General features: G+C 35.4%; 2 protein-coding genes across 5 annotated transcripts in view; both read left to right on the top strand.

The window, feature by feature from the left end:
- The window catches only part of LOC148955071 (cyclic nucleotide-gated channel alpha-3), a 339,464-nt gene extending 318,733 nt beyond the window's left edge, over nucleotides 1-20,731 (top strand). For all 3 annotated transcript variants that reach the window (XM_089108043.1, XM_089108044.1, XM_089108045.1), the window contains 2 exons: nucleotides 5,075-5,212; nucleotides 19,801-20,731. In XM_089108043.1, the coding sequence (XP_088964169.1) occupies nucleotides 5,075-5,212; nucleotides 19,801-20,036 (374 nt within the window). In that variant the 3' untranslated portion in view covers nucleotides 20,037-20,731. The remainder of the gene's footprint in view (nucleotides 1-5,074; nucleotides 5,213-19,800) is intronic.
- A 49,206-nt stretch (nucleotides 20,732-69,937) lies between these two features.
- On the top strand, nucleotides 69,938-132,305 carry LOC148955070 (palmitoyltransferase ZDHHC15B-like). Of its 2 annotated transcripts, XM_089100037.1 has the most exons (11): nucleotides 69,938-70,063; nucleotides 89,649-89,833; nucleotides 93,954-93,980; nucleotides 95,087-95,181; nucleotides 96,213-96,333; nucleotides 102,791-103,011; nucleotides 106,305-106,437; nucleotides 109,372-109,498; nucleotides 112,760-112,855; nucleotides 123,198-123,349; nucleotides 131,977-132,305. In XM_089100037.1, the coding sequence occupies exons 2-11, from the start codon at nucleotides 89,716-89,718 to the stop codon at nucleotides 132,015-132,017; spliced, it is 1,131 nt and encodes a 376-aa protein (XP_088956163.1). In that variant the 5' UTR covers nucleotides 69,938-70,063; nucleotides 89,649-89,715; the 3' UTR covers nucleotides 132,018-132,305. The 2 variants fall into 2 exon arrangements, with proteins under 2 accessions (XP_088956163.1, XP_088956171.1); XM_089100045.1 differs by lacking the exon at nucleotides 112,760-112,855.
- The last annotated feature ends 11,874 nt before the right edge of the window (nucleotides 132,306-144,179 follow it).

Raw genomic sequence — 144,179 nt, 5'->3', positions numbered from 1 at the left:
CGGTGGGACATGGCAGTATCTTGTTGGCTCATGGACAGAACGTGCATCCTTCGGCTGACTATACTTTAGAGCCTCAATTTTGAAAAAAAAAACCTTTTCCATGTGAAAGACGCCACAATCATATACATTTAAAGAGCAAAAAAGGAGGGTATTGTAATGACGTTATACATTGTATAAATGTATTCAGACAATATTTTTCATTAGATACCAAGTTAAGGGCCTTTTAAGCTTAAGAAAATTTAAATATTAAAAGGGGGCAGCAGGATTTCAGAATCGGTTACTAGGTGGCAAAAAAAGACTGCCCCTCTTAGCACAGGACAAAACCGGTTGGGAACTACGGCTCTAAGCTAATGTACCATCCCAAAATTTTAGTTCAATCGTATTTTAGTCTTATTAGGGCCAAAACCTTTGATTGGAGGCATAAAATGTCATACACGGTCAGTTTCCTGCAGCACAATCTCTTTTGTTACTGTAAAAGAGCACTGGAACTTAATTTCTACGCGAATAAATCCTCTCCGACATTCTACAAACAATATTTTCAAATGGTCATCTTATAGGAAGAAAAAAACAATCAAGCAATAACATAAACAAGCACTTGTTATGACATTATTCCAAAAATTCTAAATTTAGTGTTTTTCCATAAAGAAACTGCAAAACCTCTGGATTAGGGTTCTTGGATATGCTAAATATGATGTTAGAGTTTTCATCAAGGATGCGCCTTATTTAGGGGCTATTTACCTTAAATCATCCCTTGTCTTAACTTGCACAAGTATTTGCACATATAACCTTTAATAAGTAGTTTAAATTTAACGAATTTTGTATATCTTGGAATTATCATAAAAGGAGATTCTTCTGATGTATTATTTTTATGAAAATTTCTTTTTTAACAATTTTTGTCACCAAAGAAAGATGCAGTTCTTGCTTACACTTCGATACAATGAAGTGTCTGATACCATTGTACGGCTAAATGGATTCTAATCCAGTTCCATGCAGAAAGTAAAGCCACTGAAAAGAATACAGTCACATTAGCCCCTGGTAACAATATCTATAACACTAAGTATTAATGCAGCTTCCATCCATTTACAGTTCGCTTTTAAGAAAAGGATCCTATTTCAATGAGCAGCAGGATATAACTTTGAGGATATAAATTTTCAATAAAAAAAGTAGATGCTCATTACAGTGTGTTGTCTTACTTTTGACATCCATGTTCACTGCATTAGTGTAGAATTCAAATGAATGCTATATTCTTTTTCGCTTGATAAGAATTTTAAAGATAATTTTTTTAATATTGTCTCCCTCACAATAAATTAAGTTTTACTTGTTTTTAATGAACAAAAAAACTATATTCTTTAGTCATAACAATTGAAACAAATATTTTATTTGTAAGACGTGAAACGAAAAGCCATGACAAACGATTGATAAAACTAAAGTCGGTTCTTTAAAAGTCAGGTCGGGCTCTTTACATCTAAAGCCGGGATAGCCACTTTCTTGTTTCGATATCCAATTTATTTAAAGGTATCTAGAGTCAGGAATGCTTATTTTTTCAGGGCGTAGTTCCAAATTTGAAAACTTACCAAAACTAAAAAGTTATTCGAATGATACAGATTTGAGGAAGAGCAAAGAGCTTTACGTGTAAAACGAAATGCTGCTGTGCTATCTATTTTGTTTCTTGGATTAGCTGCCACCATCAGGGTAGCTAGCTCTCGCCCTAATTTTAGATATCGAGGAGCAAGACCTGAATAAATCGAGGACTCCACTTTACTTAGAATCATAGACAAAATAGAAGTTACCGTCCCTAATTATGTTTCGACTTGTATTCTCTCTCTCAATGCTTTTGTTGACATATTCATAGCCGGTGTAGATTTCACCAGCTATGAATATGTCTTTATTTTAGGTGGTTGGCCTATTTTTCCTAGAAAAATTGATTCTACTATGACGCGGTTTTTTTCTTTTTATGTCACTACTTTTTTCTGACTTTCGTTTTTCTATTCAATGGATCATAGGAGCAATCCTCTGTAAAAACTAACAAATCAATAGAGATTCCCCAAAAATTGGTAAAACCAAGCATGAAATTAGGAAGGTAGGGGCAAATATCTTCTAAGAAAACATTATTTACGTGCGTTCTGCACGTCTATATAATCAATGACGTAGACCACACAGTTTTGTCCATCATATAAAACAAGAGAAGATACCTAAGAAATTTGTGAAGGCAGTGAATAGCACAGTGAATACAATCTAAGCGGATATTTCGGCTATATATGCTACAGCCATCATCAGCAAGGTAAATAACTAAATAAAACAAATACAAAGAAAACAAACTTGCTAAAAAAATCTCATCGCATAAATAAATCTTTGAACTTAAATCACAAAAAATTTTGAAATAATTTCACCGTCTTCTCCTCATTTCACGTCAACCTATGTGAGGTAAGGACGCTGAAACTCTTTCAAAATTTATTTTGTGAGTTTAGTTTTAAAACTTATTTTGTCGATGAGATTTTTTAGCAAGTTTGTTCCTGCTTCATATATAGCCCAAGCATCTGCTTAGGTTGTATTCACTGTCTTCACAAATTTCTTCATTATCTTCTCTTGTTTATTTAATCGGACGTCTCTATTCGAAAAGGAGGCACCCTGTGTCTGCTTAATCTTGAATTAGAGACTGCTCTCCATAGGGAAGTGTTCCTACGAATAAATTCTGCTGGCTCTTAAGAAAAATCGACACTCATGAAATTGGATAAATTACCTAGGAAAAATTCATTTTTCTTATGTATACTTTATTGTTGGTTTTATATTGCCACATAAAGAGATTACGTTAAGGTGCATAAGTATGTGAACTGTTTTTTTAATTGTTTCTGGTTTCTGGTGATTTTTTTTTTTTTTTAATTAACCATTGCCTCCATATCTATCGATTTATTTATGACGTCTCACAATTATTTGATAATCTCACAATTGAAAATGAAATCTCAAAATCTATGGATGAAATCAAAATCTTCAGATCTTCTTTTTATAGTCCATTCCAAGAAAATTTTGGTTAGTGAAATCCAGAATACTTTGCATCATTTTGTTTTGTGTTTTCAAGAAATAATTCAGCCTCCATACAGCTCAAACTGCAGATTTGAACTACTTTAATAAAAAAAAATAGTTGTCGAATAAATGTAAAGAGCAATATTAAAAATTAACGTTATGTTGTACTTTCTCTTATGCATTGATGGTGCTTGTGCAGATCGCAGGTATCCAAACAATGCAAATACTAAATTTGTGGTAAGATTTATTATGCTTCTCTATGTGCAGGGTAAATACAAAAAAAAATGGCAATTAACATGTAGTAATAGTAGTAATAGCAATTTATTATCCAAAAAAAAAAACAGAGACAAAATCAATCGGTAGCACACGAAAAGCGTCGCTTGCGAGGGTGTGCTACTAATAAAAAATAAAAAAAATAAGAAAAAAAATAACAAGTATAATCTATAGTAAGCAGAAGGGTGAAACCGTGTACTGAAAAAAACTGACATAAATAATAATATCATGATCCCGAAGCAAAAAAGAAACAATAAACAATTACTGCCAAATTTTATTCCATCAATCTCAATTTGTTTCGAAGGTATACTTACCAAGCAACCCGCACGTAGCTCAAATTTAAACTAAATAATGGGTAATTTCTTGGTATTTGGGACAAGCTTATTCCATTGCTTAGCCCTTCTATAAATAACAGAAAAAGCACTCTTGTCCGAGTTTCATGACAATGAACATTGGACCTTTCCCGAAATATTCCTTTGAAACAGTCTGGATGGCACCCATAACAATACTTATACATAAAAACCAGTGTATAAAAATCACGCAATCCAGCTGCAGGCATTATATTAAGTATACTGTAAACTGACATGACCAAATCTCGGTTCCCTCTTCCACAAAATGATCTAATAGCATTATTCTGCAGTACGTATATTGGGCGAAGTATTGAGTGGAAAGTACCAAACCATACAGACGAGCAATACAAAATATACGGATGGTCCCAGCTACGTTCAAGGCTAATATTTTATTTACTTCTTTTACATTTTTACATTTCACATTTTATGAGCTGATGTGCTTAAGCTTCTTGGCGTAAAGCTCAAAGTGGTAGTATTAAAGCAACAAGCATGGGCAATAAAAAGACAGAAGCTCAAGCTCATCTTAGGGGAGAGGATAAACAATGACATCTAACATTGCCCTGCCAAATCGTAAAAATTACTATAAGAATATAAATGGAAATATGGATTGCATTCTTAAATCTTTTTTATAAAATTGTTTATAAGTCTGAACAAATATAAAACCTACCTTTGACTACTTTGTGCAGCAAAAAAATAGTTTAAAAACCAAAGAAATTACCCACTTTTACCAGTAGGCACTATTCAGGATTTCGTATTTTATCCAAATTAAAATCCAGTTTCTTCGAATGTCTCTAAATCTACCGAGAAATGCTACACTGTCTTTAGTTCTGGGGTTTTTAACTTCTTTTAAGCTATTGTTGAAGTGGCCGAAAAAGCGGTATCCTCACCTAAGTTTTCTAAGCTCATAGTATGGAATACCAATTATGTTCGACTTTTCTATGATACCAAAGAGAAAGTAAAATATTGCTGGCATTGAAAAGTATGTCTACAATGCTGTAAACATGGCTATGTATAAATATGACTCTTTGTTTATCTTTTCAGCTAAATGTTGGTTTTCTGACATCAGTGTTGTTGGCAAATCAAGGCATTTATGATTGGGTATGGCAAAAACCACTCTTTTTCGGTGCACCTATTTTGGCTTATGAAATGACATGGCCAAAATAGCTTGAAAAGGTAAACTCAGACAAAGTCCAACAATTTCAGCACACTTTCAAGTAAATTTTTCTTACTATCACTTTCAAACGAAACTGCTGTGACAAGATTTGTCACAATAGTTCTCTAACTGTTTTATCCCCAATCAAACCTGTCGTGAGATTCAAAACACCTCCCAGAAGGATAATATTTCAAATAGCAACGCATTTGCTTAATATTACAAATTGCTTGTAGCAACGCAGCATCAGGCTATTCATGTACTTTCATTGATTTTTTAGCCAGAGGAAGCATGAATTCAGTTGAATCTGATAGACGTTCAAGTGCATCAATTATCTATGGGCACAGTTCATCTCCTGGTGCAATTAGGAATCTAGAGAAAATTAATCATCAATTACCACTACTGCCTCGTAATTATGGTAAGTCGAGTATTTCTATATTTTCAAATTGTCTTGCAGTGAAAACCAGCCTTTTAAATTCAAGCTGTTGCTCCTTAAGCCTACTGTGAGTTTAACTGTTGCCAGATCTGTTCATAAGTAATCCTTGATGGATTCTTGAGCTCAGCTTTGCTTACAGTTCAAACAATGTAATTCTAGCAGATAGCTTCATTATCACTTCTTAAATGTCTAGACAACAGTTTTACGGGAACTAAACATATAGAAAGCATTTTTTATCTTAATTGGCCAAAACTAACTAATCTGATAATCATACTGTGATTGGGTCCAATGCTAGCTAAATCTTAATGTGAATAGATTCTCATTGGCATTTTGACCACTTATTTGATCTACTAATACTAACAACTCACTGCAGCACAAAGCCTCTTAGGGCCAGCACAGCTACGTGCTGCTGTGTGCAGCAGCACTTAGATGCATCCTCCTCCATCCTTATCTATTAAAAGCCTCTTTCTTTAAACCCTCCCAGGAAGTTTCTATTTCCCTTTAAAAAAAATTAGGACTTTCTCCCATCCCAACCGAGACAACCTGCTTTTTGTTTAACCCAAGATGGTTGGCCGAAAAGGGCAATGCTTGGCAATATGTCATCCTTCATCCCGAGGACGTGCCCTAGCTATGTCCCTATCTATGTAATCATCCTTGCTGCCTGAGTAAATAAATTCTTTATCACCTAATGTCATGTTTCCTACCTCTGAAATATGAGTTTCTGAAACTCCTAACAACTCTAGTTCGTAGCTTCTGAACTCGTCAGTCAAAATGTTGATACGATAGTTAATCTTGATGTCGTAACATTCCAAGTTATAATTTTTATATTCTTTAAATCTTTGAAATTATTTTGGTATCGGGAAAAGTAATGGTCCCAGAACCAGTGCATGACAGAGACGAATACATTTTCTCAAGTCTACATCCAAGCCCTTAAGCCAGCTTAGAGCCGGACAGCAAGAAGTCCCTGGGACTTTCAGTTGAATAGAAACTTTGTGCAATCCTAGGCCCTTCTGGTTAAAAACATGGTTTTCCGCACTTGGCGATGCTCTTCTATCAACAAGAGTCAAAATCCTGCATAGACAATCTCAAGCCTATCACCTCCAAGTAATTATATATTCATGTCTAGAAATATTATGATACTACGGGAAGGCAATACAAAGTAGAGAAACTAGCTAGGAAGAGGTTTTCGGCCCAAAAACACCCACAAAAACAGACCAGGCCCAGAAGAACTATTTATTAATCAGATTTCAGTCCAAATGCTGTGTCGTTTATTAGGCTATAATTTCCTTGAGGGGTGCCACTCTTCAAGTGGGAACAGAGTTGACCGCAAGGTCATCAGTGTTGCGAGTAAACCGACAGGGTCAAAGTAGCCTTTTGCAGAGACTGTTGTCCATAGATCTGTATCTTACGCCCTACCGCAGTTATCCTCCTATCGAGGATCCTCCCACGATGGTGTTCTAAGTCACCATGCAATTTAAACCCTTGCTGGGAGAATGTTTATAATTTACAGGACATGTCCATCCACCTGTGGGGCCTGGTGAGTGTACATCTGAGGGGCCTCCTTTCTCCTCCACCTGTATTTACGGCCCCGGGCGAAGGTGCTCCAGTTTCTATTCGGGCGAAGGTGCTATTTTTTTAGCAAGTTTGATTTCTTTGTATGTGTTTTATTTAGTTATTTACCTTGCTGATGATGGCTGTAGCATATATAGCCGAAATATCCGCTTAGATTGTAGTCACTCTGCTATTCACTGCCTTCACAAATTTCTTAGGTATCTTCTCTTGTTTTATATGATAGAAAAAACTGTATGGTTTACGTCATTGATTATATAAACGTGCAGAACGCACGTAAATAATGTTTTCTTAGAAAATATTTGCCCCTACCTTCCTAATTTCATGCATGGTTTTACCAATTTTTGGGGAATCTCTATTGATTTGTTAGTTTTTACAGAGGATTGCTCCTATGATCCATTGAATAGAAAAACGAAAGTCACAAAAAAAGTAGTGACATAAAAAGAAAAAAACCGCGTCATAGTAGAATCAATTTTTCTAGGAAAAATAGGCCAACCACCTAAAATAAAGACATATTCATAGCTGGTGAAATCTACACCGGCTATGAATATGTCAACAAAAGCATTGAGAGAGACTAGGCCTCCCCCTTGGTCCACGTCTCCTAATGAGGTACCCCATATTTTGTAGGGCGTTCTTCTATCCGCCACCTGGGGACACGTCGAGTGGCCTGGTTGAGGCCACTAATAGGCGGAAGATTGAATTTGACAGGGTTATTGAAACTAGAGAAGGTCAGCGCAACTCACGGAATAATTCTGTATAACCTCCGCGTTTTCTCAACATCATCAATAACTACAGTATTTTTGGTGGTGAATTCAACATTTCATGGTACATAACAAAAAGGAATCTTATTCTGCATTAGAAATTGATCTATTATAATGCTTTTCAGGGAAAATCCATCTTAATATAAAATGCGAATAACATCAAAATCCGTAAGAAAATTAAGCAGTCAGAGATGATTATGTCAAAAGGATGGACTTATAGGAACGAATCTATGCGGTGGGAACATTCTTTATGCCTTGTCCACTAAATTATTAACACCGTCATTTTCAATACGTTTGAGTAGCCCCTGAACTACCAACTCTTAAATAATGAAATCCCCTTTTTTCCAAACCAGTCATAGTAGAGAGCGGCAAATAAAAAGGTATCTGTACCGATAGGAACAATAAAGCTGTTAACACCCTCAAATCTCAATGAAATTTACTCTACAATCTTATATTGTAGATATGTTGTTTTTCCTAATATAATGATGCGGACATAGTTTGGATATACTGGACATAGTTTAGTTTACGCTGTGCTCTTGTTTGCATTCCTTGCATGTTATATGCTAATTTCTTTTTTTCTTTACTCCGCATTAATTTTTTGTAATATTGCGTGTTATAAATATACTTTCTTGCTTACTGTAATGCGATTTCTTTTTTCGTGGCTAATCTTTTAAAAACAACGGTCATAAAGTATCAATAGAGATCCCATTTAAACAGAATGCTAAAGTTCTACTCACCGTAGCAAAATGGCTATTTCAATCATTTATTGGCACAAAGCCACAATTTCTGCTCAGCAGAGGCCAAAATACTATCGAAATAGCCAATCTGCTTATATAGAAAAGCTATTTATATAGCTTTCCCGTTTTGAAGACCATAATACAGCGTGGCGGCATATTCTAACCTAAGAATATATGCTGTCAGAAGAAAAGGAACGGTTATTATAGACAAATGATACGGTAATACTAACGATTATATTGTTTAAGTTTACATCAACTAATAGGGAAGGGCACTGTCAATCTTTTAATCTTTTTGTGGAGAATCCCAAAAAACCCAACAAACTGTATTTTTAAGGTCAAAATTTTCGAATATATTAGATCAATATGGAACTAGGAGGAGATTATCCCATCAACTCCGTTTTTATGCAGGGGTTTGCCTCAACTAAGCATATAACAAAGACTCTGGGGGATGATAGCAGTAGTATCCCCAAGATGGTTTTAAGCTGGGCCCTATCCCGGGATTCAAGCGGTGCTTGTCATTCCACGACAGCCAGCAGGTGTCTTTTTCTTCACGGGGAACTAAGAAATGCAGGTGAATCTTACGTCCTAGGGAATGTTTACTTTTGGTTATTACATATAGGGTTTGGGGCGTTAGGTAATATTACTTTCTAGAGACCATTAGTCAAGCGGGGAAGTCCTGGCTGTAACTGACGGATACATACACATGGGTGATAGGATGATACGTAATAACGGTACACACGTGAGATTTGAAGCAATCTTGCGTGCCCTGCTAGATTTATTGGGGTGATGTAATTTTACGTGACTTTCTTGATTTATTGGGAATGACGCAATCTCAAGTGACATGCTAGGCTTCAATGTGCCCGAGGGGAACCCCAGCTTGTAACTGAGGAGGAGCAAACGTAGGTGTTACGTAACAACAGCGCACAAAGGTGTTACGTATTGGCAGCGCACACGTGGGCTGTTACGCAACGGCAGCATACACGTGGGGTGTCACGTAATGACGGAGATCATGTGAGATGTTACGTAATGGCAGCACACACATGGAGCATTACGTAATGACGGTTAACGCATAGATGTTATATAATACTTTCAGAGATTTTTTTTCTTCGGGGTTTCTTTTTTCTTTCAAGAAGTTTTTTGTTTAGGATTTCATTTTCTTTCACGGTTTTTTTTTGCAAGGCGTTTTTTCTCGGGGAATATATTCTAGAGATTTTATGTCCACATTAGGATTCGAAAGGACACTTCCATCCAATGAAACTGCACCCTAGACAGCAGGGCTATGAACGCCTTTCTAATATTTTGATTCAGCTAATACATTCTACATGATAACCTATTGCTCGCAAGGATAAATCCCTGTTCACGCATACAAGAATGAGTAAATGGTTCGCATGTTACCAACCGTTTCTGCATGAGAGCGCAAAAGAATCCTAATGCTATTGATTTTTGCTCTATTAGATGCAGCTGCCAAATACTGAATTATTAATGTTCTAAAACGATCTAGACAGGTTAAGTTACATAGCAGATATCATATAGTATTTTCTTTAGATATTTCATTAGGTATATGATTACGTACTGAAGTCTTATCCCGGATCAGTAAGTCTAAAGGATACAAACTTTTGTACATACAAATTTTACCAATAAAAATAAATTTACAAGCATTATTAAAACACGGAAAAAAGCAGTTAAGACACAACAAACGCAAAAAGAGAAACGTGGAAAAAAACTTATAAAGGATAAAATATAAGCAAAAAGAACCATGAATTAAAGAAATAAAGGGTTCCTAGCAATCAATTCCAGAGGAGGGGATTGATATTAGAGGTAAATTTAAACCCTATTAAGAGCTATTTCTGAGAGCTTATAATGAAAATTCTCCGTGTCTTTGAGTCAAGACTATATAATTCCCCCCCCCGGGTGACAAGCGCACATTTGAGTAATATTTTCTATTCAAATTTCGCATAATCTTGTTACAGGTAAATTTAACCCACATCAATATGATTTTCAGGACTTTTAATGAAAATGCCTCGTTTCTTTGAGCCAAGACTATGTCCCTCCCCCTGTTGACAAGCCACTTATGAATAAAATTTTCTCTTAAAATTTCACATAGTCTAGTTAGAGGTAAATTTAACCCTCATTAAGATATGTTTGATGGCTTTTAATGAAAATGCCTCGTTTATTTGAGCCAAGACTACGCACTTCCGGTTGACAAGTGCACATTTGAATAATATTTTATCTTCAAATTTCAAATAATGTCGTCAGAGGTAAATATAAGTCACATTAAGATATTTTTGAGGGCTTTTAGTGAAAATACCTCTTATTTTATCTGAGCGTTAAATTTCATCCCCCCCCCCCCCTCATTCAAAAAAGCTCTTTTAAAACTTCTAAGCTTAGCCTTAAGCTGTAGATCATGTTAGTCCACATAGTTCACGTCACCGTGACAATATGTGGCTAGCCAACCCTAGAAAAAACTCCAACGAGGAGGGGAGCCTAGCATTCAACCCCAGAGGGGGGCCTGTAACATCAAATTCCTACAGGAGCCTAAAAAGCAATTATAATGGGATCCTAGCAAGCAATTCAAGTGGGGTGGCCACCGGTTTCTAGGCCTCCACTGGAGGCCTAGACTAGAAACTAATTGCAACGAGACCCTAGCGAGCAATTCCAACGGGGTCCCCTAGCAATCAATTCCAACGGGTCCCTAGAAACTAATTTTGGTGGGGGGTCCATACTAATCTTTTTCATCGGGGAGAGGGCCCTAGCAAGCAATTCCAGAGGGGTTGGGTTGTTATTAGAGGTAAATTTAAGCTATATTAAGAGCTATTCTTGAGATATCTTAATAAAAATTCTTCATTGATTTGACTGAGCGTTACATTTCAGTCCCCGTCCATCGAAAAAAATCTTTTAACACCTCCCACCTTAACTTTAAGGTTAGAACTTGTTAGTCCAAGCAATTCATGTCAACGTGTTACATTATGGATGGCATAGGGCACCCTCTGCCCCTCTTCGTCGTTACAAAGACATTTTCACACATTTTCCTGCAAAATTATGATTTAAATAAAATGGATCGTGTTTTTGCAAACCAACCTCAACTTCATACACCATCTCAATTCATGCCACCATGCCATGCTATGGCTGACACACGGTACCCTCTAGCTTGGATGAACTTCTTGTGTGCTTATTTTTCTTTCTGGAACTTGTTCCATGTTGATTTTTCTTTTCGTGATACTTGTACATTGATTTTTCTCCTCGTAAAGCTTATTTTGTTCGTGAATCCTGTTGCATGTTGATTTTTCTCTTTGTGAAACTTGTACATTGATTTTTCTGCTCGTGAAACTGATTTTCTTCATGGAACTTTTTTTTCATAGAACTTGTTGCTTGCTGATTTTTGTGCATGAAACTTGGTGCATGTTGATTTTTCTCTTCCTGAAACTTGTACATTAATTTTTCTCCTATCACAACTGATTTTGTTTATGAACTTTATTGCATGTTGATTTTTCTCTTCGTGAAACTTGTACGTTAATTTTTCTGCTCGAGAAACAGATTTTGTTCATGGAACTTCCTGCGTGCTTATTTTTGTTCGTAAAACTTGTTACATGCGGATTTTTTACGTGAAACTTGTTGCATGTTGATTTTTGTCTTCATGAAACTGATTTCGTTCATAGAACATGTTATGAGCTTTTTTTGTTAGTGGAATTTCTTGTGTGCTGATTTTTTTTCGTGAAATTTATTACAAGTTTTTTTTTCTTCGTGAAAGTTGTAAATTGTATTTTCTCCTCGTGAAACTGATTTTGCTCATGGAACTTGTTCCTTGTTGATTTTTGTTCGTGAAACTTATCCTGTGTCTATTTTAGTTCTCAAGATTTGTTGAATGTTGATTTTTCTCTTCGTTATACTTGTGCAATGATTTTTTCCTGGTAAAACTGATTTTGCTAATGGAACTTGTTGCTTGCTTATTTTGTTCGTAAAACTTGTTGTATGCTGCTTTTTCTCTTCTTGAAATTTGTACATAGATTTTTCTCATCGTGAAATCAACATGGAACCCGTTTCGCGAACAAGAATCAGCACGCGACAAGTTCCAAAAATAAAAATCAGCACGCAACAGGTTCTGTGTACAACATTAGTTTCACAAAGAGAAAAATAAACATACTACAAGTTTCATGAAAAAAATCAGCATGCAATAAGTTCCGAGAACACAAATCAGCACGCAACAAGTTTCATAATAAAATCGGTTTCATGATTTGAAAAATTAATTTAAAATTTCACAGTGAGAAAATCCACATGCAAAAAGTATCGCAAACAAAAATCATCAGGCAACAATTTCAAGGAACAAAAATCAGCACGCAGCAAGTTCTATGAACAAAATCAGTTTCACGAGGAGAAATATCAATGTACAAGTTTTACGAAGAGAAAAATCAACATGTCACAAGCTTCACGAACAAAAATCAGCACGCAACAAGTTCCATGAACAAAATTGGTTTCACGAGTAGAAAAATCAATTTAAAAGTTTCGCAAAGAGAAAAATCAATATGCAACAAAGTTTCACGGACAAAAATCAGCACGCAAAAAATTCCATGAACAAAATCAGTTTCACGGGGAGAAACATCAACGTGCAAAATTCATGAAGAGCAAAATCAACATGCAATAAGTTTCACGAACAAAATTCAGCATGCAACGGCATGCTCCATGAACAAAAACCCGAACGCAACAAGTTCCATGAACAAAATCAGTTTCAAGATGAGAAAAATCAATTTACAAGCTTTGCAAAGAGAAAAATCAATATACAATAAGTTTTACGGACAGAAATGAGCATGCAAAAAGTTCCACGAACAAAAATCAACACGCAACAAGTTCTATGAAGAAAATCAGTTTCACGAGAGTAAAAATCAATATTCAAGTTTCACTAAGAGAAAAACCAGCATGCAAATAATTTCACGAACAAAACATCAGAACGCAAAAAGTTCCAAGAACAAAAATCAGAACGCAACAATTCTCATGAACAAAATCAGTTTCGCGAGGAGAAAACTTGATGTAAAAGTTTCACGAAGAGAAAATTCAACATGCAACAAGTTTCACGAACAAAAATCATCATGTAACATGTTCCACAAACAAAAATCAGTACACAGAAAGTTCCATGAACAAAATCAGTTTAAAAGGAGAAAAATCAATGTACAAGTTTCACGAAGAGAATAATCTAGATGCAAAAGGTTCCACAAACAAAATTCAGCACGCAGCAAGTCCATGAAAAAAATCAGCTTCACGAAGAGAGAAATCAATGTACAAGTTGCAAGAAGAGAAAAATCAACGTGCACTAAGTTTCACGAACAAATATCAGCACCCAACAAGTTTCACGAATAAAAATCAGCATGTAACAGTTTCCATGAACAAAATCAGTTTTATGAGGAGAAAACTCAACGTAGGAATTTCACGAAGAGAAAAATCAACATGCAACAAGTTCCACGAGCAAAAATCAGCAAGCAACAAGTTTCACGAACAAAAACCAGCACGCAACAAGTTCCATTAACAAAATCAGTTTTATAAGGAGAATAATCAATGTACAAGTTTCCCGGAGAGAAAAATCAACAAGCAACAAGTTTCATGTACAAAAAATCAGCAGGCAATAAGTCCCACAAACCAAAATCAGTACGCAACAAGTTCCATGAACTAAATAAGTTTGACAAGGAAAAAAATCAATGTACAAGTTTCTTGAAGAGAAAAATCAACATGCACAAAGGTTCACAAACAAAAAACAGCATGTAACAAATTCCACGAGAAATAATCAGCACTCAGCAGTTCCCATGAACAAAATAAGTTTCACGAGCAGAAAAACCGATGTACGAGTTTCACAAAGAGAAAAACCAACATGCAATAAGTCCCATGAACAAAATTAGCACTTAACAAGTTCAATGAAAAAAAATTTGTTTCGCGAGGAGAAAAATCAATATACAAGTTCCACGAAGAGAAAAATCAAAATCCAACAAGTTTCACAAACAAAAATCAGCACGCAACAAGTTCCACGAAAAAAAAACAGCACGCAATAAGTCCCACAAGCCAAAATCAGTACGCAACAAGTTTCATGAAAAACATCAATTTCACAAGAGGTAAAATCACTGTACAAGTTTCTTGAAGAGAAAAATCAACATGTCAAAAGTTGTACGAACGAAAAACAACATGTAACAAGTTCGACGAACAAAAATCAGCACGCATTGATTTCCATGCACAAAATAAGTTTCATGAGGAGAAACATCAATGTACGAGTTTCACGAAGAGAAAAACTAACATGCAACAAGTTTCAAGAGCAAAAAATCAGCACGCAATAAGCCCCATGAACAAAATCAGCACGCAACAAGTTCCATGAACAAGATCAGTTTCACGAGCAAAAAAATCAATATACAAGATTCACGAAAAGAAAAATCAACTTGCAACAAGTTTCATGAACAAAATCAGTTTCACCAGGAGAAAAATCACTGTACAAGTTTCACGAAGAGAAAAATCAACATGCAACAAGTTTCACGAACAAAAATCAGCACACAACAAGTTTCATGAACAAAAAATGGGCACGCAACAAATTCCATGAAAAAATCAGTTTTACTAAAAGAAAATCAATGTACAAGTTTCCCGAAGAGAAAAATCAACATGCAACAAGCTTCACGAACAAAACTCAGAACGCAACAAGTTCCACAAACAAAAATCCGCACATAACAAGCTCCTTGAATAAAATCAGTTTCACTAGGAGAAAAATCAATGTACAAGTTTCACGAAGAGAAAAATAAACATTCAACAAATTTCACGAACAGAACATCAGCATGCAACAAGTTCCATGAACAAAATCAGTTTCATGAGGATAAAAATTAATGAACAAGCTTCACAAAGACAAAAAATCAACATGCAAGAATTTTCACGAACAAAAATCAGCACATTACAAAATCCATCAACAAAAAACAGCACGTAGCAAGATCCATGGAAAAAATAGGTTTCACGAGGAAAAAAATCAATGTACAAGTTTCACGAAAAGAAAAGTCAACATGCGACAAGTTTCGTGAACAAAAATCAGCACGCAACAAGTTCCACTAACAAAAATCAGCAAACAACAAGTTCATGCCTGCTAGAGGATGCCATGTAACAGTCATAATGTGGAATGGTGGCATGAATTGAGATGGTGTATCACGTTGAGGTTGGGTTTCAAAACACGTACCCTTGGATTTAAATTACAATTTTGCAGGATGATTCGCAACAATGTCTTTGAAATTATGAAGGGTGCTAGAAGGCGTGGTGTGTCATCCATAATGTGACACTTTGCTCGAAATACTTGAACCAACTTTTTTTATACTTAGAGTTAAGGTGGAAGGTGTTAAAAGATTTTTCTCCGTGGAGGGGGACTGAAATCTAGTGATCGTTCAAAGAAATGGGCTATTTTGATTAAGATTTCTCAGAAAAGCTCTTGATATGGTTTAAATTTACCTCTAATAAAAACCCAACCCCTCTGGATTTGCTTGCTAGGGCCCTCCCTATGAAAAATGTTGCTAGGGGCCCCCGCTGGAATTGGCTTCTAGGGTTCTGTCACAATATTTGCTAGGGGACCCCACTGGAATTACTCGTTAGGGTCCCATTGCAATTGGTTCCTAGGCCCCTGGTGGAATTCGATGTTAGGAAACACCCCGCTGGAATTGCTCGCTAGGGGCCCATTAGAATTGCTTTCTAGGCCCTCCGGAGAATTGGATTAAAAGGGCCGGCAGTGAGGCTGAATACTAGGCCTCCTCTCTCCCCTTTGGAACTGGTTGCTAGGGTGGGCTAGCCACATATCGTCATGTTGGAGTGAATTGTATGGACTAGCCTGATCTACAGCTTAAGTTTAAACTGAAAGGTGTTAAAAGAAGTTTTTTGACAGAGGGAGGGAGTGAAATTTAACGCTCAGTCAGATAAACAAGGTATTTTCATTGAAAGCCCTCAAAAATACCTCAATCTGGCTTAAATTTACCTCTAAGGAGATTATATGAAATTTGGAGAGAAAAAATATTCAAATGCGCGCTTGTCAATCATGGGTGTACTTGGCTTAAAGAAACGAGACATTTTCATTAAAAGCCCTCAATAATATCTTAATGTGGGTTAAATTTACCTGTAAAGAGATTATGTGAAATTTGAAGACAAATTTTTATTCAAATGTGCACTTGTCAACGGGGGAGTGCATAGGCTTGGCTCAAAGAAACGCGACATTCTCATTAAAAGCTCTCAGAAATAGCTTTTAATAGGGCTTAAATTTAAATTTCTCGGGGATACTACCGATATGTTCCTTCTTTTGTTTGAAACGGTAGATTTTTAGGGAAAAAAGATCCTTTTTAAATATTGAACCAATGCAATTTGGAGAGAAAAAATATTCAAATGCGCGCTTGTCAATCATGGGTGTACTTGGCTTAAAGAAACGAGACATTTTCATTAAAAGCCCTCAATAATATCTTAATGTGGGTTAAATTTACCTGTAAAGAGATTATGTGAAATTTGAAGACAAATTTTTATTCAAATGTGCACTTGTCAACGGGGGAGTGCATAGGCTTGGCTCAAAGAAACGCGACATTCTCATTAAAAGCTCTCAGAAATAGCTTTTAATAGGGCTTAAATTTACCTCTAATATCAATCCCCTCTTCTGGAATTGGTTGCTAGGACCCCTACCTTTCTTTAATACATGGTTGATTTTCTTTATATTTTATTCTTTATAAGTTTTTTTCACGTTTCTGTTTTTTCGTGTGTTGTGTTTTAACTGATTTGTGCTGTGTTTTAATAATTCTTGTAAATTTAGTTTTTTATTAATAAAATTTGTGTGTTCAAAAATTTGTATCCTTTAGATTTATTGATCCAGTATAAAACTTAAATACGTAATCATTTACGTAATGAAATATCAAAGCAAATGCTTTTCGACATCTGCTATGTAACTTAACCTCTCTAGATCACTTTAGAACATTAATAATGCAGTAACAGGCAGCTGCATCTAATAGAGCAAAAATCAATATTATTGGGATGCTTTTGCGCTCTCATGCGGAAGGTTTGGATACATGCGAACCATTTACTCATACTAGTATGCGCGAAATGGGGATTCTTCTTGCTTGCAATAGGTTATCATGCAGAATGTATTAGCTGAATCAAAATATTAGGAGGGCGCTCATAGTCCAGCTGTCTAGGGCGCAGTTCCATTGGACCGAAATGTCCTTTTGAATCCTAATGTGGACATAAAATCTTTGGACTATAAATGTTCCCTGAGAAAAACGTCTTGAAAGAAAAAAGTGCCTTGAAAGAAAGTGAAATCCTGCAGAAAAAACGCCTTGATAGAAAAAAAGAATCCCGAAGAAAAAAACTCTTAAAGTTTTTGTAACATCTATGCGTGTACCGTCATTACTTAACGCCCCACTTGTGCACTGCCATTAAGTAACATCTCACGTGTTTGCCACTATTCCGTATCACTCATGTGTAAGATTGTGTCACATCCCACGTGTGCTCCGTCATTGCGTAGCAACCCGCGTGTGCGCTGCCATTACGTAAGCCCCACGTGCTCCTCCTTAGTTACAAGCGGGGTTCCCCACAGACCTCCTGAAGTCTAGCATGTCATGCGAGATTGCGTCATTCCCAATAAATCAAGAGAGCCCCTTAAGATTACATCGCTCCCAATAAATCTAGCAAGGCACAGATTACGTCACGTCCCATTTGTGTACCGTTATAACGTAACAGCCACGTGTATGTCCCCCTCAGTTACGAACGGGACTTCCCCAATTGACTAACGGTCTCTAAAAAGTCCTATTATGTAACACCTCAAACCCTATTATGTAACAACCAAAAGTAATTATTCCCTGTGACGTAACATGAATCTGTATCTCTTAGCTCCCTGCGACAAAACAGACACCTACTGTCTGTCATCAATGACGGGCACCATTTGAATCCAGGAATAGGGCCACGCTGAAAACCATCTCGGGGATACTACCGATATGTTCCTTCTTTTGTTTGAAACGGTAGATTTTTAGGGAAAAAAGATCCTTTTTAAATATTGAACCAATGCGGTATAAATATGAGACTTCATGCGGACAATGCTTGACTTTGATATGCTCGCGCTCTTTATTACCGAGTTCCAATTTTATTGTGTAAACCAAATACACCGAAATCAGTCCTCAATCTCCAATCATTCTTGTAAAAAAGCTAAAATTCAGTGTAAAGAATAAAGGATTGAAGGGTCTGGTAGTCCTCATCAAATTTAGAATTATCCTTAATATGGTAATAAAATTAAACGGTAATAAATACAAAATTATTTTTCTTCAAATGAAAGTAACGAGCTGCAGAAGACTTTAAACGGACAAAAGCTTTTCTACATTTGAGTGAAGCTACTTCATGCGTCAAATTTTATGCTGTATTAATGCTTTAAATATGAATGCGTCAACACAAGAATATTGTCATATAATTTCTTTTCGTTAGGCTTTGAGAATGAAAAGGTTCGTTTAGCTCTACCTTCTTCAAATAACAGGATTGCTTGTTCATTAATTTTTAAAGATATTTGCACACTATAAAATATTTGCAGGAAATCACTAGCCAAACTTAAGCGTAAATAAAGCAGGTCTTTATGGGTTACAGCTCCAACCCCCTTACACGGAAAAATGTTCGTTTGGTTAAAGTATTTCATCGTTGAGAATTCTATTCGAAACTCTTGTTTGTCTCATTCAATCCTGAAAAGATTTGTCATTGATGTGTATATGTAAACCAGTGTAAGCAAAATGTCAAGAGGAACTCACTCGAAGGGAAATTTAAAAATATAGTCCTTTTTTATTAACAAATGCAGTGACAGTACAGTAAAGCCGCGTGAGGCCAACACTGCTGCACATGCACTTTTTCAGTTCAAAGCTCCCCTCACCTGTTAAATGTTTCATTTTTCACTCCCTTACCTTAAGTTTCTACTTCCCTTGAATTTTTATAAAAGATCTCCTCCCACCTCATTTGATTCCCAGTGTTCATTCCTACGATTTATTCGCTTCATTTAATTTACAAAGTTAATTCACAGTTTTTTTTCACTTTGCACGGTTTATTCAAAGTTTGTTGATTTTATGGTCGATTTTCCTGTTAATTTATTCCTATTTGCATTTTTTAAGAAGAAGAGAACCTTGGATTTAGAACGCTTTTAATTTAAAGAAAGAATAATGATGCCTATTCTTCAATTGGTTAGGAATTGTATCTGCTTGACAGTGTAAAATTATTTTACTAATTTCGTGAAATTCTTTGTTTTATTAATGAGAGAAGCAGAGCTTGCCCATGTAGTGAAAAATCCTTGATTAGCATAACTTGATTAAAGAAGAAAGACTAAAAAAAATGACAAAACAAAGATTTTTTTAAAAATTAAAGTTCCCTACTATACTCCAGCCTCGACAATTAATCATAAACACGTCAATAAAAGAAAACTACTTAACGTAATGAGAACTAACACTGATGTAGCATAAGTTATTTATTTATACCTCTGATTTTTGACTCTGAATTTTTATTTTAGGATGTCCACCTGAATCTGGCCTCATTCCATCCCAAGAAATTCTATTGTCAGAAATATCTCGCCTTAGAGAACGGCTGTTATTCTTAGAAACAGAAAACGCGTCTCTTTCTGCGAAGCTTAACAGACAAAAATGGGAAGTAGAGAACCGGCTTGCTGAAATTGAAATGCAACTTTGCACTACCAACTTCGAAAGTAGCCGGTACGAGATTGACCGGAACCTAGATACAGCCATTTGAGAGTGTATTTTAGACATTCCATGATTCTGAAAATAAACTAAATATTTTGAGACTATTAAAATCGAAAATAAAAAAAAATTTGAAGTGAATAATCATCAGACAAGGACAAGCTGAGAACAAACTTGTTGAAACTAAAATGAATATAAGGTCTAAATTCTATTAACTGGAGTTCCACTAGACTGACTTTTATATTTACAGTAGTCATTTTACTAAATGTGTAAAAAAAAAATGCAAACAAGTTATAATAATAGGTGGCTTTTAAATAAAAGAAAACACGAAGACATCTTTTAATTTGGCTTTTCGCAGACATAACAGAAAGCCCAAATTGAAAAACCTTTACAACAAAATTAACAAAACTAAAAATATTCCTAGTTGTTATATTTTTTTATACATCTTTTTGAGTCCCTACTTCATCATTATTTACCTATAAGGCCAATAATTAAAATCACATATCCATAAGCTTTTATCTCTCGGCTTTGTGCTCAGTCAGCTCAACAAGAAGCGCCAGTGTTTTTGGTCGTTAAACGACAACATTAGTGTCACCCTTGCTTGACGAAACGAATTAAACACGAACAACATCGACCAGTAAATAATTTCTTAGACAATATTGCATTTTTACAATTAAAACCAAATGAAAATTATAGGAAAGCGGTTGTAGCATTTTAATAAGACTGTAAGAAATTATAAAAAGGCGTTTCTTAACTAATAATAATAAGGTTCTAAGTATTTTCTGACCTTCTGTTAATTAATATAACGACCTTCTATTGTCATTAGTTAAAATAAAACTTTTTTGTTATTTTCCCACTGACTTATTAAATATTACACCTGTTTTTCTACGATTGTCATTCCATTTTAGTTCTAGATTGTTTGATAATAATACTGTTGAAAAGGGACGCTATTATGCAAGCAGGAACGCAAGAATTTAGTTTGGAGAGTACAGAGCTTTTCAGGGGGTTTGGGAAAATTATGAAAACATAAAAACAGATAAAAATGCGAAAAGTGTAGCAAAAAATAGGGAACTCGCATATATTTTGATATACAGGATGGAGGGGTACCCGGTCCGAAATACTTTAAAGTTAGTTATATCAGTCGGTTGAAAGTGTTTCTAATAGTTATAATATCTTTTTACCCCGTTCGTACAACATCTAAAATTTAAAATCCAAATTTAAAATTTAAAATCCAAATTTAAAATTTAAAATCCAAATTTAAAATCCAAATTTAAAATCCAAATTTTATGGAACAGCTAAAAAACTGTGCAATGCTCTTTTGTTTGAAGCTACCACGCACCGTATAAAAGGCTAAAAATATTTTTATCATTCTTTTTTGTGGTCACAGCAATGAAGTCCAAGTGACCTGCAAAAAAACCCACAACGATTTAATGTCTTGCCAGTACATGATACAAGCCTAAAGCCTTCGGGATCTAACAGCATTGATGTTTTCATAAGAATCAGATTTAGGTAACGCAAGTTTTTTTGGGAATTTTTGGGAAGATTGCTAGTTCTATACTCATTCATAATAAAGTTTAAGCAACTATCAAGAGCTATTTTGTTCCAAAACCCAAGTTCAAATTACTTGAAAATTCTAAAGGTCCATCTGATGAGCTAAATAACAAGTTACAACTATCCTCATATCCATTTGTACGCTATTGTATTTGGACTGGATTAATGCCGATTCTTGACTACTAAGGTCATTGCGCCGGATCCCCATATACATATTTATTATAGAGAATAAGTTTCAAGTCTTCCATTTACCTTTTCTTACTTAAAAGCGTCCAAATTAAGACTTTTCCTTCTTCCTTTAAAGTTTCTGGTTACTTTTGCCGTTTAAAAGCAGTTCTTAATTCGACTCACTACAGAGCTTCATTGCTAACTCTTATCATGGTGGCGGAGTCGCCGCAACCTTCTAAATCATGTTTTGAAAAAAACAGTCAACTGAGAAAAACTGCCATTTTAAGCCGATTCAGGAATGATAAATGTTATTTTAATTAATCTCAGTGTTAAAAGCTCTTTGCGAAAACAAATTCATGAGAATATCAAAAATAGAACACAATCTCATTAAAATGGTGTTTGATCGAAATAAAAGCACCACTATTGAAGTCACCACAGCCGATAACCAGATTTTGGAGAATTGTTGCCCCTCCCCCCATCTTCAGCAACTAGGTTAATCACTTTTTCGCGTGGGAAGCAGTGATGTGTTTTTATTGTTCTTCCCCTTCTTCCGGCACTAATGGGGCACTGAAGGATCATAGAGTGATGTTTAAGGGCTCACTTGAAAGGAAATGCTATATCTAGTGCTTTTTGTAATTAACGGCAGTTAATATTAAAACAAAATGCAATTTTTGAGATAAATTGCATCTTCATGTACAAGACGATATAACATGCGGATTTTTTTACAAGGCGTAAGATGACATGACTGATTGATTCCCTTACGGTATCTGATTCCCTGAAATCTATCAATGTTCACTTTTTAACGCTGCGAACTGGTAAAGAGGGAACTCTAGTCCATAGTAGCCAAAAATTTAAAACACGTATCGTAAAAGCTGTCAAGTGCGGAAGAGTCGTCATTTGAAACTCATTGTTACTCAGTTACCTAATTCCCTGAAATACTCTCATACTTACTTTTTAATAACGCAACCTTGTAACCAAAAAGTAAAAAGACATTTTGAGAAAAAAACTGCAAAGTGAGGAAGAATCGTCATTTAAAGCTGATTCTATAATGGTGAGTATGGTTTGGATTGATCTTAAAGGTAAAATTGTGTCCGAAAACATATATACAAAAATTTAGTAAATCTGTAAAGATAAAGACTGGAACAGTGCACTACAACAGTTTATTTCGGTGATGAGATTATGCGAAAGGATCTCCATAAAAATCCAAACAAGAAAAAGTGCTACACCACAGGAGTTATGAGAGGCTCCTTCGGCATTGGATGATCTGAGTACTATCCGATATGTTGCAACAGTTTGGTAGTGTACATAATATCAAACAGTTCGTGGTAACGAACTGTAAGTAAGGAGCGACCTGGCTTAATGGTAACCGAAACTCTAAAAAACATAATTTTGATACCAACAGATACATCAAAAGAATCAAATTTTAATGCTGATTTCAAATATATATGTTTCTTCAAGATTAGTCATACCCATCAAAAGTTACGCGCCTGAGAAAATTTGGCCGATTTTAGAAAAAAGGGGGAAAGGCCCCCTAAAAGTCATAGACCTTAATGAAAATCACATCATCATATTCAGCATATCAGAGAACCCTACTGTTGAGGTTTCAAGCACCTATCTACAAAAATGTGGAATTTTGCATTTTTTCCAGAAGAAAGATCACGGATGCGTGTTTATTTTATTTTTTTTCCCAGGGGTGATCGTATCGACCCAGTGGTCCTAGAATATCGTAGGAGGACTAATTGGGATTAAATTTAAAAGGTCTAGTGCTATTTTTAAGTGACCAAAAAAATGGAGGGCAACTAGGCCCCCTCCCACGCTCGTTTTTTCCCAAAGTCACCCGATCAAAATTTTGAGACAGCCATTTTGTTCAACATGGTCTAAAATATGATAAGTATGCCTTTTAGGATGACTTAATCCCTCGAAGCCCCCGGGGGGAGGGCTGAAAGTTATGAACTTTACCCAATGTTAACATATAGTATTTTTTATTGGGAAATATACAGTCGTTTTCAGGGGGGATTTTTTCTGGTAGTGGGGGGTTGGGGGGGGTCTGGGGTTATATGGGAGGATCTTTCCATGAAAGAAGTTTTCATGGGGGAAGGGACATTGCTATGAAGGGGGCACCGGATTTCACATCATTATTTTAAAAAAAAATCAGAAATTAAATATAAAAAAAACAAGTTTTTAAACTGAAAGTAAGGAGCAACATCAAAAATTAAAACGAACAGAAAATATTGGCTATATGGTTGGGTTCACCCGCTAGTCAATACCTCGCTCTTTAACCCAAATTTTTTTTAGTACTTTCATCAGAGATATTCATTCTAATTAACGACCTTTGTGATTAAGGGGTCATTTTTAAAGAATTGGAACAAAATTCAAACTTTGGCTTAAAGAGCAAGGTATTGACTAGGGGGCGAACCCCTAATATACGTATTAAAAATATATGAATATAGAAGTTCGTTACGTAAGTTAATTCGTAAGTTACGTATTTTTATTACTAATAAAAACGTTCGTAAATAAAATTAAACAACTTTCGAGAAAGCCATTTAACCAAATAAAAGTAAAATTAATATGAAAATTTTGTTTTAATTATTCATGTACGGTGAGCCAAAATCAAAACCTACATTAATTCAAAAATTTTCAAATATTAAATAAAAAAAAAGTTTTTTTAACTGAAAGTAATGACCGACGTTAAAAATTAAAACGAACAGAAATTATTCCGTATATGAAAGGGGCTGCCCCCTCCACAGCGCCTCGCTCTTTACGCTAAAGTTTGACTTTCTCACAACTCTTTTTTTTTAAACAATAAAAAAATTTCAGCGTAAAGAGCGAGGCGTTGAGGAGGGAACAGCCCCTTTCATATACGGAATAATTTCTGTTCGTTTTAAGTTTTAACGTCGTTCCTTACTTTCAATTACAAAATCTTTTTTTTTATTTAATCTAACGATGAAACAATTCTCACTTTTAGATCATACTATTCAGTCTCGTTGTACCATAGTGGGATTGACTTCTGCTTGGTAACACGGAACCTAGTACCTAGAATTCCATCGCTTTTGCAGCAAACCACCGTGAGGCTGGAATTTGGTTTTGGAGATTAGATCACGCAAAAGAGTTGCGACATTAATTTGAAGAACAAGAGAATTAAAAATTTCCCTCGGTATTAGGGCTATTGTATTTCCCTAAGCAATGTATTAGGTAATTTAAGCTCGAAAACTTTATGGTGATCACTTTGTACCTAAACTAATTGGAACACGGGTTAGCGCTCGCTATTTAGAATTGGAACAAGGGCGCCGGCAGAAAATTTTCCAGGGGGGAAACGTTAAAATATCAGTGGTGGTTGGGTGACTGGGAATATATTTCAGGAATTTTTTCGTAGGAATAATTTTATTTTTAAATACTTTTATAAAAAAAACTCTCAAATAAAAAGAACAATTAAATTGCTTACAGAATGAAACAAAATACAGTAAATTTTAAACGAAAAGGATTCCTGGCAAAGGGATCAATTTATTAACCCAATAATTAATTTAATTATTATTTATTTAATCTTAAAAGAAAATCAAACTTAAACCAAAATTACGGAAATATCTATTGCTTTCGTATATTGCAACAGATATAGGGTTTCTTTTTGCAATTTCCTACGCCTTAGAATAGTTTACAGAAAGAGCAGAGATACTAAAAAATCATCCTGTCTGAATATACACCACGTTTTGATTTTATAACCACCATGTAAGATGTACCTCTGTCATAACAGGACAATTCTCCTCCTTGAACTTAAATCCCTTATATATTCAGACATTAAAATAATAGAATAGCGAAAGAAAAACAAAATTTAAGCTTGATATCTGGTTGTCAAATTAACCCTTTCTCTTTTTATTGTCCTTTTCAACTATATAAAATTAACAGCCTCAAGAAAATTCTTCAAAAGAGAATCTTATCTAATAGTTTGTGATAAAAAAAATGGAAATAAAAAGTGACTTAGACCAATATTAACCAAAACTAAAAATGGAATTCTCATGACAATTGCTACACCGGCAGTATTGGCTTTTACGCTGATTCTAAATATATAAAATTCTTTCAGTTTATTGTTACCCACCCAAAACCAAAAATCTAAGAAAATTTGCCTGTTTTTGAAAAAAAGGGTAAACACCCCCAAAAAATCAAATGATCTTATTGAAAATCCCTTTATTAGATACATCATATCAGAGAACCCTACCATAGAGGTTTCAAGCTCCAATCTTCAAAATGTGGAATTTTGTTTTTTTTTTCAGAAGAAACATCCTTGATGCATGTTTATTTGTTTTGCTTTTCCCATGGGTGATTGTATCAAACCGAAGGCCAAAGACAATTGGGAGGGAGCTCATTCAAACGTAAATTAAAGCTCTTTATTAAGTGACCATAAAGATTGGGCCAGGGGAAGTCTTGTTTTCTTGCTATTTTAGGGCACCAAACTACGACTTTACCCTGAAGAGGACGAATTTGCAATCAATTTTAAATCTTGAGAAGCTAATTGATTTCTAAGTACCAATAAACTGTATTTTAAGCTTCCCAGTTGCAAAAGAAGTAATGCCACACGGTGGCAGTACTGGATTCAACCAAGTTGATTCACTTTATTTGTAATGAAATTAGCCTAAGTTTCGTGATCTGTAATTGCGTATCAGCTATAGTGAGGGGGGGGATGAGTCATTGTTTAGGTGGGGGTAGGATAGACTCCTAAAAAAGTACATTTTAATGGACAAACTGCTTACTCTTCATGAGGCTTCAGATAAATGTTGAAAGATGTAGGGCGGGAGTAGGAATTAATTAAATTGTTTCTCTATGCAGCTAAAATGTTGCATTCCCGTATCTACCAGCACAGAGGTGGAAAAAGCATGGCAGGTCATCATCAGCTTCACCGGGAAATTTCTTTGGGATGGCAAATACTGCTAAGAACTTATTTTTCAGAAATTCTGAATGGTGTTATTTTCTTTTTCTATTTATATGAAGTACTTAAATTTTATAAAGAAATGTATCTAATGTATTTATCGATAAGAAAATCATATTGTAGAGGTTGTGATGGCTTCAGTTATATAGAAGATCAATAGTCTCTCAGAATTTCCACCCATACAAACAATAAAACTCCTTTTCATCCAACCGAAATTCTTTAGTAGTAATATTAACAAGGACTTTTTTGGGCTTTACCAAAATCACTATTTACAGCTAAGTTTTTAAGTATGTTGAAATTTTATCCAAAATTTTACTGCAAATTTAAATGTGGGACGGTAATAATCAACGTACAATTATTGATTTACATATTTTAAAAGCAATTAAACAGGGATTTAAAGGGTCGGTACCTCAAATCATATCTTGGTTAGGCCTGGGTATGATTTGGAAAACAATGAGAAATTAAATAAAAAAGAGCTTTCCAAATGAAAGCAAGGCACAGATTTGAAACTTAATTGAACAGATTATTCTTTATATTCAGGGGGTTGTCTCCTTCTTAGCTCCTTTCTCTTTGCTGTAAAGTTTGGTTTTTCAAAATTTTTAAAGAAAACTTGCAATTGGAAAGATAAGATTTTTAAAGCACTAAAGAACTTTTGTTTAATGATCAAGGTGTTGAGAAGGGTGCAGACTCCCTTATGCACAGAGTGACTTATATTTGTTTTAAGTTTTAAACTTGCTCCTTACTTTAGTTGAAAACTATTTTCCATTTGTTTAATTACATCTCATAAAACTGTAAAGTTTTATGAACACAATACTTTTGGTATTGCAGAAAAAACGATCAATACTTCAATGATCTCTGTTTGGGTTTTGATGGGTAATCAAACAGATCGTGGTAACGAACTGTAAGGAGCGACTCGGCTCAATAGTAACTGAAACTTTGATACCAGTATTTATATATATATATATATATATATATATATATATATATATATATATAGTATATATATATATATATATATATATATATATATATATATATATATATATATATATATATATATATATATATATATATATATATATATATATATATATATATATATATATATATATATATATATATATATATATATATATATATATATATATATATATGTGTGTGTGTGTGTGTGTGTGTGTGTGTGTGTGTGTGTGTGTGTGTGTGTGTGTGTGTGTTTGTGTGTGTGTTTGTGTTTGGTTTACTGATTTGTTTTTTGAGTTTGGGTTAGATTTAGATTCTATTTTATATATTCGATTTAGTTGTATTTTTTGTTTTTTTTTTTATCTTTATATATATATATATATATATATATATATATATATATATATATATATATATATATATATATATATATATATATACTCATATATATATATATATATATATATATATATATATATATATATATATATATATATATATATATATATATATATATATATATATATATATATATATATATATATATATATATATAAAGAATTGGCTTATTATGCTGATTTCAAATATATAAATTTCCTTAAGTTTAGTTTTACCAATTAAAAGCTACGAGCCTGAGAAAATTTGTCTGATTTTCAAAAAGAGGGGAATTTTAATTTTAATTAAGAATTTTAATGAAAATCACACAATCGGATTCAGCGTACCAAAGAATCCTACTGTAGAAGTTCCAAGCTCAGGTCCGCAAAAATGTGCTATTTTGTAATTTTTGCCAGAAGAAAGATCACTGATACGTGTTTATTTGTTTCTTTGTTGCTGTTTTTTTCCAGGGGTGTTTGTATTGCCCCAGTGGACCTAAAATGTCGAGAGAAGACTATTAGAAATGAAAAGTGCTAGTGCCCTTTTTAAGTGAACAAAAAAATTGAAGGGCAACTAAGCCCCCTACCACACCACTTTTTCCCAAAATCGTCTGATCAAACTTTTGAGATCACCTTTTTCTTCGGCATAGTTGAAAGGCCCAATAACTATGTCTTTAGAGATAAATTGATCCCCTACAGCCCCTGGGGAAAGGTTTTTAAGTTATAAAATTTACTCATTGTTTTATTTGTTATTGGGAAGTATCCATACATTTGTCGGGTGGGGAGGGGAGGACGAATTTTCTGCTGGGAGGTTTTTGTACGGGGATAATTTTCCAGGGAGAGGGAAGTTTCCAGGGGTCGAAATTTTCAGGGGAAACTTTACACTGGGTGAATTTTCCGGAATTCCTGTACGAAATTTCTTTATATGCCTTGCTTTCTCTTTACAGATTCCATTTTAGGCGTGGAGGTGTTAAGGGTAATTGTCCTGGGCAAATTTTTACCAGCATTGAATTGCCCAGAGGATATTTCTGTGGGGAGGGAGATTTTTCCGTGGAGTGGAGCCAGGTATGCTGGCGTTATTTAAAAAACGATTAGAAATTAAATTTAAAAACATGTTTTTTCAACTGAAAGTAAGGAGCAACATTAAAACCTAAAACGAAAAGAAATTATTATGTATTTGAGGGGGATTGCCCCCTGCTGAACAGCTCGCTTTTTACTTTAAAGGTTAAATTTACTCCCTATTCCTTAAAAACAACTATTGAAACACGAGGGTCGTTTAATTAGAACAATAAGTAACTTTTTAATAAGAATAATAAGAAGTGCCTTGAAGTGTCTTTTTCAATAAAAAGTGCCGAAAAACGGTAGTGTGAAAAGTGAGGTGTTCAGGAGCGGGGCAAACCCCCACCCTCATATACGTAATAATTTCTGTTTAAGTTTTAAAATTGCTCCTTACTTTCAAGTAAAAAAACTTTTATTTAATGAAGCTTATAGACATACATTTTTCTAAAGGCAATGGAAAAAGTATCAATTAAAGTAAAAGTATATAAAAATGAATAAAAGTAATTAATAAAAAAATACACAAAACAAGAACCTACTTACAAAAACTAAGATATAAACTCCCAGCATTCAGTTCTGTTGAGTAATGCCAAAGCGTTGGAAGGATATATTTAACAAAGTCGACAGTCTTGACAAGGTCATCAAACACCAAATTATCTAGTGACCTTAAACTCAATTGTTTATAAAAAGTAAAGCATTATCAAAGTAGTTTGTTCAAAGTAAAAAACTAAAACTAAAATTGGGAAAATCAAATAAAAACTTTTAGTTCAATATTTTTAATTTAATCTTGAATACCAAAAACCAATATATTAGACACCTTTATACTTCATAACTGTTAAGAATTAAATCTTTTTCAAGTGACAACTAGATAAATACAATCACTCCGGGAAAAAAAATAAATGGTAATGAAACGCAAAAAACGTATCCGCTTAGGGGGAAAATAGAAAAACTCGCAGCATTCCGTTCAGAGGAAACATTTCTGATTACAGTGGCTCCATATATCGGCTCATGGGTGCTCTTGCAATGCAAGCAAAAGTTGGCGGCATATTATTACCGAAATTGCCCCTTATTAAGTTGTTTTCCTTGCGTTTTCTATAATTATACGAACTTTCTTGCGTACCAATATATGCACTAATTACTAATAAACAGATACATATTTAGGATCACTATAAAAAGATGATTCTTTGATTAAGTGTTATCAATAGTTAGGCTCTTACACTTTCGTTACTGACAAGGATCGTTATTTACTTACCATTCATTACTATGAAGAGTTCGATTTTTTTTTTTTTTTGTGTTGTGTGTGTGTGTGTGTCTTACTCCAACCAAATCACACCGAAAAAAAGTTTGTGGGAAACTGGAAGGCGCCCATGAATTGGAGACCTATGCACAGAAGAAACGCACTGCAGCAGACCTTTTAGCGTGCAGCTTTAGCCTAAGATGGATTTGTCATTAAGAATGAAAACCTTTGCACAGAAGAAACCCGCTGTAGTTGACCTTTTAGGAAGACTCAAACATGCAGCTTTAGCTTATGATGTATTCGGTTTGACAATATTTGTTATTAAATAAAAAAAACAAGTTTTTTAAAGCTGAAAGTAAGGAGCGACATTAAAACATAAAACGAACAGAAATTATTCCGTATATGAAAGGGTCTGTCCCCTCCTCAACGCCTCGCTCTTTACGCTAAAGTGTTTTATTATTTTAAAAAATAAAGTTGTGAGACAGAGTCAAACTTTAGCGTAAAGAGCGAGGCGTTGAGGAGGGGACAGCCCCTTTCATATACGGAATAATTTCTGTTCGTTTTAAGTTTTAATGTCGCTCCTTACTTTCAGTTTAAAAAACTTGTATTTTTTATTTAATTTTTGATCGTTTTTTAGTTAATGCAGCTTTTATTTTGGCTCATCGTCATTGAATAACTAAACAAAATTTGCATAAAAATTTTACTTTTCTTTTGCTAAATGGATGTCTCTAAATTTGATTAGGACGTAATTTACAAGTTAACTTACGTAACTAACTTCTATATTCGTATATTTTTCTTCTGGCAAAAAAATACAAAGTTGCAGATTTTTGCAGATATGAGCTTGAAACCTATGTAATAGGGTTTTCTGATACGCCGAATCTGACGGTGTGATTTTCATTAAAATTCTTTCACTTGTAGGGTATGTTTCCCCCCTTTTTAAAAAATAGGGTAAATTTTCTCAGGCTCGTAGCCTTTGATGAGTAATACTAAACTTAATAAAGTTTATATATTTAGAATCAACATAATAAACGCATTCTTTTGATACATTTATTGACATCAAAATTCTGTTTTTAAAAGTTTCGATTGCTATTGAGCCGTATCGCTTGTTTTTTTTATTGTTTTTTTTATTACGTATTTGTTATTACGGATATGAGGGGGTTATCTCCTTAGTCAATACCACGCTCTTTACGTTAAAAGTAAAAAAAAATTTGATTCACAAACCCCTGAATCACAAAGGCCGTTTAATTGGAATAGATAGCTCTTTTGAAAGCACTAAAAAAAACTGTAGCGTAAAGAGCGATGTATTGACTTGGGGGAGAACCCCCTCATATACGTTATAATTTCTGTCCGTTTTAAGTTCTAATGTTGCTTCTTACTTTCAGTTGAAAAAACTGGTTTTTTTTATTTAAATTTCTGATCGTTTTTTAAATAAAGCTTGGAAATCCAGCGCCCCCTTCATAGAAATGTCCCTTACCCCAAAGAAACATCCTCCACAGAAATATTCTCCAGAGTAACCCCCTCTTCCAGCCCCCCCCCCTCCAGAAAAAAATCCTTCCTGAAAATGTCTGTATACTTCCCAATAACCAATAAATAATGCTGGCAAGTCCGGTGCCCCCTTCATGGCAATTTCCCTTCCCCCATGAAAACTTACTTGATGGAAAGATCCCTCCAACATAACCCCCGACCCCCTCCCCCCACTACCAGAAAAAAAAACCTCCTGAAAACTTCTGTATACTTCCCAATAGCCAATACTATATGTTAACCACAGTTCATATAATTATCCAGTATGAGCATTCCCTATCTCACCCATTATAAAAACCCGGACCGGGGTGCAAGTGCTCCAGAGAACTTAGAAACATAAGCGGCGTCAGATCTTTTCACGGGTAGACAAGTCAGACGCGAAACAATCGGAAACAAGTGGAAACCCGGTATTAATAACTGCACGAAGAGGTGGGAGGAGCTTTTTGTTCGTACCGAGAACGAAGACCAGAAATGATCTGCGATAAGCTTACTGGATAATTATATGAACTCTGATGTTAACTTTGGGTAAAGTTTATAACTTTCAGCCCTCCTCCTGGGGGCTTCAAGGGGTTAAGTCATCCTAAAAGACATAGTTATAATATTTTCGACCATGCTAAGCAAAATGGCTATCTCAAAATTTTGATCGGGTGATTTTGGGAAAAAAAAACGTGGAGAGGGCCTAGCTGCCCTACATTTTTTTGGGTCACTTAAAAAGGGCACTAGAACTTTTAATTTCCATTCGAATGAGCCCTCGCACGATATTCTAGGACCATTGGGTCGATACGATCAACCCTGGGGAAAAAAATACAAAAAAAAAACAAAACAAATAAACGCGCATCCGTGATCTTTCTTCTGGCAAAAAATAAAAAATTCCACATTTTTGTAGATAGGAGCTTGAAACCTCTACAGTAGGGTTTTCTGTTGCGCTGTGTATGATGTTGTGATTTTTCATTCAGGATTTATTACTTTTAGGGGGTCTTTCCCCCTTTTTGTGAAAATCAGCCAAATTTTCTCAGGTGCGTAACTTTTGATGGGTAGCATTAAACTTGATGAAAGTTATTTATTTGAAATCAGAATTAAAATCTGATTCTTTTGATGTATCTATTGATATCAAAATTCCATTTTTTAGAGTTTCGGTTACCATTGAGCCGGGTCGCTCCTTACTTACAGTTCGTTACCACGAACTGTTTGATTAATAAATACACCTAGAAAATATGTAAGGATGAATAGTGTTGATAAAAATTTATTTACGTGTAACTTAATTTATTTGGCACTAGACACTTTGAATATGCTGTCCTTAGCAAACCTGTTAAATGAATGAACAGTTATTTCGTCATAATGCTTATACCTCATAACACAAAAGTACTTCACTATTTTAACATTAGTAAATGCTTCGATCACCTTGAAACCTCCTGGCCTTTTAAGAAAAGTGTATCAGTGTATCATAAGTCACGTTATCGGCACTCTTCATTATAACTCTTTAATTAATTAACTCTTTTTGAATTAATATAACTCCTATTATTAATTCGTTGGTGTCATCCAAACTGGTTTCCAAGATAGCGAGACACCCATTATCTAAAATTTTACCTGGTAAAACTCACGGCTTCATTAAATCAAGTTTGATTAAAATCATGTTGTCATCAAGCCATTGGCCAATTGGAGACAATGCCAAGACAGGCAGTTTGACTGAGAGACGGGAAGCTGGCATAAGCCTTTTTCAGGATTGTATAAGAAATAATTTCATTATTCCTTGTTGTTAGATTTGGTCTATCATCCATCCATCCTACGGTAGAACTAAGGTAGATAGCCATAGAACTAAGGGATACTCAAGATCTAATATTTAGAAGGACTTGGTTTCTCTTTGCGTCTAGCTTGAAGTCCAAACTTTTTTACTCCAAATGCAATTTTGTCAACAAATAACATACGATTTAGAGGAACCATTCCAAAAATCTCATATCCTTTAATTTGTACATTTTACCTGGTTTATATTGGTCTCTGAATAGTTTACTTTCCAAGGAGATTGTTTCTTTAAGTACTGAAAGATGTAGATATTGTGTTTGTTACTATGGTTCTCATCCAATACAAGGCACATAAAGAAATTAGCAGCAATTTATTGCCTCTTAGTGAATTTTTCCTCACATATAGGTATTCAAGCAATCTAATGCAAATAAAAAGTTGACATTTTCTTTTTCAAGCGGATTTGTGTACTGTTTATTTTGGTGTTAATTTAAAAAAAATCCAAAATAGAAGTTTATCAAAGAAGTTAAACAGCTGCATTGAACTTAAAACGAGCGCAAATAAACTCAAATAGAAATTTAAGTGTAAAACGGACATAAATCACCATTAGTGTATAAGTGAAACCAAAAATGAACAAAAATTACAATAAATAACTTAACCTTAAACCGATCCGAAACTAACTCAAACAGGAGTTGGACTAATGCCTTCTGTGGCTTGTATAGACCAAACGTCACTGGCACTTCACTGAAAACAATTCTTATTTCGAGCTGTGATCTAATAAACTTAACCAAGACTACCTAATAGATTTAATGAAATTTAGATTGACAGTTTAATAAATATTGACATTCATTCCTGAAAGTTTCAAAAATTTTGTATATTAACTCTAATAAAGATAAAACATTTAAAATGCATTTTGTTTTCAGTAAAGTGCAAATGATGTTTTGGTCTTTACAAGGCATAAGAGGCGTAAATCCTACTCCTTTCTGTGGTAGTTTCTATCGATTTTAAGTTCAACTTGACTATTTATTGTAGTTTCAATTCGTTTTGAGGTTCACTCATTTTATGGTCGTTTTATGTTCGTCTTACTCTTGAATTATTATTTGTTTTTTTCATTCGTTTGAGGCCTAATGTAACCCCTTATTATTTTTGAACGACTACTTTTGTGAAAATAATTTTATTCATTAATTTCTGTTCGTTTTGAATTGATATGGTGTTTTGATTGGCGTGTAAACCTTTTTCGGTTTCTCTCCATATGAATCAAGATTCTGGCTTGCGATTTTTACATTGGACAAATTTTGCAATAATTTTTTTATGATAGTTGTACTATAGAACCTTAGATGAATGGGTGCGTGGAATTTTGTTTAAATTGATTTAAAATCTGAAAAAATTTTGGACTTTTATCGTGTTGAAGCCATTCTAACTATCGGTATGTTAAAACCCTAAGTAGAGACAAATGTTAGTAGATCATCCTCCTCAACATGCCCAAGATTTTAACTTGATCTTGAGATTTTAATATCTTGAATGCGCATATTGTCTTTTGATTTAGTTCAACATCCCTTTCAATATGCCTTGAAATTATTAACTTAATACTCTTAGCCATTCCTGAGGTTTTCTGAAAACGTCCTTTTGCCAATTAGTCAGGAAGCCACACGATCGAAATGTTGATGTTTTAGGTTTTGGGTGATCAGCAAGCAGCAGAAGGTTTGAGAATGCAATATGATGTAATCAATCATGCTGAATATGAAAATCAGCTTTATATAGTTGACAAATGGGTGATATATCTATACTTTATCAAATTCCTTAAATATTTATCTCAACTGACAAAAATTCTCTCAAAATCAATAATAAATTCCAAACTGCTCCAAAAATGGTCAATTATTAGTAAAACTAAAGAAAATTATTAACATTCAATATTATTTTTCCAAAATTGCTTTACCTCTTGCTGTTCAATTGCAATCTTTAAAAATCAACTAAAATATACGATAATCTATAGTGTCTTAGGAAAAATTTTGATTCATCTTGAAAATTTGCCTTATGAGTTATTTTTTTTTTTTTACAATCTGGCTTCTTTGTAGAGTGGTTCCAACGCAGCTTATGAGTGTGTCAAGTAACGCAGCAAAATCCGAACCATATTTTGGTTTAAAAATTTTTACACTTGATGTAAGAGTCTTACATCAAGTGTAAATTCTTAAAGAAAAGTATGAAGAAAAAAGGGCCTTTACCTGAATGTAGAAGCACGAACAGAGGCATGACAGAGACGAAAAAGAAGAAAATCATGGACACTCTTTTGCGGTATGCTCCACTTGAAAAGAGACATTTCTTGGATTCCATACCGGTTAGTGTTGGCGTCCGGGATTTGGCAGACGAAGAAAGTTACGACGATGCACTGGATTCAACGATGCAGCAGTGAAAGTTAGGCGTACCAGTTAATTTTCGTACTTTTAAACCATTTTACTTGAAGTAGATTTTACATTATAATCTTATTTTTTCAAATCAACTAGCTCTTAGCTTCTGTGCTAAAATAATAAAACATTACAGTTTTGCCATGGCTTCGCAAGGCAAAACCAGGAATGTTACCTTTCCTCCGCTACATTCATGGTTTTGCGAGTCTTTCTCTGAAATCCCTCGATAAAACCGTGAATGTGATTGTTTTTTATCAATAGCTCAATGTATGAGTAAATTTTCAAAGTGAGAATAAAATAGAAAAATCAGGCTTAAAATTACCAACCTTATAGTATAATTTTTTTTCCGACAAATCAACTCAGAAAAAAAGATGGAGCGATTCTTAGTTTTTGAAACTTCAAAACTGTTTTTGAAAAATGTCGAAAAGCCACATTCACGGTTATGTCTTTGAACAGCCGAATTGCAGAAAAGGGGGTGATTTCGTTCGTTTCCTAGACCTACACGAAACATGTTACTCGGACAGTAGTGGAAACTTTGAACAGACCATTAAAGGGAAAACCCTTGGAAATGTTTTGTTGGATATTCTTAGATTTCTTGGGCTAGACTTTGAAAACTGTGCGGACATAGGCACTGATGGATGTGCTATGATGGTTTCAGAACATTTTGGTGCTGTAAAGGAAGTTCAAAAGTTAGCAAAGAATGCCCTGCGCTGCCCATGCTTCAACCATGCTCTAAATTTTTCCATGGCAAAAACATCTTGTGTCCAGAGTGTTAGAAACTCCATCGGAATAATAAAAGAAATAGGTGCTCTTATGGTGCTTCTGCAAAGCGAAATTATGTTTTAACCAGAGTAATGAAAGCACAAGTAACTGGCATGTGTGAAACGCGCTGGATTGAAAGGCAAGGTTCCTCAATGCAGTTTGTGTTAGAGCTCCCTAAGATAGTGGGAGCTCTTTAGACCATCAACAGCTGGGCATAATGCACAACTGGAGCAAAAGCAAAATCCTTATTGACTGTTGTCACATCCTCCGACCTGATAGTAACCATTTACTCTCTTAGTGACGTATCTGGACTGATTTTACCACTCAGTCGGCTATTTCAGAAGAAGAGCTTAGACCTCACGTCTGCAGCACGCCATGTTAAGGACCTTCTTATCCAGCAGCAAGTCAAGTGTCGTGAAAGTGAAAGCGAGTTTTGTAACACATTTGACGAGGTAACTAAAGTGGCAACCGAGTTAGGTTTAGAAACAATAGTCCCAAGGATAGCGAAAAAGTAAACAAATCGGATTAATGTACCATTCAGTTCAAACGGGTAATATTTTAGACTGTGAGTTTTTATTCCCCTGTTGGACACAATCATTTAGGACTTAGAAAGCCGTTTTTCCGTTGAATCGGTGGACACTTTTAAGCTCAGTATTTTCTTGCCAATAAATTGTATGGAAACGAACTAACAACAATTCGCTAATATGATTCATGACTTGTCAGGGTGATACTGGTCAGTAATGGGTTTCCCCTCCCAATCGGTTTGTGAATCTGCCCTGGCCGGAGAAGCGACAATATGGAAAACTCGGTGGCTTCGTCAGAGAGAAAGCAATGCAGGCACAGGTAGAATACCTGAAACACTAGGGGAAACTTCACAGAAACAGAACTACGATGGTAATATTTTCCCGAATATTTCAGCGCTCTTGCAGATTCTCATGACCCTACCTGTCAGTGTGGCATCTGTTGAACGAAGTTTTTCTACCTAGAAAAGATTGAAAACGTGGCTAAGAAATGAAATGAAGCAGAAAAGACTCACCGGACTTGCTTTTTCTCATGTTCACCTTGATATTGTAATAAGTATAGAAAGTGCTATTGATAGGTTTGCTAATAGTGGAAATGGGAGACGAGAATTTGTTATATAGCATTGATAGGGTTTCTGTAAATGTAGTTTTGTGGATAGCGTTACGGAACCGACAGCTATATGACGGATAGAAGCAGAGGCATACAACTTGCAATATCAGTAAGGCACTTTAGGCTTAATTTAGCAATGGGAATTTTTCGCAACAAGTCGCCCCCCCCTCCTAAAATCATGGATCCGCTACTGCCTGCAAATATAAAGCCAGTTTTCTTACACAGAAGGATCAAGCCTAGACTGCTCTATCTATTCCACAAGTAAAGCAATCCGTTTCCTGTATTCCCCATTTCTCGATAGGCTTAACCAATACTCTTTTACCCTTAGAGAACATAAAACCAACTATATTACTGTCCGAAAGAGCATGAAAAAAGGCACATGAAAAAAAAACTAGATCATTTGGTAAATTCCTGTAAAGTTGATGCACAGGCATGGAATCGGACCTACAGTTTCCCTTTTTTACAATTTGAGGAGTATCCAAGGAAAAGCTTATAATGATAAAGCAAAATGACAACAATGTCTGTGTTTTTCGCATCGACATATACAATACTGATACCCCTTTTCTAGCAGTCCGTGTGTAACACAACTCTAGTATCAACCTCTTTCTGGTACAACTCAAACGCTGTTCAAAGACAGAATTAATGCTTCCACTTCTGCTGAATATCACTATTTTCCTCTGGTCTTGAAAGCCTCCAGAGAGCCGAACACTTAAAACTGCTGGCAAGACAAGAAGTAAGTTTTCAAATTCGTTAAATTAAAGTTGAATTAAATTTTTTTTCTTGGAATTTGACTGTATCGAGTTCCAATCGTCTAGTTTTGAGTGTCTACCTAGAAATGCTGCCAATTTATAAGGAAATCCTCGTGCTCGTGGCAACCACCCGAGTTCTTCAAGCAGAACATATAGCCTTCTGTGTCACAATATCTGAATAGTCCATCATATCTATCTACAAGGACATGCAGTTCTTTAAAGTTATCCTTAAAAGATACAAGAGTAGAGATTTTCGTTTTGCATAGGTTTCAATGGTTTCGGAGCTCTCAATAACTTCAGAATTACGACATTGAGTCTACCATCTTTTATCGAGTCGATTACCTGTGAATCTCGACGGTATCAGGCCACTTATTCAAATTAATTTTTATTTCCTGATACTCTAAAAGAGCTGACTTGGTTCCTGACCGAAATATATTCTTCCCAGAAATGGCACTTTTCTCAATTATACAGATGTATATAGGAGAAGCTCATGAAACAAAATTTTTTGATGGTGAAACCTTGCGTCGCTAGTAATGTCAACACTCACCAAAACCCTTTTGACAGTCCAAAGTTCAACATTAATCAAACTATTCACAACACTAACAGTCCGGATTTTCTTTTCTGTTTCGCCAGCTCATTGCTCGTGACCTTCACTTCGCTAAGGGCAGCTTCATCTCTTCAGCTCAAGTGTTCCGTTTCCAATAGCTCACACGCCGAGAAGACCGTCAGCAATCTCATTACCGACTGTCCAAGAATATGAATATTGATTGAATCTTTATCACTGTATCAAAAAGGGTTGAGGCTGGATTCCAGAACACATTTCACATTAACAACAGATTTGTGCTATTACAGGAAGGGCAATCTTCGTAGTGAGTGGTGTCAGTTTCACCTTGAGGTACAATATGCAGCATCTCGCTGAACTTAGCTGAGAATGAGGCACAAAAAGGAAGGGTTAAATTCATGGGCGCCCATAAGCTGAATTCCAGGGGGGCAAACTTCGTCTAATTGCTACTTTTAATGCTATATAATAGAAATCTCAGAACAAAAATATAAAAATAAAGCAGCATCATTCAGCCAGGGGGGGCAATAGCCCCCCCCCCTGCCCCCTCATATGGGCGCCCATGGTTAAATTCTACTTTATAAGTCCCAACTCACTCATGGTAATCTCTGTCATTCCACCCTTTGTCTTTGCATCCAAAGTAATAGTGGATTCTATTGCATGATCAGGGGAAATGGAATTAAAATTGGCATTTCACCTTATCACTTTTAACAGTCCATTGCAGAATGTCGGATGTACCCTGGAGATATCTCTTGTTTAGAGTTTACACAACTTGTGGGGTTTTGAGCGTGCACAGGAATACTCAATCATTCCCACTAGTGGGTGGTGTGGCAAGTTTTTACTTAAGACACTGAATGTTCTCATTAATGGGAGCATCCTTTTTTGAGATTTTCAAGTTCTATAATAAACCTTCAGTTTCTTCGAAAATGGCAATACACGATAGATCATTGAATCGATCCAAAAATCATCAAAAGCTTCACTGTACAGAACAGATATAGCCTCAAGAACTAAGGGATGAGCAGCAAAAGCTTTGCAATACGGTTTTCCACTCATCACTTTCCTTGTGGTTTCTTCTACTGGAATTCCAGCCTCATAAATCAGCTCTTCTAAACCAGAGCACATCAAAATATGCTACCAGATTTTTTACTCTTACAGCATGTACAATTTCATATACAGCCTAGTCGCATGTGGCATGGGTGGAAACTCAGTCCTTGTTCTCTGACAGTTGTAAAAATGTGGGAAAGCCATCATAACCTGAATAAATTGTAAAGATAGCAAAGTATGACTTTTGCAGTAACGAAGTATTAAATTTCTTTGTGTAAGGATTTTGAACAATTGTACCCTTAATTCAACAAGGACCATAAAATGCCAATACAATTAGCGGACTGCCTTTTCAAACTCGAGGGGTCAACGACAAGTATATTACGCGATTTGAATCACATGACCAAAAAACATGGTTTTTTAATAGTAAAAGCGGAAACCAATCTTTAAACAAAGAACTATCATTAGGATGACATCAAACTGGTCTCTGAAAAATGACAGGAAAGAAGAACAAAATAGATAGAACTTAAAATAGAGATTGAGGAACGAAAACAGGGTAGTCTTTTTTGGAAATCGAACGAAGAGTAAGTGTTTACTTTGTAATAACGATAAGCTACCACTGTCTGTCTGAAATTCTCCTTGGGGATAAAAGTTTGAAGGTAAAAGTTAAAATAAGAAGATAAACCTCAAAAAGACTTTCTGTCACTTTGAGAAAATTTTAATACGTAAATAAGAGAAATTGATGATTTTGGGACTTATAGTTTCATTCGTATTTTCACCTAAACAAGGCTTGAACCATCTGGACAAAACAGCATTTTTTAAGGTTAGAATAAGCCAAAGTAAATTTCTTTCCAGAAATTTAAGCTTTGAATAACTGAGAATTTGAAGAAGGAAGGCATTTGGGCTCTCCCTTTTTCAGCCTAGAGTCCCTTGAGGCTTAGCTTGACTTTATAAGGACCTTATATCCAAAATTGGAATTATCGGACAATAACATAAATTAACACCCCCCCCCCCCTTTGTGCAACCCTCAGACGTTTATACGAAGAGGAACACCGTTCCCTTTTTATCACTCTTTCATTTTGTTAACCCGTACTGCTTGTTTAAACAAAAGTAACCTTAATGTTTATACAGGAAAGGTCAGGAGAAAAAGGGGAACAATATTACCAGCTTAAGAATTTCTAAACCTTTATGTCCAGATATTTTCAATTAAGTTTCCCTGCTAAAATTAAAGCTAAATAAAGGTCAAAGGAATACACAATCCTATCAAGAAATAATAAAAGAATCTCTTGGTTTAGGTTAATAAAAATTGGAATTAAAAGCAAGTACGGTTATTCTTAGCTTAGCTCAAAAATAGCTTGAACTAAAGGATTTTACAACCCAGAACTCAAGCCTTGACTAGCTGTTCAAGTGCAACCCTTTTAAGTTGAAACATTTGTTAGCTTAGGATTAAGTTAATCTTTTTCTTTTCGGTATACATCGGTGGGTGTGAACAAGTAGATCTTTTGACCTTAGAAGAGGTTTGGAAATAGCCAACAGATAGAATTAGAATATTTTTCATTTTATCTTATTTTATAAATAAAATCAGTTGTCACTGAATTCTGAGTACCGATTCTTATCCAACGCCTCAGTCGATATCACGCTACCAAATTTATTAGCCCTGTTAAGTAGGGGCAACCTTACAACTGGTGGCAGCGGTGGGATTTCATTAATTAACCCTTGAACACTTTCATACCCACCTGCCGAGAAAAGAAACTAAACTATACTCTGTTCAGGTCGCAGATTTTGAGGGATTTTGTATTTCTCCCGAGGATACTGGCTTGGAGCAGCCTTTTGAAAGTTTAAATTTATAATAAGGTAACTTTGTTATTTATTAAGGTTTTGCTATTTTTCCGCCGAGAAAGTCCTTTAAACTAGGATATTTATAATTTAGTGGTTTTGATTTAGCCTTTTTTTTATGGATAAATCTTCCTTGTTCGTAATTATCAAATGTTTGCACCGAAGTATTTCCTTCCGAATTGTCATTTATTTCCTCACTGGTTATTTCGTCCATGGGTTGTAATTGAGGCTCTGGTAATCTCAATTCTGTGTCTGTTCCTGTGTTACCAGGATCATTCTCCTCACTTGAAGTCGTAATGTAAGGCTGGTTTACACTTTCCAAATTATTTTCATTTATTTGGTTTAATAAACTTCCCTTTAAATTACATTGCCAAATATTATGGGGGATCTCTTCCTCTATCTGTGTTTTATTCATTTGCCCCCCTTCAATTTCATCTGGTATAGGATTTAAGGGCTTGTCATCTACCTTTGACCTTTGTTTTGCTATCTCGGGGTTCATGGCTAAAAACTTTTTGTGGTCGTTTATCTTTTTAAATTGTCTTATATTTACTAACTTGTGTTTAATAGTTTTTAACTCCTGTAGTAAAAAGATGTTTTTACATAATTCCAATAACACTAGATAAGGTCCCCTATATGAATAACTTTTTGATGAACTTTCTTGGATGACGTACACTAAATTATTAGGGAAAATTTCGATTTCCAATATTTTTTTGTTGTATTGTGCCGCTTGACCTTTTCGGGCCCTTTTTAATTCGTTTATACATATTTGTCGGCTGACAAATGCTTCTTGAACGAGATTAGATACCCATTCATCTTCTGAATAGAAACCCTCCCTCGGATTAGAAACAATGTTATCAAATACTGATTTCGCTTCGAAACCATGTAGTAGAAAAAAGGGTGTATATTTCCTGCTAGTATCTAATGCTAATTGTATGAATGGTAAGAATTCACTCCAATTTCCTCTATGTATCTCATCGTGGTAGTGAGTCAGTATTCTTTTTACACATTTTACTCTATTTTCTGCTAATCCATTAGATTGGGGGTTTCTTGGCGATGAATGTATAATTTTGAATCCTAATTCTTTGGCCATTTCATTAAAGTGTTTACTTGTAAAGCATGTGGCATTATCAGACAGTAGGAAATCCATATTTCCAAAATGGGATATGATTTCCTTTATTATAAATTTATCATTGATTTTGACCTCAGGTCTTTGGCCGGCGCTATCACCGTGTACTTAGTAAAATTCTCTACCGCAATAATTATATATTGGTCACCATTAGCGCAAAGCTGTAATTTTCCCGTGGTATCCATTGACCAGACATGGAATGGGTGGTCAGGGAAAATACTTTCTCTCAATTTAGGATATATGTTACTAACTTTATTACTTCTCAAACAAAGATCACAATTCTTTACTACCTCCTCCACTTGGCAGTACATATGTTCAAAAACACAACATTGTTTTAATTTATCCAAGGTTTTAAAAGTCCCCATATGTGCTCCTAGGAAAAGGCTCGTATGCATAAGATTAATGATTCCCCTAATTAGTTTTTTTTGGTAGGATAATTTTAAATTGATGCATTTCTTTCCTTTTTTCTGAATCGTCTATTGCATACAATATTCCTTCAACTAGAATTAGCTGAAAATATCTCAACCATTTCGCAACAAGAGGATTCCCTTCCCCCAAATTTGAAGTTTCTGGTCTGTTGTTAATTTGAGCTCTGCCCGAAACTTCAAATTTTGGAAATTCTTCCTGCGGCTTACCCCTCTTGGTGCCTAGGTCTGCGGGTATTCCAGACCCAGCCCAATTATCCATGCTAGTGACCCTTTCTATAGTCCTAGTCTTTGCAAGCTCCACCGCCCGAGCTTGTATCCATAACGGCTCGTCCCTCTCCGAGTCTGAATCTCTGGACGTTTGGGATTCGGCCCGATTATCCTTAGTGCCAGTAACATTTACAGTAGCTCTGGTCTTGGCAAGTTCCGCCGTCAGAACTTGTCCTTTACAGGGTTCAATTTCACTCCCCTCTAAAATTGACCTGCTGTCAGTAACACACGCATGCGTACTGCCCTTTACTTTTACCTCTTTCAGTTTGCCGTGGATAGTCCTAGGTGTTAGCCATCTATCCCTGTATCCAGGCTTGTTCCCTCTTATAGAAGGAAACTCCTTTTCAGTATTACTACTGAATTCATTCCCTTTCAATGGTATGATAGCTCCAGAAATGTTTGAGCTACCTGTATTTGACTCACATCCCTCACAGGGCCTGGTCAAACCAGTCTGGCTCGACTGTTCATTTCTACCCTCTTTAGACGTTTCTTTATTTTTATCTGTATCCTGGGGAGAATTTAAGCCTAAGAGTGTATTTTCTAATCTTATTATTTCATCAATTGCCACCTTAATTTCAGGGTCCTCTAATTGAAATCCTCTCATCTCTTCTTTACCAATCCCAAAAAAATCAATCGGTTCCTCGTCACCTAAATATTCTACTTCTAACTCGTCAAGATTAATTGATCTATTTTCCTTAACAAATTGTGAGCTAGGGCGACTCAAATAGTCTGCAGGGTTTCTACTGGTACTAATGTGGTGATATGTATACAAATCGTTGTCTAATAAAACTGCAATTCTATATAATTTTGAGTGAAGATCCTTTGATCTTTTAAGATATGTTAGTGCAGTACAGTCTACAAATATGTGAGTTCTCGCGGCCCATAAATATCCTTTTTGGAAGTGCTTTAGACTTTGTACTAAGGCAAAAAGTTTCCTGTTGTGGTTATCAAACCTTGAGGCTGCATCACTAAAAACCTTTAAATAGGTTACCACTATTTGAAATCTATCCGTTTTTTTGCATTGTTGCCTTAAGATTGAAGCAATACTTTTTTCTGAGGCATCTGTGAAAAGATAAAATTCTTTGTCTTTATCAGGAAATTCTAAAAAAATACTATTTGGATTTAATAATTCTGTTTTTAACTTTTCAAAGGCTACGCTTTGTTTTGGGCCAAAAATAAAAGGCACGTTTTTTCTAGTTAGTCGAATTAAAGGTTCGGCTAATTTTGCGTAATTATGATAGAATCCCTGTAATAACCTGTTAAGCCTAAAAATGACCTAATTCCTTTGACGTCACTTGGTGGTTCTAATTTCTTTATAGCTTCTAATTTTTGGACTTGTGGTTTTACTCCTTTAGTGGAGACCCGAAACCCTAACAAGTCACATTCTTCTGAAAAGAATTGGGATTTATCAATATTAAGCCTTAGATTAAATTTTATGGCCTGTTTTAAAGTTAGTTCAATATGTTTCAAATGTTCTTCAAAGTTCCCTTACGTATGTATTGTCAAGTCATCTACATAACTTGATAAAAATGAAGAAAATTCTGGTCCATAAACCTGATTTAAAAATTCAACAAAAGCGCGGGGCGAGAAAACTGATCCTTGTGGCACGCGTTTAAATACATAAGAAATCCCTTTATTTGAGAAACTAAAATATTTTTGGCTTTCTTCAGCTAAGTTACAGTGACTAAATCCATTTCTAATATCAATAGTTGAAATGAATTTGGTTTTATTAGATAGATCAGAGATGACTTCTGAGATTCTTCGAATACCCCACTGTGAGTCTTTTATCGCCTTATTTATTGATCTTAAATTTTTGAGGAATTGACTATTACTTTCATCTCAAAAGTTTTTTGGAGGAATTTTACCATTATTTCCTGGTCTCCCTATGCTAAACATTCGAGCTGTTTATTCTGATGGTCTTATCTTAATAATTTCTAATCTTACCCGTCCATTCGTGTGTTTTTGTAAGCATTCTGTCATTAAAAATGGTAAAGAGTATTGCTTGACACGCTTGATAGGTATACCCGGGTCTATTTTTACCTTATATCCTGGAAGGTCATTTTGCCCTACATCATAAGGTCCAGTTGCAAAGGCTCGTTTCAATTTTAATAAGACTGTCTCTACTATTTGTTTTCATTCAGAACTTAGTGGACCTGTTTTAATTCTCTTTAAAAATTCGTTGTCTTCCCATCCTATTTTATCATCCTCTATAGATAGGGCTTCCTCTTTATTTTCTATTACTCATCCTGCTAAGAGAGTCACATCTGTTAAATATTCATTGTTTATCACCTCATACGAACCAACGGTTTTACCTCGTGGTAAGTTTAGAAGTTCATCGCTCGTATTAAAATAAACTATTTTTATTGCATTGTTATAAGTTTCACATAGCGACGGAGATAAATGTAGTTGTGTCTGAATATTTGGGTTAAACATTATAGTGTCGCCGTGAGCTACAAAGGGTGCTGAGTGATTTGACAATTTGGCCTTAATGATTTTGAAACAATTGGCCTGAATACAGACCTGCTTTGCTACATATGTTAACCCCCTTCCCGAAATTTCTTCCGTGAAAAACGCAAGGGAATTTATTTCCTCCGTACTTGTATTTCCTAAAGAAATTTTATTATATTTTAAATTTAACGTACAATCCAGTTTGTTTAACATGTCATATCCTATAATTACGTCGAAATTCAAGTCTGGAACGACTAAAAATTTCCAAAATAATCTTTCATTCCGTTTGCCTCATTTGTAATGCAGAATGCTACATTTATCTCTCCTATTAGCTGTAAAGTCTTTCCAATTGAAGATTTCACGTTTCGGGAGAATGGTTTGAGGCGTCTACGAACCTCTACTGGAAATTTTTGAAATATTTCCTCCTTTGAAAAGCTTCTTTGACACCCGCTATCTACGAAACATTTTACAAAATTTTGGTCGGCTATTTTAGCAGTCCACATAAATGGGAAAGAACTTGGTTCAGTTTTATTTTCCTGCAACGCACTAAAACAAATATCTTCATTTTGGTTAGAAGGAGGGTTTGTGACTTTATTTTCAGGCTTGGGACGTACCTCCTCTAAGTCCTGCCTGATTAGTTTTTTTTTCAATTGGATTTAGTGTCATACATTTGTCTGCACTATGTCCGAATTCTTGGCACCTTATACATGCTAAACTTTGCCAACAATCTTTACGATAATGTCCGGGTTTTCCACAATTCGTACAGTTTGGGACTTTGCAATCCACTTTCATGTGTCCCAGTCTCCCACAATTAAAGCATTTTCCCCTATAATTGCCCTTGTTTTTATATTCTACCCTGTAGTTAACTCCAGGTCCTTCAGCTGAATTTCTGTCTCTTGAATCTACTACTGCTGCTCCCAAGGACATATCTGGGGGCTCCCTATATATTGAATCTATTGCTTCGAATCTTTTTGCAAGTGTTAATAATTCATCTTGGTCGTCCGATGCCTTAGATTGTTCTAATACTCTCCATTGCAAACTGGTCTCTGACCAATGACAGGAAAGAAGAACAAAATAGATAGAACTTAAAATAGAGATTGAGGAACGAAAACAGGGTAGTCTTTTTTTTGGAAATCGAACGAAGAGTAAGTGTTTACTTTGTAATAACGATAAGCTACCACTGTCTGTCTGAAATTCTCCTTGGGGATAAAAGTTTGAAGGTAAAAGTTAAAATAAGAAGATAAACCTCAAAAAGGCTTTCTGTCACTTGGAGAAAATTTTAATACGTACATAAGAGAAATTGATGATTTTGGGACTTATAATTTCATTTGTATTTTCACCTAAACAAGGTTTGAGCCATCTGGACAAGACAGCATTTTTTTAAGGTTAGAATAAGCCAAAGTAAATTTCTTTCCAGAAATTTATGCTTTGAATAACTGAGAGTTTAAAGAAGAAGGCATTTGGGCTCTTAATAAAGGTCAAAGGAATACACAATCCTATCAAGAAATAATAAAAGAATCTCTTGGTTTAGGTTAATAAAAATTGGAATTAAAAGCAAGTACGGTTATTCTTAGCTTAGCTCAAAAATAGCTTGAACTAAAGGATTTTATAACCCAGAACTTAAGCCTTGACTAGCTGTTCAAGTGCAACCCTTTTAAGTTGAAACATTTGTTAGCTTAGGATTAACTTAATCTTTTTCTTTTCGGTATACATCGGTGGATGTGAACAAGTAGATCTTTTGACCTTAGAAGAGGTTTGGAAATAGCCAACATATAGAATTAGAATATAATACCGATTATAGAGTACCGATTCTTATCCAACGCCTCAGTCGATATCACGCTACCAAATTTATTAGCCCTGTTAAGTAGGGGCAACCTTACACAGTATTCTTGAAAGTCTTAATTGGTTCTTCGACTACTTCTGGGTTGAAGTTAGGGTGAATAAACACTGGCTGTCACCCAATCCTGGTAATAGGAATATCAGCCTTATTGTGATACGTAGCTGACACAAAAATTTTTAAACCAAAATATGGTTCGGATTTTGCTGCGTTACTTGACACACTCATAAGCTGCGTTGGCACCACTCTACAAAGAAGCCAGATTGTAAAAAAAAAATGAAATGGGAATCTTCTGATCCACTTGCAAACCAATGAGATCTGCATTTTTCTATCACTTGCATGTTTCGCTTACCACACTTTCCTGGCTGAAAAAGACTTGAAGATGACAGAGGGGTTTCTATTCCATTTTAATTTTTTGGAAATTCTATTTCTGGAACTTCTATTTTTTTCAAAAGTTTCAAACGTAAAACTTACCGTCAGTAATTATATGTCTTGCATCAGGCTCCATTTAAGTAGCAGCAGCATGCTCGTGCATAGATTATATTGCTTTGACAGAGTTTTTCTATTCAGCTAGGTTACAGAGATCCACCGAGACAGGCTTCTTCGTGCTTGATAATTGCCTTTAGTTATCCGAGCTGAAAATTGGGTCACTCCACGTCTTCACTAACAGTTCAAAAATGAAAAGGGCTATACAGTTTCTAAATCGCTCATTTTGTAGAATGATAAATTTCCACCTAGCCAATTAATAAAAAATATGCCTTATGAAGGCAAATTTTCAAGATGAATCAAAATTTTTCCTACAACGCTATAGATTATGGTATATTTTTTAGTTGATTTTTAAAGATAGCAATTGAACAGCAAGAGGTAAAGCAATTTTGGAAAAATAGTATTGAATGTTCATAATTTTCTTTAGTTTTACTGAGGAAAACACTGAAATAAAGTAATAAACTTAGGAGAGATTTCTGTCGCATGGGCTAAATCAAGATCTTATTCTGAATTAATTTAATGCTTACATTTGAGTCATTTAAATTGAAATTGGAGTCAGGGCGAAAATTTCCCTTTGAGGGTTGTCAATAGATTTATAAAGGGGTTTGAATCCTACTGATAGTGAGGTAATCCTGAGGACTTTTGTTATTAATTGAAGGATGAGTAATCTAATTAATCAGAAGGGGAAAAAATACGCGCGTCAATAGCTTAGGACTCTATATTTTATTCTATTTGGTGATTGGGTTTATAATTTGGTTAGTATATCTTAATTAGCCAAGGCTTGGGCCATTTAGACAAAGGACAGCATTTAGAGGTTAAAATAGGAAAAAATTAATTTCTTCCCAAAATTTAAACTTGTGATTAACCGAAGGTTTAAGGAACAGGAAAAAACTCCAACCAAGAAGTCAACGTTAGGAGAGCTTTTGTGCTTCCCTTTTCCAGCCTGGTGTCCCTTGGAACTTGCCTGGACAGATATGTTAGGGAGAAAAGGGGAATTATATTGTCAAATTAAGAATTTCAGGGCCTATCTGCCCAGATATATTCAATTAATAGTTTTCCCTGCAGAAGTTGAAATTTATCAAAGGTCCAAGGAACACTAGTTCTCTCTTACAAAGTATAAATATTGGATATCTTGGTTTAGGTTAAACAAATAAATTGTTATCTAATTAAGTACAGGTATTCCTAGTTTTTGGCTCACCAGAAAGAGAATAATTTGAAATAAAGGATCTTAATAGCCCAGAGCTTAAGCCTTGCCCAGTATTCAAGTGTAACACTTTCAATTAGAAGTATTCGATAGCCTTAAAACTAAATAATCCTTTTTTGGTGAACGACATGGGCTATAGAGGAAATCTCCTGAACAACGGACACACACGGAATATATTATTAGCCAACCCAGAAGAGATCTATTGGAAGAGTTTATAGTAATAGTAATTGGAACATTTTCTCCTTTTATTTTATCTAAAAATAAATATTAGTTGTCACTGGATTTTGACTACCGTTTCTTACCAAACGCCTCAGTTTTTACACACTACCACTTCTAGTCCTAAATAAGTAGGGCAATCTCATACTACATTGTCAGCGTCACGTTTCTGAACAGTTTCGTGCCAAACAGCGCAAACAGAGTTTTCTTCCAGTTTTTAATTCACAGGGCAAAATGTTTCATTGAAGACAACGAGTCAACTTGTGAAAAAGCACTCCTTTATCTGTGGCCCCACAGACTCCTTTATCTGTGGGCAGAAGCAAAACTTTCTACATGTTGACGCAAAAAATCTTTTCCTTGTCACTTTGTTCATACATTTTTCTTTCACTATAGAGAACTTTGGCCGCTCTTGATTTTGATTTATGCCTTTCCCACATCAAAGTTTAAATATCTGTAGTGTCACCATTCAAAGTTCTATTGTCATGGTCCAAGCAGTTGTCACACCTATCAGATGTCGGTTTTTCAAAGATATGTTCATTGACAGAAGTGCCTTTCGATATGCTTCAACTGAGGTTTGTACAAGTGGAAATTTCTTGCAGAAGTCTTCGTGCATAATATTGACTTTAAGAAAGCGATCGATATAAAGCCTAATCGGTGCATTGAATTTTCTGTAGTGACACGTGGTTGGATGAAAACTGCTTATATGAGGTTTAATTTCTTCTTTTACGTTGATGTAGCGGTTCCCACCATGTTCCTCAGTCAGAAGAATGTCTTCTTTTTCAGTTTTCTCTATAGCCTTATGCAGTTCGCGCACCACTGAGTCATTTTGAGCCCAAGCGTACCCAGGAACATTTTTCAGGATACAATTTTTTTTAATAATCAACTGTCAGAGACTTTAAAAAGTGAACTATTTTCTTTTTTTTATTTTATCTGTTTCTTCCACGTTTACGTCACCGGCTTTCCTTTTATTCAGTATTTCAGAGGTGAATTCAAGAAGAAGAGACAGGCTCTTTTCTCCTGTTCATAAGAAAACTTCCAGTAATTTGTATTAATCTGCTTCACATCCTCCTCCATAAACTTGTACCTTCATTTCATGTAGCAGGTATCCTTGCGCAAGTCAAGTACGATATGCTTATCTTGAGCTTTCTGGATTCTTTCCTCGATGGTGCGGGCCCGCTTTACAGTTCGTAAATTAGCTGAAACTACAGTACTAGTTTTAGCTTTTGCCAATAACATTGACTGAGGCACAGCTTCAGAGGTGTGGAGGTCCATCATAGACGCTTTAAGATCGACTGGTTCAGAATATGAGTCAGAGCTTCTGTCGGGATAGTGGCCTCCAACTGAGTTGATAGATGTTTCCAGTGGTTGGGGTAAAATGGGGTCCGAATCCAGAATAAAACACTTGCATCGTTAATGGGATAAATGTTCTTCCCAACAGAGTATTCCGGACACGATTCCAGAGGCTCCAAATTCGTGAAGATAGGACTTTTCTGATATTCGTCTACCTCAAATGCTTCTGATGGTTCTACAGCTGTTTTGAGTTCCGGTGATGGTTCTACAATTGTTACAAAATTACTTTGGAGTAGAGTAGATGGTTCCACGTTAAAGCTGGAACTGTTTATATTTTTATCTGAACCGTGTTACATCAGCTCGTCAATCGAATGATGATTACCCAGCCCCCGTCATAACCTTCTTTCGGTAAGGAATGTCGTCGTCTTCAGAGCAGTTTTTTCTCTCTATGTCTCCTCATTTGTTCTACCTTGGATTCTCTCTCTTTCTGCAAGCAAACAATGATTTAGCAACAAAAATGGATTTACTGAAGTAATTTACCGTCAATCTGGAAAGTTTTTTTACTTTTTCTTCACAACTAAACCAGTATTACAATGTAATTTCGATGCACAATTTTTGAATAAAACTATATGAAGAAATACATCTATTTCAAAATAACATTTTTATAACATAAAGCCAATGAAAAACCGCCAAAAAAGAGAAAAGTGAAAAAAAGCAAAAACTTTAGACAAATCTAAAAACAAAGATAAAACTAATGATCTGATGAAAAAACAATAAACTTTCAAAAGCAAAAGAAAAACTGAAAGGCTTGATAGATAAAAAGTAGATGGAACACAAAATGGTTTGAATACCACAAAACAACGAGAGAGTGTAAATATGAAGCCACAAGGGTATGTAGAACACCCCCACCGTATTAAGTTTTATTTCCTTAGGATGCGCAATAATTGTAACTTTTGGCTGGAAAGAATCTTTTCTTCTTGGCTTGAAAGGTCAATCTACTTACTATTATAACATGGATTTTGTGTCTTCAGATGACAAAGCATAAAGATCCTCCATAGCCATTGCTGGCGCATTGGGCGTCGAATCGAAGTTTCAGTTTATAGATTTTCTTACAGGGACAAATAGCAAGCTTGTCACCCAACCTCATTGTGACGGAGATTGGTCTCTTGGCCCCATATTGCCTAGATGATCATCAATCTACTGCATTGCAATAGGGTTTCTTTAGTCTAGTTCCACTTTAATTTTCAATCCCCAATTTTCTATTGAATTCTATCAATCAAAAATTTGTTGTTACTGTGAATTTTACATTAACCATTTTAATGTATTTTAAAGAAAAAAATCATGTATATACCTGTAATAGGGGCCCTTGGTCTTGACGATTCTTATCGCAGTTTCAAACAGTTCGCGGTAACGAACTGTATAGTGAGAGCAACCCGACTCAATAGTTACCGAACATACGGAGCCCAGGATTCGATGCCTGCCGCAGCAAGGTTTGGCGACAAGCTTGCTACTTGTCCCATTAAAAAGACCCAGCAACTGAAACGTCGATTCTACACGCCCTTTTCCGGAAATGGTTTGGGAAGATATTTATCCTTTTATCCAATATTCAAAAAAAAATACACCGACTAATACTAAGCTTGGTGTTGCACAATAAACACGAATATAAATAATTGAAATCACCAAATGCAAAAGAAATTGGAAAGAAAAAGGATGCTTTATATGAAATTGAAGGCAAAAGCTGTTTATTTTTTAATTGCTTCCTTCGCATAGTTTTTTCGATTGTATGGGCTCCTTGAACCTGTGAGTTAAAAGCTGTAAAAACACAAACACATATCAAACAGTTCGTGGTAACGAACTGTAAGAAAGGAGCGACCCGGCTCAATGGTAACCAAAACTCTAGAAAACGGAATTTTGATACCAATAGATACATCAAAAGAATCAGATTTTAATGTTGATTTCAAATATATAAGTTTCATAAAGTTTGATCCTACCCATCAAAAGTTAGGCGCCTGAGAAAATTTGGCTGATTTTCGAAAAAAGGAGGGAAGACCCCCTAAAAGTTATAGAACCTTAATGAAAATCACACCATCATATTCAGCATATCAGAGCACCCTACTGTAGAGTTTTCAAGCTTCCATCAACAAATATGGGGAATTTTGCATTTTTTGCCTTAAGAAAGATCACGGATGCGTGTTTATTATTTTTTTTTTTTCCCCAGGGATGATCGGATCGACCCAGTGGTCCTAAAATATCGTGGGAGGACTCATTGGAACGGAAATTAAAAGTTCTAGTGCCCTTTTTAAGTGACCAAAAAAAATGGAGGGCAACTAGGCCCCCTCCCACGCTAATAGTTTCCCCAAAGTCATCTGATCAAAATTTTGAGATAGCCATTTTGTTCAGCATGTTCTAAAATATAATAAGTATGTCTTTTAGGATTACTTAATCCCCCTAAATTCCCGGGGGGAGGGCTGAAACTTATGAATTTTACCCAATGTTAACATATAGTATTGGTTATTTGGAAGTATACAGATGTTTTCAGGGGAGATTTTTCCTGGTAGTGGGGGAGTGGGGTGGGTCGGGGGTTATGTTGGAGGATCTTTCCATGAAGGAAGTTTTCATGGGGGAAGGAACATTGCTATGAAGGGGACGCCGGACTTCCCAGCATTATTTAAAAAAGATCAGAAATTTAATATAAAAAAACAAGTATTTCAACTGCAATAGCAGCAAAATCGAAACTTCAAACGAACAGAAAATATTACATATATTATTGGGTTCACCCCGTAGTCAATACCTCGCTCTTTAAGCCAAAGATTTTTTAGTACTTTCATAAGAGCTATTTATTCTAATAAACGGCCTTTGTGATTAAGCGGTCATTTTTAAAGAATTGGAACAAAATTCGAACTTTCGCTTAAAGAGCAAGGTATTGACTAGGGGGCGAACCCCTAATAAACAAATTAAAAATATATGAATATAGAAGTTCGTTACGTAAGTTAATTCGTAAGTTACGTATATTTATTACTAATAAAAGCGTTCGTAAATAAAATTAAACAAGTTTCGAGAAAGCCATTTAACTAAATAAAAGTAAATTAATATGAAAATTTTGTTTTAATTATTCATGTACGGTGAGCCAAGATCAAAACCTGCATTTATTCAAAAACGTTAAAAAATTTAATAAAAAAAACAAGTTTTTTAAACTGAAAGTAAGGAGCGACATTAAAACTTAAAACGAACAGAAATTAGGTCGTATATGAAATGGGCTGTCCTCTCCTCCACGCCTCGCTCTTTACGCTACAGTTTGACTCGGTATCCCAACTTTGATTTTTAAAACAATAAAAACTCTAGCGTAAAGAGCGAGGCATTGAGGAGGGAACAACCCCTTTCATATACGTATATTTATTACTAATAAAAACGTTCGTAAATAAAATTAAACAAGTTTCGAGAAAGCCATTTAACTAAATAAAAGTAAATTAATATGAAATTTTTTTTTTAATTATTCATGTACGGTGAGCCAAGATCGAAACCTGCATTTATTCAAAAACGTTCAAAAATTAAGTAAAAAAAACAAGTTTTTTAAACTGAAAGTAAGGAGCGACATTAAAACTTAAAACGAACAGAAATTATTCCGTATATGAAAGGGACTGTCCTCTCCTCAACGCCTCGCTCTTTACGCTAAAGTTTGACTCTGTCTCACAACTTTTTTTTTTAGAACAATAAAAAACTTTAGCGTAAAGAGCGAGGCGTTGAGGAGAGGACAGTCCCTTTCATATACGGAATAAGTTCTGTTCGTTTTAAGTTTTAATGTCGCTCCTTACTTTCAGTTTAAAAAACTTGTTTTTTTTACTTAATTACCTGTAAGAGATGACAAACAACAGCTTGAGTGCAATCACGAATCGAGAGCCAATATTGATACGAGTACTAAGCGATATTTGTGAAGAATAAGATGCTGGCCATGAACTGTCCCCTGTGGAACTCCTTTTGTTAAAGGGGCTATCAAAATTAAAATCAAAAAAATTGCAGATACAGCAGGACAGAACTTTGTGCTAATAACTACAGATAGAAAAGAAGCAAAAACTTTAGACAAATCTAAAAAGAAAGATAAAACTAATGATGTGATGAAAAAAACAAGAAGCTTTCAAAAGCAAAAGAAAACTGAACGGCTTGATAGATAAAAAGAATATTGAACACAAAATGGTTTGAATATCACAAAACAATGAGAGGCAGTAAATATGAAGCCACAAGGGTGGGTGGAGCACCCCCACCGTATTAAGTTTTCTTTCCTTAGGATGCGCAATTATTGTTACTTTTGGCTTCAAAGGACCTTTTTACGTAGCTCATTCTACTGACTATTATAACATGAATTTTGTTTCTTCAGTCTTGAAGATGACGAAGCATAAAGATCCTCCAGAGCCATTGCTGGCGCATTAGGCGTCGAATCGAAGTTCCAGTTTCTGGATCTTCTTACAGGGACAAGTAGCAAGCTTGTCACCTAACCTCACTGCGACGGATATCGGTCTCTTGGTCCCATATTGCCTAGATGATCATCAATTTACGGCGCTGTAACAGGTTTTATTCAGTCTAATTGCATTTTAATTTTTATTCCCCAATTCTCTATTGAATTCTATCAGTTGAAAATTGTTATTCCTGTGAACTTTACATTAACCATTTTAATATATTTTAAAGAAAGAAAATCACGTATATACCTGTAATACGGGCCTCTGATCTGGACGATTCTTATCGCCATTTCAAACAGTTTAGGGTAACAAACTGTGTAGTAAGAGTGACCCGGCTCAACAGTTACTGAACCTCTAAAAAACGTAATTTTGATACCAATAGATACATCAAAAGAATGGGACTTTTATTTTTATTTTAAATATTTAAATTTCGTCAAGTTTAGTCTTACCCATCAAAACTTAAGGGCCTGAGAAAATTTGCCTTATTTTCAAAAAAGGGGAAAACACCCAATAAAAGTCATAAAATCTGAATGAAAATCACACCATCAGATTCAGCGTATAAGAAACCCTTACTGTATATGTTTCTAGCTCTTGTCTGCAAAAATGTGCAATTTTGTAATTTTTGCCAGAAGAAAGATCAGGGATGCGTGTTTATTTTTTTTCTTTTTCCCAGGGGTGATCGTATCGACCCAGTGGTCCTAGAATGTAGCGACAAAGCTCATTCGAACGGAAATTAAAAGTTTCAGTGCCTTTTTAATTAAAAACAAAATTTAATTAAATTAAAAACTTTTTTAGCTAAAAACTGCATTTTATTGCCAATTTTGATGAATGTCAGCTATTCTAACCTCTATTCTGCTTACGATTGCACCATCGGAAACTTATGAAAAATAAGTTACTTATAAGGCATCACAATAAATTCGCTAAAAAGTCATTATAATCACATTGAAAAGGTTACTGTTGACAATATGTTGAAAAGATACAAAGGGATTGACTTTTCTCGTATAACCATATATGACGTAATAAGTGAACTTAATATTTATACACGTTTATCTATCGACAAGAAATACTTGTTAAATTTTTGTTCTCCGTTCAGGATCGCTAAAGTTATTATGTAATTAAAACAAAGACTGTAATATCATTCTGTAATTAACCAATCAATGCAAATCCTAAGGCCACGGCAAGAAAATATTTGTTTATTTCCATGATTATAAATAAACTAGTCTGTAGACCTATATAAAAGAGAACAAAAAAAAGTAGATACATATAAGGGTAACGTACGGACAAAGGATAAAGATCCTTCAGAGCCGCTGCTGGTGCACAGGGCGCCAGTCGCTTGGTCTATTTTATAGGGAATTTAGGTAGGTCTTTCTACTGTCGCCCCACCATACGCCAGCGTACTGATCCCTTGGCCTCATATTGTAAGAAAAGCATCAATCCATTGTGTTACAGTTCGTTACCACGAACTGTTTGACCACAGAGTTACAGAGCAAGATAAGAAACAGATAATTTTTTTAGTAACATGTAGCCAAATCTTAAGGAGAATAACACGTAAGCAAGAATATACTCTAAGGGTGCCTGAAGTTTTAGAAAGGAAACGAAAAAAGACAACATAATTTTAGTCAATTAGCATGGAAAGTAGGAAGAACCTTATGAACAATAAAACTCTGGGGTTTCGGAGGAGGGGTTGAAGGCACGCTTCCTGCGTGGGTGCATAAAGTTAGCATAAATGCTTTAAAAATGGCGGAATTTGTAGGCGGACATAAGAAGATTGTTAACATTTTTACGCCTATTCTCATAATTTACCTGGGGACAGAGAGATTGCTACTAGACTGGACAAAGAAGAAGAGAGTTGGCTTCTCAATCCTCCTCCGTGATTATACAGATGAAATAACAAGTAACAGAAGACACACAGCAGTCGTGTTCAAGTGCATTTGGTAGCATAAAGATAAAAATACAAAACTAAATACTTTCAATATGACAGACCATTCAGATAAAAAAAATTTTTAAGCCAACTATCACTCTTTGTGATTTCTATAGTTTACAACAATGCTAACCATTTTAATACTATTTTTCAAAGGTTCACGATTCTAGCTTAAATGGTTTTGCTGTTTTTCAATATATAGGCTACAGTGAGAGACAAGTACTTGACTGTGTATATATAGATTACCTTTCTATCAGTATGGATATGGATCGGTCTCATGAAAACAGCTGGACTATTTATGCTTAAACGTGAAATTTCTGCTAAATAAATTTGGCACCATGGGCATGAAGTAGTCAATGCAGTGGGAGCCATTGCAGTCGGCTACAAAACTCTGAAATTTAGTAATAGGAGATAAGGAAAGAGGGAAACAGAAAAAATGACTTCATAAAACGGCCAAATGCCTGAGCTGCTAAACCAGGCTGAGGAAAGCCAAAATATCAGAAACTATTTTATGGGGGCTGAAGTTAGTCCTTGTGACACCAGAAAACGCAGTTTACTATTAATACGAATATACGTCACCCCCCCCCCCAAAAAAAAAACAAGAAAAAAAAACAAATTACATTAACCAATAGAAACAAACTTTAAATGAGCTGAAATTAACACAAATAAGTGCGATGTTGCTACCCCCCTCCTGTTCTTCATCTGCACTTACCAAATACTAATAAAAAGGTAGCTTAATAAAAAGTCTTTATTAGGCCAATTTATTTTCCATAGGACAAAATCTTCACATTTAAGAGGAATCGATTTATAGGAATAACATATTTGAGGCAATTAGTGCTGCACAAAACTGTTAAAACTTAACAGATTGCTATTTTAAAACACTTTTATTAATTCACTTTTTAACTCTTAACTCTTAAGCCTTTCAGTTTTTTGTTGCTTTTGAAAGTTTCTTGGTTATTTTTCATCATACTATTATAAATGTAATCATAACAAAACAATTTTTTTCTTGACGCTTAAGCAACATTTGACCTTTTCCATCATTTAAATAAATAAAGAAAACTGTTCGATAAATATTTCGAAAGGATCGACCGATGATGGATGTAGGGGGAAGGCCTGCACGTCTTCCCGAAGAATTTCTCCTAAAAAAGAATCCATTTGGCCAAAACTCAAAAGTGTATAATTTAATTTAAGCAAGACCAAAAAAGGAATTGAAAAGTAAATACCATAAAGATAGAATAGCCAAGTTACTGGGTATGACGGGGTAGTGGATATGTGAAATCAACTCATGTTGAGCCTTCTATCCCCCTACCATGGGTCCATGGTTTATCCTTATTGAAAAGGAAACTATAAATAATTAGTAGTAAAGAACTTATATTTCATTGATATTACTAATTTTGATTATATTTGATTGCTACTAACATTAGTATCATTTCTTATCAGTATTATCAACACTCTCTCTTGATTCCTCTTATAAAGATGATAAAAACAAGATGTGGTAAAATGATCAATTAAGTAAGAGATTGATTTATTTCGATATAAAATATTTATGACGCAAAATAAAATTATTAAGTTTTGAAAATGCTACTTTTTACAAAGACAAGAATTTGAAAATCAATCATAAATTCACCAAAGATCCTTGTGAAACCAGGATATATGTGCGGGCATTCACGAAAATTAAGAAATAAACACATCTTGGCTTATGCACGTTTATGGCCCTGAAAAGCGCAGATGACGCTAATCATAGGCAGCGCGGTAGTGCTGCCTAAGTAAAGAACGATGTGGGCACAATGTGTTGTTTTTTTTTGTTTTTTTTTGTTTTTTCTCCATACCCGGGCACTTCGTATCGAAGGAGTTGTCGTAGAAAATTCGAAAAGGGCTCATTCGATTGGAAATTGGAGTGACTAGTGCCCTTTTTAATAGTCAAAAGTGATTGGAGGGCAACCACCACCCCCCCACGCCCATCATTCCCTCAATCATATCAAATCAAAATTTTGAGATAGCCATTTTGTTCAGCGTAGTTGATTTACACATAGAAAATATCTTTTTGAGGAGGACACTCCCCCACAACCCATAGGGCAAGGGTTTTAAGTTATGCCCTGGGAGCATATAAGGTTTTTATAGTAGGTGATGCCGTAGAAACTTCAAAAAAGGTTCATTCGATTGGAAATTCAAAGGGCTAGTGCCATTTTTATAGTCGAAAGTGGTTGGATGGCAAAGAACCCCCCCCCACGCCCCTCATTCCCCCAAATACATGCAATCAAAATTTTGAGATAGCCATTTTGTTCAGCGAAGTTGATTTCCTGATAGAAAATATCATTTTGTGAGGACACTCCCCCATAACCCTCGGGGCAAGGGTTTTAAGTTATGCCCTGGGGGCATATAAGGTTTTTATAGAAGGCGTTGTCGTAGAAACTTCAAAAATAGTCGAAAGTGATTGGAAGGCCACTAGCCCCCCCCCCCCCACGCCCATCATTCCCCCAAATACTTCCAATCAAAATTTTTATATAGCCATTTCGTTTAGCATAGTTGATTTCCAGATAGAAAATATGTTTTTGAGGAGGACACTCCCCCACAACCCTCAGGGCAAGAGTTTTGTGTTATACCCTGGGGGCATATGAGGTTTTTATAGAAGGCGTTGTTGTAGAAACTTTAAAACAGCCTCATTCGATTGGAAAGTCAAAGCGCTAGTACCCTTTTTATTAGTCGAAAGTGATTGGAGGGCAACTAGCCCCCTCCCCCACGTCCTTCATTCCCCCAAACACATCCAATCAAAATTTTGAGATAGCCATTTTGTTCAGCGTAGTTTATTTCCAGACCCGCGGGGCAAGGGTTTAAGTTATGCCCTGGGGCATATAAGGTTTTTACAGAAGACCTTGTCGTAGAAACTTCAAAACAGGCTCATTCGATTGGAAATTCAAAGGGATAGTACCCTTTTTAATAGTCGAAAGTGATTGTAGGGCAACTAGGCCCTCCCCACCTACGCCCATCATTCCCCAACACATCCAATCAAAATTTTGAGATAGCCGTTTTGTTCAGCGTAGTTGATTTCCAGAAAGAGAATATATTTTTGAGGAGGAAACTCCCCCACATCCCTCAGGGCAAGGGTTTTAAGCTATGCCCTGGGGGTATATAAGGTTTTTAAAGAAGGCGTTGTCGTAGAAACTTCAATAAAAACTCATTCGATTGGAAATTCAAAGGGCTAGTGCCCTTTTTAATAGTCGAAAGTGATTGGAGGGCACATAGCCCCCCCCCCCACTCCCATCATTCCCCCAAACACATACAATGAAAATTTTGAAATAGCCTTTTTCTTCAGGGTAGTTGATTTCCAGATAGAAAACATATATTTAAAGAGGACACTCACCCACAACCCTCAGGGCAAGAATTATAAGTTATGCCCTAGGGCATATAAGGTTTTTCAATCAAAGTTTTTAGATAGCCATTTTATTCAAGGTAGTTAAAAGTTTTGGAAATTAGGTCTTTAAGGATAACAGCCCCTCCCCCCACAGCCCTTAGGGCAGGGGTTGTAATTTATGCCCTTGGGGCATATAAAGTTTTTATTAAAAGCGTTGTTGTAGAAACTTCAAAAGGGCTCATTCAATTGGAAATTGAAAGGGCTAGTGCCTTTTTTAATAGTTGAAAGCGATTCGAGAGTGACTAACGCCTCTCTCACGCCCACCATTATCCCAAACACATCCAATCAAAATTTTGAGATATCCATTTTGTTCAACGCAGTTGAAAGTTCTGGAAATTAGGTCTTTTAGGATGATAAACCCCTCAGAGCTCTCAGTGCAAGGGTTGTAAGTTATGCCCTGGGGCATATAAGGTTTATATAGAAAGTTGTTGTATATGATTTATAGAATAAATTTTAGTCTTCCTCAAATCCAATTTTTATATGTTTAAAAACTAAATCTTGACTTAAGATTAAATTAAATGCACTGTGATAATGCTAATTCCCAATAAGGCGTCTCAGCAGTATCCCAAGAAGGACTGAGGGTATTATGTTCAAACGTTCGGGGCTACTTCTGCTCTTAAAATTTAACCAAATCCAAATAGCGTAAGTTTATCCAAGCTATCAAAGAAAGTAAACAAATTTTTTGCGAATGGTATCAAGTTTTCCATTACAGGTGAACTACAGAAGTCATGAAACTAAATTAAACAGTACTATTTGTGTCCAGATTTTTAAAAGGGTGTATGCTATTAAAAATTGCTAAAAAAAAGTTCTCCGACATACAAATAGCAGGTCAAACTATTAAGTATTAAAACGAAACGATTTAAAGTATTATTTTCTTTTCCTCTGAAAAGATTATGTCAATATAAAACGACCAGAAATTAATTAAAAAAAACTTTTTCCACAAAATAATTTTTTCAAAGAAAAAGTAAAGAACTCTATTAAACAAAAAATGAGCAAAACTAAAATCGAATAATCTACCAAGCGTGAAACTACCACAAATCTGCATTGATAAATAAATGAAACCCAAAACGAACAGAAATTACAATAATTAACTGATTCAAACTCAAAATGAGCGGAAATTAACATAAGTTGGGCGCAAAACCCCTATGCCTTTCCAAGGGCAGAACAAAATTTGCACTTGACTGAAAAAATACAAATAAAAGTGCATTGTCAGTTTAATATACATATACTGATATTTAGTAATCAAAATGTTAATATTATTTGATTTATTAAAGCTATAAAATTAAAAACATTAAAATTTTTTCAGTAAAGTGCAAATTTTGTTCTGGCCTTCGGAAGGCATAGGGGTTTTACGCCCAACTTATGTTAATTTCTGCTCGTTTTGAGTTTGACTCGGTTAATTATTGTAATTTCTGTTCGTTTTGGGTTTCTTTTATTTATCAATGCTGATTTGTGGTAGTTTTATGCTTGGTAGATTATTTGATTTTAGATTTGCTCATTTTTGTTTAATGGAGTTCTTTACTTTTCTTTGAAAAATTTATTTTGTGGCAAAAGTTTTTTAATTAATTTTCAAAAGATACATTTTATAACGTATGAATCTAAGAGAGGAAGGGAAATAATAAATGATAAATAAAACCAAAAAAAGGTGATAAAACGAGGATTTTGTCAGCCAGTGGCAAAATATGAAGACGAAAAACCAGCAAATATTTTGACAAGGACCTCCGACAAGTCGTCCTCAGTGCTAAAAAAAAAAGGATTTTACCGAAGAGATTGTGCAAGAATCTTTTGCCTAGCAATACTTTTTGCTCTTCTGCCATTTCGGTTTTCATTAGATATGTTAATAGATTCTATGAAATTTGATTGGGTGCCCATATCAAAAGAGTCTTTTAGTATTAAACTTTTACAAATTGGGCTTAATGAAATGTGTCTAGTGTCTCTATTTATAGTCAAAATCGTGTTTATATATATTTTTTTTATCCTAACTACCTCTTTGAAAGATTTTGACAAGTCATCTGCAGTAGATATTAAAGTTGCCTCCTCAAAAAGAACAAGATGTGTAGGATTTTCGAAAATATGCTGGGCCAATGCGGAACAAAAGTTATTATTTTTATTTTTCAACCTCAGGGACTTATCAATTGAAGTTTTTTGTTCCTGCAAGCGTTCACCAAGTTGTTGATGGGTGCTACCAATGTAAAATTTCTCACATGAACACAGGACTCCGTAGACACCACTACCCAGTACATGGTCTGTTTCACTTTCGAAAGAAACAGAGAGATTGTGTTTATCTAAAAATTTTCAAAGTTTATCACTAAGTTTTGAGATATATGGTAGAGTGGTGAAAGTATTTTTCTCAATTGCCGGAACGACTGAATCAAGGAGGACGGGCTCCCTATTTTCTTGTTTTATCTTTTTTAATCGTCTATGTATGATATTTTCAATAAGGTTTTTTGGGTAGCCATTGCAGAATAAAGCATCTTTGATATAATTTAATTCATAATTTACATGATTAAGTGAACAGATTTTTAAAACTCTGTCGACTAAAGATATTATTACCCCTCTTTCTTGTTTTTTTAGCACTGAGGACGACTTGGCGGAGGTCCTTGTCGAAATATTTGCTGGTTTTTCGTCTTCATATTTTACCACTGGCTGATGACAAAGTCCTCGTTTTTTCACCTTTTTTTGGTTTTATTTATCATTTATTATTTCCTTTCCTCTCTTAGCTTCATACGTCATGTATAGCCAGTGTGGTTTTAGAAAGTAATTAGATACATTTTATTATATCTAGGAAACTTTTTATCTAATAATACTCGGATGACCTATGGTCATTTTTTTCTTAGGATTGATTTAGATCAGTGTAAGTTATCTTAATTTCTTATTGTTTATAATTACATCTTTGTGTTCTTTTAATTATGTGGGACAAATAGTTCCAGTACCACGTCTATGTAGCTGAGCCTTGTACCTTTGTTTACTGTGATTATTAAAAGTAATCATATTGATAGAGACCTCTCTACAACACTATTTATACTTTTCACCTATGTCCAGTAGGCACGCCTAGTATAATTAGTTAGGCCAAACCCCTAAGTGGAACAATACCATAGCATTAGTCAACTTTGTGAACGTACCCCATAGCCCCTGTAGGAACCTGAGTAACACCACTTTACTACATCTGGTGGCAGATGGAAAAACTCTGTCGAGAAGACTAATAAAATTGTAAATTAAAAACAAAATGACTTTATCAGAAAGCAAAATCAGTTCCCCAACAACAGTATTCGAAATTGCAAAAGTTATTACAGAATACCCAGGAATTTCCGATGTAGAAGAATTCATTTAAAGAAAATTAAGGCTTTTCAACAGTTTAACGGAAACAATTTGACGATAATTTTAAACAACAGTGCGTAGCAGCCAGGTTAAGGGGAAGTGCGCTACAATATTTTGAGTCAATTAGAGAAAAAGAGGCAAAGGACATTCACAATCCAATTCGTTTCTTGAAAACCAGGATCATAGACATAGGCTTTTCCGAAAGGCTAAGAACTGAGGATGTTACGTTTTACGACTCATCCAGCATTCGAGAATATGTAGACAAAATGTGTTGGTCTGTATGCTTACAACTAGGTAAAAGCGAAAGCAAAGAGACTATAAAAAAATTGTCCTGCAAATACCCCATCCCCTAGTATAAAGTTGATCCCGCAGAAAATTCCCCCTGGAGATTTCATCCCGTTGAAATCCCTCCTACGGGAATATATTCTAGAAAATTCCAACCCGGTAAAAATTTCCCCCCCCCCAGACTATTCCCTTTGACATCTCCGAATCTAAAATAACATCCGAAAGAAACATCTTATAAAAAGTAACATACCTGTGGAAGCGCAAATTAGGCTTGTCACCAAGTCTTTTCTCGCAACTAGTAATGCAACATAAAACAACCATTCTCAATGAAATCGAACTTCAGAATTAACGTGTGTACTGGAGGCAAAGAAGAAAAAGGGCAAGTAATTCACAAAATCCCATGTGGTCTGGTATCTATTTAATAATACGAAAATTGATGGATAATCTTTTAGGTTGTAGCCTCCTATTACGGCATCGATTGCTTTGAGTTTATCGTCTTTTATATCTTACGACGCCAGGGCTTGCCGCGGTTCCTCACTCAATGGTTATTTTCCCGTCTAATTTTAAATTATGTTCTGTGTTGTTACTACTATTATCCGCTGTTACGGAAACTCGTCTGTCCTTTGTGTTTGGTCTTGTTATGGTAACATTATTGGTTATTGCATCCCACACGTTTCCATATTTTCTTATCGCGTCCACTCCTAGAGTGCAAGCACATGGTAGCTGTTTACATATTATCGCTGCTACCGTTATTTTAGTATTCCCAGTGCCAAATTTTAAGGGACATTCTCCCAAAATTGTCAGTTTGTGACCAGCTACAGAGGTCAGTGTATTTCACATCTACTAACATTATTCTGTTTTCTATGTGGAAACTTCCTATAAATTTCCTGCCTAATTAGGGATTTTGAAGCAACTGTTTTGAAAACACTCAATTTTAAAACAGCATAAAACCAGGGTCTGGTGACCCTTTCAGGCTGGTTGCTTCGTTTAAATACCCACTGTTATCTGGACAAATTATTTTGGGGGTTTTCCCAGGTTTCTTCTGTGTTACTGGTTTGACCTACTGTATGATTTATCGTCTGATTTCTGGGTATTAATTTAGGAATACTGTTTGGTATTTGCAGAGTTTCATTTGTTTCCTGTCTCCCCAGATTCCTGCCACCTTGTGGTCGAAATTGTTTTGTATTGTTTGCTGGCCCTTCCTTTTGCATTCTATGCCTAAAATTTGTCGCGTAGTGATCCGGTTTGCCAAAGTAATAGCAACAGAATCTTTACCTATAATTTCCGGTAATTTCCAAGCCTCCACGGGGCTATAATTACTTCTATATATATTTGACCTATCATTGTTGATTCTACTACTATCTGTACGAGGGGATGGTGAGTGCCCATAGTTTTTGTAGTTCCTGGCCACTAAGCATTCAAGATCGTGGAAACAGTCGACTAATTAAACAAAGATGACCCTTGGCTCCCTTTGCACTTTTTTGTTTCACGATCTGTCTCCCCAAATCTCCCACGCTTTTGCCCTCTTCTATGGTTAACATTATCTTTATTTTTGTGCTATTTATTGACATCTGATCAAACCTTTTCATAGCTTCATCGAGTTTTACCTTGGTTTCTACTAAGGCAATAGCCCACTCAAGATTTTTGGGTTTCCGTGATAACAGTAGTCTAATAATTTTTTGGGGGTAGCCCTTATGTAAATGTATGCAGGCATTTCTTTCCAGTCCTTAGTATGCAAAATTCGAAACAGACCCTTTCAATACTACCATAGATTCAAGCAGTTCAGATATTTTGTCAATCCATGATATTGTGAGGTCGTTTTATGAAGGAAGAAATACCTGAAGAAAAAGGATACTTTGCAATACTCTAAACTCCAAATGTTTTACTGCTTCGTGACTTACTGGATCACTTGAAAGAAAGTGATAATCCTTAATCCAAGATTACAATTTTAAAAAAATGCAATGATATACACTGAAAACTAAAGCACAGGGTTGGATTGACCGAGGGAATAACAAATTGCAGCTACTTAGGCGAGATCAATCTTTAAAATGAATAAATAAAAGAAAAAGAAAATTTCCACTGAGATTAAGGGGCAACATTATAATTGAAACAAAAAATTATTCTTTATTTGAGGGGGTGCCCTCTCCCCATTCCCTTGCAGGGGCGTCTTGTGGCTCATTTTATTGGGAGGGGGGGTGATCTTTGTAAATTTTACCAAATCGGTACCTGGTTTATGCCGAATTTTCTGCAGAAATCAAGAATTTTGCTAAATTTTAGCCAATTTTGCAAAATTTTTGCCGAAACTTTTGCCTTCGACGATAATTTTACCAAATACCAAAAATTGGGTGGTTGCGTCCCTCCCTGGTCCCTTGTTCATCATTTTTTAGTACTTTAAAAAAGCTTCTTATACAAATTAAACCGCCATTTGGTTTCAGGCGTCCTTGTTAAAGAATTGGGACGAAAAGTAAAACTTAAGCGCAAAAAGTAAGGCGTTGGGAAGGAGGAAGCCACCCTAATATACAGAATAATTTTGTTCATTTGAAGTTTTAATGTTGCTCCTTAGTTTCAGATGAAAAAAATAATCTACCCTGATTGTTTTTCACATAATGCCTGAAAGTCCAGGTTCCTTTTCGTAAAAATTCTCCCCTAAAGCGTCAGTTTGTAAGCAGAATTCTTCGGAAACGTCTGGTAATTTTAGTACTAGAGCTTTCAATAATTCGTTTTTGAGTGTCTAAAGGGCTTCTATTATATTCGTTGGGCATTCAAATCGACTCAATTTAGAAAAAAAGATTCATCAGAGGTTGCGCTATCGCAGCATGGTTTTGATGTAACGCCTGAAATAGCTCATTAATCCATATACGAATCTACAGCTCTTTTGATCTTTCGGTGGCTTTGGTTATTCTATGGGTTTTAATATTTTCTGGTAAATGTTCTAAATTAAAGTGCAAAAAAATCAGTTTGTTTTAATCCGCAATTTTTTTGTTGCTGTGGTTTCGGTGAAATTTGCTCTTGACTTGTTAAATGTATTCTTAGTTTTAGACTACTTAGCGATTTAGTATCTATATGTGAAATACTTTCTGTCGTTCCTAAGGTTGCCTCATTTAGTTTTATCCATAGATTTATAATTTTAAATAGATACTAGGTCTCGTATGAAACCTGAGCGCGTCGGAAAGAATGTGCCCAAAGCTTTTCCACCAAAGATTCTTTCCGACGCGCTTGTTACTCCTTTTAAACAACTTGCTACGATACTTCCTTCGCAGAACTTATAAATTGTACTACTGAATTTTGGACCTCCACTACCGGATTTTGGAATTGGTATCGAAATCTTGGACTGTCTGAGATTCCTATATAGCTACTCTATTTTTCTCGGTCTAATTTTTGACTTTTGATCCAACTTTCAACGAATCTAAAAATATAGGATTACTGCCTCCTCCCCTTTGTTGCGGTGCACCTGGTCGTTGCATGAAAGTAGAAAGCTGAATAAACTTACATTTATATACATTGTGGCTTCCATTGCTGGAATCTTGTCCTAGCTAAGGCGTCCAAACTAAGTCTAATTTACATCCTATATAGGAAGTAGTTGTTTGTGGTTTGTCTTCCTTTTTTCCCAAATAAACTGAGTCTGAGCTTCGTCTGTGTTCTGCTGCACACAAAGAAAAAAAGCTGCTTAACTACCTTGACACACACTGGGTTGACAGAAATGATACTTTGACTACTGAGTATAATTGAGTACAACGACGGGCATCACGGAAACACAAACACAGAGGGAAGCGAACGCCACTGCTTATTGAAAATTAGTAGATTAAAAATTCTGAAAAAGGCTTTAGATCCTAAGATTTTTTTAATGTTGTTGCTTGTGTCACATTTTCCTTAAATTTCCGTGTCATTGTATAATACGTGCCCTCTGAGTTCAAAAGGGTTTTAACACACTTGTCTGTTTATTTAGATTTGAACGATATGTCACTCGAGGTATTTTCAACAGATTTTTCTCCACAACAGTGGAGAAAAATCAATGGTACGCACCAGTTTCCCCTTAAATTCAGCTTTTTGCCGCCGAAAAAAAACCAGCACGGCGCTGGATTCTAGCCCTGACTATAGGGGCTTTTTAGGGGGTTTTCACTCATCAATGTGCTAAGATCTTACATCTTCTGTCAGAAAACGCTTAAAAGTGAAATCTTTGAACAAAGATCTTACATCTTTGGTCGTTTTTGTGCACCGTCTTTCATCAATTTGCTCTGATCAGTGGTCTGAGAACAATGATGAGTAGATCATCAAAGTTCTCTCATCATTGTTCTATATGACAAAACAGTGGCGGTCTTCACACTTTTTGCTAACATCAGTAAGCTGTACGATCTTAGAACAAAGATGAGTTAAAAAACGATAATCTTTGCAGAAAGATGTAAGATCTTAGTGCTAAAAAACGGGCCTTATAGTTCAGTTAAAGATCAGGACGATAATAGTTATGGTTTGTTTACGCATTGCGGAAATTCATGTGGATTTACAATCCATGCGGAAATTCCGTTCGTTTTCATGCTAAAAAAAATTTCTAGCTTTCCGCAACGTTTTGGTCAAATCAGGACGGAATATTGGCAAGATTTTCAAACGAATAAAATCATGAGTATGGATTATCAAAAACTACACGATCTTATAACTTTGGTTCAAGGATACACCTAGCTTCTATGTTCCTGCGCACCCAGGCTATAAGAAAACTAAAAAAAAACGGTGTCATTTGGCTCTATATTGCTCAACAGCTTTCAGAAGAGGGTAAGAACATAGGTCATGTTGTTGCAGTAATTTAAAATCTTCGCCTTAAAACGCAGCGTTATTTTAGCCATAATTCGAACAGAAACGGACGGATTTCCGCATGGATTTCCGCAATGTGTAAACGAACCATTAGTACACGCAAACTTTTCTTGACTTCATTAGGCCTGTTTTTTCACTCATCAATGTGCTAAGATCTTACATTTTTTGTCAGAAAACGCTTAAAAGTGAAATCTTTGAACAAAGATCTTACATCTTTGGACGTTTTTGTGCAAACGTCTTTCATCATTCTGCTCTGATCAGCGATCTGAGAACAATGATGAGTAGATCACCAAAGTTCTCTCATTATTGTTCTATATGGTAAAACAGTGGCAGTCTTCACACTTTTTGCTAACATTTGTGAGCTGCAAGATCTTAGAACAAAGATGAGTTAAAAAACGATAATTTTTGCAGAAAGATGTAAGATCTTAGTGCTAAAAAACGGGCCTATTCTTTTGGAGTGAAAATTATCCTTTTGACCGCTTTGTCAAACTAGCTTCTCTTTAGAAGAAACAGAAGTAAATAAAACACAATTGGCTTGGCAGATATTAGGCTAGGTGACCAATTTTTCCACTGGCCTCTGAAAAGGTAGGCTTGTATTAAATTAGTATATATAATAATTATTTTTATATAACTCACTTTTAAACAAGTGGAGTAACAACTGTGCGTTTCTGACGTAGCCTAATCATTAGCCTACTTGTTTCCATTTCATCAGGGGTGTAGCCTAGCTCCAGCACTTATTGGGGGGGGGGGCAAGACGGGTCTCTATCTGGACAGTCAATGAGCATGGGCTATATAATAATTTTCTTTAAATTGTTGGAGAGGGGCTACTGCTCCCTTCCCTGATGCAATGCCTCTGCATTTCATTAAATCTTGTTTTGAATAGCCTACTACTGCTAACAACTCATCACAGCACCAATCCACCTGAGGCCAACACAGATATACACACTCCTCCATCCCAATCTGTTCAAAGCCTCCCTTTTTACACCCTGCCACAAAGTTCCCATTTTCTTTAAATCTTTCTTTATGATGTCCTCCCACCCCAGACAAAGACAACCTGTTTTCTGTTTAGCCCTAGACAGTTGGTCAAAAAGAACAATCTTTGGCAATCTGTCATCCTTCATCTGCACAATGTGCCCTAGCCATCTCAACCTTTCTTTCATTATAGCCCTAGAGAGCAGTATTAAACCACATTTTTCATACAGCCTATTGTTTGAAATGTTGTCACCTGGGGACCCAGAACAATCCTTAAGCAATTTCTCTGGAATACATCTTGAAAATCTTCATCCACTTTTCAAAGCACCCATGCTTCAGAGCCATGTTTGACTACTGTCATCACTGAGCTTCTAATATTCTAATCTTGGTTTGCAGACTTATCTTCCCATTCTTCCAAACTTTTTTTAACTGTGAAAAAACAACCGGTAAAATTCTACTTTAGTTACTTTTGGCTATCTTGGAAAGGGGTTGGGTTAGGAAAATGAAACTTTCAGGGATGGATGTACATGCTAAGGTTTGTCCCGGGAAGGTACTTTGAAGTACCTACCTCCACTCATCCCCCCCCTATATAATGGTAAATTACTGCACATTACTAGTTGTTTTCAACTCCTATTTCATCCTATATTACTATCATAAATATAAATCACTGCTTACCTTACACAACTTCTGCTTTTAACCTTGTTCATTAAAATATATTCCAAAATCCTATTTAAATCCTAAGCCATTTAATTTTCAACCCATGCTGACTTTCTTTATGGTATATGAAACCAGGTTTGTTGTGATGTCACACTTGTCTTATCAGAAACCCTTACCCTTGAGGGTAGCAGGTACATGCCAAACACCTCTGTGTTGATAAGACCATTTAAACTGTATTAATTAGGGAAAGGATTTGACAAGAGAGACCAGTAAAAATAACCTAATCGTTTTTAGAGGACAAATTATGTCATGGGAAGATGTTTTTTAAATCCCTCTTCCACCCAAACTCAAAATTTTCTAAAATTCTACTTTAGAAGCTTTTAAAGTATTTCTAAAGTACTAAAAGATAGAGTGCTAAAAACATCAGAATCAACTTCAGAGGAGACTTTATGTCACGGGAAGAGGTTTTTAAAATCCCCCTTCCCCCCAAACTCAAAATTTTCCAAAATTCTACTTTAGAAGCTTTTAAAATATTTCTAAAGCACTAATAGATAGAGTACTAAAAACATCAGAATGAACTTCAGAGGACACGTTATATCACAGGAAGAGGTTATTGAAATCCCCCTTCCCCCCAAACTCAAAATTGTCCAAAATTCTACTTTAGAAGCTTTTTAAATATTTCTAAAGCACTAATAGATAAGAGTGCTACAAAAACCAGAATCGACTTCAGAGGACAAATTATGTTATGGGAAGATGTTTTTGAAATCCCCCTTCCCCCCAAACTCAAAATTTTCCAAAATTCTACTTAAGAAGCTTTTTTAAATATTTCTAAAGCACTAAGACATAGAATGCTGCAAACAGCAGAATCAACTTTAGAGGACAATTTGTGTCATGGGAAGATGTTTTGAAATCCCCTTCCCCCCAAACTCAAAATTTTCCAAAATTCTACTTTAGCAACTTTTTAAATATTTTAAAAGCACTAAGAGATAGAGCACTACAAACAGCAGAATCGACTTCAGATGACAAATTATGTGACAGGAAGCTGTTTTTATAATCCCCCTTCCCCCCAAACTCAAAATTTTCCAAAATTCTAATTTAGAAGCTTTTTAAATATTTCTAAAGCATTAATAGATAGAGTGCTAAAAACATCAGAATCGACTTCAGAGGACACTTTATATCACGGGAAGAGGTTTTTAAAACCCCCCTTTCCCCCAAACTAAAAATTTTCCAAAATTATACTTTAGAAGCTTTTCAAATATTTCTAAGGCACTAATAGAGAGAGTGCTAAAAACATTAGAATCGACTTCAGAGGACACGTTATATCACGGGAAGAGGTTTTTAAAACCCCCTTCCCCCCAAACTCAAAATTTTCCAAAATTCTGCTTTAGAAGCCTTTTAAATATTTCTAAAGCACTAATAGAAAGAGCACTACAAATATCAGAATCGACTTCAGAGGACAAATTATGTTATGGGAAAATGTTTTTGGAATCCCCCGTCCCCCCAAACTCAAAAATTTCCAAAATTCTACTTAAGAAGCTTTTTAAATATGTCTAAAGCATTAATAGATAGAGTGCTAAAAACATCAGAATCGACTTCAGAGGACACATTATATCACGGGAAGAGGGTATTAATATCCCCCTTCCCCCCAAACTCAAAAATTTCAAAAATTATAATTTATAAGCTTTTTTAAATATTTCTAAAGCACTAATAGATAGAGCGTTACAAGTTTCAGAATCAACTTCAGAGGACACGTTGTATCACGAGAAGAGGGTTTTAAAATCCCCCTTCCCCCCTAACTCAAAATTTTCCAAAATTTTATTTCATAAGATTTTTAAATATTTCTAATTTGTTAATACATAGAGAGCTAAAAACACCCGAATTGACTTCAGAGGACACTTTACATTACGGGAAGATGGTTTGATAACCCTCCTTCTACCCTACATCAAATTTTTTACATTTCTACTGAAATAGCTTTTTAAATATTACTAAAGCACTAAAAGATAGAGTGCTAAAAACTTCAGAATCGACTTCAGAGGACACTTTATATCACGGGAAGAGGTTTTTAAAATCCCCCTTCCCCCCAAACTAAAAATTTTCCAAAATTCTACTTTAGAAACTTTTTAAATATTTCTAAGGCACTAATAGATAGAGTCCTAAAAACATTAGAATCGACTTCAGAGGACACGTTATGTCACGGGAAGAGATTTTTAAAACCCCCTTCCCCCCAAACTCAAAATTTTCCAAAATTATACTTTAGAAGCCTTTTAAATATTTCTAAAGCACTAATAGAAAGAGCACTACAAATATCAGAATCGACTTCAGAGGACAAATTATGTTACGGGAAGATGTTTTTGGAATCCCCCTTCCCCCCAAACTCAAAATTTTCCAAAATTCTACTTTAGAAGCTTTTTAAATATTTCTAAAGCATTAATAGATAGAGTGCTAAAAAAATCAGAATCGACTTCAGACGACACGTTATATCACGGGAAGAGGTTTTTAAAATCCCCCTTCCCCCAAAACTCAAAAATTTCCAAAATTAAACTTTAGAAGCTTTTTTAAATATTTGTAAAGCGCTAAGACATTGAGCGCTACAAACATAAGAATCGACTTTAGAGACCAAATTATATTATGGGAAGAAGTTTTTGAAATCCCCCTTCCCCCCAAACTCAAAATTTTCCAAAATTCTACTTTAGAAGCTTTTTAAATATTTGTAAAGCGCTAAGACATAGAGCGCTACAAACATAAGAATCGACTTTAGAGACCAAATTATATTATGGGAAGAAGTTTTTGAAATCCCCCTTCGCCCCAAACTCAAAATTTTGTAAAGTTTTAGCCTTCTTTTCCATGGGGGGGGTATTTTCCCCGGGGGGTAAAGTATTTGGACAGTTTGAAGTCAGAAAATAATTATTTCTAGGTAATTGGGCCACTAAAAAATTACAGAAGAACAGCGAGGTATCTGGAAATTTTGTTAACTAAAAAAAAAAAAAAAAAGAACATCCTTGTATAAAGTAAATTTAATCTTTCATTTAAGTTTTTTTTTTTTTTGAACAGACATCAGTGCCGACTCGAAAGCATTACGGTTTCTGCCAAAGTTAAATTTCTGCAACCTGGGACTAAACAAGCAAAATGATTCAATTTTCTACTGTTGAGGCAGTCTTAGAGTTGTATTATAACCATAGCATGTTATTGAGAAGCAGGAATTGTGATAACTGTGGCCAGATTTGCATAAAATATAGAAATTCGTTTTGTTGCCAGAAGTATAGGCTTATACCTATCCGAGGTGGCCGCGAATATTCTCAGGTAAAGTGTAATTTTTCAAAATCGGTCTATGACAAAACATGGATGGCTGGTTCACACCTTTCTCTGCTAAAAAATTTCTATTTTTTGATGATTTGGCTTCAAATACCGCCTCCAAGGGAGAATTTTATGATCAAAAATGTTATTTGTTGTAAAAAAAAAACTTTGTGGATTGGAGCCAGTTCTACAGAGAGGTTTGTATGTAAATATGTCATTCAAACTCCGCTCCTTTGGGAGGAGAAGGAGTCACTGTTGAGATAGATGAAGCCTAATTTGGGAAGCATAAATATAATCGTGGTCAGATTGTCGCAGATGCTTGGGTGTTTGGTGGAATAGAGCAAGGAACTGGCAATTCATTCATGGTTTCTGTGCCGGATAGAAGTAGTGCCACGTTGTTGGGAATTCAATCTCCTCGAGAATGCACCATTTCATGAAACATATATCGGAGCTTTATAACCCGAACTAATTGTTGGGAATTATCCAAAACCGAATCCTGCCAGGGACAACAATTATCAGTGACTGTTGGAGGGCCTACGATTGCCTGGCTAGCCAGGGCTATTAGCATTTACACGTCAACCACAGCATAAATTTTGTTGACGCTGCAACAGGTGCTCACACAAAACATCAAAAGACACTGGCTTGAAGTTCGAGAAAATATACCCACATATGGCAGAAGAGAAGAACATATGGAAGGATATCTAACAGAGCACTATTTCAAAAAAAATATTCAATCTCCTCGAGAATGCACCATTTCATGAAACATATATCGGAGCTTTATAACCCCAACTAATTTGTTTTTTATGGGTATTATTTACTAGTTAATTTTTAAAACGTTGTAACAGAAAATATGGCAATTTACAATATCTAACCCCATTTGTTCTTAAAGCCATCCAAATGTTTTTTTTCAAATAGTTTAGTGTAGCAATCTTCATTCTTGAAGCTACGAGACAGTATTGAAGTGTAAATAGGGAGGGGGAGAGAGGGGGTGGAAGTAAATATTTAACTATAGAATAATCGGTACTTGTGCATTATAAATAACCACCACAATACACGAAAGAATTTAAGTTTGGTTACTTCTAATTAAATAAAATAAAATAGGATGAATATAATATTTTAGAAACAAATTTGGGCTACATATTTGCACATTAGGGGGTGGGGGTAAATTATAGCATATATTAAATATGTAACCTAACCTATGTACCTTTTTCCCTCCCTAAACCCAAAAAAACAACAGTTTAAATATTGTAAACGCAATAAGAAATCACGCTTTTTGATCCATTTGTCTAACAAATACCCGTTCGTCTGGTTTCCTTGTACAGTCTATAGCGGTGGGTTATTTATAATACACAAGTACCAAATAATCGATATTCGTTTTGATTATTTTTTTTTGGAAACCCCTTAATATTTTAAGTTGGGTAACCACATAAAACATATTCAAATAGCTTAATCCTATAATGTTGAAAAATTTTGCTTTTCTTTTTTACATCCGTGATTCAAAATATATAGAAAATGCTGGAACTTATATAAAAATTTTCTTTCAAGGGTGGAAAGGTTAGCTGCAAGGGGATTTGATAGCAGGGGGAGGGGGAGGGCGGGGACTAAATAGGTTGAGTCACAAGTTCGAACCTTAAAACATACAGGGGTTAGGAGGTACTATTTTTGTTAAACAATAAAAAACTTAAGCGTAAAGAGCAAGGCGTTGAAGAGGGGACAGCCCCTTTCATATACGGAATAATTTCTGTTTGTTTTAAGTTTTAATGTCACTCCTTACTTTCAGTTTAAAAAACTTGTTTTTTTTATCTAAAGGCTACAAAAGCGGGAGTTTGGGGGGCGGCAGGCCCCCAACTGTACCTCTTAACCCCTGTCCGTTTTATCGTTCGAACTTGTGACTCAGCCTGTTTAACGTAAAACGTAGTAACGTTAAAAACGTAGTTTTTTTTTAAATAATTTCTGCACGTTTTGTGTCTTAGCGCTTTACAAATATTTAAAAAAGCTTCTAAAGTAGAATTTTTGAAAATTTTGAGTTTGGGGGGAAGTGGGATTTTAAAAACTTCTTCCCATAACATAATTTGTCCTCTGAAGTCAATTCTGATCTTTTTAGCGCTCTATCTATTAGTGCTTTAGAAATATTTTAAAAGCTTCTAAAGTAGAATTTTGGAAAATTTTGAGTTTTGGGGGAAGGAGGATTTTAAAAACATCTTCCCGTGATATAACGTGTCCTCTGAAGTCGATTCTGATGTTTTTAGCACTCTATGTTTTAGCACTTTAGAAATATTTAAAAAGCTCCTAAAGTAGAATTTTAGAAAATTTTGAGTTTGGGGGGAAGGGGCATATTAAAAGCCTCTTCCCGTGATATAACGTGTCCTCTGAAGTTGATTCTGATGTTTTTAGAACTGTATCTTTTAGTACTTTAGAAATATTTTAAAAGCTTCTAAAGTAGAATTTTAGAAAATTTTGAGTTTGGGGGGAAGGGTGATTTCAAAAACCTCGTCCCGTGATATAATGTGACCTCTGAAGTCGATTCTGATGTTTTAGCACTCTATCTTTTAGTACTTTAGAAATATTTTAAAAGCTTCTAAAGTAGAATTTTGAAAAATTTTGAGTTTGGGGGGAAGGGGGATTTTAAAAACCTCTTCCCGTGACATAACGTCTCCTCTGAAGTTGATTCTGATGTTTTTAGCACTCTATCTTTTAGTACTTTAGAAATACTTTAAAAGCTTCTAAAGTAGAATTTTAGAAAATTTTTAGTTTGGGTGGAAGAGGGATTTCAAAAACATCTTCCCATGACATATTTTGTCCTCTAAAAACGATTAGGTTATTTTTACTGGTCCCTCTTGTCAAATCCAGTCCCTAATTAATACAGTTTAAATGGTCTTATCAACACAGAGGTGTTTGGCATGTGCCTGCTACCCTCAAGGGTTTCTGATAAGGCAAGTGTGACATCACAACAAACCTGGTTTCATATACCATAAAGAAAGTCAGCATGGGTTGAAAATTAAATGGCTTAGGATTTAAATAGGATTTTGGAATATATTTTAATAAACAAGGTTAAAAGCAGAAGTTGTGTAAGGTAAGCAGTGATTTATATTTATGATAGTAATATAGGATGAAATATGAGTTAAAAACAACTAGTAATGCGCAGTAATTTACCATTATATAGAGGGGGGATGAGTGGAGGTAGGTACTTCAAAGTACCTTCCCGGGACAAACCTTAGCATGTACATCCATCCCTGAAAGTTTCATTTTCCTAACCCATCCCCTTTCCAAGATAGCCAAAAGTAACTAAAGTAGAATTTTACCAAACAACCTTAGCCTAGGCTATTCTACTTTTAACATCTTCACTGCTCCCCCTCCCCATCTTTACTAATAATGCTACCAAGGTAAGTGAAGCTGCCCACTTAATCAATCTTTTCATTACCCTACATCAGCTTTTCATCTTCACTTATTCCTAGCCTTAGTGACTTAGTCTTCTTGACATTAATTTTCAAACCTATTCTAGTACCTTGAACTTGCAAAACCTCTTAAAGTTCATTCATTTTGCTCACACTTTCCTCTAGGATGCTTAAATCATCAGCATAATCTAAGTCCATGAGACTTTTTCCACCTCATTTGATTCTATTGTCTCCCATTGCCTTTCCTGTACTTCTTAATACAAAATCAATCAAAATAATCCATATAAAGGGACATAGAGCACAGCCCAGCTTAACTCCTGATTTAATACAAAACCAACTGCTAACCTCATTTTCTACCTTAACCACAGCTGTGTTATTCTCATACATAGCACTAATCACTTTAGTAATTTGCTACCTACAGAGACCAGACTAATGCCTTGATAATTACCACACTCACTTTCACCACCTTTCTTATAAAGTGGTTTAATTAAGGTCTTCCTAAAGTCTTTTTGTACTTCCCCTTTTTCAAAGATCATATTCATAATCTTCAGTAACTTGTTTCTAACCTCAGAGTCACCATATTTAGGAAACTCATTTACTACCCTATCAGCACCTGGAGCCTTATTATTTTTAATCCTTTTAGTTTTAGTTTTTCTTCCTCACAAAACAAATCTTCCCTCACATCCAAGGTATCACAAACTTTTTCATTTTCCTCTATATCTTTACTTGCAACTCTATCTTAATTTAGCAAATTATCAAAATGTTCTGCCCATCTCTCTTTAATTTTTTCCTTATTGCTAATTGTGGCCCCATTTCTATCTTTAACTGGGCCAAGTTTGGATTGACTACTCCATCTCAATTTATTGACATGCCAGTACAATATTTTACTATTATGCTGTCTAGCTGCATCTTCCAGATCCTTAGCAATTTTATCCATGGCCTCCACTTCACATCTTTTTAGTTCATATTTTAATCCTTTCTCCACTTTCTTTACATTGCTTTTGTTTTCATATGATCTATCACTCAGATAATTCTTGTACAGGTCCTTTCTATTAAACATAAAGTTTTTTCACTAATATTCTTATCTGCAGTCCTAGCTTTCTTCCCTATGACACCTTCAGCAACTTCACAAAATTATATTTCTAAAATTATTCCAACCACCTTCCACATTATCAAATTTTAAACTCTCAAGTTTAGTATTCAACTGTTCCTGGAAAGTTTCCCTCAAATTCTCATCCTGGAGTCTATCAACATCATAACTTCCCTGGAGGTAGTTACGCTTCCAAAATTTGAGCTTTAAATGAACCCTTGACACTACCAGATGGTGATCTTTACTTCTAACATCAATAACAGCACTCCTATATACCCTAGTATCCTGTATTGATCATGCCAGTCTTTGGTTTACTATAACATAATTGATAAGGCTTGCTGTCTTACCATCACATGAATACCATGTTTACTTATGAGCCATTTTATGACCAAACACCATGTTGGTTATAACTAGATTGTTGTACCAACAAAGTTGCAAAATTCTGTATCCATTACTGTTTTCTTTTCTTACACCAAATTTACCTAGGCTAGGATACCATCTATCCCTATTTCTACCAACCTGGGCATTAAAATCTCCTAGTAAAAACATCATATTTCTGCCTGGGACCCTGTCTATTTGCTCCTTTAACTGTTAGTAAAATTCATCTGTGTCACTACTCTCTGTCAGTGGTTCTACAGGGGCATATACTAGTATAACTGATACCCTGAATTTACAGATTTTTTTTTCAAATTGACATTATTTTGGATATTGTTGTAGCCTAGCCGGGTACCTCCAAGACCAGGGATATTGAGGTCAACTCTATTCCCACTTGAGGAGTAACACCCCTTGAGGAAATTATAGTCTAGCAAACAACACATTATTTACATAGGATTCTGATTAATAGGTTATTCTTCTTAGCTTGGTCTGTTTTGATTGGTGTTTCTGAGTTGAAAAACCTCTTCCTAGCTTATTTGTCTACTATGGGCTGCCTTCCCATAGTAGTATAATATTGTGAATATATAATGAGTTGGAGGTAATAGGAGGGGCCTATTAGATTGTAATACTTGTCTATTATATAAAACACACTTGAGAAGTGAAGTTTGGTGACAATAGAATATCTTTATTAGCAAAATTGTGTAAGTCATTTGTGAGTTATTAAATTGGGAGCCTCAGCTTTGGCTGACCATCTCAAACCCAAAGAAAAGTTCATTATTAATGCAGTTCTTGACCAAGTTCATTATTAATGCAATTCTTGAGGACACTGGTTATTTTGTTAGTGATAGGATATAGTGTCTCACCATTGTTGTTCAAATTAAGATTTGAGATTTGCCAAGGACCAAAGAACAGGCAATTATACTTTTCCAGGATAAGGGGCTGTTGTCCAAAACAATACACTGCATCAATGGACACACCATGACTTTGCACTTTTATGAGCAGCAACATTTTTGGAAATGTAACACTAGGCCATGTTTGAAAAGTGTCCATTTGCATGTCAATACATGGTTTTCTAAAAGTGAAATACCATTTCCTGCTGTAGTTTGTTTCATTTATTTCTGGATTAACAAATTGTTTTCTGTGGTCTGGTGTCAACAAGAGCTAGGCATTTCTAAACAAATGGTTGTCAATTGGAATAACTACCTCAGTGAAGTGTGCATGTTTTTTGTTCAACAGAAAAACAAAGAAATTTGGAGGAATTGGTCATATAGTGGAAATAGATGAATCCTTGCTTACAAAAAGGAAAAATAATGCAGGAAGAATCTTACTCTAATAGGGGGTGTTTGGTGGAGTTTGCTGGAAAACCAGTGAAAGATTGTTAGTAAAAGTTACCAACCAAGGAGCAGAAACTTTACTCAAGCAAATTAAGCTTAACATAGAGCCAGGATCAAGAATCGTTTTAGATTGTTGGAAGGCTACAACACAACTGAGCTGGAATAAGCAGGTTTCACTCATTTGAAAGTGAACCACAAAAATAATATTGTCATCTGAGAAACCAGCACCTCTACCCAAAGAGTAGAGAAAATGTGGAGTTCCAGAAAGTGGAGGAAAAAACAGCACCAAGGTCCATCCCACCATCATTTGCATTCATACTTAGTAGAGTACATGTGGCAGGTGGCAGTAAAGGCAGAAGGCCAAGTTTATTTTAACATGATTCTTGAGGGCATTTCTGGGTTCTGGGAGCATATTTCTGTAATTTTTTCGAAGCCAGGTATTAAGTTAGGCAAATTGATATAGAACCCAGGTCACAACCTGTAAACAAAACACATATAAGAAAAGAGAAACACTTAATACTAGAGAATTTGACAATTTCCAAGTTGTAGTTTTCACAATTTTGCTAATAAAGTATTCTATTTTCATCATGTTTTTTTTTTTTTATTAGCATAAACCAAACTTCACTTCTTGAGACTGTTTTATATAATAGACAAGTACAGAGATTGTCTGTGCAGAATTTCAACTTTTGTTGATAGAAGCATCACCAAGTACTGAAAAACACCTTGTGACTAAGATGGGCACAGGATTATGCAAAGCATCCATTCAACTAGAGGTCCAGGGGACTTCCAACACAGAATTGTAACCAATATAGTATTTGGTCATAAAATGGCCCATAAGTCAATATGGTATTCACATGATAGTAGGCTAGGCTAAGACAGCTAGGCTTAAATACCTTAAATTACATCTTCTAGCAACTAAGGTAGAAGAGCCTGTAGATGTTGCCAGGTAATATTGACTTGACAATATTCATGTCACAGTTGGATTATCACTATTTACATATATACAGGACAACAGTTCATAGCAACAGGACAATTAACACAATTTTCATATTTACAGGACAGTTTGGTTTCCTTGTTGGGTGTCACTAGATACATCAGCAGCTGGGCATATTTGGGGGCTAAAGGGGGCAGGTGGCACCTAATAGACCCTGTTCAATGATGCTGGTTGGTCCCACTGCATCTTCAATGGCTTGCTGCTCCAATCATGATCAACACCAACTTTGAAGCTATCAACTGATCTGGCCAACATGGTAGATTTTGATACAATTTTATGGAATTTCTTTGTGTTCTGGTATATTCATTGTGATCAAAAACGGGCTTGATGGTGTCACTGGTCATCATCTTTAATGCAAGGATGACATCTCTCTCTCTCTGTGGTATTTTAGGGTAGGCAGGTCAAGTTTTTCTAGTCATTGCTTGTAGAAGATTTGTTGTTTGGCAAAAGGGAGCTTGGTTGCTCTATGCTGGACCTTCTCAAGAATCTCCATGTTACACTTAAAGTGTGGGTTGGCAACCAGCATGCCAAACTCAAGATGGGGACAAACAAGGGCTCTGTAAAGCTTCTTTATAACTCTTGGTTGGTGACTTGTTACTGAATGCTTGATCCAATCAAAGACCCTGTTTGGATTAGCTGCTTGGTTCCAACAGTGACTATGAGACTTAAGTTTATTGTGAATTAATACCCCAAGTTCACACTCTTCCTTTGCACTCTAAATGGGTATATTGGCACCTGCAGATTCAATCATGTGATAACTATGGCAGGGATTGTTTGGACTGAGATAAAGGACTTTGCATTTGTGTGGGTTGAACTCAAGCGTCTAGGTTGTTACCCACAGACAGAGGTTATTGAGATATTCTTGCAGAGAAGAGCAATTTTCTATAGAGGCTGCTGGACCAAAGAGTTTGATTATTGATTGTGTTATTTTAAACAAAACTTTAGTTGGATTTATACAAGATGCTAGGATATATAGGAGTGCTTTTATTGGTGTTAAAAGTAAATGTAACCATCTAGTATTGTCTAAGATTAATTGTAAGCTGAAATTTTGGAAGGGTAACTACCTGTCAGAAAGCTGTGACATTGGTAGACCCAGGATGAGATTTTGATAGACACTTTCCAGGAACAGTTGAATACTAAACTTCAGAGTTTAAAATTTGACAGTGTAGAAGATAGACAGAATAATTTGGAAAATTACCAAGGATCTAGAAGATGAAGCTAGATGGCATAATAGTAAAATATTATACTGGCATGTTAGTAAATTGAGAGGAAGTAGTCAATCTGGACTTTCCCCACTTAAAGATAGGAATGAGACCACAATAAGTGATAAGGAAAGAGCTAAAGAGAGATGGACAAAACATTTTGAGAATTTGCTAAACCAGAATAGAGTTACAGGAAAAGTTTTAGAGAAAAATAAAAAAGTTCATGACACCACAGATGTCAAGGAAGATTTATTCTGTGAGAAAGAATTATGTTACAACACTAAAAGGATTAAAAAAGTAATAAGGCCCTGGATGCTCAAAATGTGGCAAGTGAGTTTCTTAAATATGGTGGCTAAGAGGTTAGAAATAAGTTACTGAAGATTATTAATATGATTTTTGTAAAAAGAGAAGAACCTGACAATCTAAGGAAAGCCCTAATTATACTCCTGTATAAGAAAGGTGATAAGAATGAGTGTGGTAATTATAGAGGTTTTTGCCTGGTTTCTGTAGGTAGCAAATTACTTTTTATGATGATGCTTTTCAGACTTAGAGATGCTGTAGACAAAGTTTTAAGAGAAGAACAGTGCAGTTTTAGGAAGGGTAGAGGATGTGTTGACCAAATTTACATGCTTAGGTTAATTATGCTTAGGTCCTCAGTTTTATAGATTATGAGCAAGCATTTGATTTGCTGATAAAAGAGCTTTAGCAAAGGTTTTTATTTGTATAGTATACCAGACAAATAGATTAAAGCAATTAGTGCTATGTACAAGAATAAAAATGGTACAGTTAAGGTTGAAAATGAGGTAAGTAGCTGGTTTTGTATTAAACCAGGAGCTAAGCAGGGTTGTATCCTATCCCCATTTATATATCAATCATTTTGATGGATTTTGATTTAAGGACCACAGGAAAGGCTTTGGGAGAACACAGAATCAAATGGGGAAGAAAAAATTTCCTGGACTTATGTTATGTTGATTATGTTGATGATTTAGGCATCCTAGATGAAAGTGTCAGCAAAGTAAATAAACTTTTAAAAGTTTTTTGAGTTCAGGGTGCTAGAATAGGTTTGAAAATTAATGTTAAGAAAACTAAGTCACTAAGGCGAGGATTAAGTGAACATAAAATTGTGACATTGAGTAACAAAAGATCAATCAGGTGGACATTCTCGCTTACCTTGGTAGTATTATAAGCCAGTGGCAGATCCAGGGGGGGCGAAGAGGCGCCCCCCTCTGTTATCCGCCTCTGTTATTAGCAAAGATAGTGGGATGCAGTGAAGATGTTAAAAGTAGAATAGCCAAGGCATAGGGTGTTTTTTTCAAAGTCAAAGAACAGTTTGGAAGACATGCTTCACAACTGTCAAATACAGTTGTGAAGCATGGGTGTTCCAAAAAACAGAGTAAGATTTCCTAGATGTTTTCCAGAGTAATTGCCTATGAATTGTTTTGGGTACCCAACTGACTGGCCATATTTCAAATAGTAGGCTGTACAAAAAGTGTGTTTCAATCATGCTTTCTAGGGCTATAATGAGAGAAAGGTTGAGATGGCTAGGGCATGCTCTGTAGATGAAGGATGACGAATTGGCAGAGATCGTCCTTTTTAGCAAACTGTCTAGGTCTAAAGAGAAATGGGTTGTCCTTGGTTGGGATGGCAGAAGGTCATAAGGAAAGATTTAAGGGAAGTAGGAGCTTCCTGGGAGGGTGTTAAGAGGGAGGCTTTGAATAGTTTGGGATGGAGGAGTGTGTAGAGCTGTTTTGACCTTAGGCTGCTGGGTGCTGCCATGAGTTGTTAATAGTAGTAGTGTGTTTGAGCATAACTTAAAACAATCTAGTTTAGCCTAGGTTGGTTGGCCGATGGGTATCAGTGTACAATTAGGCTTGTTGAGAAAACAATTCCTACTTTGTAACATGCAGAAAAATTGCAGTTAATAATTCCTAAAAGCACTTCACTTTACCTTACCCTCAGTCCCACCCCCCTAATGTGCCAATGTATAACCCAAATGATATATTTACATTGCATTTTCCAATTTCTTGATTTTGTCCACATTATGGTTGCAGCAGTAGCTGCAACCTAGTTGCTTCAGTTTAAAGGTATTAATTTGAAACAAAAGAGTGATATATAGCAAAGTGCAAGAGAAATGTATAATTTGGTTATATATCAGCACATGGGGGGGGGGGGTAAAGTAAAGGGAAGTGCTTTTGGGAATGATCAACTACAATTTTTCTGCATACTATGAAGGAGAATTTTTTCTCAACAGGACTAACTGTTCACTGATACTGTCAAAGAAGTTACACTTGCAAGCCTAAACCCAGAAAGCAGGATAAGCAAGGATGAGTGATGTCATATACAAGTGAAAATTTTAATATTTTCAAAAATGGAAAAAAATATTTGAAATGATATGCAGAAAACAATAAGAGACAAGAGGCTACGGTAATTTAATGTGGTAGGCTACACCTTTTGGGAAGTAATCTATGCTCACAGTAAAGTATGCATGATAAATGCTGGTATTTGTCTAATTGTCCATAGTGTTTCAGCTAACAACTTCCAGTCAAGTACTTTCTATTATATTTAACATTTTACATTTGGGGAAGTTATTGTTAAGCAAATAAGTTTGCTAAACATTGGTCAAATGCACTCCATATCTATTTTTTAGCTTACGTTTCATTTGGTACTACTGTATAGTTGTACCTAAGTTTTTGTTATTATATCCTGTCAAAAAAGGAGTGATTTTACAGGGTGACCTTCCATTTTTACCTGGTAAATATAGTTTTTGCAAGTGAGTAGAGGTAGGCTTGTATTTAAAAACATTATTTTGGATAACACTAGTATAGGGTCTACTCTAAAGTAAATACTGTAGGCTAGTAACAAAAGAGTAAGGCTAGGCTAGCAGCCTACTATTCATTCCTTATTCAAAATTGTTTTTCATAGTCAATAATGCTATTTGAATTGAATTTGAATTTATTTTTTAAACCCATTATAAATGCAGAAATTGATGGAAAAAAACAACAGAAAAGAGAGAGAGAAAAAAACATACACTTAATGGTACAGACAAAGCAAATACACATACACCTCAATCAAAGTGATTAGAGTAGAGGTAGCCAAGGATGGCTGCTACCCTCCAACTTAGCACAATACTTGTCAAGCAACTGATTAACTGCAGAAAATGGATCAGTTACTGCATATCTCTGGATCAGATACGAATTACTGGTTCTCAATGGAACTTGCAGCAGAAACTTCAAATATCTGAAAAAAATTCTACGGTTTTTAAATTTATCTTCTTTACGAAGAAGTTTCCAAAATGGTGTTATATATAATATATGTGGCTGCGCGACAGCATTGTAAATTCTAGCCGGTGAAAAACTATTAAGACTTCTCTTCGAAGAAATTGTGGCCCCATACGCAGTTCGAATTTTATGCTCTATATGTGTGATGATTAGCGAACGGGTAGATGACATTGTGTCTCCGATGGGCAGTCCCAAATATACTAGTGACTTTACAGGCTCAATAGACAGGGATCCTAGTTGAATGTGAGGTAGAACAGATTTATTCCAATTAAACAGCATTACTTCCGATTTTGATACATTAAAACTAAGGCCAATATCACCATACTGAGATGACAGGATATTAAAATTACTTTCTATGGATGCTATTTGCCGAGAAAAATTCGAGGTGTCATCAACAAAAGCAACTATGGTCAAATCTATTCCTCTTAGAATACAGCTTGTAGTGACTTTGGACTGCGCCTCGGAAATACTATTATTGAACAAATCTGGTGAAGAAATCGCACCCTGTGTTATACCTTTTTTTACAGGGATTTTCCTAGTGGGTTCTGCATTAGGAATGCGTACACACACATTTAATTGGCGATACAGATCATAAAGAGGTCTAACAATAGCTGGGTCGACACCATTTTTCCGTAATTCTAGCATTATCTGCGCATGTATGCCCGAGTCAAAAGCGAGGTGTGCGTCGTATTCACCAATAGCCAGCGATTCATTAGAAATGTGCGCATCTAACAGAACATTTGCTACAACATTTAATGCGTGAGCGCATCCCATTCCTGACTGGAAACCAAACTGGTGGGGAGGGACCTTGCAACACTTCCTAATGTCACCTATTATTAACAATTCAAAAAGCTTGCAAAAAACAAAGGAAATAGTTATCGGTGTATAAGAAGAAGGTTCTGTTGCGGGTTTTCCTTTTTTCAGTATAGGCGTTATGGATTCTAAGCAAAAAAAATCTGGTACAACACCATGTGACATAATAATCTGGTAAGCAATTGCAAGATGTTTAACTAAAAGGGGACTACCATTCAATAGATGATGTGCACATATTTTATCAGCACCACTTGACGATTTTTTCTTTAATTTTTTGCACAATTCCGGGATTTGACTACTGTTCACAAAAAAATAATTTAACTCTTTAGTAAGGAGGGGACTTAGTTGCTCACAAAACATTTGGTTTTTCGACTCATCTGGGGCTGCAATTCCGCACTAAAATAATCAACCCATACTTTCTCACCAATCTCACTGGAAATCGGATTATTATACTGAGCAGGCTTTGCACACAAATTCCAAATCAGATTAGGATTATCCATGACTTTTGACACAGGTTCATGTTATAAAGCTTTGCGATGTTTATGCAGTTCTGTTGCAAATTTCTATCTAGTAAAAATAAGAATTTGATTGGCTTCACCGCTCTCAGGCCTGCCACATTCATGCCAAATCTACAGCCGAAACATGGCTGAGCCTTTGCATTCACCATATCAGAGTTTCGGGCCCATCCTTTTACTCGAGATGTATGGCGCAACTCAACACTCGGAACAGCTGAGCTTTCAGATATTTTTAAAGCGTGGCATATTTCAGCAAAGTATAGGTTCAATTGCAGTCTAATTTCACTATCAGGTAAGTCAGCATTCCACTGGAGCAGATGAAAAGGGACCTTCATTTTTCCGAGGACTTCGTCACACCTTTGTTGGAATAAAGGGCAGGAGACCTTTTTCCAGTCACTCACGAGTTTCGGTTTAGGTTTCGGTGGTTATGCATTCACAGCACATGGGATAGTGACAGACAGGGGCAGATGGTCTGATTACATTCTGTCAGGTCCTACCTGTATGGTAGGTAGCTCAACATTAAAACTAATAACGTTGATCGATGTTAGACACAGACTGAGAGACACTTATAAAAGAATAGTGCTTGTTTTTCGTGGCTAGCTTGAATCCATTAGGAAGTAAACTTAGAAGCACTTGGGCACGAGACTTGCTTCTGTCTTCAATGTTACAGTTAAATTCCTCCAAAATCACTAATGGTAAACCGTCACTTCGTACTTTCTTTATTGAGTTTCAGAGTCTCTTGCAAGCGATGGCAAACTTTTGCTTCGAAACAATATTATTATAATTAGTAGGCAAGTAAAGATTAGCTACAATGAAATCCACACACTGAATAAGCTGGAAGTGTTCACTTTGCTGGAGACAGGCAGGGGGGGGGGACCAGAATTAGAGATTATAGCAAGCCCTCATGAAGAACGCCCGTGGTTGCCGAATTTGCGTGCTGGCTGTATAATATAATGATGATCTGAAGAAAATTTTAGCAAGTTGACACTGGCTTCCGTGAGAAAATGTTCTTGGAGGCAAATAAGGATATTACAGTTGCATTCTAGCCCACCTCCTTAATAAGGCCATATAATGCCTTTGGCTAAACACAAAACCTTGCTTTTTTTCACTTTGGCATTAGGCTATTTTGGGTATCATTATAGTCTATGGGCTAATATGAAGGACACGTTATGGTTAAGAATTTAGTGGATGCCAATCTTACAAATTCTATCAGTCTTTGGAGCTTGTCTTGTCTACAACACTCTCGAGAAGTGAAGTTTGGTGAATGCTAATGAAATAAAACAGAATATGATGAAATACAATGCTTAAGTAACAAAATTATGAAAACTACCACAAGGAATTATGGAACAGGGGCCACCCAGAGCACATAACCTAAAATAACCTTACCAAAATACCAACTAAATATTTAATTTAACTAAAAATATATAATGTGGTTTCTTAACAAGCCAAAGGTTTTTGTCTGGTATAGACTGCATGAAAAGCCAGGTATTTGCAATACAAGTGCTAGAGTGTGTTTTATATTTTAGGCAAGTACCGTTCTCAGGTGTGTTTTATGTTTTAGGTAAGTACCCATTCTTCTAAAATTCAAAATATATTTGTAAAGTTCTCAGACTTATGGTTGAAAATTTATGGTTTCTATATAAATAATATTGCTGTATAATTTTAATTGAGTATATATCACCTGTGAACTATTTACAAAAATCCCAAAAACTTAAAAAGTGTTCTGGTGGTAGATACTGCATCAATAGCATATATATATATATATATATATATATATATATATATATATATATATATATATATATATATATATATATATATATATATATATATATTATGTATATATATGTATATATATATATATATATATATATATATATATATATATATATATATATATATATATATATATATATATATATATATATATATATATATATATATATATATATATATATATATATGTTGAAAAGTTGAAATGAATCTTTTATGCAACCTTCTGAAGCCTTTAAAACCGGAAAGAGCATAGCAAAAGACTTAAAAATACTGTCACAGGAAAATTTAAGCTAAAAAAATATTCCCAGAGTTTTATTCACTTATCTATGGCAATTTCCATGTTTTGGGCAATATGCACAATTTCTAGCTATATATTTGTATTGTTCTGTTTTCTTTTAGAAGTCGTGTTGGCTCTGCTGATTAGCCAATTTATAAATTATATTATGGTAGTAAAATGTTCTTTTTTTTTACTTAGACATTCATATTGTCATTCAAAGGATCAAGGCCACATATTTAGAGATGTATACATAGTCACGATAACCATGGGAGCTAAGCAATGTCTTTCAAAAAGTCTCAATGTGTTTAAATGGATTCCAGTATTGTTTATTGTGGCACTTGCTGTTTGGTCTTATTATGCTTATGTGATCCAATTATGTCTTCGTAAGTACCTTTTTCTTTTTTTTAGTTAACATTTATTATTTGATTTGCTTATAAAATGTTATGTAGCAACAAACACACCAATCATTCTACATGTCACTGGCCCTTTACCCAATTCAACTGCAAGATTTTAAATGTACCTTGGATGGAAGCAATAAATAGATGGCTTTGATGGGATAAAACCATTGTTGAGGAAATTCAATTAATTTGAAGTACTGAAAAAGCTGATTTTTTTTTTAGCACTGCCTTGTGTTGCTGTGTTGAGAAAAAGTGGCACAAGGTAAGGAAGCTCCTCAGAAAGAGATGAATGAATGTATCTGCAAAAGAAAGATGTAGTTTCAAGTGATCCATCTGTAGGGTCATTTCAAAATTAAGATGATGAATCAATAAGAGATGAATAAATGCATCTGCAAAAGAAAGATGTTGTTTCATGTGATCCATCTGTAGGGTCATTTCAAAATTAAGATGATAAATGAATGAATGAATAAGAGATGAATGAATGCATCTGCAACAGAAAGATGTAGTTTCAAGTGATCCATGTATAATAGAGTCATTTCTAAATTAAGATGACGAATGAATGAATGAACAAAAGATGAATGAATGCATCTGCAAAAGAAAGATGTAGTTTCATGTGATCCATCTGTAGAGTCATCTCAAAATTAATATAATGAAAGAATGAATGAATAAGAGATGAATGAATGCATCAGAAAAAGAAAGATGTAGTTTCAAGTGATCCATCCGTAGATTCATTTCAAAATTAAAGTGACGAATGAATGAATGAATAAGAGATGATTGAATGTATATGCAAAAGAAAGATGTAGTTTCATGTGATCCATCTGTAGAGTCATTTCAAAATTAAAACAATCAATGAATGAATGAATAAGAGATAAATGAATGCATCTTCAAAAGAAAGATATAGTTTCAAGTGATCGATCTGTAGAGTCGTTTCAAAATTAAGATGATGAATGAATAAAAGATGAATGAATGCATCTACAAAAGAAAGATGTAGTTTCAAGTGATCAATCTGTAGAGTCATTTCAAAACTAAGATGAGGAATGAATGAATGAATGAGTGCATCTGCAAATGAAAGATGTAGTTTCAAGTGATCCATCTCTAGAGTCATTTCAAAATTAAGATGAGGAATGAATAAATGAATGCATGAGAAAAAGAAAGATGTAGTTTCAAGTGATCCATCTTTAGAGTCAATTTAAAATTAAGATGAATGAATGAATAAGAGCTGAATAAATGCATCTGCAAACGAAGGATGTAGTTTCAAGTGATCCATCTGTAGGGTCATTTCAAAATTAAGATGATGAATGAATAAAAGATAAATGAATGCATCCGCAAAAGAAAGATGTAGTTTCAAGTGATCAATCTGTAGAGTCATTTCAAAATTAAGATGAGGAATGAATGAATGAATGAGTGCATCTGCAAATGAAAGATGTAGTTTCAAGTGATCCATCTCTAGAGTCATTTCAAAATTAAGATGAGGAATGAATAAATGAATGTATCTGCAAAAGAAAGATGTAGTTTCATGTGATCAATCTGTAGGGTCATTTCAAAATTAATATGATGAATCAATAAGAGATGAATAAATGGATCTGCAAAAGAAAGATCTTGTTCCATGTGATCCATCTGTAGGGTCGTTTCAAAAATAAGATGATGAATGAATAAAAGATGAATGAATGTATCTACAAAAGAAAGATGTAGTTTCAAGTGATCAATCTGTAGGGTCATTTCAAAATTAAGATGATGAATCAATAAGAGATGAATAAATGCATCTGCAACAGAAAGATGTAGTTTCAAGTGATCCATGTATAGAGTCATTTCTAAATTAAGATGACGAATGAATGAATGAACAAAAGATGAATGAATGTATCTGCAAAAGAAAGATGTAGTTTCATGTGATCCATCTGTAGAGTCATTTCAAAATTAATATAATGAAAGAATGAATGAATAAGAGATGAATGAATGCATCAGAAAAAGAAAGATGTAGTTTCAAGTGATCCATCTGTAGAGTCAATTTAAAATTAAGATGAATGAATGAATAAGAGAATGAATGAATAAATGAATGAATATTCATCTGTAGAATCATTTCAAAATTAAGATGAGGAATGAATGAATGAATGCATCTACAAAAGAAAGATGTGGTGTCAAGTGATCCATCTATAGAGTCATTTCAAGATTAAGAAGATGAATGAATGAATGAATAAGAGATGAATGAATGCATCAGCAAGAGAAAGATGTAGTTTCATGTGATCCGTCTGTAGATTCATTTCAAAATTAAGAAAAGGAATGAATGAACGAATGATTGCATCTGTAAAAGCAAGATGTAGTTTCAAGTGATCCATCCGTAGATTCATTTCAAAATTATGGTGATGAATGAATGAATGAATAAGAGATGATTGAATGTGTATGCAAAAGAAAGATGTAGTTTCATGTAATCCATCTGTAGAGTCATTTCAAAATTAAAACGATCAATGAATGAATGAATAAGAGATAAATGAATGCATCTTCAAAAGAAAGATATAGTATCAAGTGTTCCATCTGTAGTCGTTTCAAAATTAAGATGATGAATGAATAAAAGATGAATGAATGGATCTGCAAAAGAAAGTTGTAGTTTCAAGTGATCAATCTGTAGAGTCATTTCAAAACTAAGATGAGGAATGAATGAATGAATGAGTGCATCTGCAAATTAAAGATGTAGTTTCAAGTGATCCATCTGTAGAGTCATTTCAAAATTAAGATGAGGAATGAATAAATGAATGCATGTGCAAAAGAAAGATGTTGTTTCAAGTGATCAATCTGTAGAGTCATTTCAAAATTAAGATGATGAATGAATGAATGAATAAGAGATGAATGAATGGATCTGCAAAAGAAAGATCTTGTTTCAAGTGATCGATCTGTAGAGTCGTTTCAAAATTAAGATGATGAATGAATAAAAGATGAATGAATGCATCTACAAAAGAAAGATGTAGTTTCAAGTGATCCATCTGTGGAGTCATTTCAAAATTAAGATGATGAATTAATAAAAGATGAAGAATGCATCTGCAACAGAAAGATGTAGTTTTAAGTGATCCATCTGTATTCATTTCAAAATTAAGATGATGAATGAATAAGAGATGAATGAATGAATCTTCAAAAGAAAGATGTTGTTTCAAGTGATCCATCTGTAGATTCAGTTCAAAATTAAGATGAGGAATGAATGAATGAATGCATCTGTAAAAGAAAGATGTAGTTTCAAGTGATCCATCTGTAGAGTCATTTCAAAATTAAGATGCTGAATGAATGCATCAGCAAAAGAGAGATATAGTTTCAAGTGATCCATCTGTAGGGTCCTTTCAAAATGCCTTTGGCATTTTTTTTAGCAAAAAAATACCTTTGGCAAGCAGTTTCTATAAATCCTAAAAGTAAATTTTATGTGAAAGGTAAATTGGATTCACATCCAAATAATCTGAGGTTTGGTAGCCTCTGTGAATATGCAAGGTTTTTCAGACGAATAATGTTGTGTTTTTATTGTTTGCAGAAATGTGTGGTTACTACTAGTGTCTGCGCTTATTCATCCTTTCATTCCCATCTGTGAAGGTCAAATCTACTGAAATCCAAATGAATACTTTCTGTTTTTTTCTCTTATCTTTTATATTGATGGTTTTTGTTCAGGTGTTATCTTTTTTTAAATGTGTTTAGCCCTATTTGTTTTTTTCTTTTTTGCTCTGTTTTTTTTTCCAGTACTTTGACTTTCTTCATGAATCCAAATTTTTCTTGCTTTTTAAACTCTGTGGTTTTACTGCTTGTTTATAGTTCTTTTCCTTTTTTTTAAAAAATCCAGAATTTTGTTCTTTTTTCAATTAATTTGACTTTTCTTATATTATGCCAGATATTCACATAAAACATTTCTCTATACTAGTTTTTGTCAGGACTATCAAAACCTTAGATTCCTCTATAAAAATTTGCTTCATTACTGAAAAAACTAAAATTCTAAAAAAAAAGTGATCTTCTTTTGATAGATTTATGTATATCAAAAATGATTAGATCTGCTATGTGGGCTTATGTGGCTTTGTGTCAGTATTTTAGTTGATATATTTAGCAGTCACACATTCTATATTTTCGTTCTGTTTTTCAGTTTCTGTTGAAAGTCCTGCACAGAAAAGTAAGTCTATTTTTTGTTTCTTTTATATTAAACATTAGAATATCTGAACAATATATATTACATATCATGTTTTAGGCCTACTATATTATATTTTTTACTATGATAAATAACGAGAAGGGCCACACTGCCTTATCATCATGAAAATAACAACAGGTAAAACAACGGGGAATTAATCTGAGACTGTGAAAAATTTGTAAATATTAAATGAATATTTTCGCCCTAAATCCAAAGGCTGTCCTCAGCAAACCACGTATAAAAATAAAATAAGATTTACAATAAAAGTTAATCATTAAAAACTATTTTTAAAAAATTAAATTTGCATTTTATGTTTTTAATGATTGTATTGTAAGTCTTGTTTTATTTTTATATGTGATTTGCTGAGGGCAGCCCTTGGCTGTTTTAAATCATTTAAGATATTGAAAAATTTCACTTTCTTAGACTAATTTCCCGTTGTTTTGCCTGTTGTTGTTCTATGATTTTAATACATTCCACTATAGTATATATTTTATGTTATATTATTACACAAAATATAAATAGATATTACAATTGATTTTAAAACATCTTAGAATTAGTTGCAAGTTTTTTTTCCAAGCTAGAATAGGCTTGAAGCAAATGAACAAAATATTAAAGTGTTTTCGTAGTTTTTATTGGTATGTTTTTCTTTTTCGTAGCTTTAAGCTTCTTTATTTGAATTCCTCACTGAAAAATTACTTCAAAAATTGTAAATGTTTATCTTTTCAGTGATTCTACTTTCTTACTGTGTCCAAATTTACTTATTGTTTGAGAGTCTTCATTTTTTTCCTTCAGTCTTTCTTATTTTAATTTTATTTAGTGTTCATGTTTCGGAAGATACTAGAATGATTCTAATTTTTAAAATATCCTTATGATTGCTGCATATCTCTCTCTATCTCTCTATCTCTCTCTCTCTCTCTCTCTCTCTCTCTCTCTCTCTCTTTCTCTCTTTCTCTCTCTCTCTTTCTCTTTTTTATTAGAATATCTATAAGGGGTGAATATCTTATTAAAATTTCTATAAGGGGTGTTGTATGGTTGCCAAAAGTCTAATTTTCCTGAGTTTATTGTGTTCTGTGATACTCCTATATTTTCAGTGCTGTACCTGGTATTCTACCATTTATTCTTTATTATGTTTTCCTGGTCATATTGGCAGACCATTTTCACACCAGTTGCAAGGGTTCCTCATGAGGTAAATTATAAAACATATTTACATGTTGTTTTTTTATATATATAGTTTACTACTCATATGATTTGTCTTCAGTTGAGTATATCATCGAGCCCAAGCAAAAATTATTTTTATTTAAATGTATTGTGTATATATAAATGTTTAATCTTTATATTGTGTTATTTAAATGTTTAGTTTTGTAGTTAGTATCATATTAATCAGACATGATTGAGGTACGTCTTTTATGTGTGTACTGCATAAACATATGTGGAAATGATTGCACCTCCATGATTGATAAGAACTTGTCTCTAATGATTTATGCCCCAATCGGCTCAAATGAAGGATTTGGTGTTGATTTAGTTTTAATTTATATTTAGATACTTAATCACAGAAACTACTTTTAAACTGAAAAACCAGAATTAGAGTATTACTTTCTTAAATGGTGTCTATTTAATAATTTCTTTAATTTTGCTCCCATTTTTTGATTGCTGATAGTAGATCTATCAATAATACAATTTTTTTCTAATTTTTACTGGTTATTTTTCTGCTAATTCTTCTATTACTTCTCAAGAATAAAAACGGTAAAATCGGGTAGGCCTAGAAGTAAACATTTATACATAGTTCTAACAGAATCAAGTGAGGAGAAGGGGAACTTTCGAGCACGCACTAAACCGATATGTCAAGATTTCGTAATTTTCCTTGGTTTTTCCATATAATTTGTCTATCTTCTTGGGCTATGACACCCTCCTCTCCCCCTACCCCCCCCCCCCCCCAATACGTTTCTCTGCATACGCTTATTCTGAAATACTTAAAGAGTTCCGTAACTGAATAGATAAATAAACATATTACCCAGGAGGAACGTCGTGATTACAGTCTTTGATATCTCGAATGACATAAAAGTATAGCAAAGAGGTAAATTAGTAGGTTTTGTAAAGCAAGTTAGGTTTATTTCTGTGTTGCAGCTCCTAAAAATTGATGAAGTTCCTGAAAAGTTTTTGTAACTGTTAAGTAATGTTTTTCTTTTAACCATAGTTTTTAAAATTTCACTTTTTTAGTTTAGACCTCCAACAGACGTCGCTTTTGCGTTTGAGCATGCAGAGACTCAGCAACAACAAAGAGAAATATTAGAAGAGTTTTCTAGGAATCTTCCTGTTGTTACAAGGTCCCTGATGGGAGGTAAGGGGAGTTCTTTCTTTTCTTTTGTCATGCTTTTATAGGAAGTCTTGTGGCGTCAGCAGTAAAGATGATACGCCTATAGTTGTGTTGAATATATTCGTAACCATATGACATACTTAAATCCTAATTTAAAGGGGTTGAAAGATGGTCTTTTCGAATGTGAAGCATGAAACAGTGGTTTAAGCCCAAAGAGAAAGAGAATATCGCCCACCATAATTCACCAATCCGCATGAAACAGTGGATCAAACTGACGAGAAAAAGAGATAATGCATATTTTATACTTGTGTGTTGAAAATGTTGCTTAAATTTGCAATGGTTTAAGTTTGTGACGTCAATTGTCGCTTTTTTTAGTCTATCATCCTTAAGCGCATGTCAGAAAGGATTAGCGCATCTGCTAATTGGAAGAGGTTTTCGTTTAGAGTTTTTTTTATATGATTTAAATAAACACAATCCTGGAAATACATTCGTATGCAAACGTTTGTTGTTGTTGTTTTTTTGGGGGGGGGGGGGCTCAATGTTTCAGGAAAAAGGGAAAGCGTCAGAAAAAAGGGGAAAAATTCAAAAATATCGAAATTATAGTAATTATCATAACAATTTTAAGATTCCAGAAGGGGTAATGGGTCCAAAATGCCCCATATTGTGTAGTAACCATATAATGGGACTTATTTTCGGTAAAAAGGTCGTAACTTAATGGCACTTAGTATTTGAGCTAGAGATGCTGATGCATTTCTTATTGCCAGTGACTTTCGGTTTCCCGTACTTCTTATGAAGTTCAAAAGTCCCTGCAAATGTGCCCTGCGGATGAGTATTCATTGGTGGTTTGGGGAGTACAATAACTCATTTTGAGATGTGGCATATAAGCCATGTTCAAGATTGGACAAAGGTGAGCTATAAATTGACTCGGAAAATGTAAATTTTCGTTTCAGTATTTAAAAAGAAAAGCTCTAAAGACCTGGCAGACTACGCTAAAGAGTTAAAAGTAATCATTTAATTAGCTACAATTTGTAATTTAATTGGTTAAAAATATAAGATAATTCATTAAGTCAATGCTTTCAAAGATACGGGACTTAGGATTAACGGTTTGAAAATGCACGGCTTTTAATCAAGAAACAAACACAGGTTGAAAACCAAGTAATTTTAATTTGTCTAGTATTATAATACTACCCTCAGTATCATTTTAGTCGTTGGAAATATGAAGAAATAAACTTGTATGTAGACTACTGTAAGTTTACCAGAGGTGTAAAATTTCAATGTTATTTTGTTGATAATTTGGGAAAGGCTAAAAAGATTCTAAGCAATAACATGTATTTGTTCTTGTTAATACTTAGTTCATGATCTCAATAGAGTTTATGCGAAGTATAGAATTGGTCTTGACTTATATGTCCCTGAAAAGTAAATTTATTTGAAAAATCGTAAGTTGCAGGAATATGTAATATTTTCTAATTCTATTTGTTCTCAAGTATACCCTTACCTAACCAAAAAGTCTGCTAAAGCAATTTTTAGTTCAAAGGGGGCCCGGGGGGCCTTAATTAGAGAGGAGCAATATTTGAGGAGTTTGTTGTGGATATGGGTTTACTATTCAAGTAAAACTGAATTTGTTTATGTCAAAGCTATCGTGTTGTTGATAATTGACGTTTGCCACGTAAACCACAATATCTTAGCTGAGAATTTTTCACTCTGCTGCAGGTGTTCTCAGGGGTTGACCTATTTAAATATTGCCTGGGCCTTGATGTAATGTATGATCTTGAGGATCTTACTAGACTAGGTAATTTCAATGTGGCATGTAGATACCTGCAACATCGGAATATTGCAGGTATCTGAACATACCTGCAACATTCAGAGCTTTGCACTAATTTGAAATTAGAGCTAATTGAACCTTTAATTTTAGTACAATAAAATTTCGAAAGAATGAACATCTTATTTTTGTAAAAAAAAAATTACGATTTTTATGTTTATCAGTTGAATCTTTTTCCGCTTACGGTACTAAGAGCACATAGAATAGAAGAAAAAATACTGAAGTTTCTTCAAAGATTGGCGAAGAAATGGGTTTTATCTTATTTAAGAACCGGGAAATTATTTGTGTACTGATGTAAAATTTTCATTTAAATATTCTAATTTGAGGAAAATCAGCTTTAAATGTAATTTATATCTAAACATTTAAGCATAAGAAGGTGCAAAATAAGGAATATTTTTATTTAACGGTGTTCTAGTTTGAAATGAACCCTTCAACATGCTTCAGGTTCCTAAAAGACCTGAAAAGTTGAGAATTTTTGGAAAAACTGAAAAATCTTGACATTAAACCGTGAATTGACACCTTTTCCAAGAATGTATGCTTTGGGCCGGTTTAGTGTTGAAAATAATTTTGACCACCTACTCTAGCGACTGTTTACGTCTAACGATTAATGTTACTAGCTTTTTAACGACTCTGCCAACAAACAAAAATATGTATGCCATCATTTTACGCTGTACCTAGTATATTTAGTGCGTCGTCATACGGGTACCCCGCCCCCCCCCCCCACACTCCACACCAAACAATTTAGATATCCTAAATTACGTTGATGTTGTTCCTAATTTTCCATTTAATGTTATTTGTGTAGTTTTAAGTTTGGTTGAAATGTTGCCTAACTTGATACAATATATAAAGTAAAAAAGGAAGAAAAATTAGTTTTAGAATTATGAATCATATTTTCAGATTTAAATTGAAACTGAAATTAAAAGCTAAATTAGATCAGGCAAGCATGGAGGGTAACCTATTCCATCCTTCTCAGAATCTTACGATTTTCCCGATAACTCCTGTAATTAGGATTATTTCCATATAAATTTGATTAATTTTGTGTTTTTTGTTACAAAGTTGTCGAAAATAATCTTCCTTAATATAAAGATATGGAGCCTGTACAGATTGACTTATATTTGCTTTATAATTGTAACAGGAAGTCTTTGAAAGAAATCTTTTAAAAATATTTGATAAGATTGGTCATTAGTTAGAATGGTTATCGGATTTTTGTTTGTTCCTTGCTTATCTTTACGACTTTCAGTTTTGTAAATGTCTGATATTGCGTCATAGGTTTTTTTTTTCTGTATATATTAGATGGAAAAGGCAATATATATATATATATATATATATATATATATATATATATATATATATATATATATATATATAATGAACCGAAAATATTGCACAAATATTTGAGCTTCGCGCCCAGAATTTTTATGAACGTAAAAAATAGAAAATTAGACTAAAAAGTTAAGGTAACTGTAAAAAAATACTAACTGTTTAGAAAATCATAAAAAGATTTAGATGAAAGGTTGAGATGGCTAGGGTATGTTCTGTATATGAAGGATGACAGATTGCCAAAGATTGTCCTTTTTAGCAAACTGTCTAGGTCTAAATAGAAAGGGGTTCTCCTTGGTTGGGGTGCCAGAATGTCATAAGAAAAGATTTAAGGGAAGTAGGAGCTTCCTGGGAGGGTGTTAAGAGGGAGGCTTAAAGAATAGAAAATTAAACTAAAAAGTTAAGGTAACTGTAAAAAAAATTACTAACTGTTTAGAAAATCACAAAAATATAAAAACATGGTATGTAATAAAAGAAAACTACGAAACAACCCGCACCTGAAAAACTATATTTGTTTTGTTTTCTTAAGTTCTAAACAAACCCAATATGTTTTTTCTTAATTTTACCCGCTAGTTCTATACCTTCGTTTTTACCCGCTAGTTGATAACTTGCGGTTATGCTTGTAATCCCCATGATAACTAAGTGATGACTTGTAATCTCTCCATTTAGATCGGGGGTATAATGCTGCATCACCACTCCTGCTCTTGGTGTTTCATGGAACCGTGAACCATCTGTTTAGCAGATTGTTGCGTTATTTTGATGGAGTAGTTTGATTTCCTGCTTCATTTTACTCTTTGACTTAATAACAATTAAAACTGCCTTGTTGGTTTTGTCATTTAGATAGTATTGTCTTTGAGCATCTGTAACTCCCTATACTTAAGCAATAGTGTGTTGAATGCGTCTACGTGGCTTTTTGTTTTCTCGCTCTGTAACTGTTGTCTCTTAATCCGTTGGTTAGCAATGTTCAGCCTGGCAGCCCTTTTACTGCTTCTTCTTCTAGAAAATCCTTTATAGGTTGAAGTCCTACTCATAGTTCCATGGATGCCGTTGCAGTTCCATAGTACTCTAATCTGATTGTTAGGCAGGCAAGCCCGTGTATTCTTCTCGAAGGGAAGGTTCTTTCTATATCGAAAGATACGCCTAGGACATATTTTTTTTTATTCCCATTGCTTGGTCTATGCACCATACGAACTGGTGCGCAGGTATTTCTGTCGAGTATCTGGTTCTAAAACGCATTTTATGTTTGAGTATTAGATGTTTGGTATCAGGATTGCTTTAGGATAATAATGAAATAACCGTTCCATCACTTTCAGTTGAAAGGATGTTATTGTAATCGACCTATATGATATGGGATTTTAGTAATCTTCTCTCCCAGTCTTAGGTATAAAAAAATCTCTTGCTTTTACGGATATCTTAGGAATATAGTCTAAAGTGAGGCTTCTCTTACCAATCCCAAAGTAGTGAAACTTCGATATCGCTGCCCTAACACCAGCAATGGCTCTGGAGGGTCTTTATCCTTTTATCTTGCCAACAGCCCTCCAAGGTTAAATGAAGTAATCTGGCAATGATACAATTTGATCAGCCAGCAATTTAGTCATTTTGCCTCTTTTGATGACGTTGGGAAAAATTTAAAGTTATAAAAAAAATCCTAACTCATTACCCATTATTGGGAGCGTTGTGGTATCTTCCTTACTGCTGGATGGCTCCGGCGTCCTGCTATGAAGCGGTTTGAGAAGCATATGTCCTCTCAAACCGATCGGAAGTCTGACATTACGCTTCTCAAAGTCTTCAACCAGGTCCATGTCAATGACTAAGTGAATATATGACACCTCCTTTGAGATTAGACCTCGTTATACTTACTTTATCTTGTTCCAGGATCCCTTGCCACAAGTTCAAACAGGCCACAGTGGACCGCAACGGGGTCCTTCACTCATATATTTTTCTTAAGAGATGCATCGCTAGGGCCAGGTATCTTAGTCCAGTGCTATTTATCATATCCTTTACCATCACGGCCGTATTTTGTCCCTACATCGGACTCTGATTGAGTCTCTCTCCGTTCTCTTGGAGAAAAAGCCCCAAAAAAAATCACTTTTGTGGCGGTTGATCGCCACCCTAATTGGAATAAGTTTCGCAACCTCCGTGAAGTATGTTTTCTTGGCCCTCAGACTAGTTTTTTTCTTACTCTATAATCTCTTTTCTTTTTTTGCACCATAATTCTGGAACCATTAGGACCGGTAACAACCCTAGGGATAATCCCCACGTCCTCAAGCCTAGTCATTTGAATAGTTCTTGCCGTGTGTTTGGCTTTTCGCACGTCCAGAAGCAATGTTCGCCTCCAGCTTAACTTCTGTTTCCAATACCTGCTGTTTCTGTGTCTGTTTTAAGTCTTCCTCAAAGGGCTGAGTCTGAGAGGCCTCCTGTTCCACGAGATTTTACTCAGACGAATCATCATCTATCAAAACGTCCCACTCCACATTCATGCCTTCTGGGGAAGGAGGGTCGGTGATTTTATCAAAGAATTATCATTAAAATCCATCTCATTTCAGTAAAACAACCATCCATCTGGACTTCAACTCCCTGGCATCCATTCCGCAGTAGGGAATCAACATGATAGACTTCAGCTATCAGTGTTGGGTGGGGCCTTAGTGGAGCCTCAATTTTGCCACTTCGGCCTCCCCCCTGATTTGCCAGAGGGACAGGGGAGCCAATAGCTGGGTGGTAACTGAAATTAGCAGTAGTGGCCTCCTATTTATGGATAAGTAAAACATACTCTCAGGTCCACTTCTCTCTTGGCACAACGCGAAGATCGTTGCCACCGTCCCCAAGTTTGTCCTTAATGTCGCTCCTGAATTATTTTGTTACTGATTTGGGCTTGATTTTGGGCCCTCATAATCTCTCACTGAAACATTTCAAAAGCGAGTTAGTATGTCCGATTAACTTAATATCAATACAGTCAATATAGAAATGCTCAATAATAGAAATAAATTAAAAGATTAATTTTATAACAACAGCAAAAATTTTTCGCACGCCCCCCCCCCTTACAGAGGTTTCCTATAAAATAAGTCAGAAGGTGGCTACTTGCAAGTATGACTACTTGCAATAAAGGCATAAAATCTTGAAAATTTGGCATTGATGTATAAAAATCGGATATATTCGGCAATGATGAATAAATTGCATAGTAACAGAACCATTCTTCGGGTATGTTGACCTTACTCTCACGTTTGACTCCACACTTATTCTTTATATGTATCTACATGGGGGAAAAGAGCTTCGCACTACCATTAAAAAGTTGGAATATGGTCCCTACCAGACAATACAGATAATTTAGATAATTTCTTTCAGTTCGTTTTTGCGAGAAATGCTATCACATTAAGCCAGACCGAGCTCACCACTGCAGCGTCTGTTCAGCGTGTGTTCTCAAAATGGATCATCACTGCCCGTGGGTAAACACATGTGTTGGGTGGTCCAATTATAAATTTTTCATTTTATTTCTTGGGTACGCTGCCCTCTATTGTGTTTATGTTTCCTTCACTTCTCTGCCGTTTTTTATTGCCTTTTGGAAGGTAAGTTTCCTTTCCAAATTATTTTGCCATTCAATTTTTTTCATCTTAACTGTTATAAACAATAATTTTGACCAAGGGTGTCCACTTAGTTTTTCTGCGGGAGAGAGCTATTCTTGAATTACTCCATAGTTAAAGCTAGAGCAACCTGTGGTAGTAGCACATTGGATTGATGCTCTGTATGGTAATACAGGGCTCGATTCCAGCTCCTGAAAAAGTGGCCAACTGGTTTGTTAGCTGTCCCTGTGAGAAAAAGATCCAGCTACTGAAACATCGAGTTAACGTCAATTGCTCTTGAGGATCTTAATCCATTTTAATCCTAAAACTAGAGTGTCATATAATTAATATCAAAAATTATACTTATTAAGTAATTAAATTGAAAAGAGTAATGCGTGGCCGGTGGCCTACTTTTTGCCTCTATCTAGTCTTCAGATGAAATCATGACTTGTCACTGTTTTGGGCCAAATCAAGACTTAGCTCGTTTTTGTGGAGATTTATTGTCTTATTCTATTTTATGTACATCAAAGCAATGGAGCTGTTAGCTCCTCGAAACTTTCAAGATGGTGTATTTCATTGTCGAATTTTGTAAAAAAGACTGATGCAGCATACTTTCATCCAGTATTCAATTATATATATCTCTGAGGTCAAAAGGAGGTTTGCTTGCCGTTGCCGAATTTCTAATATCGTTACCAAGAAAAGAGCGGAGGATAAGCTCCGATTTCCTTAGGGATTCCTTAGAACTAATAAAGTTTAGAAGGCACGTGTCCTACTCTTCCTCTGTCTCCTCAGTCCCAACACACACAAAAGAAATAATTACTATTTTTTTACTATTATAATTAATACTAAACTCAAAAGTAATTGCTAACAGAAATAGTTTGTAAAAGTCGATGACAGCACTTTCGGACCCGTGGGAAAATGCTCCTTTTTGGATATCTAAATTTTTCTTTGTATTATTCTTAGGAATTGTTTGAGGAATGGAGTCGGGGAACCATCGAATATCTTGAGCACTTCTAGATTTTAGTAAAATGTCAATTTGAAGCGCATGCCTGCTGGCTTGCTTCCTTGAACGGAGATTTCGACAGTAGGTGACCAGTTAGCTGGCCAGATAAGTGACCAGATAGATTAATTTATTTTTGGTTTGTAGATTCGCCTAAGAACTTCCGTAGAATGTTTAATGAACCATTACTCATATTTGCCAAAGGGTTCGCCCTAAGTCTACGAGAGTATGAGTCTGAGTAGAGTTATGTGGAGTTGAGTGGAGTGGACCTGATAACGAGACATGTTCGTGTTCTATGGTCAACGCCTAGCTCTGCCTTTCTATACATCCTGACAGCTAGTTCACTCTGTGGACCCATGTATCTTCTACTTTGGACTAAGAATTCGAGGTCTTGGTCACCTTTGTGACCTAGGAATTTTGGCACCGATCTTCGCTCATTCTATGAGGAATTACCTAAACCGAAATGTATTTCTCTGGTGTTCAAATGGTACACTTTTCGTTCATTCCAGCACCTTTTTTCTGGGGGTTTCAGCTTTTTTTCAAAATTCCCATATTATTATTTTATCGTCATAACTTTTTACCTTTAAAATAAACCAAAATAATAGTTGCCATTACTGAGTCCGCGTTAAACAACACATTCTATCTCTAGACATTTTTTTAATGCATTTTCAAACTTTTGGTTATTATAGGCAATGATTCGCTCTTTACTACGTTGTCCATAGGGGGCAACCGTGTCCCCCTCTGTTTTGCGGCTTACCAACCAGACTAATAACTTTAAAAAGGATTAACGCCAGCAGTCAACTTTGAGAATGGTTTCAGAGAATTTTACTGGACCCATTTTCTAAAAATGCTTTTGCAGTTTAGGGTTGCTAAATATTAAGCTGAAAACGTTTATAGGGGATATTCTTATTTTAGGCTATAGGGCTGCCATCACCTCAGGTTTATTCATTGAAGCTTCATCCTAAAATTCTTCTCATTCGGTAATGAAATAGACTAAACATACTCCCCATGACCGTCATGAGCGCTACTGTAGCGGTAAAAGATTTATACTTTGGCGATAGTAGATTTGCTATTACTGGCAATAGAAATTTCTCCAATAGCGCCACTTCTAGCGCTAGAGGTTGTGTCAACTAGGCTAGCGCTGCTCTAAATTAATGAGAGAAAGTTTAGTATGTAGACATACAAAATTAGCGTCTTCTTTATTGAGCTGTGTGGAGATCAGATTCCTTTGGGAGCTTTTACCTTGGAGTCTTACGAACTAATTATCTATTATCGGACTAGACGCAGACATATAAGAGAAACAAACACATATAAAAAGACAATAGATTTATTGAACTTACATGCTTAGTTGTACAGCAACGGGTCACTTCAATGACAATAATGGTGACCGAGATTATTTGCGGTACTAATCGTTTCAGGTCTGACTTAATATTAAAATTAAAAAACACATTTACCCCACTCCCAAACGCAGTTCTTTCGTCCTGCGCTGTAGGGACTGCCTGTCATTGGACCAAGTGACCCAAGGACAGTATGCGGTATTTGGAAGCGGTATTTGAACTCAATTAGGGGACGTTTAATTTCTGCCCGAATCATCTTTAGAAGGAAAGAATCTTATATTTTAAATATATGGTATTCTACTGCTGGTGCACATCACCCTTCCCATCAAATAATGACTAATTGTCCCATCAACTAATTGTACTAATTGTAGGCTATAGTAAGAAATTGGACGCCCCCCCCCCCGGCCCGTTTTCTTAATAAACTTATATAAGATGCTTTACTGCGAATTGTGCTGCCTAAAATGATTGTATAATGTTTAGAACCATCGCTTGATATGAACGTTTTGGCATATTGGATGGTTCAATAATTAATTATATCAAGAAGCATAGATTTTGCTGCATCTAATTATTTTATTGAATGGAAGTTGTGTGGTTTTACTTATCAGCTTCCTTGTTAAGATCAAGTCAGTTGTGAATTTCATTTTTATTAAATTAACAGTATTTTTCCGTCTCTCAACTTTTATATTATAGAGCAAAGTTGTAGCAGTACTTGAAAAATTTGCTGACGTTTTCCTCTATGTGAACATTTTTCACACATCATTTGAATATGAATATTATTTTATATCAAGATTAAAATGTTTTATTTAGTTTATAGAATTAATGTTATTCAATTAATAGAATGGGGACTTACAAGCTTCCGCCTATTAACTTGTTCCACTTATTACAAAGTTCCACTTATTGAAACCTCATTTTGATTGAATTCAACCGTGCTCTCAACATTTTCTAACCTCTTTACTTTACAGAATCAAGTTGAAGCAGGACCTGGGAAATTTCATGTCTTATTCTTGTTTTTTGTTGCTACAATGTTCTTCATTAGTGTATCGTCGCTATTTTCATACCATATTTATTTACTTCTCCTCAATCGATCTACTTTAGGTGAGTAATGCCAAGATACCTCTTACTTTTTATAAATAACCTTGAATCTTACCTTAAGTTAACATCAGGCACGTACTAAGTAATTTTTAGGGTAAGGTGATAATAAAAAGAACAAGTTTTATTTGATATTCGAATAAGAAGTATCTGAAAATTCGAGATAATTTAGGATTTTGAGAGACGGGCAAAGAACACCTCACTGAAGCACCAAGCTGCCTGAGGCCAACAAAGTCATGGCCGTTCCTCCTCCATCGCAATCTATTCAAAGCCTCCCTTTTTAAACCCTCCCAAGAAGTTCCCATTTCCCTTAAATCTTTCCTTATGACCTCCTCCCATCCCAACCAAGGACATGCTACTTTCTTTTTAGACCTAGACAGTTTGCCAAAAAGGACAATCTTTTGCAATATGTCATCCTTCCTCTACAGAACGTGCCCTAGCCATCTTAACCTTTCTCTCATTATAGCCCTAAAAAGTGGGATGTAACCACATTTTTCGTACACCTTACTGTTTGAGATACTGTCCGTCAGGCGGGTACCCAAAACGATCCGTAGGCAATTTCTCTGGAAACCATCAATTAAATCCTCCGTTTTTTGAAGTGCCCACGCTTCAGTCATACTTACCGACTGTCATCATTGTATTTTCCAATATTATAACCTTGATTCGCTGACATGTCTTTCTGTTCTTAAGAACTTTTTTCAATTTAAAAAAACATCCTGGGCTTTGGCTATTCTACTTTTAACATCGTAACTGTAACTCGTAAAACCTCTAAAAGTTCATCCATTTTGATAAAATTTTCATCTAGGATGCTAAAATCATCAGCATAATCTAAGTAGGGGAGTTTTACTGCCCCGTTTGATACCGTATTCTTCCATTGCCTTTGCCGTACCTCTTAGGACAAAGTCCATCAAAATGATCCGTTAAGTGGGGATAGAACACAACCCTGCTTAATTCCTGATTCAATACGAACCCAGCTACTAACCTCAATTCCTACCTTAACCGCAACAATGTTATTTTCATACATAGCAATAATTACTTTTTATGTATTTTTCTGGTATATCATACAAGGACCAGACCTTCGCTAAAGCTCTTCTATCAGCTGGATCGAACGCTTGCTCATAATATATAAAACTGAGGACTAAAGGCGTTTGATGACTCAGGCACTTCTCAATTATTAATCTAAGAGTGAAAATTTATCGACGCATCCTCTACCCTTCATCAAACCACGCTGTTCTTCTCTTAAAGCTTTATCTACCGCATCTCTAACCCTAAAAAGTATCTTCCTACTAACTAATTTGCTTCCTAGAGAAACCAGGCTAATGCCTCTATAATTATCACACTCACTCCTATGGCCTTTCTTGTTAACCATTTTTACGTATTTTTACTCACACACGCACATGCAAACATACAAAAAGTCATTTTTCAATGAAAATATCCCAAAAAATCTTGGCGGTTGGCTGCAAATGCCACCCATCTGCCCCAACCCACCCGTCTAATTGACACCTGACCTCACTTGTTCCTTATAGATAGAAGGCTTTTTTTAAACGATCACTTTTTAAAAGGGCCTCAACTTGAATCTAACTTGATCAAAAGTAGTTAGTTCTTTTAATCTCGATCTCGATCTATTAAATCTTCTTCAAGTTATTTTCTATTTATTAGTAAATGGCACCACTCTGTTTCTGGTAATTGAAGAAATGAGTTGAAGTCGTATCTGAGTTCCACTTCTGCATATTGAGCTCTGAACTGCTTTGTTTGTTGTTGTTTTTTTTTCTGTTGCTTTTTTTTCTTCAAGAGAGACCCTTGAAGAAACGTCCAACTTGGTTTATGCGGAGAGTTTTATGCTACCGTGGAGATACTACAAATATGTGCAGATCTAGAAAAAGGGCAATATTTGATCATTGACTGTCGATACTATATTGCACAGTCTCTTTGTTTTCTGTGTCATATCACGACACACTGCTAGGTCTAGTTTTGTATTTAGGCATGTGGGTGTTTTGGTTTGGAACAGTCTTCCGGAAAGCACTAATGAGGGTGTGCCCTCTTTTAAAAATGAGATAGAGAATTTCTTGATGAGTAAGGATGGGCGAAGGGGGGGCTGTCTTCTGTGGGTATTGGTTCGCGGTTAGCACGAGGTTTGTTGTTTATTTATCTTTAAAATTGCATTTTTCTTCTTTTTTTTAATTTATATGTAGTAAGCGAGTAAAATATTGAGTCCCACTACAAACAAATCCGTATAGATGTTCACGTGGTAGGTCTGTTTGATATGATTTTTTTTTTGTGAATATTGGTCTTTAATAAATGGATTTCTTTCTCTGAAAAAAAAACAAATATCGAGTCTTGAGCAACATTACTTATAGTCCAGAGAAGTTGAAAGTCATTTTTCCTGTATTGTAAATTAAAAGTGGTCTTATTGTTAAAAGTTGTGGGTGTAAAAAATTGTGCCATTATGGTGGATGTTGAAGGCTGTAATGTAGGGTTTGTAAAAAAAATTATTTTTTTTGCTTGCTAGGTTTTTATGAGTTTGATTAAATAGTAGGCTATATAAAATATTGCCCAATAAACGATTAATCTAACCTAATGAAACTACTTGTTGGTTTGTCATGTTTCCTTAAGAAGTGGCCAACCACGAAAAATTATCCATTTTTCACCTAGATTTCAAAAATTGCCTCTTTGGTATTTTTATCGAAAAAAGCGAAAAAAAAAATTGCTCCCCATACCCTCTAGATTTTGGAAAATATTTGACTGTGTGTCCTCCAGACCATTGTAATTATGGATGCAAGGATCCATCTTGTGCACAAGCATGTTTATAAGCTTTACGACTAGCACCATTAGTAGAACTATATCCTAATTATATAATCATTTTCATCTCCTTCGAACCACCTGTGAATATATTTTTGGGGACGTTATTTATACCTTTTTTTTATTTTGATTTAATTCTAGAGTCATTCCGGCCTCCTGTCTTCCGTTTGGGACCAGATAAAGATGGTTTTCATTTAGGGAAATTTAATAATGTTGCTGAGATATTTGGTGATGATATAAAGCTATGGTTTTTTCCAATATTTACCAGGTCAGTACCCTTAAACGTGTCTAAATTTTATTACTGTTTATCTGGTAGTTTGTCCCTGTGTCTTAGATATGTAAAAAAAAAAGTTCAAAATTCTCTCCGATATGTACAAATGGCTTCAGCCTACTTTTCAAATTTTACAAGAGAGCTTTCTAACTTTCTAAAGAATTCGAGGGACTTTTTTATTCTCTTATCCCCTGAGTCTTGTCCAAGGTTTTATCTAGGGCAATTAGGGGGTTGACCCCCCTCCCCCCCCCCCCCAAGTGTTTGTCCGACTCGTAAAAACATAACAAAAATGAATATATAAAAAAAATTTGATGCCTTTTTGAAATTGTTTTGCTAAATAAAGTTACCAGTGCATGGCTATGGTCGGTTAAAGCAGAAATAGTCTTTTCAAGAGATAAACTGTTGGGTTTTTTTTTCTAGTTTTCCCTTAGAAATTTTACTTAAGAGCTTTTATTTTATTTTATTTTTTACTATTCACTAAGAATTTCATTTAAGACACTTATGGTTTACCTTCTCTTTAGTGTCTTATGAAACCAAGAGAGGAAAGGAAATAATAAATGAAAAATAAAATAAAATAGGTGAGAAAACGAGGATTTTTTCAGCAAGCGGCAAAATATGAAGACGAAGAACAAGCAAATATTTTGACAAGAATTCAAAAAAAAAAAAATTCAATCTTTCGAAGTGAATCTCAAAAGAGCAGAATATATACTGAATCAAAAACCCTAGCCAGAAATAAATGAAAGAAAAATCACCGATTGGATTGAATAAGTATTCGTTGCCTGGCAATAGACTCCGCCATTCTGCAACTTCGACTTTCATAAGGTATGCAGGTTGTCTTAAATTAGACTGGGCGAAAATATTGCTCGAGTTTTTTTAAATTAAGTTGTTATAAATTGGGCTTAAGAAAATATCTCCGGTGTCTTTATAGCTAAATTTCTGTTTATATATTTTTTTTTATCTCAGTAACCTTTTTAAAAGATTGCATTGCGGTAGGCCATTTACAGAAGATAATAAAGTTGCCTCCTCAAAAAGATATGCAGGGCCAAAACAGAATCAAAGTTGTCATTTTTTATTTTTGAATCTCAGGGACTTATCTATTGATTATTGAAACTTTGTGTTTATTCAAAGGTTCATCAAGTTGTTGATGGGTCCTACCTATGTAAAATTTCCCTTATGAACACGGGACTGTTTAGACACCACTGCCCAGTATAGGGTCAGTTTTATCCTTTCCCGAGTGGAAAAAATGTTTAACTTTTTGTTCCCTTTGAAAGAAAGATTTTTAGTGTCGTAGCAATTTTCCATATCTAATTTTGAACCAATCCATCGGTTGGTGCCAACGGACAACCCACTAGGGGTTTTCTTTTCTCAACCAAAAAGCAATTTATAGAATATAATAAACCCAACTTTAAATCACTCGTTTAACGTAATGGCTCGTTTAACTGCAATCCCTCGTTTAACTGCAATGGCTCAATAGGTGTTCTTTACTTATAAACTAAATTTTAAAAGCTAATTTTTAACAAAACAGTATAGAGTGATTTTGAAAAACAAATTAAATATGGTTTGTATCCCCCTCCCCTTTAAAGGCTACCCTCCCCTACCCTAGTTTAACCACCATATACGGCTTGACAATTTTCTTTAAATTTTTCAGAGCTATTTTTATGCCCTAGGACATCTAAGTAAAAGATTTTTTTTCCTTGGCTAATCTTAAATCTATTCATATCTGAAAACCGTGATTTCCAGAGAATTTCCTTTTGGTTGTTCCAAACCTGAAGTTTTTAGGGAAGTAGCACATTTTTGTCGGTGTTGCCATGATGAATCGTGAAAATAACTAAGCTAAACTCATCAATTAAATTTGACCACGGTTTTTGTCAGTAAAATATTAAACATTAACAATCTGTTGATCCCCAAAGGCAATAACAGATCTTCTTAAGCTGTTTGTTGTCATACGATTCAAGGGCGGATCCATGATTTTTTTTCGGGGGGGGGGTTACTAATTTTTGACTCAGTTTTCGACTAATTTTACTGATTTTTACCTAGGTTTTACTGATTTTCGACTTATTTTCGACTCGGTCAATTTTTTTTTTTTGGGGGGGGGGGTTCAAACCGGGTAACCCCCCCCCTGGATACTGCCTTGATACGATTTTAGCTTAGTTTTGGGTGTTTTCCGCCCATGTTTCTTTTTTTTTAATTTTGCGCCCACTACTGTCAAAAACTGCATAACTGCATATGAGGATATATATGGGCTAGGTATATATTGTAGTGTAAGTTTTCACTTAAGTAACTTAAACAATAAGATTTAATTTTCACTGTCTTTGGGATTTTAACTAGAAATTTAGAGATTTAGTAGCTTTTCCACTGGCAATCTAGACTTTTAAAATTGTTTTTTTGTTGACAATCAGGATCGTTAGTTGTTAATCTAGATTGCGAGTTTGACAACTTGGCTCGAAAAAGAGATTTTGGATTTAGATTAGGAATTTTGTTGAGTCGTTCATCGAGGTTTATAAATTTTACCATTCCATATTTTGGAATTCTTCAATCTTTTTTATAAGCTTCTGTGTTCCACGGGTAATTCTAAATCTCGTTTTAAGAATCTGGCTTTGTGGAAAAGCCTTTGTTAAAGTGTTAATTAATCGTCACTCTATAGATGGCATTGTCTGTACTTTTGCAATATTTTTCAGTGAAATGTTCATTATTTCCTAAAAGGAGCTTTTATTTCAACAACAGCCTTTATTTATTAATTTTTAAAATAGTATTGTTGCAAAGAACTAGAGAGGGCACAAGAATATAAAATAAATTATGTTCAATACCACTTGTTGCCAGAAGTATGCAATAAAGTAACAGAATGATTCCTATATTCTTTCTGAGGGCATAGAACAAAGTTCGAAACGTCTACAGCCATATATATACTTTGAATTTGACCTTTTTTATGAAAATTATACCAAGAGGAGCTACATCCAACTCCACCTATACATGCATGATCTTTTTTACGCCTTACTGAATTTTTTTGCGTAGAAATAACTCCATACTCTTCTATACTGCAGCGGTTCCTTTTTTATATTTCTTTCCTATCTCGCCTTTATCTTTTTCATCTTCTTCTCTTTACTATGACTGGTTGTATAGATTTGTTTATTTGATTTTTTTGTGTGTATTAAGGTGTTATGCTACTGGTCAAAAAATTTTTACTACTTGTTCTTGTTCAATATGCTGTCCTTTTTACCTGAAATTTGGACTTTATTATGATCTGCTCACAATTTTTAGCAAAGGGGATGGCACCAAATTTAAAGTTCGGTCACCCCATCTATGTTTGGGCTATGACTCTACTGGAACAACAGCTGTAACAGTTCCCAGTGCAAGGTTAGATACGGCTACTGAGATATATAAATTGTCTTTGGTATATTTGGTCTGCTTGCTGCTAACTTTTTTTTCAAACCTGTCTTTCCAGCTTTTGCTCTTCGATTTTGTTCAATTTTCACTAAAATCTCAGTAGTATAGAATCATCAGTTGGTATTGAATGGTAAAAAATGATAAAAAATTAAAAACAAGTGGATATCCCAGTATTAAAAAAAAGTTGGCAAGTTGCCAACAAATCAAATTTGAAAAACTGACTACGGAAATTCTGTCCCAAGTACAATTTTGTTAACATTCATCAATCTGTTGTTAGCTGACTTAACTGTGGATGCCTTCTATGGTAATTTGTCATGAGTAGTGATGTAGCACTTATAGAATTACAGTTAATATTGTAGACTTTGTCATCCAACGTGGTGTCGCTTTTGTGTATGAAGCATGCGGAAAAGCTTGAAAAGTGACGAGTACGATTGTCGGATTATACAGTGAACTCAAGTTCGACAATCCGATTTTTAATCGATATGGCCCATACCGAAGACTGACATGTACGAAAGTGCCCTTCTCCAATAACTGTAAAGAACGTTTCCTGTTTAAAAATATTTTCCTATGACTTAAAGACAAATTGCCACTGATGATATTAATACAAGTGAGAGATCTCTGAAAACGTGTCACTGTGTTATGCAATATGGTCTGTAGGACATACTGACATGTAATAACCAGCACTTCGAAACTTACTGTAAAAAACTTTTCCTTTATATCAATTTTTTAATCTGAAGTCAATAAAAATTGACTATGTTGTTATGATGAGCAGTTCGATATATCATAAAAATGGTATCTGTGTTATGAAATATGTTATGTATGCAAGACGCAATGTTCATAAATGCACAGAAACAAATACATGTAAAAAAACCATTACATAATATAAATAATTTCATATTAATTCCATAAATATTGACAATTGTGAGATATAGACAATTTTGATATCTATGAAAACGAGTAAAAAAGTTAATAACGATTTCCAGTATAAAATACACACATTTAAGTAACTGACATTATCCAATAAATGTAATAAACAATTCCATGTTATCAATATATTCATATGAATTCCATACAAATTGAGTATTTTGAGCTTTAGACAAGTGCGAGCTCTGAAAACGTGTCAAAATGTTAAGCAATATGGTCTGTAGTAAAGATTGGAATGTACTTAGCTAATGGGGACTGATGTAGGGGGAAGAGGTGGGCTGAGGTTCTATCTCAAAGTTTTTTCTTTTACAAGCCTCGGGTCTCTGGGAATATGGCAAAATCTAAAATCTTGAACGAGTAATGAAATTGCAACAGTAATGAATTGTAAAATACTAAAAGCCCTGTAGTAAAGACAGAAATAATTTAACATACATTTCCTATGGTTACTCTGGTGGCCGGCGTTTACCCCCCCCCCTGGAAAATAACCCCTGTGGAAAAGTGGAAAATACCCCCCCCCCCGGTAAATGCCCCCTGTGGAAATTAAGGCTTTCCAAATTTGAGAATTTTATTTGAGTTTTTTTTTTGTTTTTTTTCGTAGGGGGGAACAAATTTTGGTACTAAAATTCGAGGACACACCAGTTTTTTCGTTACTTTAGAAACAAATTTGGGCTATAGATTTGCATATTAGGGGAGGGGGGTAAAGTATAGTGGGTCTGCATTCAAAATGTGTTTGGTACAATTATTCTGCATATTGGATAGATAGATAGAGAAGTGTATTTTAAAGCCAAATATACCGCCATGCACATAGTAAAATAACATGAATGAAAGGCACAAATAAAAAACTTTGATAAGCTATCATCAAAAAACACTTATATGAAACACTACATTAACCTAATAATAGTGATTAATACTTGGAAAATCGGCCATTGAAAAAAAAACACTTAACACTTGAAAAAAACACTTAAATGAAACATTACATTTACTTTATACTGGGATTGTTTTTTTTTTTTTGTTTTTTTTTGTTTTTTTTATTTAACAAAATTTGCAGTTACCTCGCTATTTTTCTGTAATTTTTTAGTGGCCATACCTAGAAGGAATTGTTTTGTGACTTCAAACTGGCCAAATACTTTCCCTCCCCCCCCCTATGTGCAAATATGTTGCCCAAATTATATATTTCCCATCTATTCTGTACACTTGTCTTTGTCTTGTCTCATGCTAAGATGAAAGAAACTAACGAAGAAACCGGTTTGTTCTCGGGTTTTACACAGCGTAAACTTGAGTGAGTGGCGCATAATACACAAGTACCAAAATCCTTCCCCCTACGGAAATAAAAGAATAAAACTCAAATAAAATTCTCAAATTTAGAAAGCCTTATTTTCCACGGGGTGTATTTTCTGGGGGGTAAACGCCTAGAACCGGTTGCTCTACTTTGTTAAAGATTTTAAGGGTAGCCAACTGCGTTGCTTACATTAAATTTTTTCGTAAACTATTTCCATTGAATGTATCAACTTCATTATGTTATATAACATAGTTATCTTTTTTTTAACAAATAAACTAGTAAAAATGGTAAATGTAAAGAATACGGCATTGAAATTAGAGTCCCTACTGGCCGTGCTGATCTCTGTTTCATGGTCCTTCAGCCATGAAATGCAATGGGGGATTTGGGGCCCGCCATCCTGTGCATTCGCACACCCTTCCTGTTTAACTTCCTCAGATTTATCCAGGTACCCATTTAGAGCTGGGTCGACCCTGGCTGACCTGTTGGGATTTCCCAATGTTATATCTTTTTAATCTCTTTTTCTCTTTAACCCTACTAGTGTCAGTTAAAAGGTTAGGGGGTCGCTTCTCCGTTGCATAAATCTCAAATGTGTTGACATTGAACAAACAATCAATAAGGTGACTCTTTATAGATATTTCTCACTACTGAAATTTTAAAGTGGTTATTTGTTAAAAGTAGAACAGACTGGTTTTGAAACTTGTTTTGCTATACGAATGAAACTTTCATGAAAGAATCTAAAGCCAAGATTAAGACTTAAAAATGGTTTTCCTGCCCTCTGTTTAAAGCAGAAAAATTTCTTATTCGAAACTTGTCTCTTTTTTTCTTCTATCTTTTTTAAGGCGCTTTCATAGTTTTGCTTTGTGACAGATGTAGCACTATACTTACTGGGTTCAACATTACCTCACCCCCTAAAGTGAAAATATATAGCCCAAGTTATACAAGTCCAATGCAGTTTTTTACCCGCTATTTGTCTTTGTGGCTATGAAACTGTTTTTCATAGATTGTACATTATCCTTAGCATACTTTCATCCCCAGACCTCTCCTCAGAGGCTGCGAGGGCCATGCTAATCTAAAGGTAGCTTATAGTTTCGGAACATGTTAACTATGCAATACAAAATAGCTATCTCAAACTTTCGATTGAACAATTTTTGGAAATAAAAGGGAGGTGGGACGGGTGGCTAGTAGCCATCTGGTCTTTTTGTTCAAATAAAAGAGACACCAGAAATTTAAATTTCCATTCAATTGAGCCCTCTCCCGATGTTCTAGGACGGTTGGTTCAACACAATCGCCCCTGGGGAAAAAACAACAAATTAACACGTATTTGGGATTTTTCTTCTAGCAAATAATACAAAATTCATCGCTTTTGCAGATAGGGGCTTGAAACCTTTACAGTAGTTTTCTTTAATACGCCGAATCTAATGGTTTGATTTGATTAAAATTCTTTGACTTTTTGTGGGTCCTCGCACTTTCGAAAATCAGGCAAATTTTCGCAGTTTCTTAGCCTTTTATGGGTTAAGCTTAATGAACCTTATATATTTGGAATCAACATAATAAGCCAGTGATATTTTGAGTGATATCAAAATTCCATTTCTAGAGCTTCGATTACTATTGTAACTCCATTCTTACAGTTCTTTGCCCCAAACTATTTGATACGTTAGCACATAAATTCAAAAACTTTAAGAATATGATGTTAACTGCGCTTATTAGGTGTTTCAATTACAAATTAGAGAACATGGAGAATTATTGGAGTTTCGATTAGATATTAGAAGTAAAGATTAAAACCGCTAGACAATTCCCAGAGTAGATGCCCCCCTCTCTCCCAACCGACTTCAATTATCAAACTACAATTAATTCAATCTATCTAGTTATATTACAATCCTATTTTCTTTTTCAATGATTGTCTTTTTTTATTTAGAAAATTATATTTAATATATACCCAGGGGCGTGGTTTTTTTGGGGGGAGGGGAAAGTTGTCCCTCATCCCAATAATTGGGGGGGGGATTTGGTTTTATACAGCCCATAACCCCTTGACTGTCCAGATATGAGCCCCTCCCCAATAAAAATGCTGGAGGTTCGCCCCTGTGCATACCTAACATCTTATTTTTCAATGACTCCATTTCTGTTTTATTTGCAGATGTAGAGGTTGAATTCATATCCACCATTCACTCCACTTTCGAAGGTTTTAACAAAAGAAAATCTAGAACTGATAGATTATAGAGAAACAAAATTAACATGAAGACAAAATTTGGCCTGAGCAAATGTTGTGAAATAGGAAGCATAGAACATTTTTGCAAGTTTACGATTAACTAAGTTCGCCCAATATCTTGATGATAATGATCTGAGGTCTATATCTGATATGCGCATGTGGTGAGAAATCGAAGTTTCGAAGGCGGTTTATTTGCATAAATGTTAATCTGGAACATATTAGGAACTGTAGTGAATCATTGTTTTGCTTCTTTTTTTTAACTAGCTTCTTGTATGATCTATTCAATTGAATCATGAATGTAGGTGCTGTGGTGTGAACAATCACTAGATTCAGGAAAAAATCACTAGAATAGTGATAAATCACTAGGGGTGGCAACCCTGCCCGTCTACTCCTGCAGAATGCAATCCATCAAAGGAACCAACTCAGTAGGGGGGTTTATTTTGAAACGGAGCATACAATATCGAAGATGTATTTTCAAGTTTTTTATGATTATCAATATTTGAGCTTGACGTGCCGTTTACGGCGTTAACAAAGAAAGAAAACAGTTTCTTCACTGTTTTGAGTCAAAAATCTGTCATTGAGTAATTAATTTATCCCCCTTTCCTATTTTTTTTTTTCCATGACAAGATCTATCCTGCTCTGGCTTATAGCTAACATGCATTAAAATAACACTTTCTATAAAATATGCCTTCATATCATGGTTGCAGCGGCAGCTGCAACCTAGTAAAGAGCGAACCACAGCCTATAGTAATCAAAAGTTGAAAACGTGTATTCAAAAAAACTGCCTTGTGAGGAAAAATTGCCATTTGACATTGAACCAGGAATGGTAACTATTGTTTCGGATTCATCTTACAAGTAAAAGTTTATTGCGAAAAGAAATTTATGATTTCGAAAACGACCCCTGAAACCCCTTGAAAATGGCGTCAGATCGAAATAAAAAGTGCACCATTGGAATCAGCCTGGTCGAAAACCTTTTGTAGGATAATTACAGTCCCCCACCTTGAACACCAAGGAAAATGACTTATTTGCATGGGTAGCACTGATCTGTCTCCCTTTTTTTCAGGGCTAGCAGTATACCAGAACATCATAGAGAGATGTTTAATGGCTCGTTAGAAAGCTGTTTCTCACATCTACGTGCTTTTTATAAATTCTATCCTCTGCAAGTGCCATATGGCACAAAAATGGCACATTTTGTGCCATTTCTCAAGGGGTGGGGCTAGCGGGCTACAAAAACATCGTAGACAGATTTTTAATAGCCACATTAAAGCTATCTCTCATATATACGTTTTATTTATGAATTCCACCACTTGCAACTGCCAAATGGCACTATTGATGCCATGTCAAGTGGAAAAGCTAGGGGCTAGTGGGCTGCCGAAACTTCTTAGAGAGATGTTTAATGGTTGATTTGAAATCTATTGCTCACATCTACGTGATTTTAGTCAGTTTTGCCATCCGTAAGTGCCAAATAGCACAAATACTGGCACCTTTTGTGCCCCTTCTAAAGTTGAAAAGCTTAAAAGTATAAAAAGGTACCATTGTAATAATTATGGTCCATAACCCTTAATTGGAGATTTACAAGGGACCCTCACCGTATACTCCCCCTCCCAGCCCTCGTAGTGAGTCTCATTAGTCCGTTGGAAGAATTCACTATGAACTCTTTAAAATTTAGGAATGGTAACTATTATTTTGGTTCGTCTTAGACACAGTAGACAGAATATAACAGTAAGCTTATCGCAGATCATTTCTGGTCATCGTGAACAAAAAGCTCCTCCCACTTCTTTCTGCCTTAGCTTGTTTAGCCTGTTTCTGCATAAAAACCCCTGTCCGGGTTTTTATAATGGGTGAGATAGAGAATGATCATACTGGATAATATATGAACTGTGGTCTTAGAAGTAAAAGTTTATTGCGAAAAGAAATTTATGGTAATTTCGAAAAAAGGTCTGAAACCCCTTGAAAATGGCGTCAAATCGAAATAAAAAGTGCACCATTGTAATAAGCATGGTCGAAAACCTTTTGTAGGATAATTACAGTCCCCTTCCTTGAACACCAAGGAAAATGACTTTTTTGCATGGGTAACACTGATCTGTCTCCCTTTTTTCCTTTTTTTTCCAGGGCTAGCGGTTCACCAGAACATCATAGAGAGATGCTTAATGGCTCATTATAAAGCTGTTTCTCACATCTACGTGCTTTCAAAGGCGGTATATTTGCATAAACGCTAATCTGGAACATATTAGGAACTGTAGTGAATCACTATTTTGTGTTTTGTTTTTTTTTATAGGTAGCTTGTTGTATCATTTATTCAATTGAATCATGAATCTACGCGCTATATCATGAAAAATCACTAGATTTAGGTAAAAATCACTAGTTATAGAACGAAAATCACCAGGCAACATAAAAAATCACTAGAAATAGTGATAAATCACTAGGTGCGGCATGCCTGCTTCTCCTGCACACTCCCTTCATTAGAATTTTAGTGATTTCTTATTATATTCAATGTTTTGAATGATATTTTGTTTGAAATTTTATTTCTTGAAAGAGAGAAGGGGTAATTCTTTATGGCATCAGTGGCTGCCTTAGAAAATATGATTAAATATTTGAATAGAACAAGCTATCAATATAAATATTTTCCATTCATAACCTGAGGAAAATAATAACAGACTTGCCATTTTTTGTTGAAAATCAGTCGTTGAATCCATGGAATTAATTTTTGCTTCAATTTATGTACTTAGTGAATATGAGCTAGATCAAAATATAAATGATGAATTGTTGTAAATTCGGTGTTCTTATATGGCATAAGAAATATTGCATTCTAGGAAGTATTTTCAGTGCTAATTGTTAAACGTCTAAATGTGACCTACTTTCTCCGTATTCTCTAGGGAGTGTTTTCTGCTATACATTGACTGTTTTGGCGAATAGCGGAAATATACTGTTCTTTGACTTAAGGGGGAAATGCAAGTTTTTGATAAGCTGAGTAGGGAAAGAAAAATGGAAAAACTATTTATATAAAAAAAAAAGGTAGGGTGGTACATAGGATGCAAAGTGGTTACAGCTTTTCTTCATAAGGGTTTAAAATTGAATTTGCGCCAAAAACAGTTAATATATTCGGAAGAAACCTAAAAAATAGGCATCGAGGGGTATGTTCACTTGAACCATAGGTCATATTTGTGAATATTTTCAACTGAAATTCAGAAGTGACATTAAAACTTAAAACGAGCCTGCATTATTCCGTATAAATAAAAAAGATCATGGCAGCATTGTTTCTGCATTAAATTTTAATCAAAAACGAACAAAGATTAATTAAAAAAACAAAGTTTTTCCGAGGGACGTAAAGAGTGAAGTCGAAACTTAAAACGGACAAAAATTATTACTTCACAGCCTATTTAATATATATTAATATAAATAGTATAAGTAAACCAACTAATTTTGTTTTCCCATGATTTTGGAATTATAAAAAAATAGGGCTTTACTGAAAATACAAAAGTCAAGTATAAAAAATAAGATTATTGATTCAAAAGTCAAAAATGAATATGTAACTTGACAAAACTAAACAAATCTGTAATGATTTTCATCGTCTTACACCAGTTTCGACATTAGTAACTTTCAGTATAAAATTAAAATTATCTTAAAAACATAAGCGTAAAAGTAAATATTTTTTAATAACCGCGAAGTGACTGCACAGCATACAGAAATATTGGATTGATTTATCAAGCATCGTTTTGCTCTCACCAGCTATAATGCCAATAGTGGGTAATATACAGTCTTAAATTGTAAGAAATATGGTTTAGTATCACTTGAAATGAAGATCAAATAAGACATAATATGAACTCTGGAAATCCGAATATTTTTCTCTATACAAGAGTGAATTTCAAGCTATGATGCAAATTCTAAAGCTAGTCTATAGTCCTAATACTATCAATATGGCCTTACTTCGAACTTGTGTACAAACTAATCATGACATGTCCTTTTAAGAACCAAAACGAGAGCCAGTCATTGGGCTGAGCCATTGCGCAGAAGTGACACCATATTAAACGTAAAATAATAAAGAAAATCCTAAAAGGGATTGATAACATTTTGATTCTATAAAAAGCGTTCTTAATTGGTTTGCTTTTACTGTACCATAGTCCTATATTATTTTGTGTTTTCAGTATAGCGCTAAATTTGTATAATCCTAAAAGCATAGGGAAACATAATTAGTTGGTTTTTTTATACTAGTTATATTAATATATATTAAATAGTCTGTGAATTAATAATTTTTGTTCGTTTAAATTTTCAACTTCGCCCTTTACTTCCTTCGGAAAAACTTTGTTTTTTTAAGTTAATCTCTCTCAAGCTCCAATCGTGCTTTTTGGCCATCTTTTGATGGGACTTATGTGACAATCTTCGTGGCTCAGGAAGAGTCGTGATTTTAACGCTTTTTGGTCTGCAAAACTGGTCAAAATTTGGTTATAACACGTTTTGAGTAGATTATAAAATTGAGCGTATCAAGAGAACCGAAAGGGGATACGTGTGTTCTGACTAAACCAATAGATCGAGCGTGCCGATTTGTGCATGACTCGGGTGATTATCTCCAGACCGTTTCAATTGTCGAACCGTTTTCTTAAAATCTCAGTTTATGTGAAAAGGATATAAAAGATTTTTTTTATTGTTGCACTACTCAATTTTTTAAGACACAGCAGTGCTGTAAAAAATAATAATAATTGTGTATTTGTTTATTGATGCAGCGCTAAGCATATTTTTGGGAATACAATATTATTAACAGTTGCTAGAATAACAATCATACTAATAAATGTAAAAAATAATATTAATAATACAAGTTCAAACATTTTTGCCACCTCTTTGTTGTTCAAAAGTTAGAATTTAGAAGCACCATTTTAGCACACACTTTTCGCACTTTGAAATTTCCGTAGAATATTTGGCGTGCTCACTCTTTATCAATACCTACAGTTTCACCAATTCTGAGAATACTTGATAGACTATAAGAGTGAATCAAATTACAAAATTCTTTTCGATATTTTCATCCGTTTTAAACGTTGAAGGGTGACCTTGCCGTGAATTAGAAGTTTTTCTCGGTTTAAAATAAAGTTTCACTATTCTGTTGTTACTATTACACTAACCATCATGTCTGGCAAAACAAAAAAAAAACAACTCAAAAGGGAACGCAGGCTCTCACTAAAAGGTGTTCTTTACAGAAGCGAGACTAACTGCATAATACAGAGAAAGGCTCACTCTAAATATATGTGTCAACGGCGGTTGACGCATGCGTCCTTAATCCGCAGCAGTGTCAGTCTTGTTACTTAATAGCCACACCTCGTATTCATTGACAGTAGTTACGTCATTTATATTAGGAAACCCCATTCTACATTCATAAAAACTTCATTTAAGTTAAACAGTATCTTTAACTCAAGGCAGAATAGAAGCAAGTCCGTACATAGGGAGGCAGGAAGATGCAAGATTTCCCAAGTTCCGTCATTTACCATTGCCACGTAATTTGCATTAATTGTTATACACACTACCTTTTCTTTGCTGATTTGACACATTTCCTCCCATTCCTGGAATAATATTCTGGTGTCCATGCCTAAATAAAATGATGATAGAATACATTTTGTACAAATAGGGTATTTTTGCTCAGAAACTACAAATTCTAGCCCAATTGCTAAAAGAATACTTGAAGTACATTGCTACAATTTACAGAAGTAAAGGTCATGAAAAGTTGAGTGAATTAATATATCTTTTCTGCTAAATACTCTCTTGTTTCTCCATCATCTTCCTATACCAAACGAGGTTTGAGATAGAGAAGGAGGAACGAAGGAGAAGCAAAGTCCAAAAACAGATTGTAGATAAGCACTAATTAGACGTACTTGTAATATCCTAAGCATTAAAGTTTATCAAAATTTACTTTTTAGTAAAGGCGACGGTGTCAGCTACCCCCAGAAAACACTTGGAGAAGAGGAATCTAATTTACTTCGTTTTGGACGTTGTGGTTCTTCAGATGAAAGTGAATTAAATGGTTTGACTCATCTCACTCCTTCAGTTAACACTTCTAAAACTGTCGAGAGTAAGTTCGTTTAATATTCACTTATTTGGTTTTATTTGTGTATTTGTTACAATCTTTGAGTGGTTTTAGGTATGTATAGCATCACGAGACCAAACTTCGCTCGGTCATTTTTCAAGTCATGTGTGTAATTCTCTATTTTTAAGTCATGCAGTGACAAATGAGATATTTCAACTGAATTGAGAAATGTTGACGTGAATTCAATTTTAGCTTCATGTTTATCCTTCATAGAATCATACATTCTATAGGACTATTATTCTCCTGGGATACGTTGTGATTCTCGCTGTTGCTTCTTTTGTAACCGCAAATTTCTTTGCGTGTCACTCGTTCAGGATTTGATATGATCCTCGCTGTCGCTTGGTTGAAATAAGAAATTCCGGTTGTAATTCAATTTCTCCTTTCTTTTTATCCTTCACAGAAACATAACTTCTATAGGATTTATATTCTCCTGGGAGACGATTGACAATCTCAGCAGTAATTTCACTTGCTTCTTTTTTTGAGCGGTGCTAAAATAGCACGTTTCTTGATTCCATTGTAATTTTGATTTGTCTTCTAACCGGTTTTTTTTTTTTTTTTTTTTTTTTTTTTTTTTTTTTTACATTTTCATTTGCAATTCAATTTGATTCATGCTTGTTCTATGCCCTTTGCTTTAGCTGTTCGGTGTCATTTGTCATTTTGATTATTCACATATATATATATATATATATATATATATATATATATATATATATATATATATATATATATATATATATATATATATATATATATATATATATATATATATATATATATATGTGTGCTTCTAGGTGTTTAACCCCCCCCCCCCGCAGAATAACCCCGTGGAAAATTAGGCTTTCAAAATTTGAGAATTTTATTTGAGTTTTTTTTCATAGGGGGAAGGAATTTGGTACTTGTGTATTATGCCCCACTCACTCAAGTTTACGCTGTGTAAAATTCGAGAACAGACCAGTTTTTTGGTTAGTTTCTTCGTTACGTTAGAAATAGATTTGGGCTATAGATTTGCCTATCCAGGGGGGATAAAGTATAGCGGGTCTGCATGGAAAATGTGTTTGGCACAAGTATTCTGCATGTTAGATAGATAGATATTGAAGTGTATTTTAAAGCCAACCTTGAACATAGTAAAATAACATAAATGAAAGGCACAAATAACATAAACGTTGATCAGTGATCAACACAAAACACGTAGATGAAACACTACATTAACCTAATAATAGTAAGCTACTTGATGCTTGGAAACACGGTCATTGAAAAAAAAAACACTTTACACTAGGAAAAAGACACTTAATGATACATTGATTATTTTTCTTTTTTTTTTTTTTTTTTTTTTTTTTTTTTTTTTTTGGTTAACAAAATTTCAAGATACCTCGCTATTCTTCTGCAATTTTTTAGAGGTCATACCTGGAAAGAATTGTTTTTTGACTTCAAACTTTCCAAATACTTTACCCCCCCCCCCCCTATGTATGTATGTATGTATAAATTTATTGCCCATCATAAAGGTAAAATACAACACTGATGGAGTATAAAGAAAGAAAATGAAAAGAAACAAATAAATTCTGACAAATCAAACAGTTCGTGGTAACAAATACTAGTTGGAATGAGAATTGTTCCCGAAAAGGGCCTAAAAGAAATTCTCTAAATTGTTTGATACTTTTATGTGTTGGTCCTTGAGACTTGTAGGTCCTGGGGGGCGTGGGAGGGGTGTTAGTTGCCTTCCAATCACATTTGACCCTTAATAAGGCCACTAGAACTCTCGATTTCCAATCGAATGAGCCCCCTTTTAAGTTTATACTACGATCCCTTCCATATGAAGGGCCTCCGGGGAAAAATAATAATAATAATAATCAAACAGTTCGTGGTAACGAACTGTAAGTAAGGAGCGACCCGGCTCAATGGTAACCGAAGCTCTAAAAAACGGATTTTTGATACCAATAGATACATCAAAAGAATCAGATTTTAATTCTGATTTCAAAAATATAAGTTTCATCAAAATTTAATCTAACCCATCAAAAGTTACGCGCCTGAAAAAATTTGGCTGATTTTCGAAAAAAGGGGGAAAGACCCCATAAAAATTATAGAACCTTAATGAAAATCACACCATCATATTTAGCGCATCAGAAAATCCTACTGTAGAGGTTTCAAGCTCCTATCTGCAAAAATGTGGAATTTTCCACTTTTTGCCAGAAGAAAGCTCACGGATGCGTGTTTTTTTTTTTTTTTTTTTTTTTTTTTTTTTTTTTTTTCGGGGATGATTGTATCGACCCAGTGGTCCTAGAAAATCGTGGGAGGGCTTATTGGAGCGGAAATTAAAAGTTATAGTGCCCTTTTTAAGTGACAAAAAAATGGAGGGCAACTAGGCCCCCTCCCACACTCATTTTTTTCCAAAGTCACCCGATCAAAATTTTGAGATAGCCATTTTGGTCAGCATGGTCTACAATATGATAGCTATGTCTTTTAGGATGACTTAATCCCTCGAAGCCTCCAGGGGTAGGGCTGAAAGCTATGAACTTTACCCAATGTTAACATATAGTATTGGTTATTGGGAAGTATACAGACGTTTTCAGGGGGAATTTTTTCTGGTAGTGGGGGGTGGGGGTGGGTCGGGGGTTATATGGGAGGATCTTTTAATGAAGTAAGTTTTCATGGGGGAAGGGACATGGCTATGAAGGAGGCGCCGGATTTCCCATCATTATTTAAAACAAAAATCAGAAATTAAATATAAAAAAACAAGTTTTTCAACTGAAAGTAAGGAGTAACATCAAAACTTAAAACGAACAAAAAATAATAGTTAGGAGATTGAGGTTACCTTTTTGTCAATACCTCGCTCATTAAGCCACAGCTTTTTAGTACTTTCATAAGAGCTATTTATTCGAAATAACGGTCATTGTAATCAAGGTGTCATTTTTAAGGAATTGTAACGAAATTTGAACTTGACCTTAAAGAGCAATGCATTGACTAGAGTTACGTAAGTTAATTTGTAAATTACGTCAGAACCAAATTAAGAGGCAGCTATTTAGCTAAAGAAAATTAAAATTTCTATGTAATTTTTTTTACTTATTCTATGACGGTGAGCCAAATTAAAAGCTGCATTAAATAAAAAGCGATCAGAAATTAAATAAGAAGAACAAGTTTTTTAAACTGAAAGTAAGGAGCGACATTAAAACTTAAAACGAACAGAAATTATTCCGTATATGAAATGGGCTGTCCCCTCCTCAACGCCTATCTCTTTACGCAAAAGTTTGACTCTGTCTCACAACTTTATTTTTTAAAACAATAAAAACTTTCGCGTAAAGAGCGAGGCGTTGAGGAGGGGACAACCCCTTTCATATACGGAATAATTTCTGTTCGTTTTAAGTTTTAATGTCGCTCCTTACTTTCAGTTTAAAAAACTTGTTTTTTTATTTAATACAAACAGAACCAAAACAAAGAAGAACAGACAAGAAGAAAAAAAAAATACAAATAAGAGCAATTATATGTAAGAACAAACGTATTATCAGCGACGGACAATTTCAGAGATGCTTTCACCAATAATCTGCCTCTGATATCTCTCATTTCTTTTCTGCACCGCTGACACTGGACTGGCAACTCCATACCGCGAGGATAGTGAGCTGTTATTAGTCCAGAGAGGCAGCCATAGCAAAAATTTCGCATACTTATAGAAACACTTCCTTATATCCCTAATATCTGAAGCAGTAAGAAGAGACCAAAATGGTGCAAGGGCAAGTAGATAAGGAACAGCAAATGCATTTTAAACGCTAGCTAAGCTACGGCGGTTAAATTTAAGCTTTAACGCAACTAGTAAACCATATGCATCCTAGCTTTTCTGGCAAAAAAAAATTTCAACAGTTGACGCGTGGCGCGAAGATTTGACCCAATCGGTACACCAAGATACTTCAGTGTATCTTGTGGTTTAATAACATGTTCACCTAACTGAACATTTTTCGGGCAATCTGAACGGTGATTGAACACCAGGAACTCAGTCTTACTCTCATTAAATCGAAGACCTATACGTTTATACTCCCTATCGACAATTCCAAAATTTTCCTCAAATCCAAAGGCTGTTCTACAAATATCAAGGATTTCATCAGCATTGTTATCTAGTGAAACGTCACTGTCTTTAAATATACATGTGGTTAGATGGTTTTGTTGTGGCACAATGACAGCATTATTAAACAGGGGCGGAGAAGTAACAATGTCCTGTCTAATACCCTTTTTTACTGGAATTGAAGGAGTGAGTTCCACCGTACGAGGTGAGATGGTGACCTTAACTCTGGCATTTAGCTTTTTATACATATCAGGTATCAATTTGCTGACAGAACTAATAACTCCATGCTTATAAGCAGCCAATAAGATACGCGGATGTATACCGAGGTCAAAAGCTCTAGATACGTTTAACCCAGCACAATATACTAGCTCATTATTTTCATGAGCATGTAAAAGTAAATTAGCAATCAAATGGTGAGCATGGGCACGGCCTACTCCTTTCTTGAAGCCGAATTGGTTATCCGGTGTATAACACTTATCAGATGTCTCGTTAATAATTAGTAACTGGAAAACTTTGCACAAAATTGGTAGCACCGTAATTGGCCTCAAAGAAGAGCATTGGTATTTGGGCTTTCCCCTCTTTAATGCCAGGGTTATTACACCAGTACTGAACAAATCAGGAACTATACCACAACAGAATATCATCTGAAAGAGTACGGTCAGATGCTCAATCAGGAGAGGGGACCCACATCTTAGATGCTGTGCACAAAGGCCATCAACACCACGAGAAGTTTTCTTTTGTAGCTTAGAAATGCACTCAGTAACTGCAGATTGAGTAACAATAAAACTGATCTCATCAATTGATTGGCTTAAGCAACCATCAAGCTCCCTTTCATATTGGTTTGACAATGACGTATCAGGCTCGGAAAATTCACTTTTAAAATAACCATACCACTGGTCACTGGCAATTTTGAAAGCATTATAGGCTTTTGAGTTATCTCTTTTGAGCAGTTTCCATACGAAATTATGTTCACTCGTGGCTTTACTCGATAGTTTAGCTACTGATTCAGCCTGGTGTTGCCTAAGTACTTCCGCAAAATGTCACTTTGTTTTCAGACGAATTTCATTTACCAAACCTTGCCATGGCATACCACACTCCTTCCAGACATGAAATCAGAATATCGATTGAGCACAAGAATCAACAAGGTCAGGGTTACCTGACCAACCATGTTTCTCAGTTCCAAGACGTACTCTTCATATGGGTAAACTAGGACGCTCGGCAGAGCGTAGAGCGTGAACGATCTCTGCACAGTAATTATTCAGCAATATTTGCTTCTCTGCAAAGGTTAATAGTTTTTTTTGGGAAAGTAGATGAAACAGAACTTTGATCTTTTTCAAAATAGAATCACTAACAGCCCGGAACATAAACATATCTACACGAACCCTGTCAGGGGTTTCATGCCATTTACTGTCATTGTCTGCACTTGGACCACTCTGTGCAATAAGTTGAACAGGGAATATATTGCTAATAGGCATATGATCTGGGATTTGAAAGGTGGAGATAAGTGAGGATCCTGAGTCTGGTTTTATATTCGGGGAACACATGAAAAAGTCCAAAGAAGAGGTACTGCCAGAGTTATGGATATATGTGAAACATTGGGTATTCTCAACCGCCAAGAGCTGAGGTCACATTCTACTCAGAATATTTGCACAGCTGCTACTGTTATCAACTACGTTACAGTTCATATCATCAGTAATGATTACTGTTAGATTTTGCACTTCATAATCAGACACAAAGGAACTGACTAGGTGACAAGCTTGATCAAATTGTCTTTCTGATGTAGCATTATGGCAATTGGTGGGTAAATAGACTGAGACCACAACATAATTCTGAATTTTGACTGCCGTAAAATAGTCACTGTCGCGAAAGTGTTTGGGCATGAGGACATTTCTAGCAAGAACAGCAGTACCTCCACTCGGCCGACCAGCCCCGGAGTGTCTAGTGGCATGACTAATTACGATAGTAGAAGCAATCTTGCTCAACAAACATAGATTGTGTCACATAGAGTTTGGCTTATAGGCAATTTTACTGAAACGCCTCCATTAATACTCCATGATATAACGGGTAGATTAGTGCTCATTTTAGGAGATTAATAAGTTTTTGTGCGACAGGACATTTGTAGCTGTAATAAGGATGGTCAACTTGGTTGCACAGTGCACTCTGCATTTCATTTTGACATGGGGTTTCCAGCTTGTTCAAATGTCCTGTCTCCACACAGCGCTAACAGTGAGTAAAAGTTTTACAGCGTTGGAAAAGATCTCCATTAGATTGACAGCTGTAGGAGTGAGGAAGGATAGGGCTAAATTTATCAATGGGGATTCGCTTGTACTCAATTATCACTGGTGAGAAAGTTGCTGCTTATAGATCTTCTTCGTTGTAAAAATAAAGATTGATCGACCTACTTTCGCAGATACGGAAGACTTCGGCGCGGTTAGTTATCAAGTTCTGCAACTGACGTCAGTAACACTGTCAGGAACGACACAGTCAATTCCGTAATACACTTAAACTTTTGCTGTAAGTTTAGCGATTGTTCCTTAGATTTAATAGCATCAGCTACAGCAGTAGCTTCATTTTCATCACTTACAACGAGGCGCCAAGTATATTTTCCCGGTCTAAGCTCAGTTATCGCCGACTTCGAGTCACCACACAAGTTATCAATAAAAGTTTTGTGATCCTTGTGGTCATTCAGCGTTTTAGGTGGATTCTATAATATAACGGCAAAAGAGGGTTTGGATGATTGTGTGGGGGCTTGAGACAAAAGAAGGCAGCGGGTTGCACTTCGACAGGACATAATTATCGAATTTGACACATAGTTTGTTAACTTTACGAGTAAGTGTAGCACTTGTTTCCCCTGCGATAACTGGTACTTCGTCAGGCTCGTACAGCACGAAACGGGGTAGAGGTATTTGCTTTTCATCACACTTTTCAAAAATTTTAAGCATGTCCAGACAGTTATCTGCAGCTTTCTGTCGGTCACTTGGGTGATTCGTGCAGTTTGCAATATTTTCTTTGCTTCCATTAACGAATCAGTGCTTTAAAAAAAAAGTCCGTTCCAGTTTTCGCAATATCAGCGTGAACATTCCCCACAGCTCGGGCACGGTATAAAAAGTTCAAGACTGGAGACCATCCAAGCTGCTGGCTCCACATTGTATGTAGCAAATAAACATACTGCAGGTATCTCACTTAGTCAGAGAGAAGGTTGAATAGCCGCACAGAGATCACAGGGAGCAAGGGAAGCGTCGAGACCTGCTCACCTGTCCCCGGCAATTTAAGGCTAATTAAAACCGGCAGGTACCAATACGGCGCGTCCGGTAGGTTCTCTCCCCTCTTCTGCTTGGTCCCAAGCGATCCACGTGGTACTGTTGACACACCTTAAAAAAAGGTTGAAATTTGTTCCAAATTGACTGAATTCTAGTAATTTGGCTTTTTTTTAGATTCGGCGGGAAAAAACGAATAAAAAAAATCTTCTATTGGCAACCTCCAATCGGCAACAATGAGATAAAATATTTGTTCCCAGGGGAAATCACAGCAGTCAAAATAACCAAACAAAAGATAAGCCGATTATAAATAAAGCTCTTCAAATAAGAGTCGACTGGGAAATCACTCGCAATATAAAACAGGGTTTTATCCAAAAAAGAGTTCTTTATACCATATAGCCTAAATTATATATTTCCCATATATTCTGTCACTTGTCTTTGTCTTGTCTCGCGCTAGGCTGAAAAAACTAACGAAGAAACTGGTTTGTTCTCAAGTTTTACACAGTGTAAACTTGAGTGAGTTGCCCATAATACGCAAGTACCAAAATTTCTTCCCCCTACGGAAATAAAAAAAAACTCAAATAAAATTCTCAAAATTGGAAAGCCTTATTTTTCACGGGGGGGTATTTTCCGCGGGGGTAAATGCCGGCCACCATATTGTGTATCATCCTTTACCCCACAAGAAAATCTGCAAATGGAATTTACTTGGAAGATATTGGAATAGATTTTCCTGTAATTTTTTTTTTCATTTTTTTTTTTTTTTTTGTAATAAGCATTTTAACCTGAAAAAGCTATTTCTAAGTTCATGAACTGTGAATCACCATGTGTGCGTAATTGGCGCATGTATGTGGAAAACTGCCAAAGTACTGTGAGCAACTATTTATTGTTAAGGTCCCAGGTATATAAGTTTTTTTTTAGTTGAAAACGAATCAGGCCAGCTGCGTGTTCTGAACTTAAAAGAAAGCTGTTTCAACACGGTCAGAAATTGTTATTTCAACTCTTTTACAATATATATTGTAACATTCGTAAACTGTAATCTGTAAAATGTATTTCGTAAAATGTAATCGACACGAATATATATATCTATATATATATATATATATATATATATATATATATATATATATATATATATATTTAAATCGACCGAGTCCGTTTATATTTAATTAAAATCAAGTAGTTGCGGGCGTCAAGCCATGGCTAATTGTCGAAAAATCCAGGAAAAATAGTCAGAGTGAGTGAGAGGCAAATCTGGTTTGATGTAAATAATCAAGGAAACGTGATTTTCAAAAAAAATTCTTTTTCAGGAAACTCTGAGTACACCTCTGTACTCATTGAACCAGTTTGATCTCTGGCCGTTGGCTGTTCATAGAAGAAGTAGATGACTATTTTTTATACTAGTCACTGTACCTTTGATACATATAGTATATGTGACAGAAGCTTCTTCTTTTATATTAATTATACTATGCGTCTTATGCTTCAAACTTCGAACTTGTGCAATAGCTGGCATTAGAAGATATTTTGTTCTTTTACTTTATTGTGACGTTTCCTTTGTGTAACTAATTATTGATCTACAATAAATTTGTATGCGGTTGTTGAAACGAGGCATTGACGTAAAATAAAATGTATTTTTCAGTGTGTGCTTTTCTCTATTATAGACGGTTCCTTTGCAACTGAACCCTCGTGTAACTGAACCCATGTAACTGAGCCCTCGTGCATCAGACCCCAGGTGCAAACGTGCAGCAGAACCCTCGTTTAACTAATTCCGTTCAACTGAATCCTCGTGCAACTTAATCCCCGTTTAACTGAACTTATGTGTAACTCAACCCCCGTTTAACTGGATCGTCATGCAACTCAGCCCTTGAGCTTAACCGTTGTTTGACGGAATCCCGTAAAACTGAATCCTGGTGCAACTCAATCACCATTTAGCAGAATCCTCGTACAACACAACCCTCATTTAACTCAATATCCGTGCAACTCAACCCTTTCAGCTCAACCTCCTAGTAATTCAACCCTCGTGCCACTCAACTTCTGTGCAATTCAACCATCATTTAACTCGATCTTGATTCAACTTACCCCTGTTTTTAATTATAATATTTGATTAAATATTAATTATAATATTTAGTCGGGGAAAGAAATCAAAACCTGGTCATTTAGATTGAAAGTGGATACAGTCCAGTTTGAATGGAGTAATTGTGAACCCTGACAAGGATAGGCTGGGTTTAAAGGTTGGAGCTGTTCTGGTGTTATGAGATGTTTTGGGGTCTCCGCTCTGTCAAGTTTTTTCTATGTCCCTATCCCTGACAGAAAAATCCTGTTCCCGTGGCCTCATAGTGGCATCAGGGCCAACCTTTCACGAATTTTTAACCAATGCTGTGACTGCTAACAGCCCTGCAGGATGACCATGAGGAGTGGTGCCCTCAACGAAATTATAGCCTAGTACACGACACAGCATTTGTGCTGGATTCTGATGAATAGATAATTCTTCTGGGTTTGGTTTGTTTTGGTGGGTAGAAAAACCTTTTCCTAGCTAAGTTATCAATTATGGGTTGCCTTCTCATAGTAGCATGCAGGCACAAATCAAGGAGGCACACTTGTGCCTCTTTAAAGAGGCGACCCACCACAATGTTAAGCGATTTCCGGTCCTAGCGGTCGCAGAGAGACAGCGGTGATCTCCTTTTGTAACACAATTTCCAACTAAGAAACTTGCAAAATTTCACCCCCCTCCGACTTTATGTTCATGGGTAAAAGTGGGTCGGAAGTTTCGACCCTCTGACCAAAGCCCCCTTTAACGTTGTCCGATTGGGCTGAAATTTAGAGGTTAAGCTTTCCTAGGGCCCGGGAGCTTATCCTCGAAATTTCAGTTCAATCCGATCACTCCTTCCCTGTTTTCCAAAAAACAAATATAGCCACTTAGTTTTTTCTTAGCCACGCCTACAGGCCACAGTTGGCAACAGATCCGGGTGAATGAGGACTCATTCGAACCGGAATTCGACCCAGCAGGGCCTTTTGATATTTTCAGACCGAAAAAATTATCCCTCAAATTTACATTTACGAAAAACATCGTTTTCCTATAAGAGCCCATGTTAATTTTTCCCACCACAACCCCCCTTTAACGTTGTCCGATCGGGCTGAAATTTAGAGGATAAGCTTTCTTGGGGCCTGGGAGCTTATTCTCAAAATTTCATCTCAATCCGATCCTTCCTCTCCTATTTTCCAAAAACCAAATATCGTGTTTTGTGGGGATTTGCTTGCGTCAAAAATATATACGGGATACTAAAATAATATAACAAGTGTCTCTGTGGTACAATGGTCGCTGTTCCTGACTGTCAGGCGGAAGATCCGGGTTCGATTCCCTGTCAGAAAAAAAATTTTATATACTGAATTTAAAGTTTAAAAAAGAAACTCAGTTTCTTTTTTAAATCTGCTTATCTGGCCTGCTAAGGAATCTCAATGTGTATGTGGGTAGTGGTTGTCTGTTAAAATTGATTGAGAGCTTCATGTCCAATCGTTCACAGTGGGTTGTTCCAGACGGGTTTTTTTCCTGCGAATATTGAGTGAAATCCGGTGTACCCCAGGGCAGTGTCTTCGGATCTACGCTCTTCCTTATCTACATAAACGACATGAGAGACAACATTGCAAACCCTCTGCATCACTTTTCCGACGATACCATGAGACACTCAGCCGTCCCTAAACACGAAGACCCAACACAAGCCTCCCTTTCCCTACAGATGGATCTTTTGAAAATTAAAAAGTGGTCTGATGCATGGATGATCAACTTCAATGCATCGAAAACAAAGGAGCTTCTAACTACCCGATCACGGGTGCGACGTGAACACCCAAGTTTCATCTTCAAAAATGAAGCTATAAAGAGAGTCGACGAGCTTCGTCTACTGGGGATTCAATTCTCCACCGATCGCTCTTGAAATAACCACCTTGATCGGGTGAGAACCTCCTACGCAAGAAAGCTGGGAGTTACTCTTCGCTGCAAAAGCCTTCTTCCATCAAGCTCGATCATCCCACTCTACAAGTCTTGCATCAGACCCATAGCTGAATATGGATGCCCGCTATTTGGTGGTGCTCCGAAAACGCTGTTGGCACCACTTCAGAAGATCCAGAATAGGGCAAAGAGGGCGGGCTGCGCCTCTACACAAGAATTGCTCCAGCCTCTAAATGAAAGGTTTGATGTAGCGTCGATGGCTGTTTTCTACAAGTACATGAATTCGCCTCCCTCAGACGAGCTCTCTCGAATTGTGCCCCCCTTTGTCCAGCCGACAAGGCAGACACGAAGGCTCTCAGCTCGGTCCAATTATCTAAGGGAGGATACGCCGAAAACCGAGTACTTGAGGAACAGCTTCATCCGGCGTTGCACTTCTATCTAGAACGATATTCCTGGGGATATTATCCCTGCAAATCCCTATGTCGACACTTTCAAAAGAAGTTTCAATAGACATTTAAAACCTCGAGGCCATTGAAAGAGGTAAATGAATAGTGGCATATCAGATACTTTGAAGTACCTGGCGCCGTGAATATTGGAATTAAGAAAAAAAAGACAATGCCACAACCTCGGAGACGGTAGTTGGTACCACTGCCCTAGTCAAAGGCAAGAAATATAAGAAAAAAAACTGCAAACTTTCCATCCCAGTCCAAAATTACCACCAATGACATTTCGTCGGCTGAAGAAGAATCCCAATATTCAAATCAATGAAATGATGAAACTCATACCACAATGGATATTTAAATGTGTATTATGCAAGATTTTACGTATCTCATGAATTTATCACTGTGCAATAATGTTGTTTTTAACTATTACGATGACCAAAATAATTTGCCCACCAACCTCTTAGCTAGCCCCGTTAGCCCCTTATCCAAAATTAACTGTGAATATCTCGACACTTTTGATTTTGTGAAAAATGTGAAACCTAAGCTAATGGAAGAGACCAAACTTAATGTAATTTGCTTTAACGTCAGAAGCATACGGGATAAGTGGGCTAATTTTAATTAACGGTTACTGCCCTTTCGACGAAATTGGAATAACGGAGACGTGGCTTTCAGAAATTGATAATACTTATGAATTTTCCCTTCCTGGCTTTCAAGCTGTTTATATTGAAAGAAAATTAACCAAGTCCTCTAGCGGCATTTCTCTTTATATCCGGTCAAGTCTAAAACTCACCAGGCTATTAGACTGTGAATCCTTATTCTCCCAACCCATAAATAATAGATTGAAATAATTTATTAAATAATCGTATATATAAGTGTTGACGAGAATTCTTTTACTTTTTCATTGTTTTATAAACCATCCTCATTTCCGACACCTTTCTTTTGTAATCTTTGTGATGATTTTTCTAGTTTTGTTGATTTACCACAAAAGAAGGCAATAGTTTTTGGGGACTTCAATTGTAATTTACTAAATATTAGCAATAATAATGATTGTGATACTTTCTTTGAAACATTTACCTCAAGTGGCCTTCTTCCCACAATCCTTTTTCCTACTAGTGTTGATCCTATAAGGTCTACAGTTACTGTAATTGATAACATTTTTGTATCCACTTCCCTGAGAAACCACCTGTCCTCCAAAATAATATTTCTGACCTGTCAGACCACTTTCCAATCTATCTCTCCCTACCAACTACTCAACCCTCTAGAACTAATACCCATTCGTCTAATAGAATATATAATACTGTGAGTAAGAACCGGTTCACGGATCGTTTGAAATCCTTTGACTGGTCTAGGGTTTTTTGATTGTCAGGACGTTAATTCAGCCACAAATGGTTTTACACAGGGACTGAGTGATCTTATCAGTTCAACCTTTACAGTCCGTAAACCAAACCGAAAAAGTACCCATATACGCCCTTGGATGTCCAATAGCGTGATAATCTTTTCATACCATAAAATGACCTATATAAGTTAGCTTGCAAAACAGTAGCGTTATTGACCTAACTAATTATGAAAAATACAAAAATTTATGTACCAAACTCGTCCGGAAGCAAAAAAAATATTATTATTCAAAAATCTGTCACTGCAAAGGGAACTTGCAAAAAATTTGGTCCACAATAAATGAAATTCTTTCAAAAAAGGAATTCAAGATCTATACCTATTAACCTTAAGGACATTATTTGACCCAATTTCAGTACCGGATGCTTTTAATAGTTATTTCACTAATATTGTAAATGCTAAATCCTGTTCCCGTTCTCAGTCAGTACACCCTAGCAAGAATCCCAAATCCATGTTTTTCTCTCCAACTGATAGTAAAGAGGTGCTTCAAGTTATCAAATCTCTCTTTAATAGTAGGACACCTGACTTCTTTGGCATAAGTAATAAGCTTCTTAGGACCATATCTTCCTATGTTTCTGAATACATTGTACACATAACAAACCTATGTATGAGCAATGGAGTCTTCCCAGAAAATTTTAAGTCAGTAATTGTTATCCCGATCAAAGGCCATACGGCTCCCATGTTTTATTATTTTATTTTATTTTTCCCCAGAGGCACTTCATATAGAAGGGGTCGTCGTAGAAACTTCAAAGGGGGCTCATTCGAATGAAAATCGAGAGTTCTAGTGCCCTTTTTAAGGGTCAAAAGTGATTGGAGGGCAACTAGCCCCCCCACACCCCTCAGGTCCCCAGACACTTCCCAGCAAAAGTTTCAGATAGCCATTTTGTTCAGCGTAGTTGCTTTCCAGATAGAAAATATGTTTTTGAGGAGGACACTCCCCCACAGCCCTCAGGGCAAAGTTATGCCCCGGGGGCATATAAGGTTTTTATAGAAAGTGTTGTTGTAGAAACTTCAAAAAGGACTCATTTGATTGGAAATTCAAAGGGCTAGTGCCCTTTTTAATAGTCGAAAGTGATTGGAGGGCAACTAGCCCCCCTCCCATACGCCCATCATTCCCTCAAACACACCCAATCAAAATTTTGAGATAGCCATTTTGTTCAGCGTAGTTGATTTTCAGATAGAAAATATGTTTGTGAGGAGGACATTCCCCGCAAACCACAGAGCGTTTTAAGTTATGCCCTGGGGGCATATAAGGTTTTTATACAAGGCGTTGTTGTTGAAACTTCAAAACAGGCTCATTCGATTGGAAATTCAAAGGGATAGTGCACATTTTAATAGTCGAAAGTGATTGGAGGGTAAATAGCCCCCCCCACGCTCATCATTCCCTATAACACATCCAATCAAAATTTTGAGATAGCCATTTTGTTCAGCGTAGTTGATTTCCAGATAGAAAATATGCTTTTGAGGAGGAAACTCCCCCACAACCCTCGGGGCAAGGGTTTTAAGTTATGCCCTGAGGGCATATTAAGGCGTTGTCGTAGAAACTTCAAAAAGGCTCATTCGATTGGAAATTCAAACGGCTAGTGCCCTTTTTAATAGTTGAATGTGATTGGAGGGCAACTAACGCCCCCCCCCGCCCATCCTTCCCCCAATACATCCAATCAAAATTTTGAGATAGCCATTTTGTTCAGCGTAGTTGATTTTCCAGATAGGAAATATGTTTTTGAGGAGGACACTCCCCCACAACCCTCAGGGCAAGGTTTTTAAGTTATGCCCCGGGGGCATATAAGGTTTTATAGAAGGCGTTGTCGTAGAAACTTCAAAATGCTCATTCGATTGGAAATTCAAAGGGCTATCGCCCTTTTTAACAGTCGAAAGTGATTGGAGGGCAACTAACCCCCCTCTCACGCCCACCTTTTCCCAAACACATCCAATCAAAATTTTGAGATAACCATTTTATTAAACGTAGTTTTAAGTTGTGGAAATCAGGTCTTTGAGGATAACTACTCCCCCACTGGTCTCAGGGCAAGGGCTGTAAGTTATCCCCTGGGGGCATATAAGATTTTGTATAGACAACGTTGTCGTAGAAACTTCAAAAAGGGCTAATTCGTCTGAGAATTTGAACAGCTAGTTCACGGTTGAGCTGTCGAAAGTGATTTTCGTGTAAGCAACACCCATTCTAAGCCTAATACTTACCCAAACACAATCAGTCAAAATTCTGAGGTGCTCATTTTGTTCAATGCAGTTGAAAATTTTGGAAATTTTATGTTTGAGCTGGACACTCCTCCCACAGTCTTCAGGGCAAGGGTTATAAGTTATGCCCTGGGGGCATATATGGTGCTTATGGAAGGAATGCTCTTATAAACTTCAGAGAGGGCTCATTTGATTGGAAATTGAAAGTTCTAGTTCACTTTTTAAGCGTCAAAAGATATTGGAGAGTAGCCAGTTCCCTCCCCCCCCCCAGACCCTTTTTCCATAATGCATCCAATGAAAATTTTAAGATAGCTATTTTGTTAAAAATAGTTCAAACATCATATAACCAAAATTCCGGTGTCGACACAACCCACCAGGGGCAGGCGTTGTAAATATGCCATGGGGGCATATATGGGTCATATGGAAGGGATGCTTATATTATCTTCAAAAAGGGATCATTTGATTTGAAACTGAAAGTTCTAGTTCACTTTTTAAGAGTCAAAAGAGATTGCAGGGCAACAACCCCCCCCCCCCCCTCCACGCCCTTTTTTCCTCAAACCCATCCGATAAGAACTTTGAGATAGATTTTTTTAAAATAGTTCATAGACCATATAATGAAAACTCTGGGGCCGAAACAGCCCCCCAGGACCCGAGGGCAGGGGTTGTAAGTTATTCCCTGGGGAAATATATGGTTCTTATTAAAGGGATGCTGGTAAAAAATTCAGAGATGGCTAATTTTATTGGAAATTGAAAGTTCTAGTTCAGTTTTTTAGAGTCAAAAGAGATTGGAGGGCAACTATCCCCCCCACGCCACTTTTTCCCCAAATGCATCCGAGAAAAATTTTGATATAGCCATTAAGTTAAAAATGATTCAAAAGTCAGATAACCAAAATTCTGGTATCGCCACAGCCCCCCAGGACCTGGGGGAAGGCGTTTTAAATCATGCCGTGAGGGCATATATGACTCGTATGAAAGGGATACTCGTATAAACTTCAGAGAGGGCTCATTTGATTGGATATTGAAAGTTGGAGCTCACTTTTTAATAGTCCAAAGAGATCCGAGGGCAACTAGCCCCCCCCCCCACGCGTTCTTTTTCAAAACCCTTCTGATGACAATTTTTATATAGACATTTTCTAATAGATAGTTTAATGATAATGAGAGAAAAAACTCGGTGCCGGTAGAACCCCCAGAATCCAGGGGATGGTATTTTTAAGCTATGCCCAAACGTCTTATATGGTTTTTATGAAATTAGCGGAGGTATAAACTTCATCTAAGTCGTATTTTTTTGTAAGTTAAACCTTCTATTTTACTTTTTAAGAGACAAGAGAGTTAAACTAGCCCCCCCACGCTCTTTTTTCCCAAACCCGTCCTCTAAAAATTTTGAGATAGCCAGTGTTTTGTAAATTGTTCAAAAATTAAATAAAAAAAACGCCCCCCAGAGCCCCGGGGGATAGGTGTTGTAAGTGTTGTCCTAGGGGCGTATATGGTTCTTATGAAAGGGATGCTCGTATAAACTTCAGATGGGGCTCATTTGAATGGAAATTGAAAGTTCTATTTCAATTTTTAAGAGTCAAAAGATATCCGTGGGCAACTAGCCCCCCCCCCCCCCCCCCACACACACACCCTTTTTTCGCCAAGCCCATCCTATAAAATTTTTATAACAGCCATTTCATTAAAAATAGTTCAAAGGTCAGATTGAGATAGACATTTTGTTAAAAATAGTTCAAGGTTCTGACAACAAAAAACTCAGGTTTCGACACAGCCCCCAGGGCCCGGGGGTCGGCGTTTTAAGTTATGCCCTGGGAACATATACGGTTGTTATGGAAGGGATGCTCGTATAAACGTCATAGACGGCTCATTTGATTGGAAGTTGAAAGTTGTGATTCACTTTTTAAGAGTCAAAAGTGATTCGAGGGCAGCTAGCCTCCCCCAAACTTCATTTATTTTTTTCCCAGAGGCACTTCATATGTAATGGGTCATCGTATAAACTTAAAAAGGGGCTCATTCGATTGGCAATCGAGAGTTCTAGTGCCCCTTTTAAGAGTCAAAAGTGATCAGAGGACAACTGCCCCCCCAAGCGCTTTTTCCCAAAATAAATTTGATAAAAAAATTGAGGTAGCCATTTTGTTAAAAATAGTTCAAAGATCATATAACAAAAACTCCTTTACGTATGGTCATTTCGTTACGATAAAATAAAAGTTCAAAATAGGGATAAAATCCTTTTTAATAGACAGTGTATAGAAAATCACAAAAATACCAGATATACCGGTCATATATACAGTGACCATCATTAGTAGTAAAACTAAGCAAAAACAATTTAAAACAAAAGTTTATATACGAAACCAAATAAAACTACATATTATTTAATTCTCTAGTTCTTTTCAAAGCAAAGGCGGAAGCTAGCTTCTTTGACCTTCTTGGATTCGGTTCATTAGCGTTCAATGGTATAACATTTGGACAGAGATAACTATATTGGGTGAATTGAACTTTACTCTGTCAGATTTTAATAAATTATCGTAAATAGAGAACAATCCAAATTCACCTGTATCCCGATTCAAAGTATCATTCCTAAATTAGATTTTCTTCGGTCCAAGAGTTTCCCGAAAATTTGACTTAAAAAACCCCGGTACCTAAGAATAACAAACACATTCTCGAACAAAATAAAACTGTCTGGAAAATTGAAAATATGTTCTGAAAGGGTTGAAGTAAAATCTTCAGACTTAGAATCTTGCTTTAAAGCCGAAGAAAGAGAATCTTTATGTTGTAATAATTTCATTTCCAAACTCTGGTTAGTACGTCCCACGTATGAGCTTCCGCAAGTACTTGGGATCTGATAAACCCCACTTTGTTGCCCCAATGACGTTAGATCCTTCCCAGAATTTAGAAAACTACCCAAAGTATTATTACTCTTTAAAGCTACCCTTAGACCATTACTCTTTAAAATTCTTTTAAGTTTTTCACTTAGCCCAGGTGTTGGGGTTCCACCCCTGTTTCTTTTCTTTTCAGATAAATGACAAATTTTCCTTTCTGTAATTACAGTTGCCTATAAGATAATTTTCAATCTTAAGTTAAATTCGTCGTCAAGGCAACGATTTTGCAAGAAAAACTAAATTGCTTGATTAAAACCCAGTATGAGTCATCGCATGGGATTGCTAAAATTCAAGTCACTGATTCTGAAAGAATGTATCGGGCAAATTCAGTTAAGGGGCTTGAGTCATTTGATTAGCCCGCGTCACACTGGGCCACACCCCAAGTGCCAAGATTCTGTTAGTTTGAAATAATATTTGGTAGTCTGTATTTAGACCCCGTTTGGGGAAGCCTATTCTTTTTGTTATATGTGACCTTTGGAAGATTACAAGTAAGATATTTTCTACAACGGTGTAATAATTTTCCAGGAACCCAGAGTAGGAACAAAGTTACGAAATACTGTCTTTATTATATGGACAGGGGGATTTGTTACCTCCAAGGAGACAGTTAGAGATTTTTAGTGGTGACCTAGGTCGGGTACACTCGTGGCCTTAAAGTGACCATTTGACCGCTCGATCACCTTATCATGCCCTGGGGGCAGGGTATACTGTAAATTGGGTATTACCAAACCCGATATTTACAGAACCGGTGTGGTAGGCGCGGGCATCCCACTAAAATTTGGCGCCACCGGAGGCTTCCCCTTCTAGTAAGTGATGTAGCACCATTTTTGCACCAATAAGTGGTGACACCCGTAGCTTACCACACCAATACTGGTGGCATTGTGGCCTACCGGTATAATATTGGTGGCAGCAAGAAAAGGAGCTATCAACAGCACTGATAGTAAAAGAATTTTGCGTTTTCGAAGAGACAAGTTAATTTAGCCTACAGAGTAGCCTCTTGTGATTAAATATAAAGAGAAAAAATACTGAATCAACTAATAAAACTATGAGGATCTGAATGGGCTGTGCCTAATCAGACAATGATAAAAAAATTTACAAATCAATATATCGTACAACTAATTAGTGTTCAAAAATAACAGGCTAATTGACACACACCAACTTTTGATAAGAAACCGGAAGTTACATGGATAAAGGAATTGTCATTTAGACTGAAGAAGCATTTTGAAGTTAACGGAATTTTGAAATAATGTCGGACAGAGATAAGATTAACTCAAGGCCGAGAAGGGCGAGTGAAGCCCATAGAAAAAGTAGGAAAATAGAAAGAAAGGCTAATATAAAGGCCTTTGAGAGAGAGCACCGAGAGTATAAGGAAAAAATGCAGGCTGAGAAAGATAAAATTAGAAAGAATAGAAAAGAGGAAGAAAAAGCTAGAGCAGCGTATAAAGAAAGAAACATGGAAAAAAAGAAACCTACATATGAAACAGACAGAGAAAACAAGGTCCTGTTGGAGCCTTTTGAGAGGGAGCAACCGACAAATGCCTGGATTGCGAATATATGGAGACCAACTAACCTTAAAGGCGCTAGCTCTAGATTAAATAGTTGTTCAAAGATATTTAGCAACCAAGATCTTCTACCAAGAATCGCGTTTAAATGCATTAATCATAGTCATAGGGAGATTTTGAGAGAACTAGTAGAATTCAAAGAAGCTAGTAAGGCAGAAGATATTGCTTTCAAAATCCTTACGGAGGCCGATAAAAAGCAATTACAAATCTATCAAGAAACAGTTAATGAAAACGAAAAAGAACGTTTGGCAATTGTTGAAATGATTCAGTCATATTTACAATTTAAGAGTAGGGATGGAGGATGAAAAGATTGTTCTTAAACGTCAACAGATTATTGAGGATCTATATAAGGAATTAGATAGGGTTCATCCCTCTGGTGAAAAGGAAAACATCGCTTACGAGGCTTGCACAACAGCGCTCAGAGAAAATATTCAACCCTACGAAGAGTTAAATACATCTGAAATTTGGTTGACAAATTTCCGATGGTAATTATTGGCAGGGTTCTTCTATTAATTAAGAACAATTCTAGACCGCGAAAAGTATACACCTCTACTTTACATAAAATAGTAGAAGAGAAAACAGAGGAGGAAAGACAAGAACATAGAGCAAGACAGAGAGCAAAAAGAGTAGGAAGATAGGGAACAAAGAGAGAAAGATAAAAGAGAAAAAGAGGAAGAAAGACAGGCCCGTAGGGGGGCCGATAAAAAATATTACCAGGATATTGCAAAAACAATTGACAGACTAATGAATACTTACTGAGTAAATTTACAAAAGGATGTTCTTTCACTAGTTGCTTATGGTCCGTCGGACAGCAATGATAACTTGTCTAAGGAAATGATCAATCGCAATAAAACGATAATTACTAGACAATAAATACTTTTACGAAAAAAAATACTACTACGTTGACGACGGGGGGAGGTGGACCGGCCCATAAAACAAATTGGGAGGCTGCGCTCCCCTGTCGGAAAAATGAAATGCTTGATACTCAAAATAATTATAATCTAGTAACATTTGATTCCTCGAAGCCTTTTTCTAAAAACTGCCATAAAGGAGATCAGAAAGATACCTACAAGAGAAAAACTCGGGTTATAGCCCATAATAAAAGAACCATTG

Source organism: Artemia sp. Qi Xiang Cuo, chromosome 2, assembly GCF_049724085.1.
Source record: "Artemia sp. Qi Xiang Cuo chromosome 2, ASM4972408v1, whole genome shotgun sequence".
NCBI classification, from domain to species: domain Eukaryota; kingdom Metazoa; phylum Arthropoda; class Branchiopoda; order Anostraca; family Artemiidae; genus Artemia; species Artemia sp. Qi Xiang Cuo.
Note: the sequence above shows the minus strand (reverse complement) of the source record. Positions and strands in the feature narration are given on the sequence as shown.

Bases quoted from the DNA above. Each gene is read 5' to 3' on its own strand.
- LOC148955070 (XM_089100037.1), top strand. From the start codon at position 89,716: ATGGGAGCTAAGCAATGTCTTTCAAAAAGTCTCAATGTGTTTAAATGG. The intron at 96,334-102,790 runs GTAAGGGGAGTT...AATTTCTTTCAG, and splicing joins TACAAGGTCCCTGATGGGAG to TTCGTTTTTGCGAGAAATGC. The intron at 123,350-131,976 runs GTAAGTTCGTTT...ATTCTTTTTCAG, and splicing joins CACTTCTAAAACTGTCGAGA to GAAACTCTGAGTACACCTCT.